We start from the raw sequence: 143,295 nt of genomic DNA on the forward strand, positions 1-143,295 counted from the left end.
AGATCGAAGTATAATTCGTTAAATCGGTTAAAAAGGATACCGATAAAGTTGAAAAGGGTGCCAACAAAGCCGGTCATTAATGACTAGTTCAGGTATGCTGTATGACTGGCATAAGGCTCGACTCGTTAGATCAATAACCTCGCCTCAAATAAATCCGAGTATAATTCATTAGATCCTAACTTTCGAAAATTTAGTGTCGTTTGTTATTACTAAAGTTGCAATTTTGGGACAATTACTTTAATTGGATTCATTTAATATAGGGTTAATACCACGAAAAATCCCAAACTAATACACTTGTGACAATTTTACCACGAACTATTTTTTTATCACAAAAAATCCTAAACTGGTACATCTGTGACAAATTTATCCCGAACCATTTTTTTGACCACTAAAAACTCTAAACTGGTATACTTGTGACAATTTTACTCTCGAACTTATTTTTTCACTACTAAAAACGCCAAACTGGGACATTTGTGACAAATTTACCCTCCGTTAGTGTCCGTTAAATTGGATTAATATCACGAAAAATCACAAATTGGTAAACTTGTGGCAAACAAAAGGGTAAAACCCAAAACCGGTACACCTGTCAATTACCATGTGTCATTAAACTTAACAATTTGAAAGTAAAATTTAATGGAAGCTAAAGAAAGGTAAATTTTTCACAGGTGTATCAGTTTGTGGTTTTTGGTGGTCAAAAAAATAGTTCGGGGTAAAATTATCATAGGTGTACCGGTGTGGGATTTTTTGTGGTCAAAAAAATAGTTCGGGATAAAATTATCATAAATGTACCAGTTTGGGATTTTTCGTAGTATTAACCTTTTAATATACCCTCTTTTTGGTAATAAAAATCCATTGAGAGTCTTACTTTTCAATTTTAATATCATTGACTATATGCATAATCACAATCAGAGAATCGTCACCACTTTTTGGAATGGGGAAATTTCTTCATTTGATGGCTTTGCTTCCCAAGAGTCTTGAAGTATTTCTGAGGAAAATTTATATAAAATAGTGCCAAAGGAACATTGAAAAATCTAAAAAAATAAATAATAAAAAATTGAGGATTAATTGACACTATAAAACGCAAATACATTTATTGTCTGGTCCGCAACATGAGGAATTACGATTATTATTATTATTATTGTTGATATAGTATCCAGTCCGAGAAAATACATGGATTGAGGGTGAGACCCACCAACACAACAGGTACTTCAGGAGCAAGTCAGGAACCTAGGACCGGGAAAACAAACAACATTAATAAATAAATAAATAAAATAAAAAGGGATTAAAGTGTATTAAACTTGTCGCAGAAGAGAAGATAATAACATTACAAACCGTGCATCATCTTCTTCTCCTTCCTTCCTTCCTTCCTTCCTATGTGCTTTTGATTGTTTGCTCGCCTTTAAGCATCGTTTGGCTTTGGTGTAAAGGCACCTCCTTTCGAAAATGTTTTGATAAATTACTTTTTTCGTTCACGACCCGACCGCCTTTCTGTTTACGGTGCGCGGTCGGCCTGCACGTGAGGCTATCGAATAAACATTTTCTATAAGATTCGACGTGATACGACCTTAAAAAGAAAAAGAAAATGATTGAGTGTATTAAACCTGTCATGGAAGAAAAGATGACATTACGAATACTGCATCGTCTTCGCCTTCTTCTTTCCTTTCTATGACTCCAGTTCTTTGCTCGTCTTTAGCGTTATATGACTTTGGCGTAAAGGCACCTCCTTTTGAAAATGTTTCGATAAATTACCTTTCTACTTATAATGCATGGTCGGCTCGCACTTGAGGCAATCAAATAAACTTTTACGTAAGATCTGACATGCTAGCTTATAAAGTCGATTGAGATACATTGAAACACGTTTTCAAAATTAAAAAGATAATATAATATACTTTTCAAACAATTTCAAATAAGTCGAGCACAACTTTCATAATTGGCACAGTCGATGGGGGCATTTGAGAATTTTCAACTTAGCATTGCGCACAAACTATTATAGACGAACTAGAGATGATTGATTTCAATGTGGATCGATTACCTTGGAACTTGAAGTCGGACCAAAAATAGTCGATTTTCAATTTGTGGGATCGAGAGCCATCCTTGTTCACTTTGTAACCAATTATTTGATAGGGGCTTTTCTCATGATTGTACTCGTATTTTCAAAAGAATGTACAAAGTGTGTCACATCTCTCTCTGTCTTTTGGTCTCAAGACTCGAGATATGATGCATACATGCAACTGTCGATTTTGATGCTCTGTGCACGGACATCGATAGAGAACTCAAATTCCAAGTGCACGCTCTCTCTTTCCACGCTTGCTAAAATCCCTTTGCCTAGGGGTGAGCGGTTCCCGGTCCGGTCCGGTTCCAAGGTAGAACCAGGAACCGGACCGAGAGAACCGGTTCCCAATTTTGGGAACCGCGGACCGGACCGGACCGTCGGTCCGGTCCGGTCCAATGGAACCGGTTACTTAGGGTGCGAATGGTAACCATTCTGCTCCAGAAATCAAATTCTTGCCAAAAATTGATTTCTGGAATTCTTGCCAGAAATTGATTTATGGAGGAGAAATCTGTTTGGTAAAACATGACTAATTCTGCTCTAGAAATTGATTTCTGGAACAGAAATCTGTTTTGATTTGTTGATTTTTTTTGCACCTAAAAAAATTAAAATTTTACTCAAAGTGGGTGGCCACATGTATTATAAGCCATTATGTAAAGTTTTGAAATTTTTGATTTTTTTAATTTTTTTTGGGCACCTAAAAAAATTTAAATTTCACTCAAAGTGGGTGGCGCGGTATTCTAAGCCATTTTGTGAAGTTTTGAATTTTTTTATTTTTTTATTTTTTTGGGCACCTCAAAAAATTTAAATTTTACTCAAAGTGGGTGGCTACAGATATTCTAAGCCATTATGTGAAGTTTTGAAATTTTTTTTTTGGGCACCTCAAAAAATTTAAATTTCACTCAAAGTGGGTGACCACAGGTATTTTAAGCCATTTTGTGAAGTTTTGAAAATTTTTATTTTTTTTATTATTTTTCTTTTTTTTGGGCACATCAAAAAATTTAAATTTCACTCAAAGTAGGTGGCCACAGGTATTTTAAGTCATTTTGTGAAGTTTTGAAATTTTTGATTTTTTTTTGGCACCTCAAAAAATTTAAATTTCACTCAAAGTGGGTGGCCACATGTGTTTTAAGCTATTCTGTGAAGTTTTGAAATTTTTGAAATAAAAAAAAATTCACCAAATTTCATATTTTCCCGAAATCTGACTTTTTTTTATTTTCTGGAAATTTTTATGAATTTTTCTAGAATTTTTCAATTTTTATGCATTTTCTGAAAAAAAAAAATTTGTGAGAAAATAGGGAAAATGCATTCCGGAATCAAGAAGCTACAAAAAGTAGCTTCTCTTTTTCTTGCCAAAAACTCATTCCGGAATCAAAAATACATTCTAGAATCAAGAATGCATTCTGGAATCAAGTATTTTTAACAAACGTATTTTTATTCCAGAATGTAAAAATCGCTCCAGAATGCATTCCGGAAATTTTTTAACAAACGCCATTCTGTTCCGGAATGCATTCCGGAACAGAATTTTTATTTCGGAATGCATTCCATGCGCACCCTTAGAGTTTAGGGTTTTTTTTTGTCAAACACTTAAGGTTTGGTTCACATTTTACTAATTTTTGTCAATAAATTTATGTCAATGAAGTTCAGTTAGGGTTTAATTCACATTTTACTATTTTTTATCAATGAATTTATGATAATGAAGTTCACTTAGAGTTTAGTTCACATTTTATTAATTTTTTTAAAGAAAAAAATAACAAAAATATATATTAAATAGTCGGTCCGGTCCGGTCCGGTTCCCCCTTGGAACCGGGAACCGGACCGCCCGGAAACCGGTTCCGCTTTTAGGAACCGGGAATCGGACCGATAGTCCCGAGAACCGGACCAAACTCGTCGGTTCGGTCCGGTCCCGATTTGGGCGGTCCAAGTTGCTCACCCCTACCTTTGCCCACTGTAATCCAAACTCCTCATTTCTTTATTTTAATTTAGGTTAATACTAACAAAAACCCCAAATTATTACACCCATATCATATTTATCTCAAATTAATTTTTGTGTTATGAAAACTCCTCATCTGGCACACCCATATCACATTTGCCCCAAATTAATTTTTGAGTCGCAAAAAAATCCTAAACTAGGATACCGATGCCACATTTATCCTAAATTGGTGCACATGTACCACATTTATCTCAAAAAATCTTGGATTTACCACAATATGGGATAAATATAGCATGAGTATAAATGTGCCACGGATGTGTCGGTTTGGAATTTTTGTGACAAAAAAATTAGTTCGGAGTAAATGTGACACGGGGTGTACTAGTTTAGGAGTTTTTGTGTCCACGCAAAAATTAGTTTTGGGAAAATATAGCACGAGTATACCAGTTTGAGATTTTTTATAATATTAACCCTTTTAATTTTCTTTCTTTTTTACCCCATTAATCACGATCCCAGTTCTTATTACATATAAACCCTCCACAAGATTTTTCCTGTCTTCTTCTTGCGACAACCATTTGGGTTTTTTGTTGAAGGGGAGACAAGAAGATACATGCTGCGAAAATAAGTGATCGAACAATAAAATAGACAGAGAATGAGAATACTTAAATCCAGAAGCCGAAAAGTTTCTCTCTATCTTATCTCTCTCTATGTCTTCTTCAAGCTTCAGCCATAGGGGAGGGTTTAAGCTAGTCTCACCCTCCCCTCCCGTTAATTTTATTTGAGTCTTTTTGTTCTTTTCTTGGTTTTTCTTCTCTATCGATCTAAATTCGGGAACTCTCTTCTCCCGGTCTAATTCTAGACATGAGAGTCAAACTCTCATGATTTAGTTCTAGATTAGGAGCTTTTCTCTCCCAATTTCGATTTGAGAGTTGGGGATTCGATATCCAGTCACTACAAAAAAATACCGGATTAGCGACGAAATTTGCGACGGAAAATTTGGAAAAATCCGTCGCAAATCGAATTTGCGACGAATTTTGCGACGGAAAAAATTCCGTCGCTACTAGGTCGTCGCAAAATTTTGCGACGGAAAATTTAAAAGTTAATCGCAAAATTGCGACGAACATAAATTCGTCGCAAAATTCGTCGCAAATTAGCCACGAATACAATCCGTCGCAAATATTTTGTCGCAAATTTGCGACGAACTCTATCTGTCGCAAAATTCGTCGCAAATTTCGTCGCAAATTCGTCGCAAAATTCGTCGCAAATTTCGTCGCAAAATTCGTCGCAAATTCGTCGCAAATTTCGTCGCAAAATTCGTCCATTTATGAAATATGCTGGCCAACTTCGAACTCTTAACTGTGGACCCCATGACAGATGATATAGCAATCCTTGCCCTCCAATTTCATCATAATTACTGTGAATCTAAGGTTACACATGCAAAGTCAATAATATATATTATACTAAATGATGTATATAATTTTAATAACTTGGTTTTGGTCCATAGGCAACTTACATATGTCTTGAACCATGCTGCAAATTGTTCATCGCACAAACGGTCAAACTCATTTGGTTGTAGTCCAAACATTTCAGATTGGAAAATCCTAATATTAAAAACCATATAAATATTAGCAAATATTTGACACACAAAACATATATTTGCAAATTTACATTTACTTGAAGTATGGCTCGACTTCTGGGCAGTTCAGTAAAATATAAGTACGGGCTGCATGAAATTCTTCGCCTGATAAGTAACGAAATTGACATGCGCCACTTGGTCGACCCAGATAATTGAAAATAAAGAACGCTGTGCAATTGGGATCAATGGGGCCCTCATCATTTCTGCCTGCTCTCCGCCTCTTGCACTGAACGTGCGGCTCAAAATAGTATGATGTAAATGTTGTCACTTCTTCCACAATATATGCATTACAAATTGAAGCTTCAACACGTGCCTTATTCTTCACTTTTTTCTTCAAATGATATAAGAATCTAGTTGAAATAGAAAGAAACTTATCGGAACATATTATATGATAAACTAATTTGAACTGTATTTAAAAAAAAAACATTACCTCTCAAATGGATACATCCATCGAAATTGGACAGGACCTGCAACTTTGGCTTCATAAGGCAAGTGAACTAAGAGATGCTCCATCGAATCAAAAAACACTGGAGGAAATATCCTTTCTAAGTTGCAAAGAATAATTGGAATATCTCTCTCTAGTTTTTCCATGTGCGATGCTTTTAACACTGTCGAGCAAATATTATGGAGGAAATTGCTTAACTCTGTAATGGCGCCCCATACAAAGTTCGGTAGAACTTCCTTCAAAGCTATTGGAATTAGTCTTTCCATCAGGATGTGACAATCATGACTCTTCAAACCTGTGAACTTGCATTCATTCAAATCAACACATCTCCCGAGGTTCGAAGCATATCCATCGGGAAACCGCTGATTTCAACCATTGACAAACAACTCGCCTCTGCCGCTTATCCAATGTATAAACTGCTTTCGGTTTTGGTCCCCTGCTGCTTACATCCACAACTAGTATTGGCCGATCGCAAATATCTCTCATATCTTTTCTTGCGTTCAAGTTGTCTTTTGTTTTTCCGGCGACATTCATCATAGTATTTATGACATTGTCGAAAACATTCTTTTCTATGTGCATGACGTCAAGATTATGATGAATAAGATGAGCCTTCCAATATGGTAGATCCCAAAATATACTGCGTTTTGTCCACTTATGTGTACTTCCGTACGTAAAAGTCGTGCCGTGCGGGTTCTCAACAACAGTTGGAAAGTCCTGCACAGCTCCCAAATTTGATCGCCGGTTAACCTCATTGGTGGACGCGTTCTTTCAGTCCTATTCTTGGTGAACTCTTTCTTATTCTTTCTGAAAGGATGACTTGGCGGTAAAAATTGTCTGTGACAGTCAAAATAGCTGGGCTTCTTTCCATGTTTTAATCTAAATGACTTTGACCTCTCCAAACATATCGGACATCCTAAGATCCCTTGTACTCCATCCGGATAACATTCCGTAAGTGGAAAGTCATTTATCGTCCAAAGAAGGGCAGCCTTCATTACAAATATTTGATCGGTAGAAACGTCATACGTAGGGACACCTTCAACCCATAGCCGTTGTAACTCCTCAATCAATGGTTGCATATAAACATTTATCAACTTTTTCGGATTTTGCGGCCCTGTCACGATCAATGTCAAAAACATATAAGGTGTCTTCATGCACATACCAGGTGGAAGATTGTAGGCGTTAAGATAACTGGCCAACATGAATAACTTTTTCCTGTTTTCCCAAATGGAGCAAATCCATCGGCACAGAGACCTAATCTGATGTTCCGAGGCTCCATCGCAAACTCAGGGTATGTTCTATCAAAATGTTGCCATGCCTCCGCATCTGAAGGATGACACATTAGACCCTTTTCTGTTTTATGATTTGCATGCCAAGTCATGTGTTCAGCAGTGGCTTTAGACGCATAAAACCTTTGCAATCTAGGGATTAAGGGCAGATAAAACATTTGCTTGCATGGTCTACGCTTCTGATTACGACCCGGCCTCCTGTTAATCTTGTACCTAGGTTGGCTACAGAATTTGCAAGAGTCTGCATTTTCATCATCTCTCCAATATATCATACAACCCCTACTACATACATCAATCCTTACAACCGGAAGACCTAAGTTATCCACTAGCTTTTTCATATCATAAAAATCACTTGGCATGATGTTATCACGAGGCAATGATTCCCGCATTACTTCAACAAAAGAGTTGAAGCAATCCGCAGACACATTATGCTCTGCCTTAATATTTAATAGTCGGGCTGTCACCGATAACTTAGTGTGGTCCTCACAACCTGGCTATAAAGGTTCATCTGCTGCTTTCAACACATCCCGGAACTGATTAGATTGAAAAGTTTCATTATAGACATTCTCATCAAAACCCGTTACTCCTATATCTTCCAATTGTGAAGCATGACTAGTACCCACTTGTTCACGTATAGGAGTAAAACTAGTACTTGCATGATTTGATTCTGTGACAAAATTATAACTAGCTGCATCAATCACCATCCTCTCGTATGGGTTCAATTGCTCATAATAGCCACATTCTTCCCTAACAGAAAATTGGTCACTTCTTCCATATCCTTCATCAGATATAAATGGTTCACCATGGGAAGTCCAATTATAATAGTTCGGACTAAACCCAAATCTAGTAAGGTGTTCTCTAACTTGATCACACACAAGAAATTTACCATTACCGCACTTTTTACACGGACACCTTAACTTATTTCCATCCATGAACTCATATTTACTACTAGCAAAGTCTAAAAATAGTTTCAACCCAGTACGAAACTCATCTGTCAATCCTTGACGTCCAGGTAAGTTCTTATTATACATCCAAGCCCTTTCTCTTTGCATTGTGTCTGTATTAAAATAAAAAATTATGGTAAAATATTTAAAATATCATATCCATTGTTCTTAATTAAAACCATAAAATTTTTGAAATTATAATTTTTGTTATTCACACAACAATTAATATGAAATTGCAAAAATAGAAAAAATTACCATGTAAAGAAGACTTACCCAAATATTTGATTGAAATATTGATAGGAGAAAGTGGTCAATTTGATGAGAATTGCAACGTCCACTTGGATTGCGAGACCTTCAATTAGACACATACCCAAAAAGAATAATCACTGAAGAATCATTTTTTAATAATTTTTAATGTGCGATGGAAATGGAATTCATCCGTCGCAAATTTGCGACGGAATCAAGGATCCGTCGCAAATTTGCGACGGATTGCCTTTATTCCGTTGCAAATTTGCGACGGATTTCCTTCATTCCGTCGCAAATTTGCGACGGATCCTTGATTTTGTCGCAATTTTGCGACGGAATTTTCACTTATTCGTCGCAAATTTGCGACGGAAATGGCCGTTCTGCCTCATCCAAAGGCCGGCGAGGTGTCCACGGTCGTTCAACCGGTGATGCAGATACGAAAAAAAACAAACATAAACATATATAAAATAAAAAAAATTACAATTCAACGATGAATAGTCACGAAGCTAGCTAATGATACTTACCGGTACAAAAGCTTCACCGAGATTAATATACGCGTGCGCTAATTTTGCTGATTTCAGACATATGAAAGAGGGAGAAAAGCGAAAGAGAGCGAGAGAGAGCGAGAGAGAGAGATAGGGCTGGAATATCACGGGCTAATAAACTACAAATTTGCGACGGACGTGCGTTTTCGTCGCAAATTTGCGACGGATTTGGCGACGGTTTTTTTTTCCGTCGGAAATTTGCGACGAAAATTTTGCGACGGATTTATTTTCCGTTGCAAATTTGCGACGAACTTATTTCCGTCGCAAATTTGCGACGGATTTTGCGACGGTTTTTTTTTCCATCGCAAATTTGCGACAAACTTTTTTCCGTCGCTAATTTGCGACGGAATTAGCGACGGTTTTTTATTTCCATCGCAAATTTGCAACGGTTTTTTATTTCCGTCGCAAATTTGCGACGGAATTTGCGACGTATAAAAATTCCGTTGCAAATTAGCGACGGTTTATTTCCGTCGCAAATTTGCGACGGAAAATATAATCCGTCGCAAATTACATGTTTTTTTGTAGTGCGTACTCTGTTTGTATACAGGTGCTCTGCCTCCAATTTTATTGATGATCATATGAGTTTTGGCGTCTCGCAGAACTATGAAGATTTGCTCTTCCAAAGTTTAGATCCGTATTTTTTCAACCCGTTTTAGTTATCTTCGTCCGGTGATGGTGTAGAAAAAGCCAAACCTAGGCATGTACTACCAACATGCAACGTCGTAGTTATTGGAGAAGAACTTTTCGGCGTGTGCTCATCACTGATGGTGATACAAGATCTAGTGATTGGCCGCCGATTATTTTGCTTGATAGATCCGTTTTTATGGAATGAATATGTGCTTAACTCTGCTGGTACTCCGTTAATCATCCTTATTTTCTGGATTTGGCTTTGTTTTGTTGTATTTCGATTTTCTTTGTCATTGAAGTCACTGTATTTCTCATGTATCATTTTGAGCAATTAATACAATTTTTTTCGAAAAAAAAAAACAATACAATATACCGAGGAAGAAAATAAATCAGACACAAGATTTACGTGGTTCGATCGGAGTGACTTACATTTACGGGGAGAGTAACAAAAAATTTCACTATAAATCAAACGATATCATGGAGATTACAACTACACTTGAATAACTCAAACACTCTTACTGTTTCCTAACCTCTAATTACACTCGATAAGTCATACAGTGTTTAGCCCCATTATATCTCACGAATAATCTCTCAATTTCATCAGGAAATTTACAAATCTTACTCAAAAGATTTAATTGAACTTAACACTTGAATTCTTAGCGTAATTTTATGAACAAAACCCACGGAGAAAACTCACTACCAAGCACTCGTGTAGTAGCGCTTCAACCTCTCTACAAGGAATCCCGGAACTATCTCTCTCTCTCTCTCTCTCTCTCTCTACACACACCACCGCTCATGGAAGAAGCCCAATATTGGAATATGTGGTAAGTCCACGCCAAGTGGAATTAAGAAATAAAGTCCAAATTGGGACTTTTCTTTTTTTCATTACTTTTCCCTTAGCCAATTCCCACTTCTCAAGGGAATATTCCGTGTCCACAAGTTACCCAAATTGAAAATCTGCACTTGATCGCTGTGCATCTAAAAAATCAACTTTGTGCTTTACTATAATTCATCTCCCTTTACGGGCTCAAACTCAAAACATAATTTAACCATAAACATGAGGAAGAAGCTCCAGGGAGCAAAGCAACAGAACAAGAATGCATCAAGGTTGGCGAAGATTGCGAGGTCTCTTTGAGAACTTGAAGCGATGGTCAAAGAGCAAAGAGCAAAGCAGAATCTCCTGCTAATTGTGAGAGCGATGAGCTCAAGTTCCCCCAGCAATGCTGATGAACACTTCTGCTTTTACCTTTTAATAGAAATCAATCCAAAAAACTAGCAGAAAGTTTAAATTTAGTTCAAGAAACTTATGTAATGTGGAGACATTGAAGAAACAATACCTACAATTGACTCGGTCAAAACCTTTCAATTAGAGTTTTTCTTTCGACCAAAAAAAAATTAGGGTTTTGCCTTTACCCCCAGTGCAGCTTTACTAAAAGAGGAAGAAAAAACAAAACATACAGACCCGATTTAGTCGGTCCGGTTCCTAGTGCTGAACTGGGAACTAGATCGATTATTGCCGGTTCCAAATTTATGAAACTAGGAACCGAACCGTTTCTCACAGGAACCACCTAGAATTGATCGGTTCAATCCTGTCCAGGGCATTTTCTAGGTAGAATCGGGATTGATGCTCACTCCTAGGACGAGTGTTAGTTTTAACGACAAAAAGAAGAAGAAGAAGAAGATGCAACACAACAATGAGAATGCACTAATAAGACCGTCAATTAGAGGTGAGCTGTTTCAGGTTCCTTACAGGTTTCACCTAGAACCTGAAACCTAACCTCGGATACATGTTCCTTATTTTTTGGAACCTGGAACCTACCCCGTCGGAACTTGGAACCTAGAACTTACCCTGTCACAAGTTCCACGGTCGATTTCAAGATTCAACAGGTTCTTTTTTTTGTTTTTTTCATTTTTAGTCAAACAAAACGAAAATGAACGTAATAATACCGAACAAGCTTATAATTCATCAAAGAGAATACAAAATACTAGTTTTCCTGGCATTATGGTTCAGATAAATATAATTAAAATGAGAAGTCATTGCGTGAATCGATACGCAACAGAATTCACGAGGGATTAGCATGTCGATCAAGACAATATCCATATCTAGGACCACAAACAAAATGGGAAGTAGGAAAAAGGAAAGAAAGATAAGCTTTTGGTCCTTAAACATTCATGACAATTTGTTCCAAATTTTGACCACCTAAAATCAAAAGAAACAACAATAATAGTTGATAACTTGATAATAGTTTTAAATTAAAAATTGAAGTGTCGCGTATCGATTATTTGCAATTACAACTACAACTGCAACTACAACTTTTTCTTTTCTTCTTCCACCATCCATTATCACCATGGTTTTAACTATGCAACTATCAAGCTTAAGATATTTTTTGAAAGAGAATGATGAAAACAATCGACCTTACTAAAGAACAAAAACTTGGCATAGATACATGACAATGAATACCCAAACATAACAAGTTAAGCAAAGTAATGAGCATGCGAATGATGGGTACTCCAAAACCACTTAAATTGAAGGTCTAAACAAACCTTAGAAAATGTTCTACATGACAAGTTAAGCAAAGCAATGAGCATGCGAACAAAGATGATAATTTGAGAGCTAAGAAGTGAGAAGTGAGGAGTAGTAAGAAAATTATGATTTTAGATTTAGGGTTTTCGATTCCCGGTTCTATTCCCAGTTCTCGGTTCTGGTTCCCGGTTTCAGTTTCGCTTTCCGATTCCGGGAACTAGAACCTCTTTCCCTAGAATCGAGAACCGAAGAACCGAACCGTTCTACCCTAGACCCGTGCTCATCCCTACCGTCAATGCCCAATTAGAGGCCCAAATAGACAACTTGACATTATGCTATATGCGAACATATCAAGTGTTTATGTCCAAATCCATATGATGATATAGCTTGTTAGATAACTAGGAATACGAGATTTGAACTCATTATGAAGCGATCCAATCCCACGACATGTCAGTCGCGAATCAAGCCCAACAAAACCATCAATCACCACTGAAGACATGCAAATGATTGGCCGATGGCCACATTATCATCATCTGCAATGGCCGCCTTCGCCACGACCACCGCCACTCCTCCTTCGTCCACCACCGTGGCCTTCACGAGGCTGCAAAACCATGCGCAGAGACTCTCTCACCTTCTCGCTCTCAAATTGGGAAAATTTCAATTAAGGACCCCAAGTGGGGTCAAATTCTCAAAAAAGGGTCCAAAGTGAATATAGTGTCAAATAAAGGCCTGAAGTGCCCAATCAGTCTCAAATAAGGACCCGAAATGCCCAAAAAATCTCAAATAAGGACCTGGGTCATCGGCGGGCCAAAATACCTGCCGGCCGGCAAGAATGTTACTATTCCGGCACCGGAACAGTAACTTTTTAATTTTTTTTTATTATTTTCTTTCTGTTTTTCCTTTTCTGTTTGTTTTCTTTTCCTTTTCCTTTACTTTTTTTTTCTTCTCTTCCTTCGTGGCCTCAAGCGAGGCCGCCCTCGCCGGCCTCGGTCGAGGGCCGCCCTCGCCTGGGCTGGGCGAGGTCGGCCTCGCCGACAGCTGGCGAGGCTCGACCTCGCCCTCACCGGGCGGCCGGGCTCGACCTCGCCGTTCTTCGGGCGAGGTCGAGCCTCGCCCGGTTGCCGGCGAGGTCGAGCCTCGCTAGATCTGGCGAGGGCTCAGCCCCGCGGGCGAGGCTCGACCTCGCCGGCATCGGGCGAGGCCGGCGAGGTCGAGCCCTCGCCAGATCGGCGAGGCTCAACCTTGCCGGCAACCGGGCGAGGCCGACTCGCCCGGCCCCAAGCGAGGCCGCCGCTCGCTTGTTTGCGAGGTCGGCCCGCCCGGCCGGCGGGCCGAGCCTCACTGGATCCGGCGAGGCCGACCTCGCAGACAACTGGCGAGGGCGGCCTCGCTTGGGCTGGGCGAGGTTAGCCTCGCTAGTTGCCCGGCAAGGTTGAGCCTCGCCAGATCTGGCGAGGGCTCGACCTCGCCGGCCTCGCCCGATGCCGGCGAGGTCGAGCCTCGCCAGCCGGCGGGGCCGAGCCCTCGCCAGATCTAGCGAGGCTCGACCTCGCCGGCAACTGGCGAGGCTCGACCTCGCCCAGCAACGGTGAGGTCGAGCACGGCCGGTTACGGAGTGAGGGCGAGGTCGAGCCTCGCCCGGCGGCCGGCGAGGCCGTCCTCGCCCGGCCCGGGCGAGGGCGGCCCTCAACCGAGGCCGGCGAGGGCGGCCTCGCCTGAGGCCACGGAGGAAGAGAAGAAAAAAAAAAGAAAAGGAAAAGGAAAAGAAAACAAACAGAAAAGGAAAAACATAAAGAAAATAATAATAAAAAAATTAAAAAGTTACTGTTCCAGTGCCGGAACAGTAACATTCTTGCCGGCCGGCAGATATTTTGGCCGGCCGGCGACCCAAGTCCTTATTTGAGACTTTTTGGGCACTTTGGGTCCTTATTTGAGACTAATTGAGCACTTCAGGCCCTTATTTGATACTATGTTCACTTTGGACCCTTTTTTGAGAATTTGACCCCACTTGGGGTTCTTAATTGAAATTTTCCCTCAAAACTATGTTCCGCAAAACATAAATAATAATAATAATAATAATAATAACAACAATAATAATAATATATATATCGAGTATCCAGTCAGAGAAAATACATGAATTGCGAAATTATTATTATTATTATTATTTATCTAGTCTTCCGTCAGAGAAAATACATGAATTGGGTGTGTAGTGCTTTTTTAAGGAGCAAGTTAGGAACATATTCTGGTAAGCAAACAACATGAAAAAGAAAAAGAAGAAGGTACTACCAAAAAAAAAAAAGAACAAGAAAAAAAAGAGATTACGTGTATTAAACTTGTCGCTGAAGAAAAGATCACAAAACAAATTATGCCTCACCTTGGTGTTACTTCGCTTTGGCATAGAGGCACCCCTTTTCGAAAATCTTCCGATAAATTACTTTTCTATTTTACTATCGGATCGTCTTTCTATTAACGAGACGTGGTTGACTTGCACGTGAAGCAATCAAACAAACCTTTTGGTAAAATTCGACGTGTCAGCCTAGAAAGCCGATTGAAATATATGTGAAATACGCTTTCAGAATAAATAAGATAATGCAATAAACTTTTCAAGCATTATTAAGTAAGCCGATCACAACTTTCATGATTGGCACGGTCGCTTGGGGTGTCGGGAAATTTCCAACTTAGCAGTGCGTGCGAACTAGTCCAGCCGAGCATCCTCCTACAAAGACTGGCAATACCCGATTCGCAACCCGACATGACCCGACCCGATCCGACCCGACATCAGCCGTGATCCAAAAGCCCGGACACACCATCACCACCACTAAAGACGTGCAAATGATTGGCCAATGATTTCACGCTTCGATGGCCGCGTTATCGTCGTCTGCCATGACAACCGCCGCCGCCGCCGCCGCCGCCGCTCCTCCTCCGCCTCCTCCGCCGCCCGCCACCGTGGCCTTCACGACGCCGCAGAACTACGCGGGGAGGCTCTCTCGCCTCCTCGCCGTCGAAGGCCACGCCCCGCTCTGGTGCCCCACCCTCTCCGTGGGTCCGACCCCGCAGACCATCTCCTCCCTCCGGTCCCACCTCCTGCCGCCGGCGCTCGAGCCCTTCTCCGCCGTCGCCTTCACCTCCCGCGCCGGCATCGCCGCCTTCTCCGCCGCCACCGCCGGCATCCGGGCCCCGCTCTTGGCCCCCCACGGCGGCCGCGGCGGCGCCTTCATCGTCGCGGCCCTCGGCAAGGACGCCGACCTCCTGTCCAGGATCTGCCCCGACCCGAGACGGATCGAGACCCTGGTCCCCCGAGTCGCGAGCCCCCGGGGGCTCGTGGGCGCGCTCGGGCGAGGCGACCGGAGGACGATCCTCTGCCCGGTCCCCCTGGTGGTCGGGATCGAGGAGCCGCCGGTGGTGCCGGAGTTCATCGCCGACCTGGAGGCGAACGGCTGGGCGGCGGTCAGGGTCGGGGCGTACGAGACGCGGTGGCTGGGGGAGGATTGCGCGGGGGCGATCGCGAGCAGGGCGGAGGGCGAGGGGCTGGACGCGATCCTTTTCACCAGCAGCGGAGAAGTGGAGGGCCTCCTGAAGAGCCTGAAGGCGGGTTTTGGGTGGGAGTGGGAGGACGTGCGGAGGAGGTGGCCGGACCTGCTGGTGGTGGCGCACGGCCCGGTGACGGCGGCGGGAGCGGAGAGGCTCGGGGTCGGGGTGGACGTGGTGGGCCACAAGTTTGAGAGCTTCGGGGGTGTTGTGGAGGCGCTTACCCTGAAACTCCAAGAGCGCAAGAAACAACCTTGAATTGAGCTGAGGCTGAGCTACTTGGTGATCTGTATGGATTCAAATTTGGCCCAAGAAGAAATCATGAACTTGTTTCAGCAAAATCATTCCTTTGCTCTCTCGTTTACCTTCCTCTCATGAGATGAAATCGCCAAAATGGTAAGGAATGTGCAATGGACTGACAATTCAGACCAGAAACTGCATGATGATGAACATCTGAGTCCCATATTCAACCAACAATGCGGCCCAAAACAGAGAAGAAGAGTGTTTCTCATTCTGTATTTTGAAACTGAATCCTGTCCTTGCCCTCCAGGCCAAACATTTCCAGAAAGAGGGTTGTTTGATTTCCCATCTCCCTCATAGATGGAAACTTTGGTGGAAACAACACGATCCCGGTTTTGTTTACTGGTCTCTGTTTAAGTTGTTCGTGCATATCTTCTTCGCATTCAGCAGAGTCAGATCTCAGGGAGCTTGATGATTTTGCTGAATGTAATATGACCAACTCTTTCTGCTCAGTTACACAGATTTGTTCGGGTTTCATGTCACCTGATTGCAAATAACCAAGTTGGGAAGATATTTCATTTGCTTAATGCAGAGGAGAGAAAGAAGTATGACACTCATGCTATATTCTCTAGGAATACACAAGAATATAGTTTGGGGGGCTTTTAGAACAGCAAGCACTTTTATGCTGAAGATAAGAAGCAATCAAATATTCTATATTAGCTATTTGACAAAACACTCGACTTTTATGGTGACTTGGTATTACTCCTACGCAGGTGTCATTTTCTTGGTGGCTTCAACCCTGACAGGAGCTTCAGTGCATCGCTGATGGATGGTCGGTCCGATGCCCTGCTTTGTATGCAGAGCAGAGCAACTTCAAGCATCGATTTTATCTCCTCTTGCAATGAGCGATCGGTACCGACATCATTCTCTGCAAGGATTTCCCTCACAAGAACGGCCCTTGGCTTGCTCCGTATGCTTCCCACCGCGTTTGCTGACCTCCCGTTCGTCAAAACTTCCAGAATGATCTCCCCAAAGTTGTAAACATCCATTTGGAGCTGCTCCCGTGTGGCATTGTTATCTGTCATCAAACGAGAACAGAGAAAAGAATCAATTTGATGCAGGGTCGAGATAATGAAAAGAAAAAAAGCCAAGAGAATTCTGCAGATGGTATCCACCCGCTGTTAGTTTGATTCAAATGTCCATTATGTATCTGAGTGTGCTCTGATTAATATTCCATTTCTGATCACAAAAGAATCGTTACTCTAGATGAACTAAAAGCTTTTGATTCCACAAGTCGTCATCATATGACGCACCTATCTGTACAGAAACTTAGGTCCTTGGTGCATAATGGCATTCTCTAAGATATGGTCAATTCGAAATTTCTGTAGATGGCTTATTTCGTTCGGTTAACACCCGGAAATCAACTTTGTCAAACGTGAGTATTCTATAACATTAACATCCAATGCATGTACTATGTGAGGATAATGTTTAGCTCAATTTACCTGCTTCCTGGTAAGAAACTGTTCCTCCCACTGAACCTTTGTTCATCCGGACCAGATAAGCGAGTCCGAACTCAGTCAAACGCGGTTCCATATTCTCATCAAACACCACATTACTCGACTTCAAGTCTCCATGAGGCATAGCAGGAAAACAATCATGGTGGAGGAAACAAAGGCCCCTTGCAACACCCATCACAATTTTGTACTTTGCACTCCAGTCCCTCTTAATTCTCGTCTTTTCAGCCAAATTCCCGTTTGGCAGGTAATCATACAACAGATAGGCCATCTGTTTATTGTAACAGAAACCTAGCAACCTGATCAAATTCACATGCCTTGCATTGCCCATTCTCGTGATATATTCCATCATGGCCTTCATTCTTTTTGCATCCCATTCGATCTTTTTCACTAACACGGTGATTCCTGTGGGCAAAACGGCTTTGCATACCAAGGCAGGTAGGGAAGTTGTTGACTCCATGGACTCTGCAGAGCTGAAGCTTTTCAGAATATCGTTAGCTGTAAATCCAGGGAGCCCACCAAAGGAAACCATTTTCCACCGGCCTTTATTTCCTTTCCGGAAATAAAATAACCCGAAAGCTAATGCCGCAATGAAAACGATTATTCCCACACATAGTAGCAGAACCAGCATAAGCTTGCCTGTGCCTTTGCTTCCCAGTATGACCACTGAACTAGGACATTGCCTCAAAGGTTCTCCACATAGTCTCGCGTTTCCAGCAAAGGCACTTCCATCCATTGACTTGAACACCTTCTCCGAGGGGATTGAACCGGTGAAATCGTTGTAAGACACATTCAAGTATTGCAAACTCGAAAGATCACCAAGTTTTGCCGGTATAGGACCAGTGAAATTATTGTGCGACAGGTCGAGAGCCCTTAAAGCAGGGAGACTTGCGAGCTCTTTGGGTAGAAGGCCTGTCAGGTGATTGTTGCTCAGGTCGACCATTTCGAGAGCCTGGCATCTAGAAACACTTTTGGGGAGTGATTGGAATAACTTGTTACCATTCAGCTCAATGACTGAAACTGATTCACATGAATCAAATGAAGGAATGTTCCCAGAAATATTACAAGAGGATGCTGAGAAATTCTGAAGAAATGGCAAAGACCATATCCCTTCTGGGATGAATCCTCCTAGCCTCGAGTTGTAGGAAACGTTGAAGTACTGGAGGTTTGAAGCTCGATATGTATCTGCAGGCACTCCACCAATAAAATTGTTCCTCGATAAATCTATGTACGTTATGTCAGGAAGAAGGCTGAATGTCAGAGAGATCTCCCCTGATAATGAATTATCTTCGACCCGAAGACGAACGAGGGAAGAACAGTTCGTGAGAGACGGAGGAAGACTGCCCTCAAATTTATTCGAAAACAAGATCAGTTTGAATAGAACACCTCCTGAGCAGATATCAGGTGGAACAGCACCTACCAAGCTGTTGGTGGAGACATCAATGTACTTAAGCTTCATGTTGTTCCCCAAACTGCTTGGAAGTGACCCGGTGAAGTAATTGGTCCATATGAGGAGGGTCTCAAGTGATGGAAGGGCAGCAATACCTTCAGGAACAGTACCATTCATTTCATTACGCATCAGGCTCAGCAACCTCAGATTCTTCAGCTCCGAAAAGCTCTCGGGGATCGGACCCGAGATTAGATTATCCGAAAGATCTAAGTCAGCAAGGGAGATCATTCTGCTGAACTCTCCTGGAATCAATCCGGTGAACATGTTCTTGAAGAGGAAAAGGGACTGAAGCTTGGTGAGATTGGAAAGCTCACTCGGGATCAGCCCAGATAGGTTCGCATCTGCGATATCTAGATATTCGATTGCGCTCATGTTGCCCAATTGCCACGGGATGCTTCCCTCGTAGGAATTGTACCCAATCTCCATATGACTCACTGTCTGAAGCTTCCCTAGTTCTGGTGGGATTTTCCCACTCAGGTAATTCCCAGCAAGGTGTATGAACTCGAGGCTCTTGAACGAGCCGAATTCAGATGGAATTGGTCCACTGAAGTAACTACCAGCTAAATTAAGGACCTTGAGATGTTCGAGCCCGGAGATCTCAGCAGGTACTGGGCCTGAGAAGCTGTTGCTAAATGCATCAAGCACTCCAAGGTCTCTGAGACCAGAGACTCCGCTAGGGAAGTGACCAGAGAAGTTGTTTCTGCTGATATCTAGAGTTCTCAGCCCAGAAAGATTGAAAATTCCCACGGGAAGCTGCCCGGAGAAAGAATTGTAACTGAGGTTAAGACTAGTCACCTCTTTGAAGACGCTGAATTGCTTCCCAGATAATTCACCACCAAGGCCTTTCTTGGATAGATCAAGACCCAAGATTGATGTGGAGTTTTCATTGCAAGAAACACCAGACCAAGAACATGCAGTCACTTTGTCTGGTGAGGTTTGACCTCCAGGGCTCAAGATCCAGTCACTCAAGCTGTTCTGGTCATCAACAAGCTCTTTTTTCAGACTCAAAAGAGCCTCTGAGTATACATCTGCATCAGCAGACAAAGCTGGCTCAAAGAACATGAGGGTGACAAGAAGGTGAAGGCAGAGAAAATGGGAAATCTCCATTGGTACTTGCAGTGAGCAAAATGGAGGGACAACACAAGAAAATCCCAGTGAAAGTTCAGTGGAGAATGGGAAATTTTTTTAATATGTCAGGTGAAATTCACAAACTTCACCTTTTTTTTTTTGTTTTGGTTTGGTTTTGGGTGAGTGGTGCATGGGGAATAGAGAAAAGTTGGTTCATAAAAGGAGGGAGTGACGTTGATGATTAGTTGAAATTGAGAATATTGAGTTTACTTTTAGGAACAGAAGTGGACCTCTTGGTTCTTAGTTTATTTGGATTATGTCTGCCATTAGGGCATAAAGGTTTTATACGTGGAATGGCACCTCTTCCTTTCTTTTTCTGCTTTTTACTGAAGAGAATCCCATCATTCTGCTTCGGTGTCTAATTCAAACTGGCATTTTGAACACTTTTATGGCTATCAACGTTGCATGAATTCGTCGATATCGATAACATAAAAAGTGATTGGACCTCGTGTGGTGCTCTCTTTTTTCTCTCTTTTGCTCGCCGACGCAGAATTTCCTTACTTTCAGAACGGATGAGTGAAATTTCTTTTTATCTTTAAAAAAATGCTTGCGCTCATTTCTACTGAGCAAGCGAGAAAGCTTGGACATTTCGGACTTCACGCAAAGGGTTCATTCCCTCAAATCTGTTGCTGCACAGAAGAGGAGTTGCAACGATATATTTTGGCAACCTTCGATCTGAGGACACAATATTACGAGTACTTGATTGAACACAATTCAACTGCTTCTGTTAAACTAGTTGATTCCTTTTTTTCCCTCCATTTCAGATATGGTGTAATCGACTCTTGCTCGACTATGCCTTCTCATTTAATGGGACGAAAGTGATGGGATGACCTGGCTAACACCAAGAAAATCATCGGAATAACAGACTAAGCTTCAAATAATATCTTAAAAGGGCATTGTCAATGTACGGGGATTAATTTCTTGACTGGTATTGTTATTTATAGTCAGGTTGGTCCTTCTAAGGCCTAAATGAACTAAGTTCTTGCCAGGAAAGTACTGCTCAAGCATCAAAATGAAGCACAACGGAGGTAGGTACATTTGAGTATGTAATGGAGGACTAGAGTTGTGACATTGGAAGGATGAACTGTATGCCAGTAATCTTGCATAACCCTCCCAAAGTGTAGTTGTACGTATAGACAACTGAGCGTAGATCTTTGTTAGGATTTATCAGATAAAGTTTGAGATGACAATTGCAGGTGCAGCGAGACACTAGACAGAGATGGAAAAGACAATGGTTGTGTTTAAAGGCATGACCTTTTTCTTCTGATTTATGACAAGTGAAGGCTTTTTCGTGTCTTTGAAGGACTCAAAAGTTGCCTCCTCACTTCACACCTGTGTACAAGGCGATTCTCGAAGCTCTCAAAACTGCTCAGGTACACGTAGAGAGAGCTAAATGTAAATAGAGACTACTAATTTCACCCATTAAGATTGGTAAGTACAGTTTAAGTTGGTCAAAAACTCATCCTATAGTCATCCAAAGGATGAATATTAAGGACTCAATCGTCTCTCAGCTTTTTTTGTACCATACAACCAGTCTCTTACCATAGGTTTGGTTTGGGCTTGGGTTAAATAAATGCTAGGCATATCAGTGTCAGAAGACAGAGTGCCCAAAAGTACTAAAATACAATACTTAAATGAGGACAGGGTCTGACCAAAAAAAAATAAAAAATGAGGACAGGGAAGTTATTGTCCTTTAGTTTTTAATTACTTGAAAAAGACCCAAATGAGGAAAATCAGAATTCTTGTTGGTAAAAGGAACATAGATACATTATCTTTAACATCTAATTTTTAGCCCAGTCTATTCCCGAAAGAAAAGACAAACTTCAGTTGAGAAAAACTTGGGGCTCGTCATGAAAACTTTCACGAGAGACTCCTTCTCTTGCATTCAACACTACAGTGGGTCAAAGCAGCTGCATTCACGTGACAATGTCATGGTCATCATTGTGCTACACAGTAGGATATAAATCTTCTAGAGTACACAATGATTGATCATTGAGCTGTTTGATTAGCACCCATTAGACAAAGAGCTGTTTAATGAAATGCAGAAGAGGGATCCGTTGAGGGACAAAAAAGGGAGAGAAATTGCTGAAAAGCAGCTCTTTTTTATTGGGAGGCAGGTTCAGAAAAGACCACACTCTCACCGAATATCTGCGTCTTTTTAGGGGAAAAGAGGCAATTCAATTGGATTGGATTCCCATAATTTAGTCAAAAGTTGTCTTAATCTGACCCTAACAAAAAGGCAAAACCCCCCTCTGAAAGAAATGAAACCTGACTACTGTGATTAAGCACTCTCCTTCTTTTTCATGGTAGGGATGCCAATGACAATGACCAAAGCTAATCCTGAATAATTGTTTTTTATAAAGGAGAAATGCAGAGGACAGGATATAAGATTAAAGGTTATGATCACAAAAAATCTCAAATTAATATATCTGTGTCATATTTATTCTAAATTAATTTTCGCATCACAAAAAATCCTAAACTAGTGTACTAGTGCTATATTTACTATAAACTAATTTTCGCATCTCAGAAAATCCCAAATTTGTACACCCATTACAAATTTGCCATCCGTTAACTTCCATTCAATATGTTAGTTAAATTATTGACGTGGAAACGCACGTGGCAAACAACTCGTATGATTGGAAGAAGACATGGATTTGAAGTGTAAATTGAACATAAATGGATCTCTTAAATGAAGTCCTTTCGGGAAAGCCAGATTTGAAGAAAATGGACTGAGATCGGGAAATCCACTAAAATCCGTTAATTTTGCCCAAAGAACTTCCTCACGTTTCGAAAATCTATTAAAATCCTTAATTTTGCCCTAATTTTGCTCAAAGACTTTGGTAGATTTGTCACGGGTGTACTCATTTTGGATTTTTTATGCCACGAAAATTAATTTGGGGAGTAAAGTTGACACTGTAATATCAATTTGAGATTTTTGATGAAATTAATCCTAAGATAAAGAAGGGGATGCAGAAACAAATGAGGCCCCGTCATATAATAAATCAAACCATTATTAAAAAGTGTGAGGCGTTTCTCCACTTTCCATATCCCAACTTGTCTTTGGGAAAAGTCATGTCTAAAGGTTACCGACTCTTTAAGTTTCAAACTTTGTACAATCTGCTTTCGTTTTCCCTTGAGATTAGACAATCTGAGTGAACATATCTCCCTTTGAAGAAGTGAATCAACTGGCTTCCCGCAAGCAATGCTCTTTTGCTACTTTAATTTTTGTTTTCCATGTCAAACCCATCTTCTATGTTATATATTTAGAGCACGGGTGCGTTTGGTTCGGCTTTGTAAATGGGCCTCGAGGAAATACAAATGTCTTTAACTTGAAGCCTTTTGGGGAAATACAAATTGCCTTTTGTAAAAAATCTTTTGTAAAGCTACTTTGAACTAAGTGGTATTTAATAATTTTTTTTTGCAAAGGGCTTTTGAGTTTTTTTTTTATTTAAAAAAAGCAAACCCTTCGCTAGAGCTAGTGAAATGCTATGGTCGCTAGTAGCCATCGCCCAAGGTCGGGCGACCCTAGGCAACGAGGGTTGAGGTCGCTTGACCTAGGCGGCCATCGCCTAGGGTTGCGCGACATCGGCGATGGCCGCCTGGGGTCGCATGATGAATCCTAGGGTCGCACGACCTTAGGCAGCCATCGCGGGGGTTGTGAGACTTCGCTTGCCTCTTGTCGGCCCTTTGCCATCCCGATCTGGCCTTGTCAGCTCTGGCTAGGCTACCCTCGCGCAAAGAAGAAGAACAGTAACAACGAGAGGCAAAACCGAAAAATTAAAGAATTAGTGATGATAGTTTTGAAAGAAAAAAAATTAGTCTAAATGCTAAAATTCCAAAGCTGGTCCCTTTCAGCCTTCCTAAGGCTTGCCATATGCCCTAGTAGCATTTCCTCAATGGGCTTTGGAGGCCGAAAGCCCATTGAAAAAGCTAAACCAAACGAAGCCCACGTGATTATATATATTTCTCTTAATTGGTCATCATTTATTGATTGTACTTAATATTATAATACTTTAGACTATTGTCAGCAAAGCTTATAAATAGGCTCATATACTCTTTATTTGATTAGATATCAAAATATAAAGAAAATTCCTTAAATCGGTATTCTGCATTATTCCTTAACTTTCTAGATTTTGATTTCAATGTTCATTTTTCCCCTTTAGACAGTAATTAAGACGAGTCTTGATCATTGTATATGTATTTTGCTATGAATTCTCCGAAAGCACTTATCTCTAAACACGTAAATAGTTTGACCAAACTGTTTAGTAGCCAACAAAATTCTTTCCCAATAAATTCCACTACTCTGTGCCCCAAACAAAGCACACGTTTACTCATTTTATTATAGTGAGTATAAGTTATAACGCTCGGCCAAAAAACATATATGTTATTATAATGCAATTTGAATTTATTGTTCCATTTAATTTAGTTATTTATATCGATTTTCTCTCGCTAAGCCCTACAATGATAAGAAATTACTTATTAGAATTGTGGGGATGGGATTTTAATTCGAAATTACCGGTTTTGGATGTCACGCATATCGTTAGATCTATTGAAATTCTATTTCTAATTCTATTAACAATAATTATTGCTTTCTAATTTTTTTCTACCATGGTTAGCTTTCAAATTTAAACAATATTAATTTTCTATGTTAAAAATATGATAGGCTCATGAATATATTCTTGAAAATATGTTGTTAGAATTCTGATTTTTTGTTAATTAAATGGTTTGTAAATTGTGATACTTTGACATGAAATAAGATCATAGATGCATTTTTTAAAATATATGGTATATATGTATATTGCACGTCCGAATATATGGATTTTTTTAATGATAGTAAATTTAAAATTCAGAGTAAATTCTTATATTTTCAAAATAGTGAGCTTAAGTAACCAAGTCTTACATCCAGTTACTGGTTTTAGTTAGAGTTACTTAGTAACTTACTCTTTTACCACGTAATCTTAGGTTACCAACTCTTATTTGAGTTATTTATAAATATCTAATGGTCATCTTAAAATTACAATGTTTTTATAAAATTGAGAAGCTTTTACTAGTAACACCGACCTTCATTCTTATGTTTCCAATTCTCACATCAAAGGAAATTTAGATATTTTTTCAGTTTCATGAAATAATGAAAAAATGAAAAAATTATGTGTACCTTGGTGCATGTAACATTTTGCATTCTTTTGTGAAAATTTCAAGTACTTCGGATAAAAAATAATAAAAAATTCAAATTCCGTTGGCCGCAAGATTTAATTAAGCAAAAGGTAAAAAGCGAAGGCCAATCAAGACAAACCTAAGTTCAATATAAGATATAGAAAATGAAAAATTCGGGTGGAAAATGACGACATATTAAAAGAAAATTTGGGCCCATTTGGCAAGTTGCCAAATAGTAAAAATTTCTGTTCTTTTGTTTCCAGAATCAATTTGGGAATATAATCCGTTTGTTAAAATTTTTGTGCCCGAGCACAAATTTGTAAAAAATTATTCCCAGAATCAGTTTTTGAACAGAATCAAGAAGCAAAAAAAAGTAGCTTTTTTTATTCTGAGAACAAGAATCAGAATTGGAAAAGAAATTATTTTTTTTTCTTCTTCTTCTTTCCCGTTCTTTCTGTTCTTCTTCTTCTTCATTCTCCAGCCATTGGCCACCGGCCACCGGCGACACAGGCGAGGGTCCCCTTTGTTGGATCCGGCAAGGGCTGGACCCTCGCGGCCTAGGCGAGGGTCGCCCTTGCGGCCTGGGTGAGGGTTGCCCTCGCCAGCCTTTTCCAGCCCTCGCCCGAGCCGGCGAGGGCCGTCCTCGAGGCTCGCGGCTTGGGCAAGGGTTGCCCTTGCCGGATTTGGCGAGGGCGGCGGCGAAAATCTAGTCCTCACCAGATTTAGCGAGGGCGATCCTCGCCTAGGCCACGAACCTCGAGGGCGGCCCTCGCCGGCTCGAGTGAGGGCTGGAAAAGGGCGGCGAGGTTTGCCCTCGTCCAGGCCGCAAGGGCCACGACGCCCTCGCCAGCCCTAGCCTGTGGCTGGTCCCCGGCAGCCATGGCCAAGAAGGAGGAGAAGAAAAAAAGAAAAGAAAAAAGAAAGAAAGAAATATTATAATTTTTAAAAATATTATTAATAAAAAAGAAATTTTGTGCCGTTATCAAATGCATTTCTATTCTTTTTCTATTCTAGGAATGGAAACTTTGAACCGTTACAAAACGTCTTCAAATGCTCAGAATCAGTTCTCAGGCACAGAATAAAAAAGAATCATTTCTGAGCAGAATCAGTTCCCGGGCACAGAATCGTTGCCATGCGCACTCTTAGTAACTCACTCTTTTACCATGTAATCTTAGGTTACCAACTCTTATTTGAGTTATTTATAAATATCTAATGGTCATCTTAAAATTACAATGTTTTTATAAAATTGAGAAGCTTTTACTAGTAACACCGACTTGCATTCTTATGTTTCCAATTCTCACATCAAAGGAAATTTAGATATTGTTTAAGTTTCATGAAATAATGAAAAAATTATGTGTACCTCGGTGCATGTAACATTTTGCATTCTTTTGTGAAATTTCAAGTACTTCGGATAAAAAATAATAAAAATTCAAATTCCGTTGGCCGTAAGATTTAATTAAGCAAAAGGTAAAAAGTGAAAGCCAATCAAGACAAACCTGAGTTCAATATAAGATATAGAAAATGAAAAATTCGGGTGGAAAATGATGACATATTAAAAGAAAATATTTTGAGTGGAAAATGATTAAATTCGACCTAATTATTTATGAAAGGGAAAGGAGACAAAAAGAAAAAAAATTAATCGACCTTTTCCTCCCTATTTTATAAATATCTAATGGTCGAATTTAAGTTGTGAGGGTCTTAAAATTACAATCTTGAAAATATGTTTGGTTAATGAAAATAAGAACTTTGAATAGGAATGTTTTTTATAAAATTGAGAAGCTTTTACTAGTAACACCGACTTGCATTCTTATGTTTCCAATTCTCACATCAAACGAAATTTAGATATTGTTTAAGTTTCATGAAATAATGAAAAAATTATGTGTACCTCGGTGCATGTAACATTTTGCATTCTTTTGTGAAATTTCAAGTACTTCGGATAAAAAATAATAAAAAATTCAAATTCCGTTGGCCGTAAGATTTAATTAAGCAAAAGGTAAAAAAAAAATCAAAAGGTAAAAAGTGAAAACCAATCAAGACAAACCTGAGTTCAATATAAGATATAGAAAATGAAAAATTCGGGTGGAAAATGACGACATATTAAAAGAAAATATTTTGAGTGGAAAATGATTAAATTCGACCTAATTATTTATGAAAGGGAAAGGAGACAAAAAGAAAAAAAATTGTCAACCTTTTCCTCCCCTATTTCATCAGAAAATTTAAAAAATTGTATATTAAGTAATTTGTCTTAATATGAAAAATTCAAATTAAAGAAAAGAACTAGAAAACCCGAATTTAAGTTGTGAGGGGCCTTTTGGTTCACAAAAATTATTTTTGTATTCGTTTTCAATGAAAAGGAAACTGAAATTCTTTTTCATTTTTTCGATTTTTTGTGCTCTTGAAAATATGTTTGGTTAATGAAAATAAGAACTTTGAATAGGAATGAAAATTTAAACATGTTTGTTGTGTCTTTGCAATGCTGTGCCTTTTCTTAACTAATATCCATCTTTTTATTCAGCAATTAACTATTAAACCTCCTCTTACGTATGTTGCTAATATCAAATTATTAAAGCAATAACTGTAGATAATTTTTAATTGGCGAAAATAATTTTCATAATGAAAGAAATTCGTAACTTACTAATTTATCGCCATATTTGTAAATTTATCATAGTGCTACGCTTATAAAGTTTGATAAATTGGTCACTAACTAATTTATCTGGTATTGGCGAAATCATTTTAGTATTGGTATTTTACTATCCAGACCTAAAAAAAAATTTGAAAAAGTTTGTAATGTATTGATTTATCAAAACGTTGGTAAATTCTTTCTAGTGTTGGTATATTATTAACTGCACTTGCAAAATCTAAAAGAAGTCGGTAACTCACTAATTCAATAGGATGTTGGTACATTCCACATCGGATTGGTGTTTAGCTAGCCACACTCGTAAATTTTGGGTTAATACCACAAAAAATCCAAAACTGGTACACATGTGATAATTTTACTTCAAACTAATTTTTTGACCACGAAAAACCCCAAACTAGTACACTTGTGATAAATTTACCCAAAACTAATTTTTTGACCAACAAAAATCCCGAACTGGTACATTTGTGACAAATTTTCCCTCTGTTAGTTTCCATTAAATTGAATTAATACCACAAAAAATCATAAAATGGTATGCCTGTGACAAATGGAGGGTAAAACATAAAATTGGTACATTCGTCAATTGTCGCGTGTCATTTAACAAAGCAATTCGATAGTAAAATTTAACGGAAATAAACTGAAAGTAAATTTGTCACGGGTGTACCGGTTTGGGATTATTGGTGGTCAAAAAATTAGTTAGGGGTAAAATTGTCATAGATGTATCAGTTTGGGATTTTTTGCGGTATTAACTCTAAAATTTTAAACAAGTCGGAAAACCACAGACTTTTAGGATGTTGATAAGTTCCTCATAATGCTAGTAGTTTACTAATCACACTTGCAAAATTTGGAGAAGTCGGTAACTTAATAATCTATCGGGACGTTGATAAATTCCATATTAGGTAATTTTTACTGTGCACACCTGTAAAATCTAGAGAAGTTGGTCGGTTATTAACTTATTGGAATACTGGTAGATTTATTGTAGTGTTGTTAATTTAAAAATGGCACTCGTAAATTTCAAGGGAGTTGGTAATTTACTAATTCATTTCGAAATCGAGAAATTCCCGTGAATGATAGCGACTTACTAGCTGGATTACATGATAATCAAGGTACTAATCATACTTTTATAAGACGGTATTTGAAATTTAATTACAACTTCAGAAATCCACCACTCATGGAAAAACTTTTCCGATTTTCCCCCCTGAAGCATCGTGTCAACTTCCAGGCCAGCTTCCTCCATTCCTTGAACCAATTAAGAGACGAGAGTACAACAGCGGGCTATCAAGAAAAATCGTCTTACCAAGTTAGGCAATGCTGATGAAATTGGCAATACATCTTGACGAAGAATAGTGTGACCTGCTTTTATCTAGCGTCGAAAGGAAAAGCGAATCGTTCCGACATCGTAGCCAAAGTGCTCGACTCATCGAAGCATTATTTCCATCGAACCAATTGTTTCTCTGCCGCAGCGGTGCAATGAACATATACGAGATTCCGCTAAGTTGCGTCGCTGAACGTCTTTTTAGAGTTTAGACGCCTTGAGTCCTGGAGCGCTCTGATCTCCACAAGTTCATGCGAAATTCAACCCCATCGTTCGAATAGATCTTCGACAGATGTGGACAATTTGCTGAGGCCTTGCAGTTGACTCCCTCGTTTTGCCACATTTCCGACTTTCTCTAGGCCATGAACATCACGAAGCTTCGAACATCCTTTAATGTCCAAATATTTCAGGTTACCGAAGCACGAGAGGTCTGGTAATGTTTCAATGGATGCGCAGCTCTGGATAATCAAGAATTCCAATTTTTTCAACCTCTCAAGACCTTTAATTTCGACTAGATTGTGGCAGAGATAAGCTTCTAATCGCTTCAGATGTGTTAAGTGCGAAAGGTCCGGTCTTATAAGGTACTCACAGTAAATTATAAACAGCTGTTCCAAGTTTTTCAATCCGTCAAGGCCTCGAACTAGATCGTCATTCACTAGGGAAAAACTCATATCCAAGTATCTCAAGGACTCTGCATGTTCAAGGCCGTCAAATTTGGACAACTTCTCGCTTCCACATATACTTAGATGTACCAAGGATTTTAATGCTTCCAGACCCTTGATTTCTGTCAGCTCACAGCAGTTTTGGATATCTAATTGTGACAACAACTCCGATCTTGACAAACTTGGCAACTCTTTCAACTCATCACAGCCGTAGACATAAAGCTTCAATATTGCCGAGGGAAGCTCTGGTATGGATTCCAGCAATTTGCATTCGTAAACAGTGAGCTCTTTTAGATGGATTAGGTGAGAAAGTTGAGGCAATGTGCGATGCTGACAAGTCAGTTCCAGAACTGTTAAACAGCCAGGAAGTTTCGGCAGCGACTGAAGTTCGTAACAGCCAATTAATTGAAGGTGTTGCAGAGAAGGCAGTTCACTTATGCTTTCCGGCAGCGATTGAAGCATCTTACAGCCGCGTAAGTCAAGTTTTTCAAGACGAGAAAGCTTATCGAATGTGTGGGGGAAGCCAGAAACGCCTGTCCAACTTAATACAAGGATCTTCAATGAAGAAAACCCATCTATAGGTATTTCCCCTACCAGACTCCGGGAATGCGAGGCATGCAATTCTTCAAGGTTGCCCAACTTGGCAATAGTACTCGGTAAGTTACTCAATTTACTTGCAGTAATATCCAAAATTTTCAAGTTCTTCAAATCTCCAATGGATTCAGGTAATTCCCGAATGCCCATACATGGCAATTCCTTTGGAGTCATCCATTTTGATTTCCAAGATGCATTGGGGAAGCCATATCTCCCATATTTAACTGGGATAACCTTAAGAGATGTATCCTCCCCTCTGCCTAATGACAGGCGCTGCAATTTCACGAGGGATCCGATGCTCTCTGGAAATCTATCTAAACTGATGCACATACTCAAGTCAAGGGTCGACAAGTTTACGAGATGGCTGATTGAGTCGGGAAGTCCAACCAATGATTTGCAACCATAGGCGTGAAGTATCTCCAGCTTCTTCAAAGAACCTATACAAGGAGGAATTTCCTCTATAGCAGTCTTGCATATGTTTAGTTCCTTCAGTTCTTCCAATTTGCCCATATCTCTGGGTAGAACTCGGAGTTTCCCACATCTCGAAAAGTCCAAAGAAACGAGGCCCTTCAAAGAGCCTATACATGGAGGAATTTCCTCTATAGCAGTCTCGCGTATGTTTAGTTTCTTCAGTTCTTCCAATTTGCCCATTTCTCCGGGTAGCATTCGGAGTTTCCAACAATGTGAAAAGTCCAAAGAAACGAGGCCCCTGACTTCTCCGATAGAATGGTGAATTTGCTCCAAATTTTGACAATTTGCAAGGACTAATATTTCTAAATTTTGGAAGGCTGAGAGATCAGGAGTAACTTTTAAATGATAACAACCCGTAAGATTTAGAACTTTCAATTCTTTCGCCACCTGCAAAACAAAGTGACTTGATAAATTTTCGCTAAGAGTAAGCCATTAGAAACAAAAGACAACATGCTCTCCATCTGACCTTGAGATGACTCCAACCTTCCCAAAGCTCTGAAATGTCACTCCATGATAAATCAAGTATGACTAATTTCTCTAGATGAAAACTAATAGCCACGAATGCAGGACAATATTGCCACTGAAGCCATCGCAACTCAGGAAGCAAGCTTTTGGAATCTCCAATCAGTCCAGCACCACGCACTTGAAGGAACCTTAAGTTCGGTAGTGTTTCAAATTGTTCAGTTGTGAATTCACTGTCTGAGCGGTATTTGTCAAGACGAAGGGCCCGAACGTGAAGTTTTTCAATTCCCTGCACAAATGTTGCACCAAATCAGCTAACAGTGGACCGATATCACTTTGCCTTCGTTCTATTGTGGTGAAGTTGACGCTCAGGTCAGACCAGATTTTATCAGGTACGCAAGTTTTTTTTTTGGGTTAATGAATAATGTCATGTAATCTTCCCCTCTGAAGTTACTGCGAAATATTTTATATATTCGTCCTGATATCTTCCCTTCTTTGGTTTACGCTATTTCTCCCTTTTTCTTCTCTTATCCGATTAGAGAATCAGTGCAATGGGTCATTGCAAGGGAAAAAGCATGATGGCTCGAATAACGACTCAGAATGAATTGATACTAACACCAATTGCAAAACTAACCACTAACGAATAGGGGGTTTATTGTTTAAACCCAAAAGTTTTCTTTCCTTAACTCGATAGGAAATGTCTACCATGTATAGATGCTAAGAACATTTCATCCTAATCACATCAAGGAAATAACATAAGGAGAATAATCTCGGCTGTGAGGTTTAAAATTGATTCCAATTGAAAGAATTCATGTAAAAAGAGAGTAGAACAACAATAGAGGTAACAATAACCTTATTTCTCTGACGTACTTCCAAGGCTTCCTCATGGATCCACAACCTGCTTCGATTCATAGGCGCATTGTAATCTTCTTGGCGAACAATTTCCCTACCAAGGTCTCTCAACTGGTCATGCATTTTCAGCTCATGATTATCTCCAATTTTTATTAGCGACATAAAACTCAATTGTTCAATTTCCATCGCTGGATAAAAATTACAGGCATCCCACATGTAGGATGTAATTCTTACATGAGTTCCAATAAATAAACAAGCAATATCCAGAAATATTTGTTTTTCCTCATTGCTCAATGCGTCATAGCTTATCCTCAACGTTTCTTGCACTTTCCTATGTGGTGCTTTCTCTAACTTCTTTAATGCGTCTTGCCAGAATGCTCGGTTTTTCCCACACAGAAATGAACCTATAACTTCGAGAGCTAAGGGAAGTCCTCTAGTAGTGGATACGATATCATGAGAGAGAGACTCAAATTCACACGGAGGAGAGTCCCTCCGAAAAGCATGTCTACTAAACAAGATCAAAGATTGGTCCACTGCAATTTCCTTGAGTTCGTACTGGCAATTCACCTCAGCATCATCAAGAATAGACCTTATTCTTGTGGTAATGATTATCTTACTACCCCTCTCAAACCAATCATGTTTCCCAATTAAAGCTTTTAGTTGATCATGGTTATCCACATCATCTAGAAGAATTAGGACTTTCTTATGTTTAAATCTAGATTCCATGATCCTAATTCCTTCATCCTTGTTCGGCACTTCATCCTTTGTTTCCAATATGTCCCATATTAATTGCTTCTGCAAACATGAAATGCCCCTGCGCTGCGAGGATTCTCGACTGTTTGCAATGAAACTACGATGCTGAAATTGGTTGAAGAGCTTATTATAGACGACCTTGGCTAATGTTGTCTTACCAATATCCCCCATTCCATGGATACCAACCATTTGGGTAGCATTGGGGTTATCATCCAGTAATCTCAGAATATCCGCCACGGTATTATCAATTCCGACAAGTTGTTTGGTAACAACTAGCTGAAAGGCCTCTTTTAACTTGCTCAAAACTGTTCTGACGACCATTTTCACCAATTCTCCTTCGCGGCTGTTTATGAAGCATTCGAGCTAAAATGCATTAGAAGAACAATCATATCCTGTTGTATCTCATTATTACCACACTACAGCATATAAGAGTAAAAAAAGCAAGCTCAAGTTGTGAAACACACGATAGAATAGCCTCCTCTACAAGCAAGATCTGGTGGAAAGAAATTAAATAAGGTTTCTATAGAAAATGAAATACCCGTTAGCAGTTCTCTCCGATTCCCATCCCTTTAAGGAAGCCACTTCTTGGAGTGCTTGTTTCCATTCGGCAACATCTTCCTCGGAATACTTCCCACTTAAATGGGAGAAAGCCTCTCCAAAGCTCCCTTTCTGGTGTTGCACATCAGCCGGTTCAACCTGGTAAAATATGGGCAAGACAACGTGCCCGGCGCTCTTCATGCACTCTGTCATTTGTACGAGCTCTTGAAGGCACCATTTGCTCGAAGGGTAATTCCGAGAGAGAACCGGGATGGAGATCTTGCTATTCTTAATGGCCTGGAGAAGGTTGGTGCCGATCTTCTCACCTTCGCAAAGCTCATCGTCATCTTTGAACACGCTGATTCCAGCATCGACGAGGCTGTTGTAGAGGTGATCCACAAAGGCTTTGCGAGTGTCCGTACCTCTGAAGCTCAAGAACACGTCGTAGTTGTTACTTCGTTTTGGAGTGGTGGACGAGCTAGACAACGCACTGGTATCGTCTGCTTTTCGACGTTTGATCTCTTTGTTGTTCTGGACAAAATTGGCTGCAAGCCAAGAGGAGAGACGTTTCATTTTTTACTCCAACAACTCTTGAACTGAGTCTCTCTGTATGAAAGAGTGAAATGCCTAAATTTGGGCTGCCCAAGACGATGATCACGCGGAGCTGAGTTTTTGACAATTTTCTACTTCAAGATGCACATGGATAGAGGGAGGGGGGGCGGTGGTGGCGGGGTGCGGGGGGCGTGGCGGGGCGCGCGGGTGTGAGGGAAGACAAATTAATAAAGAATGACCGAGAGTTAGCGGGGGGCGCGGCGGGGCGCGGGGGTGTGAAGGAAGACAAATTAATAAAGAATGACCAAGAGTTGGTCGTTGCCGGAATAGGCTCGACTGGTGAAGTGGGCGTGCTTTTGCTTTTTGACAATTTCATTTGTCGTGTGTTTCGAGCCATGATACCCTTTCTTTTGGGACGGAGCATCCTGTTCCACCTCAGACTCCACCAACCCTTGGCCCACCTCATCAAATTGCTCTGATTGAGGAATCTCAAGTTGTTCTTGTTCGTCGCTTATCAATAAGCTCATTAGATAAGAAGGGAAGCACTGTTCTGCTGAAGAAATGGCTCTTTCCTCATTCTTTTGAGCATCGTTGTCATATTGAGGGATGGATTATCAGATCGGTATTCTCGTTATATAAGCTCACGAATCTTTCATTGAACGGAATCATATGATTGTCATTTATAAACTGTGCATGTTTATCATCTTATCTGATGCTTATTCTGCTTCAATGTAGGTTGCGACTTCAGCCAAGTCTAAGGACTCTCCTCCCTATATCATAACAGGACTCTGTTTGGGGGGATCCAAATCCTCCCCTTCTCACGTTACACGGCTTCTGAACACACTCGACCTAACGAAGAGTATACTCTCCCCCCTTGTATCACCTCCGTTCAACAAGCCGTGTTGCGACATTCGACATGGAATTCGTGCTTCTTGCACGTAGTTCTTAAGGATCGATTGTTTCCCAAGACAATTCCTTCGTCCTCCCACGACTACCAAAGCAGTGGTCAGTGACTTTTCTCATCCGTCCCCACCGTTCCTTTCCGAGTCTCCTAAGGCCACGAACCTCTCCCTTTTAGTGTCAATGGGAAACGCACAGGTGGCCTCTAGCTGTTCAAAAGATAAAAGGGAAAAAGCTTTAAAGCACTGACATCGAATTGAGACAAAAAGAAAAGGAGAGCGAAAGAGAGTTGGAAAGCAATAAGAGAGTCGAGAGTCCGCTCGTACGCGCTAGTTTGCTCTAAAGTGCTTCGCGTGGGGTTTAAGAAAATATATTGTAATAGCGAGTGTGAGCTTTATACTAATCACGAATAAGAAATAGTTGCTCTTCCCAATATTCTCTCATGTTATTTTGATATGAATGTGTCTCGAGCCGTCTATTGCGATTTTCTCGTGTTTACCACCACCACTGCGCTTCGTACCCAACAGCTAACATCGATGAATGATATATGATATCGGCTTTTGGAAGAGAGACCGATCTTTCCGCAAAGCCTTCCTTGGAGCTCGTCCAGTTAGAGCCCAAAAACGAGTCAGCTTATTGAAGATTGAAACAGGACCCATTCCTAGTCACAATCACTTTCATTCTCTAAAACCATTTCTAGAAAATCTCAGCTACTCCAACGAGAGTGGTTTCGATCCTGAAGCGGTTAGCTCAAAGTGGGGTGCTCTGCCAATCCCTGCCTTCCCCTGCATCTATGGAGTTTTGGACTTTCAGGAAAGAGCGCGCGAGACTCATCAAAGTGAAAAGAAAGATTGAACTACTATGACGTAGAATGGGAGGGGCATTTCATATGGGAAGCCCTGGATTTAAGCCGCTCCTTATCCAGGCTCTTTGACCGCAGACATCACTCCTTACCCTTGTCAGACAGGGCGGTTACATCATATTTAAAGAACATTACATCCCCAGGGTGTTAATGTGCATTGAAGTACATAGAAACTGGCAAAATCTTAGCATCCTGTGGGCTAAAAAACTCAAGTTGCTAGTAATTTTCAAACGCTAAACTAAACTCTTATTTGGGTCATCTAAATATGTCTATTAGATCATTTAAGAATTCTGTAGTGTAATAATTTTCAAAATTTACTTTTGAACTGACTAACTATAATGAGAAGTTTTTCACAATTCCTTTTTCTTATTATTTTTCCAAGTAATGTTAGGTTACCGGCTATTATTTAACCAGGCAAAAACTAAAAAATAAAAGTCGATGCACATACGTCTGAGGGGGCTTTCAAACCAACTTGAATATTTATGAAGTACTATAACTGCAGATGTAATTCATATGGTTGTAAAGTAATATCTATTTTTTTCTTATCACTGATATCATTTTGCCGATAATAATTATTGTTTTTATGTATGTCAATATAACAAAACATATATCACTTACTTTTGTATTCCAAGTTGAGTTTGGTTGTTGATATATATATTTTTATTAATATTTTGACAAAAGTTCCAAAACTATTCTTCCAATGCTAGTCATGTTATAGCTTTCTAAAAGCTTAATTTTTTAACGTTTAATCTAGCGATGATCTTTGCTAAATTCCTCTTATAATTTTTTTTTGTAGATATTAATAATTAACAACTACCTGTATTAATAATAAGTGCTTTTGTCGCATTATGTATGATCCACATAAGAAATGATCACTTTCCTTCTTCTTCATAATTCTCTTCTAAAATTAAATAAATACCATTTATTTAATAACACTCAAAGTCTAATAAAGAATCATCAAACCATGTCAAGTACATTTTAAAGAAAATATGTGATCTTAACACAAGCCCTCCGAAGAGGCGGTGGAAGATGCTATTTGAAGTTTATCTCAATTGAAGGATGTGAATGAAGATATCAATTTACTGTGACAAAGTCATGGCACATTAATTCGGCGATTATTCGAAGATGAAATCCCGTTTGATCTACTTGGCCCATTTAATTCCGATAAATGTGTTCATATGTCAAGAGTAAATTGAGTTACTTTGAGATGCGCCATGAGTTTAGGGCTGGCAAATTGGCGCTCTTAGCTTAATACATAAATTAAGGGAATCCATGTCCTGAACTGTATATATCAAAATAAGCGCGGAGCAAATTGAACAAATGAAGAACATGCAACACTTGTATTTTAAGCATTTTGTTAAGAAGGGCCCGGGACGTAGATAAATAAGTAAATAAGGAAATAGGATTGACTGTCCCTCGTGATATGTGCAATTAAAACTTTGGAAATTGCATATATCTTCATTAAGTATGCTTAACAAATGCTTTAAGGGCACTTGTTAACAAGATCCATATTATAAAGAAAAGTTAATACCACGAAAATTTCAAACTGATGCACCTGTAATAATTTTATCCCAAACTAATTTTTTGACCACAAAAAACTCCAAACTGGTATACTTATGACAAATTTACCTCAAACTAATATTTTGACCATTAAAAATCCCAAACTAGTATATTTGTGACAAATTTACCCTCAGTTTATTTCCGTTAAATTTTACTATCAAATTGCTTTGTTAAATGGCGCACGACAGTTGACTGATGTGCCAATTTTATATTTTACTCTCCGTTTGTCATAGGTGTAACAATTTGTGATTTTTTTTTTTGTATTAATTCAATTTAACGGAAACTAACGGAGGGTAAATTTATCACAAATATACTAGTTTGGGATTTTTAGTTGTTAAAATATTAATTTGAGGTAAATTTGTCACAAGTATACCAGTTTGGAGTTTTTTGTGATAAAAAAATTAGTTTGGGATAAAATTATCACAGGTGTACCAGTTTGGAGTTTTTTATGGTATTAACCCTATAAAGAATCAATGCCCACATAAATCACACTTACTTTGAATCTAACATGGTCATCTGAGAGATGTGAATCGCATGCTATGTACTGTGCATATGGAACTATACTGCTGTTAACATCAAGCGAATTCAGATACCAACCATCGTCTCATAATTAACGGCAAAAAATCCTCCAACCCGATTATTGGGACATCTATTTAAAGATACTCTCTACACAAAGAATGGAATTCATTGGCCGAGCCTATAGATTCATTAGGGCGGAGAAGTAAAGTCGTACTTTATGCGCAGCTTCCCGTCTACTGCAGCATACTGCTCAAGAAACCCCTACACATAGTTTAAGGTTTTGATAAATAGAACAGCTGATGATCAACGAATGGCAAGTCACACGTAGTGATTGATTCTTACCATATTCCGGATGTGTTCTTGACTTGATTTCTGCAAGTTATTTGCAAACCATAAGATATGATTGATAAGTGAAGACTAGACTTGGAAGACAAAGGGAAGGAGAAGAATTAAGACAATACTAACCTCGGTTTCCCACGTAAGGCATCGTTGACTTCATCAGTACTTGGTCTTCCATTGAATGTTGAAAGCAAGATATACTCCTCCTTCCCAGATGGCTGATCGACTCGTTTGTACAATTCGTGAGGGTAGGGGTAGGACATCCTGCAATGAAGAATTCACATGTCGTTCAACTTCATTGAAAACTGCAACAACTCCATCTTTGATTGACAGAGAGATGAAGCTCTTTGAAGCTGAGAGATATTGATAAAACTGAAATATATAGCAAAAGCATAAGCATTAGCCTCTCAACACATATCAATGATATAAGACATAAAGTTCGTCTGATTCTTGCCTCAGCGAAACAAAAATCCATGATTCTTACTTCCGACACACTACGCATTCAAGCTCACCTATCAGGCAAACCAATAGACCTTCAAAGTTAGCCAACAATCTCCTTGAAAGAACAGATAAACAGTTTCTGGAGAGTACCGATGTCTTGACATCTACACCATCGATGGATAAGAAAATGTTTCGCATACCATTGAGAAATTTTTTTTCAAGCATCCAGAAGAAAATGCATACTTCCAGACACGATTTTCATTCTGAGAAAGCTTAGTAATTCTTCTGCGTTGTCCTTTTACTTTGGCTAGGCAAGGGGATGGAGAAAGCAGAGAAGGCAAAAGCTCTGGTGGTAAGGACGGGCCACCCCCAATGCCAAACCTTGATTGATTTTAGTTTTATTGCATGTAAATTCAATCATTCCTTGTGCTCGAACAGTAATTCTGCACAGCCATGGCTCTAGAATATGAGGTATGTGTCAGAGATCATGCAAATTTACCTGAGAGCACCCATAATTGGGTATTGAGTTCCTGCATAATAGAGGAGCCGGAAGAAATAGCAATTCTCAAATGATGCAGCATACTCCAGTCTCTTGTCCCGTCCCATAGTCTTCAAACAAGTTTCAAGATAAAGAGAATCAGTTCAAATCTATATCCATTTTGTTTCCACATATTAACATTGTACTTACTTGCATGATACCACTGGAACCTGGTAAATCCTGGAAAAAAGAGCCATGCTCATTAGGAAGAGGCAAAACATTAGTTGCAGACTCTGCTAAAACACTGGATGCAGGTCTGCAGACAAAATGTTAAGTGATGGATTAAGAATGGTAAGAACATGCAAGCATTAGTTTGAAGAATTTCACAGTTTCTTAGGGTCATTTTATACAAGATTTTGGCTGATTTTGTTTGAAGAATAGCTTACCCCTGTGACTCTGTAAAACGAGGAAATATGACTGAGAGATGATTTCTATTAGTCTCAGTTTTTGTACTGACCAAATAATGACCAGCTCCTGGATATGCTTGCAGCCTCATTTGTAGGACATTATGGGACGGAAACATGGATATTTATTAACCATTCACCAGCTAACTACCTTGCTAAAGTGCAATTAGAGTCATAACCCAAGCAATGAAACTGTTCAACTTAACAGAATTTCAGGACAAACCTTAAGCCTAGGATTGATGAGGATGACCGGACGCATACCAGCAGATTCAGTCATGCCCCTGAGATCCTGCAATCTCAACATCAAGTGTTGCTTAACCATATAATTGCGACACAAGTAATAAAATGGACATAATTGCAAAAGGATTAGCGAAACACTTCCTATCAAGCTCCTTACATCGATGATACAGTTACCCACAGCATTTTGAGGAGCCACTAAGATAAAAATGTCGTCTTGCTCGTCAACCTCTTTGGCACCTATTGCAGATGTAAGGCTTAGTAAAGTTATGCATCGTGAAATTATTTCCCAATCAAATTGTTCCGAAAAGCAATATAAGCTAATGATAGAAATGCTGCTATGGATCAGAGGCGGAATAGCAATTTAACATCCAATGCATCATATGCAAAGGCCATCAAAGCATATGAGATTAATATGTGAGCCCTCTCACTATCATAAACATTAAAACTTTAAGCCCCTAAGAGTTAAAAAAGAAGGAAGAGAGAACACAACGTGTAAATTTGAAAGTATACACTAATCGCATGTTGTGCAAATTCTTGCATGGGGTTGGATGTCAGAGAGGAACTTGGAAGTCCCACACCATGTATATTTGGATCTCTGCAAGTATTATGACAACAACCACTTTGTCCACCAATGACCAAGGAGAGAAGTAGTCAATGGTATGATCGTTCTAATCTTTTAACAGGCATATGTCATTTAGAAAAACTCACTTTCCCCAGCCATATACCTATAGATCCAATCTTGACAAAGGTTCCTAATGCACCATGATCTCCCCAATCCATGAACTCCAATATCTTGCGAGTACCAGCTAGCTGCAGTGGCATTCCAGCAAGAGCACCTTCTCCCATGGACCCTTGAACACAAACCTGCATGAGATGATTTTCTAACAAATATGAATATAAACGGGTAACCGACACCTAATCTTAACATAGGAGAGGCAAAGGAACTAAGTCAGATATACCTTAACACGTTTTCCATCGTCAGCAAATGAAAGAGCAATAACCCTGACAAGTTCCATCAGAGTACCTATTCTATAAACATCCTGTCCAGATTGCATCACTAAAATATGGTTAAATTCCAATTATCTGTTTGACGAAGGACCAAATGTTCTCATACAATCCTCTTACCATTTCTGGGTTTAGCTCTGGGATATTGATTTCTACCTGAAATGTTGACAAGAAGAGCAGCATGAGCTTGGCTTTGGGAGTAACATGCATATGTAGATGAGGAACACCGTAACAAGATGAAACAGGGTAAATCTGTTTGAGAAGTTTCTCCTTAAATTTCCAGCTTTGGATTATTTTTTTATCAGTAAAAAGAGGATCAGCTTGATTTTAAGTATCAAAAGTCGTATGTGGAACTATAAGAACATATAAACATATATAAAATATGACGACTTAGGATATCTAAATCTCTTGTTAGTTTCTTTCTTCAAGTAATTCAGCACATGAAAACAGCACCAAAGATGAATATCCTACCTTTAGTCTTGTTTTTCCATCATATACGGCTCTCTGCGTAGCTTGAAGCACATCATCATAGAAATATGTTCTGATTTCTCTAGAGTGAGGAATGTTATTCAACCTAGTAGGCATTCCCCGCCATTTACCCTGTAGAATGCTAAAGCAAAATAAGGCAAGAATATAGCACAGATATTAATCAAAATTCTGCAGATCCACGATGCAGCTTTCAAACTAGGAACAAGGATAAATATATAGTATGATGAAATACCTCCTTTTTAGTTGCCTGATTTGATGGCAGTGAGATCCCAGATACAGGGTTCCCTGAAAGAAACGTCACAGGCTTACAAGACATTATTATGTAACTCGACATTTATGAATGGCAACGTCAACCCTTTTCTTTGATAGATACCTCACAAAAGGACTTGGGTCAATTTTCTCAGCAAAGATAATAATTGTCCTACAACACATTCCTTACCAGTCTTTCCACAGTACTTCCTTCAGCTAAGCAAAACTAATCCTTTACATTGTGCTATACTTCTCATCCTCTGAATCATTTATAGTTGCCTATACTTTCCCAAGCTTTGCTACTTAGTTGCTAATTCTACATCAACACATCCTTTCAGTCAATGAGTGGAAGTCTCTATCCTTCATTTCTTTCAAAAAATTGGTGGCTTCCCACTTCAAGGAAAAGAAAAAGAAACTCATGATTGAAGTATCAAAGTAGAGTGATCCCAATTGCAGTTCAAATGATATTACTCATACCTAGTTTTGTTGTTTTTGCTTTATCGTTTTGCACCATTGACAGCAGTGAGTCTACTTCACTGAAAACCACATCTTTGGGACGATTTCCATCAATCTGCACTCTCCAAAATGCAATCCATGACGGGTCATTACCATACAATTCTTAATGAGAAGTAAAAGAACGAGTCAGTTGACAGCAAGTGAGGACCTTATTCATTACGCTCAAGTAAGTCGATAGTATAGCCTGAGCATTTTTCTTGTATATTTCCAGGCGTGACTTCACCTAATACAAAAATCAAAGAGAAATTATACAATAGAAAACATTGGTAGGCGGCCAAAAGTAGCTAATCAGGTCTATGTACAACTCAGAAAGTGACAGTGTTCAGGAACCATAAGCTGGCACATGTGTCATAGACTCCTAGTCACCAACAGATGTTAATGCTTAGTACTTAAGAGAAAACTAAATGGTGCTGAGACTGCAGTTAAACTCTTATGTAGATGTAGGAGAAGAATGATAAGGTAGTTTCTTGTCATTATTAGAGAGCAACTAACAAGCCATAAATAATAATTGTCCTCAAATAAGCTGTCACCTTAAGCTCTATAAGAAAATCTCCCACTCCCTCAATCCTTCTCCTTTCCCTTGTCCAAGCACCGTCAGCCCTTAAATTAATCAAAATGGGCTACGCAGTAATTCTAGCAATTTCCTATAAAGTGCGACAACTAGGGGCATAAATGTTACTAGGCAATAAATGTGCTCAAGAGCCTCAAATTTCTCTTGTTTTAGCATACAATTACAATTACTAGACAGACATAACATTATGAGCTTGAACAATGTCAGAGTTGCATAATCTTCCAACTTTCCTTGACTGTTTTACGCCCGTGCAAGATACTGAGTATGAAAAGACAAGAATTTGCCAGAGTGATTGAATGCATCTCCTCTTCTTTCTATAAGTACTTAAGGTCCCCTTTTTTGACCATGCACGGTCGTATCTTATCCGCATTATAATGGATGCCAATTTTAGCTAATGCGAAGAAGATAAGATATCTCAAATTGCAAGACATAGGCAATAAGATAACACACAATATGCAAACCATGAACTAACAGCCAGAGAGGCAATGACAAAAAAGTGATTCTTACCTTTTCCTCTGTGTCATCAGGACGGGTAACAAGTCTAGCTTTAATCTCCTCTGTCTCTGGAGGAAAATTTGTAATATGGTAAATCTTCCCTGTCACTGGGTCTAGCCGTCTACCAACACATCTGTCGATTAGAATTTCATCAGGAACCTGAGTATTAAAAATATCGTTTACGTAAATGTTCAACTTAACTGTATTTGTGCTCATTATGGCAAAGAAACCAAACAGAGAATAGTTACAGATGAAGCAACTAGCCTTTGTGAGGACTAGCTCTTGCGAGGAAATTTGAGATTTCTCACAAACATGGAAGATTTGAAACTTGACAGTAATAAGGCATGCATATAACAAAATCCTGGTTATCTCCATCTGGTTGTAAAAAAGTTGGAGCACCCACACTACCAGTTCTTGATTGATGCCTGGTGTCGGAAAAACAATGAGGATGTAGTACTTAGCTTGTTCACAAATCGTGTTCACCACATGGCATCAAACATTCTAATGGGAACAACATTAATCCATTTGAAACACTGCAGCCAGCAATAAATTGTGACAAGTTCAGTATTTGTGAAAGGCCATTCCTCCCTAGGCACTAGACTGGGTTCTAGCCTGTACTAGATATCCAAGAACACAAACAGTTGTCAACTTCCATATTTATAAACTGTCTTCCCATTTCAAGGGAATGATGGAATTTTGGATTTGTTCCTCTCTCAAAAAATTCCCTCTGGGAGGTACAAAAAATTCATTATACTAACTAGCGGCCCAATTCTACCAATATGCAAGGAACAGATTCTATGCACAAATAGAGTAGAGTATAAAACAGGTGCAATTAAAAAGCAAAGATTGTGTATATGAAGGGGTCTACATACATCTAACACAATGTAAATGTCTGGTCTAATCTTCCTTTCTTCCAGGCTTTGTGCTTGAGCATAACTCCGAGGAAACCCATCAAGAAGCCACCCTTTTTCTTTAGCATCCGGAAGTGATAATCTTGCCGTGACCATCTGCAAAACAACAACTTGCCAATCTGCTTGAACTGTCTAAACCAGTAACACATAGATACCATGCAAGATGCTAAAGTTATCCATACAGCCGTCACAATCTCATCTGGTACAAGCTTTCCCGCATTCATGAACTCCTTGGCTTTGTTTCCGATGTCAGTCCCAGCAGATACTTCAGCTCTCAGAAGATCACCGGTGGATATGTGGACCAAGCCAAACTAAGAAGATTCAAGAGAAATTTTAAGAACTTCCTAGGACAATTATTGTAGAAGTAATCTATTCTAAGAGACCTTTTTCATCCACCAACTGCATTATGCAAGGGAGAAGAGTGCTCAGAGTAGCTTGCTAATAAAGAAGGAGAAAAGCATTGAACTAACATCATGAACTCTAGTAAACTTCAGCTAAATTCATAAGCACACAAATCAAAGTTACTATCGAGACAAAATCAGCCTTGTTGGTGAAGGATCAACGAAACCCAGTTGAGGCCGTGGCCTTGCAGTGCTAAAGTGCTACGAGTAACCATATGATACTCTTTTATAACAAAAAAAATCAACAATTTTGCATCTTTTTTTTGGGGTCAATTCTGCAATGAAAGATATTAAAAAAGGATACCTTCTTGACGATCGATTCACACTGGGTCCCCTTCCCAGATGCTGGTGCACCGGATATCATCACCTTCAATGGCTCACTAGCCGAGCAGTTCACCTCCAGTCCCTGCCACACAAGAACCAAATAAAACAGCAGCACAAACACACACCCACAAAAGCCAAAAAAATAAAGAGAAAAAGAGCAAAAAACGAACAATTGCCCATCAGCGAGCAACACGTTACAGACCATAGATTTCGGCTTCGCCCTCAAACGGGTTCTGGCGGGCGCCGAGAAGGAGAGGACGTGGCGAGACAAAAGCGGGGTCGGTCGAACAGAAGAAGATGAAGTTGGAGGAGGAGGAGATGGGGAGGAAGAAGGGTGGAGAGAAGGAGCAGAGAGACGGGGCGGAGAGGGAGATGGGGAGGCGCCGCTGCTGCAGTGGAGAGACGGCAGCGAAGCGTGCAACATCGTCGCGGACGAAGGAGAGGCAGAGGCAGAGAGAGAGAGAGAGAGAGAGAGAGAGGTGGGAGAAACAGAGGAAATGGAATGGCGAGATGAGGGGCGTGAGGAGGATTTTGGTGTCTCGAGATTTTTGGCGGGGGGAAGGGTGGCAAACGGACCATCCACGTGTCGCGGTGGAAAGGGCGGGCCCGGATATCCGGGCCGGGCTCGGGGCGGGCCCATGTGAGCCCGACTTCTGGAGGCCTTTCCAGGCCCAAGATTGCGGGCCTGCTCAAGTGCGCAAATCCACCGAGCGAAAAGCATGGGCGACTCCGATAGGCATGCGGCCCTGCTGGTAAATGAATTGAGGGAGGTTGAGGACGTTTGTATCACGGGTGCGGGATTCGACTTTCGCGCAGAGCAAAAGTCAGAGCAACAGTCAGAGAATAAGAAGAATTAGAAATAGGATAGACAAAAAAAAAAAAAAATTGGCGACAAAAAAATGAGAATGAAATTCAGGGAATATTTGATTTTTACTTTAAATGCTTGTTTGTTTAAACTTAAGGATATGCAAAAAGGTGTTTTCCGCTTTCCTATCAAAATCTAATATGTTATTGGAATTTGTAAGAATTTATGGAGAAATTATATGCATATCCAAGGTACTAATATTTTCTATGACGTGAAGGTTTTATGTATTTCAAACTAAAAAACAATCAAAATTCATGTAAGAGTGATCGGTTCTAGGGTAGGTCCGAAAATCGGACCGAAAAGGGTCTACCCAGTCTGTGGAACCGGGAATCAACCATATCCGCCTTGGAACAAGACCGGGCCTGTTTGAATTGGTCGATCAAGGTCCTCGGGAACTGGCAATGTTATTGTTTTAAAATGTTTTATTTTCTATCTTAAAAGTTCCTAAAAATATTGAAAGTTAATTTAGTGTAGGATGAAATTACTAATCATAGGCAAGTTACTAGTAAAAAAAGAGATTACAACCACAAATAATTTGTACATTTTTTCCTTGATGAACAAAAATATATATATATTATACTCTGAGCGAGTTCCGCCGGTTTGGTCCGGTTCCTCCCCAAAAACTGGGAACCAGACCAATTCCCACAAGAACCGCCCAGAACCGGCCTAATCTGTCGGGTCAGGTCAAGTACCCGAGGTGGACCAGGACCGATGCACACCCCTAGATACATGCGTCTAAAGATTAAAATTATGCAAAAATTAATAAAAATTAAAAACCAATATTTGGAAAAAGATTAAAATGTGCCGGAAGTAGACCAAGTATTGCCTTTTTTTTCTTTTTTGGTCTGACCCAAGTATTATCACATGTGCTACCAATGTTTGACTAGGGTTTCGAACGTGGAATTGGTCAGGGACTATTGAATCCCCAGATAGGCACGCCACAAATAATTTAATGAAAAGAATTAGGACTAATGTGCGGGCTCTGTGCTGATCACGTCAAAGGGTTATCCAACCTAATTAGATGATGAAAGCTTTGATTTGATTCCCGATGATCATGGTCGATATCATGATCCCACTATAATATGATCTCTTACAGTGATGCAATCATTAATTTAATCTGGTTTCACACTTGACTCTCGCGTCCTACCTCATTGCATGCAGGAGTTCCACCGGAAAATTTGATACATAGATTTGATTCTTATTGAGCATGGTTTCCACGTTTCAAACCTAATGACAGTATTGAAGGATTAGAAGTTGAAATCAGCTCAATCATGCAATTAGACAAATTTGTTACACCCCGAAGATATTTGTTCGTTATCGATTATCTTCAAATTCCTCACTTTAAACCATGAAACGATCGTCCAATTTTCTAGTAACTTCGGTTTTGCCTTGAGATTTCTCTCAAAAACTTATGCAGAATCGAACAAAAGACCGTCAATGAAAGATGCCAAAGTGATGAGATACGTACTCCCAATGCTTTGCCTTAGAAACTTCTTGCAAGAGGATAAATAATGAGAGACGCGCTGCAATAGCTTGATTAGCTATTGTCGTGTCCGGATTGCATTAAAAGATCGCGTGAGATCAGCTTCGACGTCTCTTCTCGAATCTACCATTTAGCACTTAAGGTCCAATAGTGACGTTTATGGTGATGATCATGATGTCTACTTCTTCTATGGCTGAGGGTTTCAAGAACAATTGTTCGACATTACCAAGTAACGCAGACAATCGCATGTTTGCACAACCCACCCGGCGACTCGCATCTTAACCAGTCCAGAAATAATACTGAATCAGCCGATTATCATATTGAATCGAAGCTCTGCGCTAATCTCTCAATCATATTAAGTAGACTATATGATACAAGCCAATATAATTCCTTCAACATGTCACTTTACCTAAGTGTTTTTTTGTTTGCATCTGGGGGAGATCCTGTCTAGCATGAACCTTGAAAGACTATGACCTATTTAAGAGTCATGAAAAAAGAAGAGCAAGTCTCCCAGATGGGCAAGAAGCGCAAATCTCCAAGAAAGCTAGACGATAAAGACAGCGGACATGACGGTGGTTGCCGAAGATTTCCCCGGTAACATGGTCAATCAGGAGCCCCGCCCTTTCAGCCCTCAGAGGTCGATCTTTAGGGTTCCTGCGCACATTCGTCAGGTTGACGAGAAGGCGTACAACCCTAGGGTCGTCTCGATCGGCCCATTCCATCGGAACCGGCCCGGTTTGAGAGCCATGGAAGCTCAGAAGGTAAGGTTCTACGAGCGCCTCATGACGCGAATGGCTTACAAAGATCGCGGTGTTGGCATCAAAATGGCGATGAGGAAATTGGAGCCCGGCGCTAGGAGGTGTTACATGGAGGAGTTTGACGATATTAACACCGACGAGTTTGTCGAGATGATGGTTCTTGATGGTTGTTTCATTGTGGAACTCATGAGGTTGTACCATGAGAGCAATCAGGTACACAGTTAACCCCCAGTGCTAATTCCAGGATCTACGATTAATAGCTGAGACAAGCGATCGCTTTAATTTCCTTTCACTACAATCAGTGATCTTGCGCATGCTTCATATAAATGTATTCTTTTGTATGTGTTTGTGTTTTGTTTGAGATTAGGACGAAGAGGGACAATTTGTGGAAGAGCCAATATTTGCAACAAGATGGATGCTACCCAACATCACCAGAGATCTTCTCATGCTCGAGAACCAATTGCCGATGTTCGTGTTGCAAGAGTTCTTCAACCTCACGACGTTCGACCAGAACGCGATGCTTCTAAACAAGCTTGCCCTCCTATTCTTGGAGCCTCTGAGGCCGCAGAAGGGACAATACACCAACATAAGCTTGAACGACAAGGGCGAGCATCACCATCTCCTCGCGCTATTCCACTCAAGCTTCATTCCCTCCGACGTTCGCCCCTTTCGAATTGAACGAGGCGCTCGATGGAACAGGCAAGAGAATTTACCAGGGAAGTTGTGGGTCCATGAGGCGAAGAGGCTACGGAGAGCCGGCATCCGGTTAACGTACAACCCCGGCAACCTCCTCAACATAGAGTTTGCGAATCGGGAGCTCAAGATCCCCACCCTCTTCATCGACGAGTGGACGGGGCCGCTCCTGAGGAACTTGCTGGCTTACGAGCAGTGCAACTCGTTCGCCCCGCCATATATCACGTGTTATGCGATCTTCCTCAACAGTATCATCGAAGACCTGGAGGACATGGAGATCTTGCAAGACGCAGGGATTATATACCAATCGGTGGGCGAAGACGAAGGGGTGGTGGACCTCATCAATAGCCTCTCCAAGGAGCTCGTGTTTGATATGCACGACATGAGCGAATGCTTCATAGCCCAGCAAATTGAGGACATCAACAGTTTCTGCAAATCTTGGCTGAGCAAGTGCATTTTTCAGCTCTCCCGTTTTGAAATGGGCAATATCTTGTCATTCATTTTGCCATTCAGATAGCTGTAATTGGAAGAGAGGGCCTCTTCACATTTGAAATCATTCCGCAACATACTCGATCATTCTTTTTTGTACAAATTCATCTGTCAATGTATTGCTCATGCAATTGCATCCATTGTGGTGATGCAATCAAGATCATTCTGATGATCAAATCGATTCCTTAGTTCAAGAAACCGAGACATCAAACCGATTGACTTTGTCCATCTGATAGTCATTGAATTAATTTACCACAAATAGATTGCTCTTCTTAACAGTTTTTGCATTTTGACTAAATACTCCCGATCTCATATTGCAAGTAATAACAAATAAGTGCTTTTTTTTTCCGGATGAGACAATGGCAAGTGCTGCATTATCGATTTATTATTATGGACGATTCTACCGTCGTTCCAAAAGAAAAAAAAATGAATGTTTTCTGCCATTGTGATAAATTCCTGAAAGAGTTGATAAGTATGAAAAGCTATTAATAAAACAAGTTACTTGTCCCCGGATCTTCCGATACTTTTTTTTTATCGTCCGATACTTTATTGGCCGACATTTTTATGAAATTCCTAACCCTTTTTGAGAGCATACACATTATCATATTTTATTTATCTTTGATTAATTTCATAAAAGTGTTGGTGAATTACTAGCAAATTGCTTGGAAAAAAATATTCACCTGTCTTTTTTCGCTATGCTTATCCTTTTTTCATCAAATAGTCTTTCAAAACAACGAAAAGATATGTTCAAGAACTATCCTTACTTCTGCGGATGGAAGACATAGCTGTAATATATAAGGACGAAAATATGCATTTTTTGTGTGAATAAGAGCTACTTGTATAGCTTTGGACGGTATAAAATTAATATCCCTATCAAAATTACCATTGACGTTGTGTGATTATCTTCATGCGTAGCTAGCTCTATGCTTTACATTGTCATAATCTTGATTTAATATGCAGACCTGTAATTCTTTCTTTGGTCCAGAAACTGAACAATATTTGGCTCCCCAGCTGATGTTTCATGAAACTAAATTAAACTTAGGTAAAGTTTTTATACAAGGATGTAATGTGAACAATAAGTGAATCTATTAAAAGAGCAAAAGCAACCATTCTAAGAATTATAGTACGGGACAGATTTATTGGTCTATGGCTGGTTGACTGCGTGGGTGGAGACGGGAACACGACAATAATAATGGAAACTTCAGTGGAGACTGTGCTGGCAAATGTTCTGGAGACAAGACACCCGAAGGACTGAAACATGCTTTGCTTTTTCTTCCGTTCGAAATATAAAACTGAAAAAAACAGAGGATAAAGATTCAAGATCGTGCTATATAACATGATCTTGCATCGAAATAATCAAAAGTTAATCAATAATCTAATCTGGTTTCACACTTGATGACCCTGGTCATGCTCGACACATCATGCCTTTGTGCTTGCTGACCAGCTCGATCTCATGGGGGACGCAACCCAATTAGAAAATCATTCTCTTTAGACACTCCATAGATGAAGATCCAACAATTTTCATCAAGATAACTGATGTGGTTACTTTCCCTCTTAATTTTAACAAGATTCTGTACCATACATAGAAGAATATATAGCTCAATAGACTTAACACACACACACACATCGTGGTTTGTTTTTTTGTAAAAAAGCAAATCCTCATTAACTTAAAGATGTTCAAGATTGGTACACGCACGAAGAAACACGGTCTCAGCCCTCTTTTTCTGATATGCCACGACGTGTCGTATATTGTAGAATCAGAAGCTACTGAAATTTCATAAGTTTCATCAAGTAACTCTTCACTAATCTAAGAGACCGGAAAACAATAGATTAGGAGCTTTTATGGACCAGTAATTTGAGAGGAAGTTGTGGGTTATAAGTTAGAACTTCCTTGTTTTTGGCACATTCGACATTTTGAAAGAATTCTTGGTCAAAGTTAGGTTGCTTATTAAGTCTCAGGGTTTGATGTAATTGGTCAATTCCGAGGGGGAGTATGAAATCATGTATATACTTTACTTTACTTGCAGGTATCACTATCAAGATGGATATCATTTTATTAGGTCAGCCAATGATCGTTTCCTTAGCCGGGAAGCATATTTCTCTTCCAAGAAGATGGAAAGAAGTTTTTGCATAGACACATAGGAGGTCGACATGTGTATATGACTATAGTTAACGAAATGATTTTATAGATTTTTTTGGCATTTCGATTAATTAGACACATGTTAATTTCTCCTAATAATACATACCAAAAATCTTTGATATGGTATCAGTAGACAAAAGAAATGATATGGAAATAATTCTCTCTCTTTACCATTAGCTTTTGCATATGTGTTGCGTCTTTTTCTTCTTTCTTCTTTAGCTTTGTTTCTTTGCTATTTCACTTTCAGCATATATATGTACGCACTCACAATTAGTTATGGTTAACAGTAATCTGTCAGATATATCTGCAAAATATTCTACAAGATGCTTTGCCTCCAGACAAATATAATTCATGGGACCATGTCAGACTCTTCCTAGATGCTGCTTAGTTTTGCATCTGAGGAAGGTACTATCACGCATGAATGCATAAAATATTGAAACTTGAAGGCCAAAATGTAAATTCTGGACCCTAACTTGAAGGCCAAAATGTAAATTTTGAACCCTAACGTGAACTATTTAAACTTCCGCTCTATCTAAACCTGTAATGTTCAATCCTTATTCCACCTGACTGCTTGTGTTCCTGTACATATGGGAAATACTCTTTCATTGTTAATCTACAAGGGAGAAATGACCCTTCATAGTATCTTGGAGATCATGAAAAACAAGAAGCGCAAATTGCAGGGAAAGCCGAGAGCGAGTGAAGAGATGACGGCCACCAGGGATTCCTACGGATTCAGCAAGCAGTGGTCGATCTTTCGGGTTCCGGAGCACATTCGTGAGGTAGACAAGAAGGCGTACAACCCTCGGGTCGTCGCGATCGGTCCGTTCCATCGGGACCGGCCAGAGTTGAGGGCGATGGAAACTCAGAAGCTGAGGCTGTACGAGCGACTTATGAAGCAGATTGTTGGCGAGGAACGTGATGTGGGTCTCCAGACTGCGATCAAGAAGTTGGAAGGCAGGGCAAGGAGATGTTATTCAGAGGAGTTCGACGATGTCAGCAGCGAGGAATTTGTCCAGATGATGCTTCTCGACGGGTGCTTCATAGTCGAGCTCATGCGGTTGTATCATAAGAGTAATGAGGTACTTATAAATTCCCATCCGGATACCATCTAACGCGAATTTTTCCTCGCTCGGATTCAAATCGATTGCTAATGCTTTCTTGTGTTTGTCCATTTGTCTGTTTGGAAATTAGTACGGTGAACATTTGGAAGAACCTATATTCGCAACGAGATGGATGCTTCCCAACATCACTAGAGATCTGCTAATGCTCGAGAACCAATTGCCCTTTTTTGTGTTGCAAGAAATATACAAGCTCACCACCTTCGGTGAGAAAGAGACCCCACTAAACAAGCTCGCGCTCCTATTCTTCGAGCCTCTACGACCCCAAAAGGGCGAATACACTGAGATAAAGTTGCAAGACCAAGGGACGCATCATCATCTCCTCGCTCTATTTCACTCTAGTTTCCTCCCGTGTGACTACCGTCCTTCTCTAAGGTTCCGAGGCGTGAGATGGAACAGACAGGAAAATTTACCGGGGAAGTTTTGGCTGGAAGAAGCAAGAACACTTCGGAGATCCGGCATTAAGTTCAAAAGCAATCCCGGTAACCTCCTCAACATAGAATTCGAGAACAGGGAGCTCCGAATCCCAACCCTATTCATCGACGACTCCACGGGACCTTTGTTCCGGAACTTGCTGGCTTACGAACAGTGCAATGCCTTCGCTGCGCCGTATTTCACCTGCTATGCAATCTTCCTCAACAGCATCATCAACGCGCCAGAAGACATCGAGATCCTTCAAGATGCGGGGATCATAATACAGTCCAAGGCCGTGGACGAAGAAGTGGTGAACCTTGTTAATAGCCTCACCAAGGAGCTTGTGTTCGATTTGCACGACATGAATGACTGCTACATAGTACAGCAAATCGAAGACATCAACGCCTTCTGCAGATCTTGGATGAGTAAATGCATCTATCACGTCTCCAACATCGATTTCATCAGTATCGGATTATCATTTATATTCCCTTCATTCAAATAATTGTATACCCACCATTTTCCTAGCCATCCTTGGAACACAAAATAATAGGCATGATCATAACCTTCCATGTATCCCTTCCTATGTGTTCTGAGATACTCATTCTATGTACTAATTCAATACTCATGCACTAATTGGTAAGGGGATATTGTTTAAGCACATCATGTTTGAGAGATTACTCAAATTTGGCTGCAAATGGAAAAGCTTGTGATCTGTGATCTGCATGAATCTCTCAAGTTTCTGCTCTTTTCCCATTGAGTCGTACCAGGCTTTATTTGCAAGGAAGTAAAGCAATATATAACTTCCAAGTCTCGTACTCAAAGTTAATTATCTCGAGACATTGTTTTTGCTGACTTGAGAGCGCTAATTACTTGTTGAGGCTTCTGACACCAGTTATAGCAGTACTGTAGCGGTATCTAGGGACTTGGAGTTGATTATAGTCTTTTTCTATTAATTTGCATTGAGCATAGTTACGATGTTAAAACCTAGCAACAGTAAAGAATGGATTATAAGTTAAAACCAGCTTAATCATGATGTTGACACGAAAAATTGACCAAGTTTCCAATTGTCGACTTGGTTGACAGAAGCCGGGAAAGAAGCGTTGGAGGCGAAGAATCACTAAGTGTTGAGTGCTATTAGTCGACAATCACTAAAGTAGAAATGAAATAACCGTCAAGTAGTGGAAGTGAGGAGTTAGGGGGCAATTGATAGGTGGCAATTATGAAGGAGTGGAGAAGACACGACTGCCGAAGTAATGGAGTCGTTTATTTCTGAAAAACCACTTATAGATAGGAATTGCTAAATTGTGGGAGTCACATAAGATATATTTAATTTCTTTGTAATCATTGTTAATAGTTGATAGTAGGTATAAATGCTTGAATTCCATTTGTAGATGGGATCTCCAATCGATCAATGAACATCAATTATTTAATTTTACTTCCGGTTTATCTTTAATTTCAATACCCTTTACATGGTTGGCAACAATTGTTCCCTATCACTACCTTTAATTTTCTCGTCGTTTATGTTACATGTAAAAAAATCAACAAATGACCATTTTAAGACCTTGGTTGTTTCACATCGATCCATATTTCGGAAGGTATTTCGTCGATGCTTTTCAGCAAAATATCTTTTTGCCACGCCTGATGGGACTCTTGTTTATTGATATGAGGAAACTTTCATTACGAGAACCAAAAGTCAACTAGAGGGAAATAATGTTGCTGACAACAACAATCCAGTATCACAAACTGAAAATGATGTCGTTGCCCAGTTTGAATCATCACCCACAGGAAGAGTTGTAAAAGAAGGATGACACGAACGAGGTGATCTTCCCAGGAACGTTACCGAAGAGCAATTAAGGGAAATGACACCGAATTCTACTATGATGTTGACCTTAAGGATGTTATTTGAAGAACCATAGAATGAATTGGCTAATTACAACGTGAGTCATATGTCATATGTAATCAAGACGATGGTTTTCAATGCTATGAACAATGCTCTGTTCAAGCCAGGGTCTTCCAACCAACTATTGCAAGGGAATTCCGTAGTACCAGGTTATCTTTCTAGTCCTTTAAATAACTATACGGGTCAATAAGAATTTTGCAAAGGTTCAAGTCTTCAAATCAAGGTCAAAACAATTGAAATGATGTCGGTCAAAATAATCAAATAAGTAACAACAATTTGGCTAACCAGACTGGTCAAATGCCAGAAGTTGAAAACATTAGGACAATAGTGGTTTTGAAACCACCAAATTACCAATTGAAATGCAAACATCCATGCTAGACCTAACTTACCAATTAACATCAATATAGATAATCCGACAAGACTAGTCTTGCTGCCTAGGGGGTATAATGTCCAACCAAATGTTCAATTATATTCCCATTGCTAAAGAGATCATGTGATGATAGGTATTAGATAGGGAAGTTATGAGACCCACATACAGAAAACCTTATCCTGGATGGGTCGATAACCAGCTTTTTTACAAAGGCTTTAAGATCCCTGACATAGCCATTTTTAATGGTGTAGAACATGTTGGTGGATTTGTGGTTCAATGTGGTGAAGCAAGTAAAAATGAGTTTTTAAGACTAAGACTATCTCTCTTATCTTTATCAAAATTACAATTACCCGGTACACCAATTTACCACCAAACTTGGTGCATAATTGGGTAGAGATGAAAAGATAATTCCATTCTCAGTTTTGTAAAACTATACCCAAGTTGTCGATCGCTGACTTGGCTAGCATCTATCAATATAATAATGAGTTAGTCGATCAGTTTATTGTTTGATTTAAGAAGACAAAAATATATGCCTAACTTTACTCTCAGAAAAAGAATTTATGAATTTTGCCTTTAATGGTTTGAAATTCAACATTAGACGTAGATTCGAAGGCTAGATCTATGTCCATTTGTTTCAAGTTGCGACAAAAGTCTCTCCTTACAAGCAGTTACTTAAAGAAAGAGATAAGAAGCCACATAGAAAGTTCAAACAAAATGTGGCCTTAATCGACAATTGGGAATCAGAAAATGACTCTAACTCCAATGAAAACATGGAAGTGGCTGTAGCAAAAAGATGCTCGACGAGCCTTACGTTTGTCTAGCATTGAGGCTTGCTAGGGTAAAAGAAACAATTATGATTTGGGCTAAAGGCGCCCAAGTTTACTCATTCGACATCATTAAGTTGGATGAAACCTTCAACTTGCTTCTGAAAGACTGCCTTATAAAACTGACCGAAGGCCAAATCATCCCAAATAAATAAGATTTAGTAAACAAAAGGTATTATAGTGGTACCATTCACGAAGCCATAACAAGGTGATCTATATTATTTTCAGGGAAACAAATTTTGGCAAGGAAAAATCAAGTTTGCCAATGAAAAAGAAAAAGGAAAAATGGAAGTAAAACCGCCTCAAAGGAATCTATGTCCACGATGCCAACAGGATATCGACAGAGAGGACTACGAATCGGCTAAAAGTAAAATGAAAGTGAACTTTCGGCTAGGCTAAGGCAGAAGAGTTACTTATGATCAGGTACTTATGGGTGCAGCTCATCGGTCAAGTGTGTTTAATCGAATCGACTTTCCAAAGAGATTACCAATGCGGAAGAAAACTCTCAAACAAAACAACGATACGAGGAGGGTGACCCTAGTGTACGGACACTTGGACAGCATAGTGAAAAATTTGACTATTTTGTGAAGTATATGCCTCCTCCTGGTTTCGGTGCTGATATAAAGGATATTGTGCCGACGGGATGGGGTGAGTCAGATGATAACTTCCAAGCAGATGAAGTTCCAGGGTTTTCAAGTCGATGAACATACAAAGTACCTTATAATTCTCCAGAAGGATGATGGATCGATGTAGGTGGTACACCAGGGGGCATGTTTACTTGGACTCAAAAGAGGGGGATGCGGCGGAAGAGGCAAATGCTCCAACAACAACTGGATCAATCTCAACCTCAACCTCAACCTCAACCTCAAGCATAGAGTTCCAGGCCACGAAGATTTGGGAAATCAAAGAACCTATCATCGAGGCTTTTGGCTTGAGCATAACTCCGTGGATACCCGTCAAGAACCCACCCTTTTTGTTTAGCATCTGGAAGCGATAATCTTGTTGTGACCATCTGCGAAAACAGTAACTTTCCAATCTGCTTGAACTTTCAAAACCACGAAAAGATATATTGTAATGCGAGATGGTAAAGTTGTCCATACAGCCGTCACCGTCTCATCTGGTACAAGCTTTTCCGCATTCATGAACTCTTGGGCTTTGTTTCCATTGTTAGTCCCTGCAGATACATCAGCCCTCAGATAATCACCAATGGATGTGTGGACCAAGCCAAACTAAGAAGATTTCAGAGAAACTTTAACAACACCCCACGACAATTATTGTAAAAGTAACCTAGTTTAAGAGATCTTTTCATCCACTAACTGCATTATGCAAAGGGGGAAAGGTGCTCAGAGTAGTTCGCTGGAAAAAGGAGAAAAGCATTGAACTAACATCGTGAACTCTAGTATTAGACTACACTACTAAAGAAATTGGAGTCTACAGGTTGTACGCTTCAGCTGAAGTCAGAGACACACAAATTAAAGGCAATATCGAGACGACATCCGCCTTGTTGCCGAAGGATCAGTGAAACCAAATTGAGGCCATGGCCTTGCAGTGCTGAGGTGTTACTAAGGGTGCGGATGACAACCATTTTGTTTCAGAAATCAATTTATGGCTAGAAATAGATTTCCACGGATGAGTTTCTAAGCAAAAATACGCGTTTGATAACAACATAAGATTTCTGTTCTCGAAACAAAAATCTGTTTGATAATGGTATAAAATTTCTCTCTTGGGCGACCGGCGGATGACAGGAGGAGGTGGCGTACGGAAGCGTGGCCAATGCGGAGGATAGCGGCAAGAGGCGGCCGGCGGGTGGCGGCGAGAGGAGGGCGGCAGGAGGAGGGTGGCAGCGAGAGGTGGTGGTCAGCAGCGGGAGGCGGGCAGGCGGCGGCCCACGGCAGTCGGCGATGGGGGATGATGGTAGACGGATGGCCGGAGGCGGGCGGCGGTGAGAGCAGGGCGGTGGCAGGAGGCGAGCGGTGGCCCAAGGCGGTCGGCGGCGGGGTACAACGGCCGACGGATGGCGGGAGGCGGCGAATGTCAAGTGGGCGGCGACGGGAGGTGGTCGGCAGCCCATGGCGGTTGACGGCGGGGGACGATGGCCAGCAGATGGTGGGAGGTGGCGGTGGGAGGCGGGCGGCGGCGGGAGGCAGGCGATGGCCCATGGCGGCTGGCGGACGGCAGGTGAGTGGCGGGTGGGCAACCGGCTAGTAACGAGGACGAGTGATGAGAAGAATTTTTATTTTTCATTTTTGTTCCAGAAATAGAAAAGTAGACTTCTTATTTCTGTTCAAAACCTATTTCTGAAATCAAAATTTATTCCAGAAATTGGAAAATGAAATTGCGTTGCCAAACGGATTTCTGTTCCAAACCTGTTTCCAGGAACAGAAAAATAGAAAAATAGAGAAACGGAATGGTTATCATTCACAGTCTAAGTGACCATATGATAACTCTTTTATCAACAAGTCAACAGTTTTGCATCTTTGTTTGGTCAATACTACAATCTAACATATAAAAAGATGCCTTCCTGACGATCAATTCACACCAAGTCCCCTTCCCTGATGCTGGTGCGCCAGAGTAGACCTGAGTGTCTGGTCGGGCTCGGGCTAGGGCTTGGGCCGGGCCATCTGTGCCCGACTTCTGGAGCTCTTGCCAGGCCCAAGCTTGCCGGCCTGAATAAGTGCTCAAATCCGCCTAGCTGAAAACAAGACTGAAATTTAGTGAAACTTTGATATTAACAAGGTGTTACTTTATATGAAAATGATCTATATGAAATGATTTTTCAAACTTTCATGCATTTGGTTTGCTCAAAGTGGACATTCAACTGTAAGAAATTTTATGGTCAAGAAAAAGAACCGTAGCTAAAATTGAGATCAATGATTTCTCCATTCGAAAAAGAAGAAATCGTTTTCTCGAGCTCTTCTCCACACGCAGCTCATGCAGAATGGAGAACCATTCTCAGGCGAAGTTTTATGAGCATTGAGATTAAGCTTATTAATTATTTATATATTCTATTTTTCTGCTGTCTTTTTTATGTTGCATTATTCTAATATTAAAAAATTAAAATTTATACTTTACATATCGGTAATATATATGAGATAACTTGACATTTTAATTAACATTGAAAAATATTTTCCGTCAAACTTTCAGTTACACTACCAAACAACTGAAAACTAGTCATTTTCTTTTAAAATCATTTTCACTAAAAAGATTTTCCTCCATTAAAAAGTTTATCGCAAAACAAACACGCCTATTTACTTGTGTGCTTAAACTTAAGCATATGCAAAAGGTATTTTTCGCTTTCAAGTCAAATTTTAAGATATTATTGAAATTTTTAAAAATTCATAAATAAAAATGGCGTGTCGAAGTGCCGGTATGTATGTGTCATGAAAGTTTTATATAGTCAAGACTAAGAAATGCCAAAGTACGTGCATCGCAAGATTCAAGTTAAGAATACAAAAATAAAAATCAATATGTCGACAAGAAAATTGTTTTCGGTTTACGAATTTCGAGGATGGGCCTGGAAAAAAAGACTAAAAATGTGCCGGACCTGGCCCAGGGATAAAAAAAGTTCTAAAAAATGACATGTGCAACCAACATTTGATTAGGATTTTCGGACGTGGACCTGGTCAGGGAATATTGAATCCCCAGGTGGGCACGCCACGAATAATTAATGAAAAGAATTAGGACTAATGTGCTGGCTTTTTGCTAATAGCGACAAAGGATTATCCCACCAAGATTATTAAAGGCTCGAATTTTTTGATTTTGTTTCCCGATGATTAGACTGGGGGATATGATCTTTTGCAGTGATGCGACCATTAATTTAATCTCGTTTCACACTGAGGAAAAGATGAGACACATAATCATCTGACAGTGGTGTCCTATCTCATTGTATGCAAGAGTTGTTCGAGAAAAATTAGGTATACAGACTTGAATTTGCATTGAGCATAGTTACAATGTCTAAGCCTGATTAAAGTAAAGAAAAAAGGGGTTATAAGTTGAAATCGGCTTGATTATGCAAATGATTAAGTCTTCAGTAGCACAGAGATATTCGGTAGTTATCAATTTACTTGGAATTCCCGTCACTTTTGACCATGAAACGATCATGTTACGCGTTATCATGTTGGGATTGCATGGAGAGATGGCGTGGAATCAGCTTCCCTGACCTCTTCTTGAATCTTTAGTTGTGAGAACTTAAGGTCCAATACTTTGTGACGCTTACGGCGATGATGATGAGGATGATGATCTCTACCTCTTCCATGGCTTTATTGATTCAAGAACAATTCTTCAATCTTACCAAGTAATGCAAACAATCTCATGTTTGAGCAACCACCCGGCGACTCGCGTCTTAACCGGTCCGAAACTTCGAGTGCCTCCCCCAGATTTCTTGTTTGTCAGGATAAAAAAAAAAACGTAATTGACTGGCATGTGCTGTAATCTCTCAATCGCATTCAGTAAACTACAGGAGACAAGCCAATAGGGTTCCTTGAACATGTCACTTTCTTTAACCAAAGTGCTTTTGGTTGGAATCTGGAGGAGATTCTGTCCAGCACGAACCTGAAAATTATAATTTTAAAACAACCAAAATGAAAAGAAGGACTCGACGGCAGAGTCCAATATTCTAAACCCTAATTCCTTTATGTTTCCTTTTTCTGACCAGATATTCCAAACGTAATTGAACTGTTCAACCTTGTCCTGTCTGGCCCTCAAAAGCCTTCACACGACCACGTGAGTGCTGCTTGTTTTCCTGTATAGAAAGGAGAGATCGTTCCCGGCGAATCTTGGACCTGAAAGAGTATAACCTATTTAAGAGTCTTGAAGACTGAAGAGCGAGTCTCCCTGATGGGCAAGAAGCGCAAATCTCCAAGAAAGCAAGAAGAGGCGGACAGGGACATGACGGTGGTCGCCGTAGATTATCCCGGCGACACGGCCGACGATGAGCCCCGCCGTTTCATTTCTCAGTGGTCGATCTTTAGGGTTCCAGCACATATCCGTCAGGTCGATGAGAAGGCGTACAACCCAAGGGTCGTCTCAATCGGCCCGTTCCATTGGAACCGGCCTGCCTTGAGAGCCATGGAAGCGCAGAAGGTGAGGTTCTACGAGCGACTCATGACACGGATGGCTTACGAAGATCGTGATGTGGGCATCAAGACGGCGATGATGAAATTGGAGCCCGATGCGAGGAGGTGTTACTCAGAGGAATTTGACGACATTAGCACCGACGAGTTTGTCGAGATGATGGTTCTTGATGGTTGCTTCATTGTGGAACTCATGAGGCTTTCCCATGAGAGCAATCAGGTACATGATTAACTACTCAAACTAATTCCAAGATCTAGGATTCATAGATGTGTCCTGTGATCGATTTGATTTGCCTTCACTGCAATTAGTGTTCTTGCACATGCTTCATATAAATGTATTCTTTTGTATGTGTTTTGGTTGAGATTAGGACGAAGAGGGACAATTTGTGGAAGAGCCGATATTTGCAACCAGATGGATGCTACCCAACATCACTAGAGATCTTCTCATGCTCGAGAACCAATTGCCAATGTTCGTGTTGCAAGAGATCTTCAACCTCACGACGTTCGACCAGAACGCAACGCCTCTAAACAAGCTTGCCCTGCTATTCATGGAGCCTCTGAGTCCGCAGAAGGGACAATACACCGACATAAAGTTGGACGACAAGGGCGAGCATCACCATCTCCTCGCCCTATTCCACTCGAGCTTCATTCCTTCCAACATTCGCCCTTTGCGAATCGAACGAGGCGCTCGATGGAACAGGCAAGAGAATTTCCCAGGGAAGTTGTGGGTCCACGAGGCGAAGAGGCTACGGAGAGCGGGCATCCGGTTCAAGGACAACCCTGGTAACCTCCTCAACATAGAGTTTGCGAATCGGGAGCTCAAGATACCCACCCTCTTCATCGACGAGTGGACGGGGGCGCTCCTGAGGAACTTGCTTGCTTACGAGCAGTGCAACGCATTCGCCCTGCCGTATATCACCTGTTATGCGATCTTCCTCAACAGTATCATTGAAGACCTGAAAGACAAGGAGATCTTGCAAGACGCAGGGATCATATACCAATCGGTGGACGAAGACGAAGAGGTGGTGGACCTCATCAATAGCCTCACGAAGGAGCTCGCGTTTGATATGAACGACATGAGCGACTGCTTCATAGCCGAGCAAATTGAGGACATCAACAATTTCTGCAAATCTTGGCAGAGCAAGTGCATTTTTCTGCTCTCCCGTTTTGAAAATATCTTGTCATTAATCATACCATTCAGATAGTTGTAATAATATTTTAAATTCTACGATTCACATTCTAACCTTATATTGTAACACACTCGATCATTCTTTTTATACTAATTCAATATCGATGTATTGCTCATGCAATTGCATCCATTGTTGTGAACCATTACGCCAATTCCGCTTAATTTTTGTTGATTTTTTGTCCTCCAAAGCGGTGGACTTTGTTTATCGAATAGTCGTTGAATTAATCTACCACAGATCGAATGCTTTCCTAAGTAGTTTCTGCAATTTGACTAAATGCTCCCGCTCTCTTCTTGCAAGTAATTGCGGAGACCAGGGAACAGAATGGCAACAACTGCTTTATTGATTTATTGTTGTGGACTATTTTACTGCTGTTCCAAAAAAAATCTAGACATTTTTTCTATAAGGTAAAATTTCTGAAATAGTTGGTAAATGTGAAAAAATTATTGGTAAAAAAAGTGACCGATTTTCCGGTAAATTATTGGTGACTTACCAACACTTTTGTGAAATTACTAACCCCTTTTATACAGTTTAAAAATGGGAAGATGGTTCAAAAAGTCATAAACCCATTGTATGGTCGCCGATTCTGTCTTAAACTTTCCAATTTGGCCAATTTAGTGCTAAATCTTTAGGCGAAATTCCAATGCAGTACATCCAATCAATTTAGGCCAAATATTGCTGATGTGGTGGTCTAGTCAGCACTAGTCGTCCTACGTGGCACAGCCAATGATCTAACATGTCCGACACCACTCAAACCGACGGTGTTTTTCATAAAAATTCTATAACTTTTTTCTCTTATTCTTTTCTTTCTTTTTCATTTTCCTCACTATTCATATTCCAACAAAAGGATTGACAGGTGTCACTAGGGCCTACAAGCCTCCACGGCCTCGCCGGCCAAGCGAGGGCCGCGACCCTAGCCCAGATCTAGTTTTGCGTTGTGTCGCTAGTGTGCCTGCAAGTCCTCGCCGTTTCGTTTTCCATTTTGAGATGAAGAGCTCTTCTTCATTCCCATTCAACCTTGTGTCTATTTCGTCATTCTCGTTTGTGAGATTTTGTAGGACCACCGCCAACTATTCTAAAAGTTTAAGCCATTAGATAATGCATGGTTTAATATTTAATTAATCTAATACTCCCCTTCACGCTTAGTCTGGTCGTTTTGCCTAGTACTAAACGTGTACATATTTAATTAGGGAGGCAAATGGGGCTTGGAAAGATTCGAACTCAAGACCTCTAACTCCGATACCATGTGAAATTTTATGGGACTATCACCAACTGTTCTAATAGCTTAAGCTTTTAGATGAAGACGTGGTTTAATATTTAATTAATCTAACATCGTTTCTCCCATAACAGTGACATAACACAGAACCAGAGAAGCACCAGTCAAAAAGCTAAAAAAAAATCAGAGACAAAAAGAAAAAAATGTCAAAACAAAATGAAAATGTAAGTGCTCGGTTGTCTCGCAAGTGGAGACCATGACACGAGCTCGAAGACAAGACTGATTTTCCTAGCCTAATTGTTTGAAGCCAAACAAAAGATTGGTAAGCTCGACGATTCACTTCGACGGACTCGATTTCCTCGCCTAGGCCAGCCAAGGTGTGGCTAGCGAGGGTTGCGACCCTCGCCTATGGCTTATGAAGGTGTGGCTGGAGAGGGTGGGGTCAGCGAGGAAGATGAATAGTGGTGTCGAAAAGTTTTAGAATAATTAAATATTAAATCAGCTTTCATATAATAGTTTAAGCTTTTAGAACAGCTAGCAGTGATCTCACAAATTCTCACATGGTATCAGAGGAGAAGGTCCTAAGTTCAAATCTTATAGACCTCTATTTGCCTCCCAAATTGCATATTTCCAAGCTTTAGGCTAAGGCCAAAGTCTAGCCTACGCGTGAGGGGGAGTGTTAGAATAATTAAATATTAAGTCATGCATTTATCTAATAACTTAAATTTTTAGAGTCGGCAGTACTTCCACAAAATCTCACAAAAAAATAAAAGAAAAAAGAAAGTGAAGAAAATGGAAAAAAGAGAAAATTTAAAATTTTAAAAAAAATTACAAAATGATGTTGACCTAGACATATTAGTTGCCAACCGTGCGCGTAAGACGGTCAATACTGCTTGGACCATCACGTCAACAATTTTTGCATAAATAGGTCGGATGGATTACATTGGATAATCGTCAAAAGGTTTAAGACTACATTGGCCAAATTGAAAATTAATGACTGAATTGGTGCCCATACAATAAGTTTGGTACTTTTGGGCAATTTTTACTTTTAAAAATTATTATTTTTTCTATCTTTACTAATTTTTATTTATCTTTCTTACCGACTACTTAAATTCACCGACTCTTATATGAGTTTTTCAATCTTTAATTGAGTGACTTGCCAACTTTTCTCCAATTAAATTCCAACTAGTTTGGATTACAACTCTTAATTTGAGATACTTATTGATATTTTTTTAATATATCAACTTTAATTATCATTTACTAAATTTTATTTATCGCTCTTATAAACTCCTCAAATTTATCAACTCTTATACAAATTTATCAGCTATTATTTTGTGACTTACTGGCTTTTCTCTCATTAGGTTGCTTAGCAGTTTTTGTTTGTCAAGTCTTATTTGAGTTATTTGGTATGCTTTTTGATTTTTTTTTTCTTATTTTTCCAAATTTTCTGTTGAGTTATTGACTTTTATTTGCCTTACTTGCCAACTAGTTAAATTTACCAACTCTTTTTATATTTTGCCGACATTAATTGAGTGAATATCGACTCTTCTCCAATTAAGTTACAAACTAATTTTACATTACTAACTCTTATTTTGGTTATTACCAGTGTTTATTTTATTTTTTCTTTTAAATCGCTAACTTTTCTTATCTTAAACAAAGAAACTTCGCTTGCTATTTATTAGCTTTTATTTAACGTTCTTAGCAACACCCTAATTTACCAACTGTTATGTGAATTACTAACCTTTATTTGATGACTTACCAATTAAGTTTAATTATGATTAAGTAATCCCATAAAAAAGTTGTCAAATTTAAAAAACAAACAAACAAACATAACTAACACAAATGAGAGTTGGTAACATAGAACTAGTTGATAACTCAATCAGAACCGATAAATCATTTAAATTAAAGTTAGTAATTCCATATAAGAGTTGGTAATTATAGGGCATAATTAAGAAAGGTAATGAAAGTTGTAAAGATAAGAAACATTTGGTAACTTAAAAAATAAAATTTTAAGTGGTAACCCAAATTCAATTGGTCATAAAGGTCCTTGCCCAGTGGCCGGCATAGCAGGCCCTCTACAAAGGTTGGTGAGAGCCCGCATGCCCTCATTGACCATCGCTGAGACCCCAGTGGCGAATCTCGGCGGTCGTTTTCGAGGTAGATGAACAGTGTGGAAAATGAAAACAAAAAGAAAAGAAAAGAAAAGAAAAAGAAAAATATGTAATTTCTAAAAAATGACGTCGTTTTGAGTAATGTCGAACATGTTAGATTGCCAGCTGAGCAACGTTGGATGGTCGACACTGACTGTGCCATCACGTTAGTAATTTATGATCTAATTGATCGGGTAGACTATATTAGAGTTTTACACAAAGATTTAGGATTGAATTGGCCAAAATGAAAAACTTAGGATTGAAAGGGCAACCGTGCAATAAGTAAGAAGACTTTTGTCAATTCAGTCCGAAACCTTTCAAGTTTGCCAATTGAGTCATCAACCTTTTCACTTCTTTCCAATTGAGTCCATATGGCCAATTTTGGCCGGAAAGTGCTGACGTGGACGCCAGCCGGTCTACGTGGTGCTAATGTGGACAATTTTAATAATATTTTAAAATTTTTCGATTTTTTATTTTTTATTTTCTATTCTTTTTCCTTTTCCTTTTTTTCTTTTTTCTTTTCCTCCCCTTCTTCCTTCTTCGGCCGATCGTAGGGCATCGGCAACTGGCCAGAGGGGGGAGGGCTGACGAGGTCGACCTCACTGGCCTCAGGCAAGCCTCGCCCCTACCGACCACTGGCAAGGGCCTCCCCAGCAACGGCGAGGCCGACTTCACCCAGCCATAGCAAGGCTTGCCCTCCCCAGAAATGGTTAGGCTCACCTTCGCCATGGTTGGGCGAGGTTGACCTCGCCGGCCTTCCTCTTTGGCCACTGGCTGACGTCTGGTGACCGATGGATGAAGGAGGGGAGAAAAAAAAAGAAAAAAAGAGAAAAAGGAAATAAAATAAAAAATTCAAAAAGTATTAAATATATTATTAAAAATTGTCTACGTCAACGCCATGTAGACCGCCCAACGTCCACGTTAGCGATTTCCGACCAAACTTAGCTGGAACAACTCAATTGGCAAGAAGCAAAAATATTTAGGATTCAATTGGCAAACTTGAAAATTTTATGACTGAATTGGCAAAAGTGTAATATGTTTAGGACTTTTTGGGCAATTTTCCCAAAGGCCCTTGCCCATTGGCCGGCGTAGTAGGCCCTCTACAAAGGCTAGTGAGAGCTTGCATGCCCTCATCGGCCATCGCTGAGACCTCAGTGAATCTCGGTGGCCCTTTTCAAGGTAGATGAACAGTGAAGAAAACGAAAAAGAAAAGAACAGAAAAGAAAAAGAAAAATATAGTAATGTCGGACACGTCAGATTGCCAACTGTGCAACGTCGAATGGTCGACACTGATTGTGTCACCACGTTAGTGATTTCCAATCTAAATTGATCGGATAGACTATATTGAAGTTTTGAACAAAGATTTAGGATTAACCAAAATGAAAAATTTAGGATTGAAAGGGCAATCGTACGATAAGTATTTTTTAACAATTTTTTCGTGGCCTATCGGTTGATCTAACTGGTGGTCTAAGACTTTGAATAATCGGGGTCTCATATTTTTTTTTTTAATGTATGATTAAGAAACTGAACCGTATTTGGCTCTCCATCCGATGTTTCATGAAGCTAAATTTAATTTAGGAGAACTTTTCATATCCGGCAAATGTTGTACACTATATTATGACCACAAATAGTGAAGTGCATATTCTAAGAATTATAGTACGAGAAAGAGTTATCGGTGTAATCGCACGTTGACTGCGGGGATGAGACGTGACCACGACAATACCAATGAGAAATTCAGTGGAAATGGTGCTGGCAATGTGCTGGAGACAAGACAATACCAATGACTGAAACATGTTTGCTTTTTCCCGTAAAATATAATATTATAAGTCGAAGCCAATCACGATTCAAATTCGTGTTTTACAATGAACGATCTTGCATCGTAATAATCAAAGCTTAATCAAATAATCTAATCTGGTTTCACACTGGATGTGTCTTGTCATGGTCGGCACATCATCTGTCTGTGTTTGTTGACCAACTTCATCCCATGGGCGACGCAACCCAATTATAAAATGATATGGTTTTTTGCATAGCCCAACCTTTTTTCAATGGAAATCCTCGTAAGCTTAGAAGCGAAGGAAAACGGTCCCGACCCTCTTTCTCTCGTGTGATGCGACGTGTCGCGAATTGTAGAATTAGAAGCTACTAAAATTTCATAAATTTCGCCAAATAACTCTTCGCTAATCTCGGAGACCATCAAGCAATAGATTATGGACCTTTATGGAGCATAATTTAATCTAAGAGGAAGTTGTGGATTAGAAGTTAGAACTTTTTATTTTTAAGTACCAAAAAAGTCATAAACATGTTGCATTTATGTCAATTCAGTCCTAAACCTTTTTTCCATTTTGCCAATTGAGTACATACGAACAATTTAAACCGGAAATCGTTGACGTGGATGTCGGTGGTCTTATATGGCACGACCGGCGTTGACGTTGACACTTTTATAATTTTTAAATTTTTTTTCCTTTCTTTTTTTTTCTTTAATTTTCTTTTCCTTCTCTTTCTGCTAGTGGCCGGTTGCTGGCGACCAACCACAAGCCATAATCGACAAGGGTCCCCCTCGCTAGATCTGGCGTGGGCCACCCTCACCAAATTTGGCAATGCCAACCCTCCCCAGGTGATGTTCGACGAGGCCACCCAGGCTTGGGTGAGGGTCAGCCTCGCCAAATCTGGCAAGGGAGGGCCCTCGCCGGCTATGGCCTGTAGCCGGTGGTCGACGACCGACCACTGGCAAAAAGAAAATGGAAAGAAAAAAAAAAAAAAGAAAAATTATCATAAAAATTGTTCATGTCAACGTCAATCGTGTCGCATAGAAAAGCCGGAGTACAAGTCAGCAATTGCCAAAATGTAAAAATTAAGATTAAATTGACATAATTAAAAATTTTAAGATTGATTTGCCACAAGGGCAACAGGTGTAAGACCTTTTTTGGTACTTTTCCATCTTTTAAGCACAGCTGATATTTTGAAAGAAGTCTTGGTCAAAGTTCAAAGGTTTTTGCTCATTACCTGTCAGGGTTTTATTTGATGTATTTGGCCAATTCCGAGGGGGATTATGAAGTCATATCCATACCTTACTTTACTTTACTTGCAGGTATCACTGCCAAAATGAGTTGGGTCAGGCAATGATCATTTCCTTAGCCAGAAAGCATATTTCTCTTGCAAGAAGATGGAAGGAGGCTTTTGCAAACGACATTTAGGAGGTCGACATGCGTATATGACTAAAGTTAACGAAATGATTATTGATTTTTTCGGCATTTTGATTGGTTAGACTAATGTTTATTTTGATAGGATTATTTTTGTTTTCGGGATTTGGATTAGTTAGACACATGTTAAATTTTCTTAGCAGTGCATGCCATATTTGTTTTTACACTATCAATGGACCCAAAAAAATGACAGTCGAAATATTTGTCTCTTTACCTTTGGCTTTTGCATCGGTTTTCGATCTTCTTTAGCTTTGTTTCTTTGCACTTTCACTTCAACAAATAGATACACTTATAATTAGTCATGGATTAATATTGCGTGTATTTGTTTCGCGGAAAATTAATGATTTGAAAAATATTTTCCTAAAAATAGTCTTTTATATAGCTTGAAATAATTAGATAATGAAAAATATTTCATTATCGACAACAATTTATGCCTAAATGTTTTCATGGACGATGAAGTTTTTTTATCGTTTATTCCTTTTTGTAAGCGATATAAACGATCATCTTTAAAGAAAATGTTTCAAATTATTCATTTCTCGTGAAACAAATGGAGCTTTAAAATAAGAGATTAATATCACGAAAAATCTCAAACGGGTACACCTGTGACAAATTTATCCCAAACTAATTTTTTGACAACAAAAAACCCCAAATTGGTAATTCCATGATAAATTTTCCCTCCGTTAGTTTCCGTTAAATTTTACCTTCAAATTTCTGAGTTAAATGACACGTGATAGTTGACGGGTGTACCGGTTTGGGGTTTTACCCTTCGTTTGTCACAGATGTAACAATTTGTGATTTTTCGTGGTATTAATCCAATTTAACGGAGGGTAAATTTGTCACAAGTATACCGGTTTAGGATTTTTTTTGGTTAAAAAATTAGTTAGGGGTAAATTTGCCACGTGTGTATCAGTTTGGGATTTTTAGTGGTCAAAAAATTATTTTGGGGTCGTAAATTTGTCACATGTGTACCAGTTTAAGATTTTTCATGATTATCCCTAAAATAAGTGCAAACATATTCTACAAAATAATATGTCACCAGGCAAATATGATTCCTCTTTCCATGTCAGACTTATTCAGGATGCTGCTTAGTTACGCATCTGCATCTGAGGAGGTTCCTATCACGCACGACTGCACTAGGTAATGAAACTTGAAGGCCAAAAAATATATATATTTCAGACCCCAACCTTCGAAATGTTTAAACTCTTGTTCTATCTGTACCCCGTAATGTTTAATCTTTATACCTCGTGACTGTATTGTGTTCCAGCGCATACTGGAAATATTCTTTCATTTTTAATCTACCAGAGCGAGATGACATCTTGCAGTGTCTTGTAGTTCATGAAGAACAAGTAAGCGCTAATATCTGGGAAAGCCGAGAGCAAGTGAAGACATGACGGCCACCGGAGATCTCCATGGAAATCATGCAACTGACCATAAGCATCGCTTCAGCGAGCAGTGGACGATCTTTCGGGTTCCGGAGCACATTCGGAAGGTCGACCAGAAGGCGTACAACCCTCGGGTCATCTCGATCGGTCCTTTCCACCGGAACCGGCCGGAGTTGAGGTCGATGGAAGCTCAGAAGCTGAGGCTGTACGAGCGACTCATGAAGCAAATCGGTGATGGGGACCGCGACGTGGGTCTGGAGACCGCGATCAAGCATTTGGAAGGCAGGGCCAGGAGATGTTACTCGGAGGAGTTCGACCATATCAGCAGCGACGAATTCATCCAGATGATGGTTCTCGACGGTTGCTTCATCGTCGAGCTCATGCGGTTGTACCATAAGGGCAATCAGGTACCTATTAATTCCCATCCCAAATACCATCTAACACAAATTTTTCCTTGTTTTGATTCATTGATTGCTAATGCTTTCTTGTGTCTGTCCATTTTGTCTGTTCGGAAATTAGCAGAGTCAACATGTGGAAGAACCAATATTCGCAACGAGATGGATGCTTCCCAACATCACTAGAGATCTGCTAATGCTTGAGAACCAATTGCCCTTTTTTGTGTTGCAAGAAATCTACAAGCTCACCACCTTCGGCGAGGAAGAAATCCCACTAAACAAGCTCGCGCTCCTATTCTTCGAGCCTCTACGACCCCAAAAGAGCGAATACACCGAGATAAAGTTGCAAGACCAAGGGAAGCATCATCATCTCCTCACTCTATTTCACTCTAGTTTTGTCCCGAGCGATTACCGTCCTTCTCGAAGGTCCCGAGGCGTGAGATGGAACAGACACGAAAATCTTCCAGGCAAGTTTTGGCTGCAAGAAGTAAGAATGCTTCGGAGATCTGGCATCAAGTTCAAGAGCAATCCCGGTAATCTCCTCAACATAGAATTTGAGAACAGGGAGCTCCGAATCCCGACCCTATTCATCGACGACTGCACGGGGCCTTTGTTTCGGAACTTGCTGGCTTACGAACAGTGCAATGCCTTAGCCGCACCGTATTTCACCTGCTACGCGATCTTCCTCAACAGCATCATCGATGTGCCGGAAGACATCGAGATCCTTCAAGACGCGGGGATCATAGTACAGTCCGAGGCCTTGGACGAAGAAGTGGTGAACTTTGTTAACAGTATCACCAAGGAGCTCGTGTTCGATTTGCACGACAGGAATGACTGCTACATAGCACAGCAAATTGAAGACGTCAACGCCTTCTGCGGATCTTGGAAGAGTAAATGCATCTATCAGCTCTCGCGCATCGACTTCGTCAGTTTAGGGTTGTCATTCCTATTCCCTTGGTTCAAGTAATTACGTGTTCGCTATTTTCTTAGTCGTTCACGGAACACAAATCACCTTCATATCTGTTCTGAGAGACTCATTCTTTCTACTAACCTAATACCCATACACTAATTGGTAAGGGGATATTGCTTAAGCACATCATGTTTGAGAAATTACTCAAATTAGGCTGCAAATGGAATAGCTTGTGATCTTTGATCTGCATGAAACTCTCAAGTTTCTGCTCTTTTCTCATTGAGTCGCACCAGGCTCTATCTGCAAGGAAGTCAAGCAATATATACGACTTCTTCTCATACCCAAAATGAATTGTTCAACACATTGTTTATGCAGACTAGAGAGCGCTAATCACCTGACTTTCTGTTTGGTGGATGGTGCATTTCCAGAGTAAAAAATTGTAACCCGGACACTTTAAAATTCTAGGGGAGCCCAGTCTAGACAAACTGATAAGTTCTTTTTCTAATTAAGTAATCAAGTAATTAATTATAATTAACTTGTTGAGGCTTCTAACACCAGTTAGAGCCTCCCTGTGGTGGTAGCTAGGGGACTTGGAATTGATCTTTTCCTATTATAAGAGCAAATGAGATGGCCAGAGGATCATGACTGTGACGGTGAGTGCCTAAACACCATAAGTATTCTTCAAGAATTGTTGTATAGAAATCGTACGTCGACCTAAAGATTACATAACTCTTATGAAAGAGTTCTAACAGAAAAATTTGACATGTAGATTTAATTTACTGCGAGCATTGTTACGATGTTTAAACCTAATAACAGTAAAAAAATGGATTTTATGTTGACATCAGCTTAATCGTGTAGATAATCATATCTTTGATGATCGATAGGTATCGATTTTCTTCAAATTCCTGTCACTTTTAACCATCAAATGATCGTGTTAGGCGTTGTCATGTCCGAATTTCATGAAATCAGCTTCAACGACCTCTTCTTGAACATTCCATTTAGCACTTGAGGTCTAATACTGTGTGAAGTTTACTTTGATGATGACGGAGATGATCTCTATACTATTCAAGAACAGATTTTCAATATTACCAAATTATGCAAACAATCGCACGTTTGCACACCCACCGGGCGAGTCGCATCTTAACTGGTCCAAAAAATTCTTGCTACCTCCTCCAGCATTTTTGTTTTTCAAGACCAAATAAAAAAAATGAACGGCATTAATATCAAATTGGCCCGCTATCATATTGTACAGAAGCTTCGCACAAATCTCTCGATTTTATTCAGTAAACTATACGCCATATGCCAATATGATTCCTTGAACATGTCACTTTAACCAAAGTGTTCCGTTCGTATCTGGGGGAGATTCTGTCTAGCATGAACCAAAAAATGGAAGTTTTAAATCGACCACTTATATTAATTTTTTTTGTCAGATAAAAACGACCATTGAAAAGGAGACTTGATGGCAAATTCCAATATAATAAACCCTATTCTTTTTACCTTCTTTTTTGACCAAATATACCAAACCTAAGTGAACTGTTCAAACTTATTCTATCTGGCCCTAAAAAATCTTCCTACCACCAGGGGACGCGTTTTCCTGTCTGGAAAATAGAGATCTTCACTGTAAATCTTGAAGAACAAGGAGAAGGCCTCCGAGATGGGCAAGAAGCGCAAATCTCCAAGAATGCTAGAAGAGGAAGACAAAGACAAAGCGGGGGTCGCCGTAGATTTCCCCAGTAACACAGTCGACCATGATCCCTGCAGTTTCAGCTCTCAGTGGTCGATCTTTAGGGTTCCGGCGCATATTCGTCAGGTCGATGAGAAGGCGTACAACCCTAGGGTCATCTCGATCGGCCCGTTCCATCGGAACCGGCCCACCTTGATAGCCATGGAAGCTCAAAAGGTGAGGTTCTACAAGCGCCTCATCACGCAGATGGGTTACAAAGATCCCGATGAGCGCATCAAGACAGCGCTGAGGAAATTGGAGGCCCGTGCGAGGAGGTGTTACTCGGAGGAGTTCGACAATATCAGCGCTGGCGAGTTTGTCGAGATGATGGTTCTTGATGGTTGCTTCATTGTGGAACTCATGAGGCTTCACCACGAGAGCAATCAGGTACATGATTAACTACTCATAATAATTCCAAGATCTAGGATTTATAGATGAGTCCTGTGATCGATTTGATTTGCTTTGACTGCAATTAGTGATCTTGCACATGCTTCATATAAATGTATTCTTTTGTATGTGTTTTGGTTGAGATTAGGACGAAGAGGGACAATTTGTGGAAGAACCAATATTTGCAACAAGATGGATGCTACCCAACATCACTAGAGATCTTCTCATGCTCGAGAACCAATTGCCGATGTTCGTGTTGCAAGAGATCTACAACCTCACGACGTTCGACAAAAATGCAACGCCTCTAAACAAGCTTGCCCTCCTATTCTTGGAGCCTCTGAGGCTGCAGAAGGGACAATACACTGATATAAAGTTGAACGACAAGGGCGAGCATCACCATCTCCTCGCGCTATTCCACTCAAGCTTCATTCCCTCCGACTATCACCCTTCGCGAAGTCAACGGGGCGCTCGATGGAACAGGCAAGAGAATTTCCCAGGGAAGTTGTGGGTGCACGAGGCAAAGAGGCTATGGAGATCCGGCGTCCGGTTCAAGTACAACCCCAGCAACCTCCTCAACATTGAGTTCGCGAATCGGGAGCTCAAGATCCCCACCCTATTCATCGACGAGTGCACGGGGCCGCTCCTGAGGAACTTGCTGGCTTACGAGCAGTGCAACTCTTTTGCCGCGCCATATTTCACCTGTTATGCGATCTTCCTCAGCAGCATCATTGAGACCCTGGAGGACATCGAGATCTTGCAAGATGCCGGGATTATAATTCAATCGGTGGACGAAGACGAAGAGGTGGTGGACCTCATCAATAGCCTCACCAAGGCACTTGTGTTTGATATGCACGACATGAGCGATTGCTTCATAGCCCAGCAAATTGAGGACATCAACAATTTCTGCAAATCTTGGCTGAGCAAGTGCATTTTTCAGCTCTCACGTTTTGATAATATCTTGTCTTCCATTTTACCATTCAAATAGTTGTGAAAAAAAGCCATCTGTCTTCTTCTTTTATTACCAACAATTTTTATTTATTCACCAGTGTTAACAAGCATTCGGTATTTTTAGGCACCAAATAATAGAACTTTGCGGGTATTTAGATTCATTCTATTAAATCAAGTCAATCTCGGGTAAAAAATAAATCTAATATTTTGTCGACTCCACTATATCTGCTGTTTTTTCCCCTGTTGGATAGCTCAAATACATGAGCTTAGCTGTAGAGCACCAAACTATGCAGAACGATGGTTGGTCGATTAGCCAGAACACACAACTTAATCAGTCTCCTTAATTTTGTTTCTTATTATTACGGGCGAAGCACCATTTCTTCCACCGGCACTTCCTGTGTGTTTCGAAGGTGTTTCATCAAGAAAAGGACTACCTAGCATAGTCATTTAGATTTATGATGATGTCCAAGAAAAGAAACAGTCGCCTGCTCAACTGGTGGTCCGAGACTTTGAATCATTAGGGTCTTTCTCATGATTATCAAGGAAGAAGTTGTATGATTGGCTCGATGCGTAGCTAGCTGTGTGTTTTACGTTGTCATGATCTTGATCTAAATGTGCAGACAAGTCTGTCATCGGTCAAGAAACCGAACAATATGGAAGAATCCACCCGAATTGGATTTTTTTAGATATCGAGAGAAAATTGGATTAAGTGAAACCGAACAATATGTGGCTCCATCCGATATGTCATGAAACTAAATTTAATTTAGGTAAAGTTTTTATGTAAGCAAATAACGTGAATAGTAGTGAATCTACTAATAAACTAGGCGAAGCAAAAGCAAACATTGTCCCACTAAACTCTGAGGATAAAATATTCTAAGAATCATGCTGGCAATGTCCGAGAAAGAATCATTGGTCTCATAGCACCTTTGGCTGCGTGGAGGGAGATGTGAACACGACAACAATAGCTAAAAAATTCAGTGGAAATTGTGCTGGCAATGTGCTACAGACAAGAAGCTACAAGACTGAAACATGTTTGCTTTCTTCCGCAAAACAAAATAATATAAAAAAGCCGGTCAAGCTTCAGGGGTCGTGATTTAATATGATCTTGCATCGTAATAATCGATACTTAATCAATAATCTAAATCAATAATCTAATCTGGTTTCACACTTGATGAGCCTGATCGTGCTCGGCACATCATATCTTTCTGTCTTTGCTCACCAACTTGATCTCATTGGGGACCCCAACACAACCAGATAAATGATTCTTTAAGACACCACAGATGAATATCCAAATACTCCCAGCAAGATAAACGATGTTGAAATTTTTTTTCTTTTAACAGTAGTTCTTATTCATGGTTTGACCTTTTCTCATTGTCAATCCTCATTAACTTAAGGATGTTCAAGATTCATGTATCTTGGTCGAAGTTTGAATGGTTGCTCGTTAAGTCTCAGGGTTTTCTCTGGTGAACTTGGTCAATTCCTGGGGGGGAGGTGGGGGTGTGGGGTTATGGAATCATATACATACTTCACTTGCAGGCATCACTATCAAAATGAATTGCATATTATTTGGTCAACCGATGATCATTTCCTTAGCCAGACAGCAAATTTCTCTGGCAACAAGATGGAAGGAGGGTCTAGCACGCAACATTAAGGGCCTCGGCATGCGCAATGTGACTAAAGTTAACGAAATGACCATTAATTTTTTTTCGGGATTTTGATTAGTTAGGCACATGTTAATTTCTCCTAACAATGCATACAACAATTGTTTTTGCACTATCAATGGACAAAAAAGTGTGATGTCGTAATGACCCTCTCTTTAACTTTAGCTTTTGCATCTGTGTTGCATCTTCTTTTTCTCTCTTCTGTAGCTCTGTTTCATTGCAGTTTCACTTCAACATTCGTATGCACGCACTCATAATTAGTAAGGGATTAACATTGATCCATTTAGATGTAAGTGCAAAATTATTCTACAAAATAATGTGCCACCAGCCAAATAGATACCTGGTACAATGTCAGACTCTTCCAAGGTGCTGCTTAGTTTTGCATCTGAGGAAGGTATTGTCACGCATAATTGCATAAAGTATTGAATCTTGAAGGCCAAAATATATATTATATAAAAACTTGAACTATTCAAACTTTCGTTCTATCTAAACCCCGTAATGTTTAAAATTTTTTTTCCACGTGACTGCTTGTGTTCCAGTGCATATTTGAAGTATTCTTCGATTGTCAACCTACCGGAGAGAGACGACCTTTAAAGTGTCTAGGAGATCATGAAGAACATGAAGCGCAAAGCTCAGGGAAAACCGAGAGCCTGCTGCAGCGAAGACATGACCGCCACCAGTGATCTCCGTGAAAATCGTGCAACTGATCACGAGCGCCGTTTCAGCAAGCAGTGGTCAATCTTTCGGGTTCCAGAGCACATTCGCAAGGTCGACGAGAAGGCGTACAACCCTCGAGTCGTCTCGATCGGCCCTTTCCACCGGAACCGGCCGGAGTTGAGGGCGATGGAACCTCAGAAGCTGAGGCTGTACAAGCGACTCATGAAACGGATCGGTGATGAGAAGCAGGAGGTGGGTCTCCAGACTGCGATCAAGAAGTTGGAAGGCAGGGCGAGGAGTTGTTACTCAGAGGAGTTCAACGATATCAGCAGCGAGGAATTCGTCCAGATGATGGTTCTTGACGGTTGCTTCATCGTCAAGCTCATGCGGTTGTATCACAAGAGCAACAAGGTACCTATTAATTTCCATCCCTGGTAACCCTCTAACATAAATTTTTGCTCGCTCGGATTCATCGATTGCTCATGCTTTCTTGTGTCTGCCCATATGTATGCTTGGAATTAGCACGGTGAATATGTGGAAGAACCGATATTTGCAACGAGATGGATGCTTCCCAACATCACTAGAGATCTGCTAATGCTTGAGAACCAGTTGCCCTTTTTTGTGTTGAAAGAAATCTACGAGCTAACCGCCTTCAGTGAGGAAGATCACCCGCTAAACAAGCTCGCGCTCCTATTCTTTGAGCCGCTAGGACCCCAAAAGGGCGAATACACCGAGATAAAGTTGCAAGACCAAGGGACGCATCATCATCTCCTCTCTCTATTTCACTCTAGTTTCGTCCCAAGTGATTACCATCCTCGAAGGTCCCGAAGGGTGAGATGGAACAGACACGAAAATTTTCCGGGGAAGTTTTGGCTGCAAGAAGTAAGAATACTTCGGAGATCTGGCATTAAGTTCAAGAGCAATCCCGGCAACCTCCTCAACATAGAATTCGAGAACAGGGAGCTCCGAATCCCAACCCTATTCATCGACGACTCCACAGGACCTTTGTTACGGAACTTGGTGGCTTACGAACAGTGCAACGCCTTCGCCGCGCCGTACTTCACCTGCTACGCAATCTTCCTCAACAGCATCATCGACGTGCCAGAAGACATCGAGATCCTTCAAGACGCGGGGATCATAGTACAGTCCGAGGCCGTGGACGAGGAAGTGGTGAACCTTGTTAATAGCATCACCAAGGAGCTCGTGTTCGATCTGCACGACATGAATGACTGCTACATAGCAAAGCAAATTGAAGACATCAACGACTTCTGTAAATCTTGGAAGAGTAAATGCATCTATCAGCTCTCGCGCGTCGATTTCGTCAGTTTAGGGTTGTCATTCCTCCCTTCGTTCAAGTAATTGCAGGCGCGCTAATTTCTTAGTCCTCCTTCACGCAACACAAATCACCTTCATATTTGTTCTATAGACTAATTCTTTGTACTAATTTAGTAGTCATGTACTAATTGGTTAGGAGATATTGTTTAATCACATCATGTTTGAGAGATTGCCCAAATTTTGCTACAAACGGAAAAGCTTGTGATCTGTGATCTGCATAAATTTCTCAATTCTCTGCACATTTAATATTGAGTCGCACCAGGCTTTTTTTACAAGAAAGTAAAGCAATATGTAACTATTGAGTCTCATACTCAAAATCAATTATTTCGACACATTGTTTATGTCGAAAAGAGAGCGCTAATCACCTAACTTTCTGTATGGTGCAGGGTACTTTTCAATAGAAAAAAAAGTATGGCCCGGACACTTTAATAAACTAGGGGAGGACAATCTAGACATACTGCTAATCACCTTTATAATTACTTGTTGAGGCTTCTAACACCAGTTGGAGCCGCACTGTGGTGGTAGCTAGGGGAATTGGCATTAATCATGGAGCCTCTTCCTACTTAAAAATACACGAGGGAATGAGGTTGGCCTTAAAAAGTCATGACCATGATGGTTGAGTGCCGCCTAAACACCTTAAGGTAATGCTTCAATGCTTGTTAATAAAGAAATCGGACGTCGACCTAAAGATTACCTAACTCTTATTTGTCATGCTGGCCAAACAACCAAATGAAAACGAAAGAGAAGTGATGGGGAGCCTAGTAATGACGGTGAAGCTAAACTGGGAGGATCGGTGGAGTTTTTACTGGTGAGAATGCCGGCATGAGTAACGAAAGGGGGTTCGAATCCTGCTGGCCGAATGACAAAGGTGGTTAGTCGATGGATAATAGGTTAATCTTACTGTACTCACCGTAATTACCGAGGGAGTGACGGAATCGGCTAAGATAATCTTAATCGGTCTAAGTATAAAGAGGGTTTGGTTGGCAAATCCACCACACGGTAACCTCGAAGCATGATGGATAGGGCAACCGAAGTATCTTAATGCCTTGCTTCCAAGAAAAACTTGTAAGGATATATTTAGGGTACCCGTACGGCGAACGAACATACGTAGTAAATGAGCAGATCCTCAGGCCGGCGAGCAAACTAGTTTAGGAAATCGGCAAATTAGCCCGGTAAGTTCGCAAAAAGTGGTGCCTAGGGCAACCTAGGTAGCAATGAAGAGGCACGAACGATTGTTTCTTAAAAACACAGTATGCTAAGGCACAAATTAAAGGAGGGGACGACGCCTGCCTTAGTGCTCTAAGGTTAAGATGAGGGATTTACTAAAAAGACAAAATTTTGAGTTACATTCTGAATTAAAGCCCGAGTGAATGGCGGCCGTAACTAGAACGTTCCAAAGGTAGTGAAATTCCCTGTCGGGTAAGTTTTTTGACCCATATGAAAGGCGTAACGGTTCCACTATAGACTCGTGTAATCTCAGTACCGATTACCCGGAACCCGTGGAGCTTACTGCAATGGATTTTGTTTTTCGGGTGAGAGACTAACACAATGTTTAGTGGGTAGTTTTACTGGGGTGGTCGCCTCCTAAGGTTTTAATAAGGTATCCTAAATTGGTAGTAACAGTAAAGGTAAAAGCATGCTTAACCGTGAGACAAACAAGTCGAGCAGATACGAAAGTAGGATTTAGTGATCCGACGAAAGCAGTTATCTAGTAGTAGGGACTTTGCTAGACAGATCAAAGTGACCCTGGGGATAAAAAAAAAAACACTAGTACTTTATAAGAGACCACATCGATGTCAACTCTTCGCATCCTAAAGGTGAACAAGCTTTCAAGGTTGGGGCAGTGACTTGGGTTTCTTGGACTCCTAGTGAACTATTGTGATTTTGCAGAATAATCCATTGGGCTCTCTTGCCAAGAAATTTTAGTTCTAGTGATTTAGTAATAGCGAAACTGTCGTTTTGTGTGTGTGTGTGTGTCTTGATATATAGTCGAAGAGAAATATCATGCTAGTAAGTGATTCTTGTGTGGTTTGTCAGAAAAAATTCTCAAGTGCTCTGTTCCAAAGCCTGTCTTTTGGAACCTAAATTCTCAAGTTCTTTTGGTCCTGACCTAATTACAAGAAGCAGTCTCTGGTCAAGACTCTGGTTACACCACATTATAATCAGCTAAAAGCCCATCGAGATTAATCAAAATCCAGACGGCAAGACCCTTAAGCATAAGAGAAGAAAAGGAGTGTGCCAGAAATCTTAGAATCACAAAACCAAAAGCAAAGAGTCTTAGAATCACAAATCATTACCAAAAGAATACACGGCATTCCACTCATTGTATCAAAGAAGATTCTGTATCGAGAGGCATTCATCTACCAAGAACCGACCTTCATTACCCAAACAATTCAGCAATTGAACCAAATGCACCAACACTGTCCTGTAAACTGATCTCCGCGCAGAAAAAAAAAAGTATTATAAAGACCAAAAGAATTATTCAGATTACATTGACTATATTCCTAGCAAAAGTAAAACTCAAAGAAAGCAAGTAATACACGATAGAACAGTTTGAAGGGTCTTCCTTCTCTCTAACCACAAACCCGCCTGCTGCTGCTGCCCCATCCGAAACCGTTTTATCAGTTTAGTCGAGCTTCACTGAAGAGAATAGGTAATGCACAAACCAGAATGAGGAGAGGAACCCGACCGTGCCAGTCGCGAGCATGATTGCGGTGACCATGAATAGGGAATAGCCCAGGTAAAGAGAGGCAGAGACGGGTCCGCTCAAGCTCTTAAGGTCGAACACAAGGTAGTTTACGGAGTACAAAAAGATGTATATCGCAACGGAACCAGAGGCAAAGAAGGATTTCCACCACCATTTCCAGTCCTCCACACAAAGATGCATATATGTCAAAACTAGAGATACTTCGGCACAAACCACGACCAGAAGGATCAAAACGATGAAGAGGAAACCGAAAACATAGTAGACACGGCCCATCCACAAACTAGACATGATGAAGAATAGCTCAATGAAAAGGGTGCCAAATGGGAGAGTGCCAGCACCAAGGACTAACAACCAAGATGGGTATTTCTGAGGCGGGATTTCCCTAGGAATCTGGTTAGTCCTCACAGGAAATTCAATCGGGGGAGCTTTCGCTCCAAGGTATCCACCAAAAAGAGTAAGTGGAACTGATATGCAGAACCAGAGCAACAGCAGGATAACGAAAAGAGAGAACGGGATAGCTCCGGTACTGTGACTACCCCATAAGAGAAAATTCAGAATGGTCAGGATCAAAAAGGCTATACCGGGGAAGAAGCATGCAGCTTTCCATGCGACCGACACCCATCCCTTGTGATCACCAGAGCTGATGGTCCTCCAAAGTCGGACAGCAACATAACCAGCAAGTACACCGAGAATCATGTAGAAGAACAGCATACCTGTGATAAGTGTCCCACGTGAAGCAGGAGACATGAACCCGAGCGCAGCAAACAATATGGTCACCACTGCCATTCCAAGAATCTGGACACCGTCTCCGACCATTATGCATAAAAGTGCGGGGTTTGACGGAGTGCGGAACACATCCCCAACCACGAGCTTCCACCCAGATAATTCCTCATTCATCTGAGCCTGTGCCTCCTTGTCGAGCTCCTCGTATCGAGTCAAGTCACGACGGACAGTCCTCAAAAAGATCACGAGGACGATACCGGCAAGGAAGGTGATCACCATAAGAGAATTGAGGATGGAGAACCAGTGGACTTTGGATCCTTCCATCTTCAAATAAGCATCCCAGCGAGATGGCCACTTGATATCGCTCTCCTCGAAGGCGATCTCATAAGTGAACACAATGGGCTGCCCTTCCTTAACGGACATTGACACAGTGGTTGGATCACATTTAATCGGAGAAGGATACTTCTCGAACATCTTCAAGTTCTTCACTGAATCAGCATTATGCATGATACTACAAGGCACAACCTCAAAACCCACAACCATATAGCCTGGCACATCTGACCCACCATTTCCAATGGTTGGAATCATCTCGGCTGCATCCCCTGTCCCCATAACACGTGCGACGTTGGTCTCCTCATACTTATGAACCAGAACAGTGAACTTCAAATGGTTAAACACATAATACATTTCCTGAACCTTGATTCCCACTGGGTACCCAGTCCACCGGAGAAAAAACTCATCCTTCTTCGTGTACCTTATTGCAGGCAAATTATCGAGGATCAGATTGACCTGATACATTTCATCGATCCTCTCCTTCAAGAGCTTGAAATTATCCGCCGTGAGCGGATCGGTGCGGCACAAGAAGATGTCGGACTCGTTGTTGTACATCTTAAACTGATACGGCGAGTTCTCGATGCGATCCCCCATGAGGAGCTCGCCGAGGTTCTCGGCGCTATCCTTCACGCCCCCCAGAGGCTGACAAAAGGGCAAGCTATAGTAGCTGAAGGGGATCTCAGTGTCGATTGAAGTGAGTGAATTCACCTTCACCGACAAAGGATCACCAACAGCATACTTATGCGGATAACTCCCAGGAAGGTAAAATCCACATCCACAGTTCAAGACAAGCGAAATGGCCAAGACCCAGATCTTGAACCGATCGAAGAAGTCCATCCTCACGACAATGTCTCCCGATTCGCGTCAGATCTGGACGAACCCAGTTGCAAAAAGCGCGTTAACAAGGCAATGCAAGAGCAAAACCCCCCACATGGCTTCCCCCATTTCACTCAAGAATGGCATCAAACATGCAGAAAAGCGACTAAAAACACAGAAAAAAGAAGAAGAAAACAAACCCCCGACACGCACTAGTAGCTACTCGAACTAAGAAAAGATCAAGAAACAACACATGACACGAGTGCTGACGAACGAACACGAACCCAACGAGGGGCATGGGCAGATCTGACTGACCTTCAGGGGAGAAACGCGCATGGAGAGAGAGGGAGAGCGGAGATTCGCGGGCAACCACAATGCCAGAGGCGAGATCTTGCGCCTTCTTTTATGTCTTCAGGGGGAAGAAGGAAATCGTGAAGATGCGAGCGGCGATAAATATATGAAGATGCGTCCAAAGACGGTTGGTCTCTTCGCGTGAGTATGCTGAACGGGGAATACGTATCCGACTACGGGCACAATTACCACGTTGCCCCCGCCGATCCATTTAATTTCTTGTTCAATGCCGCTGCTCAATCAACCATTATTTAGGATTAACACCACGAAAAACCTTAAACTAGTAAATCTGTGATAAATTTACCCTCCGTTAGTTTTCATTAAATTTTACCGTCAAATTGCTGAGTTGGATAACACGTAATAGTTTACGGATGTACCAGTTTGGGGTTTTACCCCTCCGTTTGTTACAGATTTATCAGTTTGTAATTTTTCGTGGTATTAATCTAATTTTATGGATGGTGAATTTGTCTCAAGTGTACCAGTTTAATGTTTTTGGTGATCAAAATATTAGTTTAGGGTAAAATTGTCATAGATATACTGATTTTGGGTTTTTCGTGATAAAAAATTAGTTCGGGGTAAATTTGTTGCAGGTCTACCGGTTTAGGATTTTTCGTTATATTAACCCTATTATTTATGGTGAATTATGTGTAAAAAATATTGACCGATACGATCAAGTTTGTGTATTTTATAATATAGATTATCATGGAATTTATTAACTCTGCGAAGATTATGGTAAGGGGAAAGAATTAAAATCCTTCAATATGAGAAATTTTAGTCACAAGTCCTTATGTTAGGTTTGATTTTTTTACTAAGATGAACAGCATGTTGAGATGGCTTTGATATCCATTTGAAGCACCACATTTGTGAAGTTTTAGGGTACATTCTAGGTGAAGATCAAATGCTTTGACATGGAGGGACAGATTTTTGACAACATCTATTTTAAAATCGCTGGATAAATTTATGGTGATTGGAAAAAAAGTTTTTAAAAAATACACTCAAGAATATCCTAGAGGGAGTGCGATTGAATACACTGCTTAGAAATTTATCTCACTTGCTAAGACTAGGAGGAAATTATTGTTGCGAAAGCAAGCGATCGAACAATAAAATAGACGGAATAAGAAAATAAATCAGATACTAGATTTACGTAGTTTGGTCACTATAAATCAAACGATACAACGGAGATTATAATCACAATCAAACACTCTCGGTGTTTCCTAGCCCCCTAATTACACAAAAATGACAGTGTTTAGCCTACAATTCCTTACGAAATAATCTCTTAATTTCACAAAGGATTTACACACAAAACTTATCACAAGATTTAATCAGCTTCAATACTAAAAGTTCTCAGCCTTTTGAATGCAATTCACGAACAAAGCTTCGCTACACGAACAGCACAAAGACCCATTGCCAAGCACCCAGCACCAATGGCCGTCACTCGCTGAAAACGGTGCTTCAACATAGAGAAATCTTTTTGTTATAGCTAGCAGGTATCACCTAGAGGGGGGGTGAATAGGTGATTCGAGTGATTTTTATGAATTTAAAGCGGAAACTATTTATAATCAGTAAAGTCTGAACAATGTTCAAATTCTGAATGTGATAGTGTGCAGTGTAAACAATATAAAAGGAGATTAGGGATAAAGAGAACTGCACACAAGAAGTTATAGTGGTCCGGCTTAGATCAAGCCTACGTCTACTCTTCTACGCTTACAGCCTACTGCCTGGATTCCACTATGTGATCAAAAGAATTACAAGATCTGAGTGATATTACTCGGTGATTGATAGAACTCTCTATCTCATACAATCACTTTTACAGAGTATCCCTCAAAATCTCATTATTTAGCTCAGGAAGGACAAGTAGTAGAATCGGAATAAGCTCAGACTTTGGACTTGTTGATTCTTGATTTCGTTCTATTACTTTCTACTTCTCATTGGTCTCCTTTTATACTCCTCCACTTCCAAACTAGCCGTTGGACAGTTTTCAAAGGATCATTTTCCAATTTTCACCTTGGACAGATTTGTATAAAATGGATTGAGTAGCCGTTGATTAACAAAATCCGAATCCCACTGAATCTGATTGCCCATACAACCAAAGTCTTGGTTTCCATAAGTAGAGTTTTATCCGTTGTGATATATACTTGTCATAATGTTTGATTGTCAATCAATTAGGCTTAGATTGAATCAATCAAAACTTTCCTTTTGTGAAATCCACGCCAGATCACTAACTGTTATGTTTCGTTCTGAATAAAATCTGAATCTGAAGAATTTCCGGTTCTTGCTTTACATTCAGAACCTGAGTCAGCGTAGTTCTTTAGTAAAGTCTAAGTTCTTCAAAATAAGAGTCTGAAGGTCTCTGACATCTTAAGAAAAAGACTGAGTGTCTATATTAGTAGAGTCTGAACTTCTCGTTCTGAACCTTGTAAAGTCTGAAGATTTCCTTATGAACCTCGTAAAGCCTGAGCGTCCATAAAGTTAAATTCTCTTGAAGTATTAAAGTTGCTACTTCCAGAGTATATATATCTGGATCAAAATACTTCAGAGTACATATCAGATTTACAAGATTAACATGGATAGTTTTATCAACTTCAAAATCTGTTTAGGAAATTTACTCAACACTTTTAACCGTGGCGTTAATTGATATATACGCAAACAAGCCACACTTGAGAAAGAAACAAAATTCCGGTGAGATTCCGTCGAACAAGTCCAAGATTTGGACTTTCTTATTTGTCTTTGCTTTGGCCGACTTCAACATCAGGGTAATGTAATTTGTGTGCCTTCTCTTGTTTTGTGTTGGAAAGCTTGTCCAGCGAAACTTTATATTTAGACGCCCGCAAATAATAATTCATCTCGCGCTGGGCTTCGTTCGTAGACTCAAATTCGAGACATATTTTCACAATTATAAAAGGCATCAAAGCATGGATCCTCACGAGAGGACACAAAACATACACTACGTGTTGATCCCATGGAGTAGTGCTTCAAAGAGAAAATTATTCAAAAAATTATTGAAAAGTTATAAAATTATCTACATCAGCACCGACGGTACCATTAGGAGGGCCGGCGTCCACGTCAGCAATTTCCGGACTTAATTGGCCGAAAGGACTACATTGGCTTATCACCAAAAGATTTAAAACTAAATTAGCCAAATTGAAATATTTAAGACAAAATTGATATCTATATAATATGTTTATGACTTTTTCTTGGTAATTTTCCCGTTTATTTGGTCATTATATGTTTCATGTAGAGATAAATATTTAGATCCCGAATATTTAATTTGGATTTAAGTGCACTCTACAAACTCGAGAAATTACTGCCTCGGTCAATCAGTTTGACGCTTTGTTTGTTTTATAGAAAATATTATATTTTTGGAAAATGACATTATTTTTCGATATTTAGCTGAAATCCAAAAGAAATTGGAAAAAATTTTCCGTCTTTTGGAAAGGAAAATTTGATTTGAATTTTCTAAATACACATATACTATTTGGACGTTAATAACTCATGAGCATCGCGCACTGGCATGAGTACTGGGATCTTGGGCCCGCCTTGATGAATTTGGGCACTGGCATTAGGGACCCAAGCATTGGTACCGGGGTCTCGGGCTCGATGCACTTAGGCCTGGGTGGTAGGGGACCCAGTCCTGGACACTAGGGAGCCAGGAACGAGTGTTAGGGTTTTCGTGCGCAAACGCAGAGTTTCTGGTCTAGATAATAATATCTAGTCATATTTTGAAAATTGATTTTCGATTTTTTAAACAGGAAATCATTTTCCTTGAATTTAAGCATAGATTTTCTATTGATTAGGAAGATATTTTCAGTTGACTTATTTTCCTAAGTGATTTAAATGCCGGAATATGATGACAATATTTCCCTGAAAAATGTTTTCGAGAAACAAATGAAGCTTTAACTCATTCACAGCCGAAGAGAATAGTGAGATCACGTTTATTTTTGGAATTGCAACGTTGTTTGAATATGCATCGATGCAGTCACTATAATTCCCAAATCAAGAGAAAGTGAAGCACAAACAGCCTAGCCAGTTTCAACCCAATTAGAAGGGCCAAAAAAGGAAAAGGCGGACGGTTTCGCCCGAGGCACATGGAGCACGAAGCAAGAGAGCGGTCCAGCTTACGAAAGAGACGAACGTGGGTACCACTTTCGATGCATCGAGATTTCCATGGCATAGTTTGCTAAAAGTCAAATTGCTTGTAGCATAGATCTAACTCTAGCCTGAAGAAATCTCAAAAGTGGTGCCAATTAGTTGAGATCTAAAGCTACTCGGGATCACGTACAAAATCCATAAAGAGCTAGGCCTATGCGCGTACTTCTTACTTACGCTATAATAAAAACATTTTTCATCGTGAGGGGAATAGAATTCCGGGAAAGTTTGAACGGCCCTTTGTCGTCATTAGTTCCCGTCCAATTCAAGAACCGGTAAAATTCCAACAAATGGTCGATGGGTTTGAGAAGACATCATAGAAAATGAAAGTGGCTTTAGTCATAAGAGAAGACATCATAGCCCTAATCCCGACTGCTGAATGATTTGACTTGGACAGCAGGTTGAAAGCTACACCGCACACGCCCTCGATGGAGACAGAGGAAAGCTTACCCGAGTATTAATGACTGAGCGATTTAGTTGATAATTATGGAAGAGCATTCAACGCCGTTTGATTGCGTTTTGCACTTTGTATGCGAAATCAAAAAAAAATTCCACGTGCGTCTTCTTTAGTCTCCCAATGACCCATGAAGCAAGTCAAAAGCGACTAATATTAATTTGATTTAACTTAGAAAAAGCAGTTATTGTTGTCCCATTTTGACTAAATTCCAAGGTTCAAATTCAATGGGAAGTCAGATTTCAAATCTAAAAAAAAAATTGGTAAAAGAAGTTAAAAGAAGAGTCTATCCCGTCTATATTGTAAGGTGATTTTACAAAGGCCCGCGCTATTTCCACCCCTCTTTAATATCGTCTTCCGTAAAATCAATACAATGAAAGATGAGTAAATTGTGTATAGTGCGTTCATCAACCACAATATTCAATTTTTAAGTAAATTCTCATAAATTTGTATTGAAAATTGAAGCCGAAAAATTCACAATTTTGAGGATTATCTGGGAAAATAAAGTTAATAATTGGCGGAATAAGTTTAGAAGAAGACAAGCATGAATGAAACTTTTAAATGTAACGGGTGCGGAAGAAACGGCTAGGGTGAAAAAAAAATTGTTTTAAAGGGATGCGGATGAAGGAAAAAAAAAGGTAAGTAATAAGCTTAGATCGAGAGTGGGACCCGTAAGGAATAATACAATCAATTCAACATGATAAGGTAAGGGAGTGTCAAGAGCCAATAAAGGGGTGGGAATAGCGCCAGCCTTTACAAATTAATAAAAAGAAAAGATTTAGAGTAATGAAAAGAAAAAACAAACACTAGAGAACTATAGATTATCGGTAAGAGCTTTATTTACAAAAAAAACCTAGTAAAAATGAAATTGGCATTTACATTCTTGCTTTGAATATTGTGATTCACAGAAAGACAATTTTTTTAATGGCATTGAAGCATGACATTGAACCCAAGGTTATGCTCCAAATCAATTGAGCTACGGCTTAAACTTGAGCTTAGAGTTGTACAATCTACATGGGCCTCAAATTCTAAGTTCTTGGACCTTTCTTTCATTCTTGCAAGCTTTCTCGCTTGGGCCTCAACCATAGCACTTCATCGTCACGGATTATGGTTAGTTAGTGCATAACATGTTTGGCGAAGAAGTGGAACCATTAGATTAGAAAGGAAAGCGAGACAACCCATGAGATTGAAAGATGAACACATAGAATTTAAGTGTCCGTTTGTTTCGCGAAAAATACACGATTTGAAAAATATTTTCCTAAAAATGATTTGGTCATATCGCTTGGAATAATTAACCAATAAAAAATATTTTCATTATTGATAATAATTTATGCCCAAACATTTTCTTAGACAATAAAAATGTTTTTCATGCATTCATTTCTGTAGGCGAAATAAATGATAATTTTTAAGAAAATCTTTTCCAAATCTTTCATTTTCCGCGAAACAAATGGACCCTAAATGAGCATTTCAATTCCTATATTAGGTCGTGTCGACAGGATGGGTCGGAATAATTTTGGGTGAATGTGGAGACCAGTTTGGCCATTTGTCCAATCGGCAGCCACTGAAGAGGATGTTCGTGAAGTGGCTTCACAACCTCTTCGAGACTAGACCGTTCTCGTCTCCTGATTTAGATTTCGTTCTAGATATGAGGATTTTACTCTCCCAAACTAGATCTAGATATAGATATGGGAGTTCACTACAATTATTTGATCTGTGTTCTTTCAATATATTGATGTTGATGTCTCTGCACGATGATGGTGATGAGGCTGTTGAACCTAGACGCACACATGGAGTAGGAGATCTCGTCATATGCTCATTAATGAATCCGGCGATCGATCGCCGAATGCTTACGATAGTAACTGTTCTTGAGAGATGAAAGTGTACTTTTAGTTGCAACCTGCCAACCTGTGCTTTGTAATTTGCATTATAGCATTTATTTTGTTTTGTAGTTATTTGGGATTTGCTAAGCTTGAAAGGCTTTTATGTACCTTTCGATTATTATTCTGCGGAATGAATGAAATCTTTCTTTCGATAAAAAAATTCTAACTCCATAACTAATAATGAAATAGATGGTTGAGAGACAAAATTACTCCAATGACTATCAACATTATATCCTTTCTATTGGGAATCATGATTCCAAACTAATTAATCAATCAATCATAATTCACTAATTCGTCAAATAGGATTCCTCCTCAATTATTTATCAGCACGTGCGGCCTGGGAAGGCTGCATTATTCCTTGGCCGGTCATGTGCTGTAGGCAGTGGTGCACGTGACGAGAGACCCACATGACACGTGATGAACCATTTGACATGTTGGGCATGCCAAAACTTCCAAGAAAGTAGGGTCTTTTCTTGGCTAATTGTGATTGCAAATAACCCCCCCTAATCTTTTTCCGACCAACTCAAAGTCATACAGATTTTGCTTTCACCGGTCTCGACCTTTATGAAATTATAACTAATTAATGTGTTAGAAAGTTACCGGTCGAAGGAGATCAAAGGTATATAAAGAGTATACAAATGCCACTGTCGAGTGATGTGACAAGTCGGATTTGGAGTGACACGTGGAATTCAATTGACACGTACACGCGAAAGGGGTAGAACTTAGCTTTGATATCATGATAAAAAAGTCAAATCCAACAACTTAAACTTCTAGGTGCAGAAAGACAACATATATATTGCTAATCGGTATATGATATTTCAAGTTGCTGGACTCGAAAAGTTATCCTCGCTCGCAAGTCCTAAAACCCAGGTTTTAGGTGCGTTCATCCTTCTATCCAGGTTTTGCCGGCCAATTAGCTAGTGAGGCATGACGGCTGGGTTGTGCGGGCGCGACCAGAGGTCAAAGATTGAGGGAGGTCTAACGATGGTGGTTGCGCGGGCTCTACCGGCGGCTGTGCAAATTCTCTCTGTGTTCTCGTGGAAGAAGAAGGTGCGGATGCAGTGCAGCCCTAACAAAAACTTTTTATTGTTCTGGTTGGGCTAAGGTATATCCAAAACAAGTCGAGGCCCAATATGTCCAAAACAATGCCCAACTATTTTCACCATTACTCGAAACAAGCTGACGCTCGACCCGACCTAATACGAAAATTTCTGGGTCGAGTTGATTCGGTTCGTGTTTAGCTGGGTTCTTTTGACAGCCATAATTTCAGCATAACATGTGAAGAATTTTCGTAAAATGAGGTTGTGAAATGGAGAAAGAACTAGATATATAGTAGCCAATTTTATAGGCTTCTTCATCATGTTTGTCCTTCCATGAATTTTTGGTCAAGGAGAGCAGAGTCACACCACTAGGTCGATGGACCGTAAAAGCTAAAATGGTGGGCATTAATTGAAATTAAATAGACGCCTATGGACTTCGGTAGGATTTTTTGTTTATGGTGTGGTTGAGGCCTGCCTAGCAAAGACCAAGGCTTGCTAATTTATCAAAGGTTGGGAGACACCCATGACGAGCACGGACCATGTTGTATCTATTATTCTCTTCATCATGCCAACCCTCAAAAGCCGAAAATTTTGGTGTCATTAAATGGAGAAACTCTAAAGGCTTTGTTTGTTTCGAGAAAGATAAATAATTTGAAAAATATTTTATTAAAGTTGATCGCCTGTATAGTTTGAAATAATTTGCCAATAAAAAATATTTTCATTATCGACATCAATTTATGTCTAAATATTTTTGTGGACGATGAAACTATTTTTCATTTGTTCGTTTTTATAAGCAATTATTTTTAAGAAAATATTTTCTATATCATTCATTTTTCGTGAGACAAACGTAGCCAAGTGGGACAAAAATATTCGGTGATCCATAAAATCGCATGACCTTTTTTACTAAAAGAATTCGTTAACTTTTATTGGTATGATTTTTTGTGAAAATGAAACAAGAAAATTGATGGTACCCGAGTTCGGCAGATGATAATGTGGTGCTTTGAAATCACCTAAAGATTTGAAAGAAAAGATGGGTGCCGTCACGAATTGATATGTACTTTCGGGTCCTCCGAAGCTGTGAATAATTTCCAAAACTTGATATAAATAATTACACTTAGGCTCCGTTCGTTTAGCGGAAAATATTCTCCTTTTGAAAAATATTTTCTCGAAAGTCATTTTCCTGGAAAATGTTTTAGAACATAATTTTAGGTGTTCGGCGACCAATATAAAAAGTTTTGGAAAATATTTTTCGTCGGCGACCGGTCGCCGCCGCCGCCGCCGCCGCCGAAAAATATTTTTAGAAACTTTTTCATATTGGTCGCAAACACCGGAAAATTATGTTAGAAAAACATTTTTGGAAAATGACTTCCGGAAAATATTTTTCAAAAGGAGAATATTTTCCGCCAAACGAACGGAGCCTTAAAGTAGAAATGGTTGTTTTTATTCCCTAGGGGTGAAAAGACTCTTGGAAGCTAAACTAGGTAAGGGAAGGTGTAGGGAAATTCATTTTTCAGGAAATAATTATGGATATGATATTGCCTTTTGTTTTTTTTTTTCACTTCTATTTACTTCTAAAACATTTATTATAGTGTTCAAACAAACCATGTGTTTTATCGTTATTAAGAGTGTTGTTTACTTGATAGAAAGAACCAAATTTGAAAAGGTAATGGATGGACAAAAGTCCAAAATAAATTATGTTTTCAACGTGTTATATTGTTATAAGGAGGGTGGATCTCGATAGGTTAAATCAAATCTGAAATTTTACCTATTTGAATGACATGAATCTTCGACCAAAAAAAAAAATTGACATGAATCGATTATGATTTACCACTTTAATTCGAAACAAACTCCTCGTCGTCTCGTGTTCCAAAATTTCCAAAATTGATCAGCATCTCAATTACTTATCAATAAAGTAGATATCCTTGACAAAAAAGAAGCAGTAGATATTGATTTACACCATATACTTTGTAAAAAATTCAACCCACTCTATCCACGTATTTACATATATTCTTATACCCTTTGTTTCGCGAAACGTGGATGATTCGAAAATCATTTTATTTAAAATAATTAGCCAACGAAAAACGTTTTTTTATCTATAGCATTTCATGTTTAAATATTTTCATGAAAAATAAATGAAAAAATTTCGTTCGTTCATTCCATCCGATAAAAAATACAAGCGATCATTTCGAGACGAATATTTCTTAAATTTTTTCATTTTTTGTGAAACAAAATCAAGTTTTGGTTACAAATTTTTTTTCGAGGAGGCACCAAACACTTTCTTTTCGTGACGCGCAGGGCCACCCCGCAGAACGCACATCCCACACGGCTCGCACCATCCTTTTCCGCCGTTTGTACAGCTCTTGCCGACACCTAATTTGTCCTCCTCCATCATCGTACCCCCAACCTTCACCTCCCATTATATATGCCCCGACCCTACTCCGATCTCCATTGATTCCTCCCCAACAGCAGCAGCAGCATCCCAAGAAGATCAAGATCCGACCGCCGCTCGCGGTGGCGCTGGTGGTGGCAGGCCTTCTTGCCAAAAGGATCCCTCCCGTCCGCGAGACGCCATGGCCGCCGGCGCTGCAGAATGCCTCCTCCGCTGCGTCTACGAGGGCTGCATCCCCGGGTGCGACTCCGGGGTCGAGCGGCGGCCGTACCACCGGAACTGCGGGTGCGCGCTCCACAAGAAGTCCCGGAGCAACTGCCCCCGCCCGGCGGGGAAGGGCAAGGGCGTGAGCGTGTCGTACCCGATCAGGAGGGCGTGGAGCGAGGGGTCCCTGGTGCTGATGGCCTCCGCGGGCTCGTCGCCGTCGTCGTCGCCGGTCGTGGGGAGGTCCCAGGTGGTGGGTTCTTGCGACGGGGACAGAGAGATGGATGATGGGTTTTGTCTGAAGATGTGAAAGTTTTGATCTTTTCTATGGTTTTTTCTTCGTTTTCTTTTGGGTAGCTGAGATGGGGGGTTGTTGATGATCTCGATGTTGCTTTATTCATTTTGATCTCTCTGAGACCAGCTTAGGAAATGTAGGAGAAAACTCCCTCGTTGAATTAGGAATCTGACTGATCTGTAGACATGGTGGTGGTGTCCTCTCTGGTGGTGTATGGGCGAAAGCGTGGTGATTGCAATGTTCATCTGTTGATATGTTGAGAGTCAATTTCATCTGACAATGAATGTACAAATCGATCTTAATGGAGCCATACTTTTTCTTCCAATTCTTGTTCCTGTTCTTCCAACTTCATTTTCATGGAAAGGAGTTGGGGTGTTTAGGAGGCCAATCTGATCACAAGAAAAGCCTCGACAGATATTTGTGATGGTGCATGGCTGAGATTTTTCTTGGCATTGTATTCAAATTCAGTTTCCTTTTGCTTGCACGGATTCAGATCATTTCTCACATCTTGCAATCACAATCTGCACGATTGGCCAGCGGCACATCGTGTTGATTCATCTTCTTCTGTTTGATTGATGATTACCCATCACACCAAAATTCCTTTTTCTTTGGGTGGGGTCAATCTTGAAATAGAAATCAAGGAGGGGAAAGAAACTATCTCCATGTTTGGAGGGTCAATTAATCTGAGTACGTGCAGGCCAACAGACTTCAGATGGAGACAGGACACATGGCGTGGCATGCATAAACCGAAGAAGAGTCAAGAGGGGCAGCAGCAGGCCATGTGGGTGGTTCTCCTGGCCGATGCAGTTCAACAGTATTCAATTCAAATGCCCTCAAGTTTGAACCTGGACTTCCATATTTTTTAAAACAAAAAGACATCCGAGTGGTTTCCAAAACAATTCTCTTTTATTTACTTTGGAGAAAGGATGGACCGTCCACTTTTTGTTGAGCTATTTTATTGAAGAACTCTGAGTTGTCGTCTCTTCTCCCAACTGTATGAAGCACAAGCTGGCATAAGCCCAAAGGATGAATGAGAGGAAGTCCAAGCTGTCTACATGAGAGCACTACCAAACGAAGAAGAGTCAGGTGACCACCCAAAAAGACAAAATTAAAGTAGCTCTCTTGGAGCCGTTGGGTGCATACAGATAGTTTGACCATCACTCTAAATTGTATTGTAGTTTCTGTTACTGATAACGTTCAGAAATTACTGCCTTTTAATAGTTCTAAAATGGCATAACTCGCATTTCTGATGGGAGAAAATTTGCTTTTGCAATAGACAGACACTAAGGTATTTTGTAATAAAATTCACATTTACTTTTCTATAAGAATTACTGACCACAATTTAAGAGTTACTTTTCGTATCGAAAAGTTATTAAACTTGTGGAAGAGTACTTATGATACAATTTGGTTTTTTTTTTTATAAAGAAAGTTAAGAATCAATGTGAAAAATTTACTTCTTGTGATATGTTGCAGTTTATTTTTCTCTGTGAAATGTTGCTGACCATTCTTAATAGTTTAATTGTCAACTGACAACCATGAGCAGGAAATGGAGCTAATCCTAGTAAATAAAAAGTTCAATGAGAGTCTAATTTACCGGAAGTAAAGACAAGGCAAATCTTGATGTTTTGGATCCCAAAAACATGACTGCTGGAGCTGATTAGATGGAGGAAAAGAACTACTAGAAACATAGGACATCAGAGGCGAGAGACTATCCTTCATTTGGTCCCTCTAAGTTAATAAAAGAATCGGAGGATAGATAACAGTCGTTTCTTCTAAATTCAACCAGCATGTTCAACTGATCTCTCTTGGCAGCATCAGGAAAATCAGTCAAATCTGTTTCTTATGCCCTGACTCCATGGAAGTCCTGCCAGGGAGATAGGCATAGATGACAATACTATGCTTCCATTTGTTTTGCGAAATAACATTTCCCAGGAAAACATTTTCTTCATTTTCCAGCATTTGGAACGCTTAGGAAATATGAGTCAATGGAAAATGTTTTCCTAGTAAACGGAAAAAAAGTTTTCCTAGTAAAGTTTAAATTAAGAAAAAATGATTTCCTCTTCAGAAAATGGTAAATTACTTTCCAAAATATGACTAGGTATGAGGGCTCAGACCAGAAATTTTGTGCTTAAGCACAGAAACGGCAATGCTCCTTCCCGGTCTCTGGGCAACGAGCTCGGATCCATCAAGATTGGGCCTGGAAGCCCGGCGGCCCGGCCCAGGTCCATCTAGGCCACGTACTAGACCTTGGGCACCGCACCTGGGTCCATCAAGGCCGAGCCCCGGCGCCTGTGCCCAAGTACCTGACTTCAGAGCTCGGGTTCATCGAGGCTGGGCCCAGGACTCCCGGGTCCCCCGCTCCTGCGCCCCTAGTCCGTCGATGTCAGGCTGGCCCGGGAGCTGAGGACCGAGGCCTGGCCTAGATGGACTCGGGCATGGGCGCCAAGGTCCTGGCCCCAACCTCGATGCACCTATGTCCGGTCACCTGAGCGCACTACCAAACGAAGAAGACTCAGGTGACCACCCAAGAAGACAAAATTTAAGTTGCTCCCTTGGAGCCGTTGGGTGCATTCGGATAGTGGAGCACACTGTATGCTTTGTGCGTAACCAATCCGTACTCCACTTTCTTTTTGTTAGTTGTATTTTTCTTGTTTTCCTATTCTTCGAACAATAGTTCATTGGTTTCTCCTCTCTTTCCAGCTCAAGACATTCTTTTTTCAGAGTCTTCGAGTTCACATGGTCATTGGCCAGTTAACTAACAAATCATTGACTATACACAATTTTGTTGGATGCTTTTCTGTCAATCTCGTCCTTAAAACACGGAATTATCGGGGTAAGTCAGCCGAACTTCTAGAGTTGCAACAGCACTCGAATATGTCCGAGCAAACACTGGAAAATTGGTGCTGCTATATCTCTAGATCTCATTAGAGATGACCACAGCTGGAATTATTTTTCTTTTTCGAAACATGGGGCGCCGGATCTTTTGGCTCACGTAATCCATGTATGTATGCAAACCTCTCAGTCATGCATCGATTAAGGATCTACCTCATCCAAAGTGCTTGACCACAGAACCAGCTCCCCAGGTTTAGATCAGAGATAATCACTTTCCTATCATACGAAGGATGACTCAATTCCACGTATCCCAAATAGAGTAACTCCTGTCCATTCCTAATTTGATGAATAATTTTTTAGGGGATTTTTCCAAAGTGCACTGCTGTTTATCTAGAAGATCTACAATCGACTAATCAAGTCACACACCGTCATCCCTAGATGACTGTACTACATGATAATGCATAAAATCAGTAATATGCAAGTTGTTGCTGATTATGGAAAAACACTTTGATGTAGGGCTAGTGTAGAATACAAATGCAATCCGAAGAGACAAGTGCAGAAAAACAAGATTCAATGCAATAGTTGCTGATGCATGGGTTACTGATCAATGAAGCAGACTTGAGACTTGGTCTTTGGAACTGATTGTTGCAAGTCATACAGACATAATAGAAAACAAGTAAACTGCAGCTGGTCACATGACCCGGCCAAATGAAGGGAACAAAAAACTACAGCTGGTCAAATCACATGGCGAAGAAGATAGAACATCACTATGTTCGTGATGGGAAAAGACAGAGGAGTATTTTGTGGTCGCCAAGAACAAAGCGACGGTGAATGGTAACTCAAAATAGAATTCAGTTCTTAACGTTGAACAGGGGAAAAAGGTCAGGTTGTGGTTCAGAAGCAAAAAGACAGTTGTAACTTCCATATCACCTCAAAACAATCGGGCCTGGATTGTTGTAATCAAATAGATTGCCCAATGAACATACTTGGCGTGTTCTGCTAGGTAATTCCGGGGGTTTCAGCAAGTTGCATCCAGAGAAATCCACTATGCTTAAGAATCTCAAGCCTCCAAGCCCCTGGAGCTCCATTAGTTTCCCACAATGTCGTACTCTTAGGTCTTCCAAGAGTTCTAAACCTGACAAATCTGGTAAGTTCTCAAGCATCTCGCACCATGAAATGTTAATAGATTTTAACTATCTCGCTCCGTCAAGCCCTGGAACCTCCACAAGTTCCGGACATTTCTTCAGTGTCAAGTGTTCTAAATCTTCAAATTCCGAAAGATCCGGAAGGTTTACAATTGACTTGCACTCTTCAATGTATAATGTTTTGCATGAAGAGAATTCCTCAAGTGCTTGGATATCACGGATCTTCTCACAGCCATTGATGCACAGATATTTCAAGGTTCCGGAGCATGGTAGGTCTGGTAATCTTTCCAAAGAACTACAGTCAGAGAGATTCAATTCTTCCAAGTGTTCAGCATTATAAAGGCCTGTTATTTCAACTAGCTTTGGGCAACTTCCAGCAGTTATTTTCTTCAGACCCTTTAAGTTAGAAAAGTCCGGTAAACTCTCAATGGAATTACACACAGAGATGTCTAGTTCTTCCAAGTATTCCCATCTATCAAGTCCTTGAATTCCAACCAGATTCCCACAAGCTGCAGCATCAAAATTCTTTAGAAATTTCAAGTTTGAAAGATCCGGTAATGTTTCTAATGCTGTACAACCCCGTATGATGATTGATCTTAATGAGACTAAACGTCCAAGGCCCTCAAGCTTATATAGCTTTTCACAAGATAATGCTGTCAAAGCAGTTAGGCACACAAGTTCTTCAAGCCCTTTGATTTCTGTTAATTCACAGCAACCGTGGAGATGCAATTCTGTTAAGCGTTTCAAATTTGACAAATCTGGAAATCTCTCCAAATTTGGACCTTGGTCAACTTCAAGCTTCAATAGACTTGAGGGAAGATCTGGGAGCCATTCAATTTTCTCATGAAGTTCGATATGGAATTCAGCAAGTTGGGAGAAGGTCTTCATCGTAGTTAAGGCACCCAAATCCTCGACTTTCATCGACAACTGTGTTAGATTGATTAGGTTGGCAATATCTGGGATTGTCGGACAGACGAGATGTAGACTAGTTAAGCTCGAGGGAAGCTCTGGCAGAGATTGTAGCTCTTTGCATTGCCCTAAATCAAGCTCTTGGAGACATGATAACTGGTGAAGGCTTTTGGGCAAACCGGAAATGCATGTCTTTTCTAACCGAAGGACTCGCAGTGAAGATAAATCCCCTACCTCACTAGGGATTTCTCCTTGCAGAGATTTACACTCTGAGGCATCTAACTCTTCAAGCTTCTTCAACCTTCCAATGGTTCTAGGTAAACTTTCTAAGAAAATATGAGTCATGAGCAGAACTTTCAAATTGTGTAGATCTCCGATGGAGTGGGGCAGTTCCTTGACACCCGATTTTGATAAACACAGTCGGGTTAAAGATGTCAACTTTCCAATGGAGTCGGGAAGTGTTTTCAATGAGTGGCATTGCTCTAGCGACAAGCTATGCAAGTTCCGGAGGGATCCTATAGAGCTGTCAATTCGTACCAGTGATCTACAATAACGAGCAGAAACAATCTCAAGCTTCCTCATGCGACCTATGGCCATGGGAATCTCTTTTATGGAACTACCATCAATAAGAAGCTCCCTCAAGTTTGTTAGTCCCCCCATTTCTTTAGGTAGCTCCTTGAGTTTCTCACATCCCCTCAAACTTAAGGATACGAGGTTCCTGATATTCCTGATAGAAGGATGAATTTTGACCAGATTAAGACAATATTCAAGATTCAAAATCTCAAGATTCTGGAGAGCTGAGAAGTCAGGAGTTTCAATCAACTTATTGCAGTGCAGAAGCCGTAGAACTTTGAGCTGGTTCGCGATCCACAACAAACACAATATAGCAACGTTAGCTCTTGAATTTATCATATACCTTGGAAAAGAAAAAAGAAGACAGAGATTTACCTTCTGTAATCCATTCACACGGTGCCATGCGTCCCAGTGTTCTGTGAGACCGCTGACTCTTACATTAAGAATAACCAAGTTCTCTGGATGAAAGTTTGTAGGGAAAAAAGACGTTGCACAGGCCATCCAATCAAGCCATCTTAATTTAGGAAGAAGGTCCTTGAAATCTCCCGTGACTTCTGCCTGCTGGATACGAAGGTACCTTAAGTTCGGCAGTTTTCTAAACTGCTCATTTGTTAAGCAGTATGGTTCAGAAAGCGAAGGAAAATACTTAAGATGGAGAGCCTCGATCTGATCCGTTCCCTGCAAGTGCCCAGAAACTGAGGAATAAGGGTGTTGCACAAGACCCAAATCTAGGCTAATGAAAAGTGTGACACATTATTCCATTTTTTCCATGTGTAAAATTTGGTATAATTGTACATCCATCCAATTTATAGCAGAACTCTAAGGATCATAAAAGCATTGATGCCAGTCATGCTCCATTACCATGTAGTGGGGTTCTTTGAATTAATCCAGTTCAAGGGCTTTCTAGTTTGACTGGCTTTTCTGGTTTTGATCAGTTTTCTTATAGGGGGTCAAACAGGACACAGCACATAACCTATACCCAGTTGAACCCATCGTGTGTGATTGTATCATGTAGCATCCTAACATATTATCCCACCGAATCAGAGAATGTCTAAACATGACTATACAAGTTAGGCCGGATGTCTACGCTTACTTATGGGGTATATTATGACACAGACACGATTTTATATGATTAGCTTGACCCCATATCAGCGGTATTGTGCCTAAACTGACGTGTCACAAATTTGCTAACTAGGAATATGAGCCTCCACACTTTTAGGGCACTTTTATAGCCTAAAAGAGGTAAGTAAAAAGTAGAGAGTAGAAAACATTGTACCTCATTCCTCTCTAGCACTTTCAAAGCTTCCTCATGAATCCATAATCTACTGCGTTCACTTGGTTTAACAGAGTTTTCCTTAAAAACAATTCTTCTACCAAGATCTCGCGATTGATCATGCATCCATAGCCTATTTCCCCTATTGCCATGGACAATTTTAACCAAGGACATGAGACTCAACACTTCTAGTCCCAAGTTTGGAGAGAAGCCACAGTCATCCCACATATAAATCGGAAGTCTTGGATCTGTTCCATTGAAAAAACATGCAATGTCGAGATATATTTGCTTCACATCATCGGTCAGTGCATCATAACTTATCTTCAGCTTCTCTTCAACCTTCTCAGAAGGCACTTCTCTCAACTTCTTTAATGTGTCTTTCCACGCTGCTTCACTTTTGTCGCACAAGAGTGACCCAATAACCTCAAGAGCCAATGGGAACTGCCCAGTAGTTGAGACAATATCACGACAAAGACCCTCGAAGGTTGGAGGGGGGAAGTCACGTTGAAATGCATGTCTACAAAATAGAACCGTAGAATTTTCGTCATCCAATCCCATAAGTTCATATGCCCAGTATGACGTCCCAAACTGATTAAGAATAGCCTTATCTCTGGTTGTAATAATGATCCTACTTCCAGAACCAAACAACTCATGCTTTCCCACGAGTGCCTCTAACTGATCTTTGTCACTCACATCATCAAGAAGAATGAGAACTCTTTTGCCTCCAAATCTGGAACTGATGATATTGATTCCGTGGTCTCTGTTAGAAACTTCGTGGGGGCTTCCTTTAAGAACTTCAGAGATCAGTTCCTTCTGCAAGTGCACAATTCCCTCACGTGATTCTGTTTCTCGGATATCTGCTAAGAATCCATGGCACTCAAATTGGCTCCACAGTTCATTGTAGATGACCTTGGCCAGAGTTGTTTTACCCGCACCACCCATTCCATGAATTCCAAGTATTCGAGTATCTCCAAATTTAGTATCTACTATAGTCATAATTTGTTTTACATGAATGTCCACTCCGACCAGGTGTGTAGGGTTCACTAACTTAAAAGCATTCTTTAACTCGCTCAAAACCTTTACAACAACGATTTTTATGAGTTCTGCCTCATTCCTGTCAAAATAGTGTTATAATTGAGATCACGAACAAAAATCTAAAGTAAATCTTGTTAGAACGAACTCAAATAACTAAGCGACGAGATGAATTGGCAAATTGATAATGGTCGATCATATAAACAACTAATGTACTTTGCCATAAAATAATCAGCTTATGTGGAAAAGGGATCTGGAAGTACCCATTAGCAATATTTTCGGATACCAATCCTTTCAAGGATCCAACTTCTTTTAGTGCTTGTCTCCATTCCTGGACAATGCTTTCCTCGAAACGTTTCTTGTATGAATTGAAGACATCTCCAAAGGTTCCTTTGAGCCATTTCACATCTGAGGGTTCAACTTTATAGAATATGGGCAAGATCACTTGTTTCATCTCTTTCTTGCACTTGAGCATCTGAACGAGCTCACGAAGGCACCATTTACTGGAAGCATAACATTCCGAAAGAACTGGGATCGAGATCTTACTATTGTTGATGGCCCGGAGAAGCTCGGGGCCGATCTCCTCTCCTAGAGGGAGTTCGTCATCATCTCTGAACACGCGAACTCGCGCTTCATGAAGTCGCTGGTATAAGTGGCTCGTGAAGCCCTTGCGAGAGTCTGGACCTCTGAAGCTTAAGAACACATCATAATCACATCCTGGAGCATCCGATGAAACTGGGGGCTTGGAAACCGGCTTCTCCACGAAGGTAATTGCCGTTCTGTTCATCTTCAGAAATTCTAAGAGGATGAAAACTGAAAGCAAGATCAATCGGGTGCGAAACCACTGCAAAAGAATGACAGATCTGACGATGCAGATTTCCTTTCTTTCTATAATGTACTAACGTTTTAAATTCAGTGGAGAGCAGGAGTGTGCAAAAGAATCGGGACCGCTCGGATCGGCCCGAGTAGTCATGGCCACGGGCCGGTTTTGGCCCGGAACCGGCCCGATCAAATCCGGGCCCGGCCGTTGACCGGGCCCGTGGTTCGGAACTGGAACCGGCCCGTGGCCTACGGGTCCGGTTCCAAATTATTTATAAAAAAAATTTCATTATTTAATTTTTTTTTATAAAACAAATTGAACTCTAATTACCATGCATTGTAAGTACATTGATATCCAATTGCAATGCTTAGCTTGGGTGTATTGAACTCTAATTACAATGTTTAGCTTGAGTTTTAGTCTCTTCATTCCCATTTGATGTGGGACTCTCGGTTTGCCTTAAACGCCTTCAATATGAGACTCTTGGCTTGTCTTCATGCAAATGCCAAGAGTCCCACATCGAATGGGAAATGAAGAGACCATCAAAGGGGTTGTTTATAAAATCCAAGCTAAGCCATGAGTATGCGAAGTTGTATGCATTTTGTGGCTACGATCCTTTGCTAGTTAAGAGCAAAGGGTTCCATTGGATCGCTTTAGAACCGGACCAGGACCAATGGTCCTGGCTCTGTCTCTATGGTTTGCCGGTCCGGTTCCTAATTCTAAAATTAAAAGACCGGTCTTATCGGTTCCGACCGGGAATCGATCACCCCTACAATTTTCATTTTATTATAATTTATATTGAATAATTCATTATTTCATATTTTTATAATTATTTATTTTTTTATTTCATAATTTATTTTTTTAATTTTTAAATTACGAACCGGAACCGGCCGGTTCCGAACCGGAACCGAAACCGCTAGGGGCGGTTCCGGTTCACACATGGCCACGAACCGGAACCGATCGGTTCCGAACCGTGGCCATGACTAGCCCCGGGACTGCCCGGAACCGGTGGTTCCCGGTTCCAATTTTTTGGAACCGGTGGGTACCGGTCCGATTCCCGGTGTGGAACTGCCCACCAGGACCGGATTGATAATATAATAATAATATATTTAATTTTTTTAAATTTTAATTAAAAAAATCTGACAAAAAAAATTTAAAAAAAGAAAAGAAAATGGGAGAGTTGTTGTTTTGTTTGCTTGCTGACTATTGTGAACTTGTGGCAAACTTCCACGTGTGATTTATAATATAGGCTACGAATGTATTTGATGTGAAGCTTGTGAAGTTGTGAACTTTGTGAGGAATCTTGTTGTGATGTGTAATTGAACTTTGTGGCAAATCTTGTTGTCATTGTTTCTGAAGGTTTTACGCTCATTCAATTTGTTAGCTTAAATGAGAGTCTCTTGACTCTTGAGGCTTGAGCAGGTTGTGTAGAAGCTTGGAAAGTTGTAGAGGGCAGTTCTGCATCAGACTATTTTAGATTAAAGTGCATGACTTCTGCATTAGACTAGTGAAATCAAATGCCAAAGTAGGGGTGTTCTATGTACACTGAAGATACATCACACATGTGCATTAAGGTAAGTTAAAGTAGCATGTGGTGAACACAACTCACCAATGGGCAAGAATTAGACTAGTTCATTTTTTGATTTGTCCAGGAAAACTTAGTGGGACTGGTTCCATGGACCCACCCAGGAACCGGACCAGACTGGCGGTCTGGTTCTCGGGTGGGTCCATGGAACCGACATGCGATTCTCGATTTCAATTTTTTGGAACCGGTCCTTAGCGGGCGGTCCACAGTTTCGGGGTAGGAATTGCCCACCTGGACCATGCTCATCCCTAGTGGAGAGAAACAAGTCAAGGTCCACACTCGAGGTGTCCCATCAGAGACGTACAAGACATCTGTTTCAGTAGTAGCTAGTTAACGTGGACAGGTCATACATGAAGATACACGTGAAAAACACATATGGAGTCCATCACCTCCACATATATCAAATAGTTTATTAAGTACATGTGTGACTTAGATTAAAAAAAAAATACCACATTTGAAAATTGATATGATATAAAACAGTCAATAATCATATTTGATCTATAACTCATTAGTTAAAAGTGGGTCTAACTGCTTGCGGGTTCGGACTTGGCCTTTCCTTTGATGTAGCATATATCTGAATTGAAGGGGAGTGAACTAATGCTGGGGTCACATGTAAGGGAAAGAATTCTGAGATTAGAAAAGTCTCACATCGAAGAATTTATGTGTTGTAAAATAGTTAATAATCACACTTAGCCCATTACTTATTCGTTTAATCTCTTAAGTAAGGATGGGCTTGGACATTTCTGATTAGTTTAACAGACAATACCAGGTGTGATGGGAATCTATCAGTTCTTTAACTTTGACCAAATATGCAATGTCATTATTAGACTTTTAATTCGTTCAACGTGATCCTTGAACTATTTTTAAATGTTTAATCTAGTCCCTAAACTTTCAATTTATTCAATATAGTCCTTGAATTTGCATAATAAAGTCAAATTAGTCATTATGTACTATCACAAGTATTAATAAGGGATAAGTACATTAGAAGTCCTAAAAATTGTCACAAAAAATGCAATTGAGTCCTAAAACTTTCAAAAGTATAATTAAGTCCTAAAACTTGTCATGAAAGTACAATCAAGTCCTAAAACTTTCAAAAAGTGCAATTAAATCCTAAAACTTTCAAAAAGTGCAATAAAAAGAAGAACTTAATTGGACTAACTCGACAAGTTTTAGGACTTAATTGCACTTTTTGAAAGTTTTAGGACTCAATTGCACTTTGTGACAAGTTTTAGGACTTAATTGCACTTTGTGACAAGTTTTAGGATTCAATTGCACTTTGATGACAAGTTTTAGTACTTTTAATGTACTTATCCCTATTCATAATTACACTGTTGCCCAGATTTTAGAATATCTGTTTCATTTCAATCCATTTCTTAAATCAATAAAAATATGCTATCTTTTTAATGCCTTTTTACTTTTTATGTGTTTATAATTATTACTATATTCTCACTTAAGTATATTTTAACTTAGGATCTCTATAATAATAAAAATATAACCCTATTTAAAGTTATATCAAATTCATATTCGTTTTATTTTAAAACAAAGTGCATAGATTTCTCGTATTTATATTAGTCTAAATCTTGTTCTTAATTTTTCATATATATAAAATTTTCAAGTTTTTGTGTTTCGTGTTTCCTTAATTAAATTTAGTTATCTGTAAATTAGGAAATTAAAATATTAGGAATATCAACCCGATACAACTTTAAATGAGGTTCTATTTTCATTATTAAAGAGATCATAAGCTAAAATATACTTAAAGAAATTCTCTCTCATCTTTTCTATAGCCATTTAATGTCTATCTTTTCGTTTTGGTACTCGTCGTTCATGATACTGTATCACAAAGAGAGTTATTAGATACCTTGCAGAAATATGCAAATATCAACTAAAAATCTTAAAGAAATTTGCAGTATTTTTTTTTTCAAGAATACATATCTAGAATTCCCTTGATTTATTATTTTTTTTTGGTACTCATCATTTACATCTATTGATGTTTAAAATTAAATACTGTTTCCAACTTTGTACAATTTAGTTTGTTTGTATCATGATCATCCATTCAATGAAAATGTTTATTTTACCTAGGTCCAACATATCTCACATCGGACATGAATATTACCAAGGAAAACCATCTAATGCTGGTAAAATAAATTAGAAAATACTCTTCTGGCGATTTGGTCTAAATTTCACAAGCACTATACTGTTCATGGAACACCTGTTTTTATTGTGTCCGTGGACGAAGGAAATTTGGTTGAACCCTATGTTGAATGTTCATATATCAAGTCATGGTCTTACTTGAATTGAAGATTGGTTTGGGAATTTGCAAGGAAAGTCAAGCAACTCACCTAATCTAGAGCTGGTTGCTGCAACACTATGAAAGGCGCGCAACCAAGCCATCTTCAAGAACAGAAAACCCGACACAATCAGCCTCATTGACTTTGTTCTGGCTGGGTTGAAGAGCTTTAACAGATGGAACCCCAAATCGAGTAGATCTGGGAACAAAGCCGACGATTTCTCATGGACTTGGAATCCACCGCTGGATGGAACTTATAAGATAAACATAGATGGAGTGTACGAACCTGGAGCTTCGGAAGGTTTGGTCGCTTGCGTTTGCCGTGATTCCGTCAGGAGGTTGCTGGACGGAGCAGCTCGTACGGTGGCAACGTCATTTGCACTGATGGCTGAGTCCCTCGCTTTTTTAGAAGCCCTAACTCGCTTCTTTCCCAAAAGACACAAAGTCCTTGTACTTGAGTTTGATAGTTTGGACTTAGTCAATGCCTTAGAGAGTCCAGATCAACTTAGTTGAGAAGCTCACGTGCTTATCTTGAAATGCAAAGATCTGTTACTATCCTTCTCTAGTATCCGGGTTATTCATCGTCCTAAGGAGGCCAACTTTATAGCGGACTGGGTTGCCAAAACCCACAAGAGAAACTGCCTACCTTTGAATTGGGTCTTGTCCCCTCCCCAAGTACTTTGGGAGCTCTTATATACTGATGCCCATCTATCGGCCCTACTATCCTTTCTTAGTGAATGATATTTTTCATTTTCTGACCAAAAAAAAATAAATACTGTTCATGGAACAAGAAACAATTCCTAAAAGGCATAACGAAAGGACGTGGAACAATTGCCAGAAACAGTCACCAGTTTCAACCAAAACAGATTGCAAAGATTTGCTTCGCTAACGAACTAGCCTAGAAAGAGACATATTATTGGAGAATACATACTAAGCGTTATTACATCGTTGAAGTTCTCTTCTTAGTGCCCTAAGCCAGCCAAGCCCACCTGAGCCAACATTTTCTCTCTCTCTCTCTAGCATAGGACAAATTTAGTTAGCTAACGGCCCAAAAAGCTCTTTGGAACAGTGTCAACATTCTCTTGAAATCAACCAAGACCAATATCACTCTCTAGGGAATTCCTATGACCCACTAGCATACACCCATTCCATATTCTATATTAATGCTTCACAGGGCTTGGGAAAGATTCACAAATTTCCAGCTACATTCTGAAACGAACCAACATACACAAAACCAAACAAGAAGATCTAGAAGAACTGCCGAGAGAGAAGCGAATGGCCACCATAGCAGCTGAAACGATGCTTCAGTGCATCTTTGATGGAAGCTTGTTAGTAAATGATGTGGAGATTGAGCGGAGGCCATACCACCGCAATTACGGTTGTGCGCTGCACAAGGTGAAAGGAAGTCACTCGACTGCTTGCACCCATCATAACAACATATCATTCCCCCGGAAGGAGTGATCAACCAACTGCTCTTTGTACGCAGCAGCTTCCAAGTTCTCTTCTCAGTCTTGCGTTGTCAGTGGTTCTCTGTCCACAGCAAGGACAACAAATGAGGTTAAATGAGCATTGTCAAGTAGATGATAGGTATATATATTGGAGGGATTGGACAGGAAAGAAGAAAAAAGGTTAGAAACAGGGAAGCTATTCTCTTTGCTTTTTATTAGTTCTTGTCTTTACGTGCTCCTCAAGGTAAAGAATCACCAGAGGATAAACAGCTCAAGCTTCTTTGCTAGATTCCTCCTGTAAATTCTGCGGAGTTCTATTCCAAACGAATTCTTCTCTTTATATAATTACATGGGATAGAGAGTTAAATCTATTTGCTTGACACATAAGTTAGCCAATTTGTAAACTTTCTTGCCAGTTTGTGTGGCAACAATGGCAGTGGGACATTGTACTAATTGTAACGCCCTGAGTTTGCCACTATACACATATTTTCCGCTTTGGAAGCCACTGGGCCCTCACGGTTTTGTTTCTCTGGGCTTCGCTCAGAAAACACATATGTATAAATAGAGTACCCCGAGCCTTATAAGCCAGTCCAGGACTCCCCCCTAAGCGATGTGGGACAAGAGAGGCTCCCTCCTTCCCCGCGCACGTCTGAGGACCGAGGCGCGGACGCACCGCCATCCCTCCTCCCCGTGCACTGTCGCCTAGGCCGTCACACTAATTAGCTAGTTTGATCTCATAAAAAGAAACAATTCTGGGTAAGGTGACCTTAAAAATATGGTAACACTAGAATTTGTCAGTGAATTTCAACAGGATATAGACAAATAAAGAAAACACTAGAGAGGTCCAGTGAAATAACTTCCCCGTCTGTCTCACTAATATTTCCAGATTATCCTGTTTAACTAATAAACATTTCCTGTCAAGCCTCTCCACATCGTTTTATTTCCTTATAAATTGCATTATTATGTGTTTCTCCGAACGAGAGACGGGTGACCATTTAATTTCTAAGTAAAGCATCAAATTAAAGGAAGAACAAGTCATTGAGAAAAAACCACATTACAGAAGGATTTTAAAAGTTTGCAGGAAATCTGTCTGATAAAGGACACGAGAAGTTACAGAAGAAAATCAATATTTGAGATGTGGTTGGACAAGAGAATACTCTAGCAGCGTTTTTGCTGATATTTACAGGGCATTGTTCTTAGAACAAGAGAATAGTATCCGAAGGACGGAAAATTCAACAAATACAAAAAAAGAGTCAGCATAGAGTCCTAGATGTTAAACAAAAGACCATCAGCTTCACTATAACTAACATTTGTAAGCATTCAGTTTGCCAACAAATTGGTCAAAGAAAGGGACATGCCTTTGGACAAATCTTGCTTGTTGCAAATAATTCTTGGATTTTGGCCTTTACTGGCCAATTCCATACAAGCGAAGCGGAGAAAACATTCAAGCTCAAAAGTGTTTCTGTTTCTTGGGGACCAGTCTGACCCTCCAAAGTTAGCCCTACCAAAAGGCACAGGACGATCAGGAATTAAGATATCATTGCAATTTCAGCTAATTGACTGGCCAAGAACACAAGCAAGAATAGTTTCTAACTCCTTAGAAATTCCACCAGCATCATTTTCTTTCTCTCGAGAACTCCTAATCCCAACGACCAAGCATCAAAGTTCTGCTTCTATCAAATTCATCCAAAACCATGCAAAATATTAGAGAATTTAAAGACATATGTTGAAATTTCCCACATTGCTTGACAATTGAGCTTATATACTATTTATATACACGTGGTCTTCCTCTTCCAATTAGCTTAAACCTTTGGGTTGGACATTTAATATGATACCAGAGATAAGTTCTGTCCCTTTATGCCATTCATTTATGAGTAACCAATCGCATCACACAACCAGACATGAAACTAAAAAAGAAGGAAGAAAGAAAAAGACTCAAATTTAGGACAAGTTTTTACTCTTGTTTAAATGCATTAGCTGGATACATAATGAAAAGGACACCGTCCCTGAATTTCAGACATACAGAAGCCAATTCAGATCGATAGAAAACATCAAAGGCTAGATCCTTTTGTTCATACCAAACATTGTCCTTCAAGCATAAACAAACATTTGTTATGATCCAACGCTTAACGAATTAGAATACCCACTTCGAAAAAATCTATGCTGGCTATGACCTTAACTTCAGATAGAAATTCCAAAATCCAAAGCCAAGCCAAGACAAGAGATCTCTCTCTCTATAAGGAATCACAGCATCCTTAGGGAATTGTGAACTAGTTAACTAACTTGACAAGACCGCCACATTTAGGCAATTTTAAAATCACAAAGCTCTCTCTTGAGAACATCCATCCTCTCTAAGTTATGCTATTTCCTGCTCTATATATAAGCTCCCTGGTACAAGACTTTCAAAACTTCAAAGATACAACTTTAGCCAAACACGAACGCGCTATAAGCTAAGACAAAAGGGAGATCGAGAAGATACTGACCACCTTAGTTCCTGAGATGATGCTTCGGTGTGTGCTGGAAGGAAGCTTATCACTGACTGACATGGAGATAGACATGGCAATGTTTCATACCCCAGAAAAGAATCGTGTAGGGATTGTTACCTATCAATGGTAGTTTCCAATTTCTCTTCTCAATCTTCCCCGTTAGTTAGAAGCTTGTCAGTCAGTATAAAAAACCCCTGTGAAGCAGCTTCAGCAGAACAATGATGTTTACATTTTGGAGCGGGATTTGTGGTGAACATAGGAGAGGAAAGGTTAGGAATCAGGAAGAATTTCTTTTTCTTTCCATTCTGTTTTTTTGTCCTATCATAGCCTTGATGGCTCCTCAAGGACAAATAGCCATTTAGAGAATAAGGGCGCGTTTGGCAATTGGCCAAACAGTAACTATTTCTATTATTTTGTTCCCAAAATCAATTTTGGAACAAAAATTTGTTTGGTAAATTTTTTGTTCCCGAGCACAAATTTACAAAAATTTGTTCCCAGAATCAGTTTTGGAAAAGAATCAAGAATAAAAAAAAAGTTGATTCTTGATTTTGGGAACAAGGATTAGAAATAGAATTTTTTTTTTCTTCTTTTTGGTTTTCTTCTTCTTCTTCTTGGCCTGTGGCCGGTCACTGGCCGCCGGCCACCGGCGACCAACCATAGGCCAGGGCCGACGTGGGCGTTGCGGCCCTCGCCGGATCTGGCGTGGTCGACCCTCGCCGTCGCCCTTGCCTAGGTGGCGAGGGTCCAGCCCTCGCTGGAGTCGGTGAGGGTGGCCCTCGCCTATGGCCGGCGAGGGCTACCACGCCCTCGCCGGCCCTAGCCTGTGGCCGGTCGCCGACACCGGCGACCTAGCCATGGCCAAGGAAGGGGAAGGGGAAGAAAAACAAGAAGAAGAAGAAAGAAATATTAAAAAATTCAAAATATTATTAAAATATTATTAATAAAAAGAAATTTTGTGCAGTTACCAAACACATTTCTGTTCTTTTTCTATTCCAAGAATAGAAATTTTGGGCAGTTACCAAACGCCGTCAAATGCTTAGAAATTGTTTCTGGGCACGGAATAAAAAAGAAACATTTCTGAGCAGAATCAGTTTCCGAAAACAGAATGGTTGCCAAACGCACCGTAAGTAATGTCAAATTACCCATTGCAAAACATAGTGCGTACTGTAGAAAATATATGGAAGCATCTTCTTTGCCCCTCCTTTTTCTTCAAATTATGACCAACATGGACAAAATAGATATGCTGAGTTCAATGGTCTTTTATACTCAAAATCTGTGGAATTATTGAACTCTTTGGAGGCTCTAACTCATCTCTATATCTTCCAAAAGAAATGCATTGTTGCTGGGTTTTTTTTTATGAACCAGCTAAGATGCTCTAATTCGTGCAAAACATATATGCCGACATGAATTCCGGTGAATGAGTATAGGTAGTGAGTTGGGGTGAATGAGTATAAGTACTGATTAAACAAGTTTTTCATAAAATACCTTATTAGAGTAAAAATTTAACCCAATAAAAAATGACAGATGTAAACCCAATATGTTAGATTATGTCTCGAATTTGAGCCCACGAATATAGCCCGACTCGAAATATATTATTATTTATGTGGATGTTTGAAATATTGAGCAAAGAAAGATGGGCACATAATTTTTCTTTGCAAGGTACAAACAAAAGGGAAAGTCCATGTCCACTAATATTCCTATTCAGATTTGGGAAATTTGAGTTTGACTCTGACCAAGATCTCCTTGCATATTTCATATAAGTATCTTTCTTCGTCAGACGAAAGGGAGTAGCGTGGGTCTTCGTGCCATTCATGTGCAGTGAAGTTTTACTTCGTGAAATTACATCCAAAGAGGACTAGTGTTTGTGGCTGTGAAATCTTGTGGTAAAATTTGCACATTCTTATGTGAGATTCAAAGATTAATTTGTAAGAAATTGTGATCTAAAAAACTGTGTGAGTTATTAAGTATAATTGGGGGCTGTAAAACACTGAGAGTGTTTGAGTGACTCGAGTGTGATTGTAATATCCGCTGTATTACTTGATTTATATTGACATTCTTTGTTGCTCTCCTCGTGCATGTAGGCCACCCCAACCGAATTACTTAAATTTAGTGTTTGATTTATTTTCTTGTTCTGCCTATTTTATTGTTCGATTGCTTGCTTCTACTAACAATAATTGTTGAGATGCACATGTGAACTGTGTTACAAAAGTCGCACATCGGATAAGTGGAGTGGTGTGGTGTGGAGCACTTAATATATCCATAACTTATTGGCTTAACCTTTTGAGTGAAGGTGAGTCTAATTAGATATGTTTACGGGTTTGGACTTGGGCTCCCTCTCAGTGATCTTTCCGAGTGAAGGTATTGGGCTTCTGCTGCGCGCTCTTAACAAATAATATTAGAGCCGATGGTAGATTGATGAGCCCCCAATATGTTCCGATGTTTAGTGAATATCTCAAGAAAGAAATCTGGTGACCAACGTGATTTTTGGGTAGTGGGTGTGGTGTAGTAACGCGGCTCTCATGGCAGACTTCATAGTTCAGCCTGGAGTAAGATACCATGGATAAAGTTAAGCGTTGATAGAGATTCAAATTGAGATATCTTTATGCAGAATGATACCTGGCTTAAGAGGGATTAGACCTAACACTGAGCTCACATGTGTGAAAGAGAGATTGTTGAGATGCATGTTTGAATTGTGTTAGAAAAGTCCAACATCGGATAAGTTGAGTGATACGGTGTGGAGCAGTTAATATATTATAATTGGCCTATAAATCATTTGCTTAACCTTTTGATTGAAGGTAGGTCCATCTGGATATGCTGACGGACTCGGACTCGGACTCGGGCTCCCTTTTAGCAATTTGGGTATCGAGCTTTTATTGTGCACTCCTAACACAATATGCATTCAGAACTCGGCCATTATAATACAAACATAACAACGTTTTCATGGATTCACTTGGCTAACGAAATAATCAATGGAGACGCTGATCTTCGGTGAAGTCTAAGCCAATATGAGAATCTACGTATTGAAAATGAACTACAAAAGCCACGTGCCAGCCAAGCCAAGCTGACATTTGAAACCATATTAACAGAGCTCTCTCTCTCTCTCTCCATAGTTAGAAATCAAGAAAAGCCTCGAATAATCCGTTATTAGTTAACTAATCAAACAAGAACACTCGAAGCGAAATCAACAACATTTCTTGAATTCTACCAAAAAACCGAGGTCTCTTTTCTAGAGAACTCCTACAATTTTGTTATCATCCATCTCTTCCTACTCCCATTTAAATGTTCACTGAGGCACTCAACTGATTTGCAACCAAAAACTTTAAGACACAAAATAGTCTTGAGCTCAAATTGCCAACACAAAAGGGGAAGCACAGAGGAACTTCAGTGGGAAGAAAGAGAAGAGAATGGCCGCCATAGCAGCTGAGACGTTGCTTCGGTGTGTCATGAATGGAAGCTTGTCGATGAATGATGTGGAGATCGAGCGGAGGCCGTACCATCGCAATTGCGGGTGTGCACTTCACAAGTTGAAAGGCAACCGCCCGACTGCTTGCTCTCGTCATAAAAACATGTCATTCCCCAAGAGAGAGTTATCCGGTAATTGCTCTTTGTACACGGAAGCTTCCAAGTTCTCTTCTCATTCTTCCCTGTTGAACGGTTCTTCCATCAGTAGCAAGGACAGCACATGACGGTGAATTAGCTTTGTCGACTAGACAGTAGGCATGCAGTGGAGGCATTAGTCGGCCGGAGGAGAACAGGAAGGTCAGAAACAGAGGATCTGTACATTCCTGTTTTGACGCTTAAAGTGCTCCTCGAGGCAACTAGACCTCAGAGGATTGATAGCACCGGCTTCTTCTCTATCTTCCTCCTGTAAATTCAGACTTTTATATGTATGCACACTCTTCTCCTTGTTTTCCTTCACATGGGACAACGGATGCCAAATTTATCAATTGAAACAATCAACGTAGTAGCCCTTCCCGCTTAGTTGAGTCTCCTTCTTAAAACTAGCATTTTATTTCTCAACGACGGTGAGCGAGGGTGCTTGACACAAGCCTACCGGAATGATCAACCGGAAACACAATACGTTAAACACTTTGTTCATCAGCTATTCTCTTTTAGCCGCTTGATTGATTATTCACTTTGCGATTCCTAAAACAAATCCTTAGGGTCCCTAATCATGACCCAATTTTTTAAACTTAGCAACTGAAAGTCTAAGCTGAATGTTGAGTTCCTAGGAAGCAAGAGCCAGAGCTTCGCTTGTATTGGTATTCTATAGGGAAAGTGGGGTTAACAAAGGGAAGCTGTGCCCAATGACTAGTATTCTTTTTGCTCTCTCACTCTCCGTCCTCAAACCAAGAATTTCTTAGCATTTAGCAGTAAGTCTACTATTTTGTGTGTACTGTGTTTCTGGCATTTAGTGCGAAGCCACAAAAATTTGCATGTTTGCATGTATATAAGAACAAGGCGCACCAATCTTATATCAAAGACATTTTCAATGGTTATGAAATAGGCCACGAATTCACAATTTGGCAAAACTAACAAGCAGTCTCATCCTCAAGGGCTTGGGGGTGAGAGTTTCATTTTATATTTCACCAAATAATCATATGAATTATCATTGATTCCTCATTAATCAACTACCCATATTTTGTTAGTAAGTAACAAATACTTATATTCGATTATTAATATTTATTTGATTGTTTACAAATTACCACCAATTTCGACAAAATTGCTAAGTTAAAATATCAACTGATATGGGTTGAAATTGGATACAGGAAAGTGTCACGTGTCCGATTTCTCCCATACCCATATGGGTTGAAAAGTGGGGCTTAGTGGCATTGGGGTTCAGTGCAAGACATACGGAAGGGTTGATACAATTGGCTTGTGAGAGTAGCGTTAGGGTGTTTATATTAGGAATCTAGAGATGTGATGATTATCATCTTTAAGGATTGGGTGCAAACTGGTCGAGAGCATAAGGAGCTGATATGGCTTTCCTGATAATGGCCATGTCGGTCAAAACCATTTGTTGTGCTGAAGTAAAATGCATGTTTTGCTCGAGGGAGGGGATGTCTGAGCTAAATTGGGCATAGGACAGTCATTTATAAGGATGCAATTCGCCACATTGTTTTTGGAAAGATTTATCGACATAAGGCTGGTTCGGTGTTTAGGCTCATCAGGCGCCGCATAGGCTTGTGCTCAGCTAGAAAGCTTTACGGCCCGTGACAATCACGTGCCATGTAATGGGAATTTAAATTGCCAAGCGAAAGTTCCAAACTCGGAACTTTACACCTTTTGTTTATTAAAGAATGAGAAAATAGTTAGGTATCTTCAACTTAACATGCTTGTTGAAGACATGAAAATCCTTTGTTCTAATCCAAACTCGCCAATATGATGCCCTGAATTCAGATGAAAGAGCAAAGTAGCTGATGTAGACTAAATTTTAATGACTAGCATAGAACAAGAAACAGTTAAACCAAAGCAAAGGAAGCATATACATATAGACAAAACAGAGCCAGTTGTGCATATAAGGACATTTCTAGGGATTCACTTGCCTAAAGGATTCCTTAGAAAATTCCTTTGGAGAAATCTACGCCAATCTTTCAACATATATGCCATAAACTTCACAAGCCATAGTCGCAAGCATGATGACTCTTTTAACCCATTTTATACATCATTGTGTTCCAGGATTCTAACAACTGTAAAAAGTTTATTCTAGTGATGAAAATAAATAAAATGAAAAAGTTAAATTCAACTTTGGTCCAACATCTCTCATGTAGAACATGAATAGGACATGAATATTACCAAGGAAAAAAAATCATCGAATGTCGGTTATTTAAATTAGAAAATACTCTACTGGGTATTTGGACTCTGTTTTCCAAGCACAGTATTGTTCATAGAACAAGAAACAATTCTTAGAAGGTATAATCAAAGAAAGAAGAAAAGTTTTCGGAAAAGACGAATGAAAATCCTACTATACATAAAGACAATCACCAGTTTCATACAAAACAAAAGTGTAAAGATTCGCTCTAACGAACTAGCCTGGAAAGAGATGTATTATTTGGAGAAATATATGCTAGGTGCTATTACGTCCTAGGAGTTCACTTTTTAGTGCCCTAAACCAGCCAATCTGACCCGAGCCTACTGTCCTCTCTCTCATGCAGCTAGGAATAACGGCATTCCTCGGGAAGAACAATTTTAGTTAACTAACGGCCCAAAAAGCTCTTTGGAACAGCTTCAGCATTCTCTTGAAATCAACCAAGACCAACATCAGTCTCTAGGTAACTCCTATGACCAACTAGCATACACCAATTCCATATTCTATATAAATGCTTTGCAGGACTTGCGAAAGATTCACACATCACCACCTTTAGTCTCAGACAAACCAACACATAAACAAAACCAAACAAGAGGATCTAGAAGAACCGCTGGGAGAGAAGTGAATGGCCACCATAGCAGCTGAAATGATGCTTCGGTGCGTCTTTGATGGAACCTTGTTAGTAAGTGATATGGAGATTGAGCGTAGGCCATACCACCGCAATTGCAGTTGTGCATTGCACAAGTTGAAAGGAAGTCGTTCGACTGCTTGCCCCCATCATGACAACATATCATTCCCCCGGAAGGAGTTATCAACCAACTGCTCTTTAACCACAGCAGCTTCCAAGTTCTCTTCTCAGTCTTGCTTTGTCAGCTGTTCTCCTGTCAGCAGCCAGGACAACAGTTGACAGTAAATTAGCATGATCAAGTAGATGATAGGTATATATTGGAGGGTTTCGATAGGAAAGAAGAATAGAGGTTAGAAACAGGGAAGCTGCTCTTTTTGTTCTTTCTTTTTTCTTGTCTTTCCGTGCTCCTCAACGTACAAAATCTCCAGAGGATAAATAGCACAGGCTTCATTGCTTGATTCCTTCTGTAAATTCTGTCGAGTTCCATTGCAACTCATTCTTCTCCTTATACAATTTCATGGGATAAAGAGTAAAATTTGTCATGTTGACATATATACTTGCCAGTTAGTGAACTTCCTTACTCTGTTCTCTCTTGAATATTCACGAGTCATGACTACGAACTCCCACAATGTGAGATTTAATCAGTTTCGCAACAATGGCCAGGAAGGGTACTTACAACTAGTTGGGATATATAACAGAAGTCTAATACCACCTTATAGACATTCACAAGAGGGAGCCAAATGGATGAGATGACTATAAGTTTACAATAACAGAAGAATAGCTTATTTAATCGTTCAAACCTCAGATGAATTACATGATGGAGAAGAGGGTGCAGTCTACAATTCTCGTCAAGAATTTAATTAGCGAGAACTGTTCCAAGACGTCGATAGTATGCAAAAACAGATATTAGCCAGACATGGACAATATGGGCAATTCAGTGAATTTTCACGTTAGTAGAAACTAGGGTCCAATCAAACTTCAGGAACAGTGAACTAAATCCTTCTGATGTTTGGGCTGAAGGAGCTCATGTTTCAGATTGGCGATGCTCAAAGAACTTGCCGCAATGTTCTCCTTGAAAAGAGATCAGCGACCAATGACCATCTTAGTTCTTGAAAAATTAATTAAAAGCTCAAATACGAAACTAAGTGAAATGACAAAAGTTATATTTAACCTAAGTTTGTCACCTCTACAGGCGATTCCGACTATATCTTGCATGCAACAACTAGAACAAGAAACAACATTTGCAATGCGCAAACCGAGTACGTGGACCAGAATTTCTAGAAAAGACAAACTTAACACAGAATATATTATATATATTTAAATCTTAAGTATTCACTACGCCAACGAATTAGAAAGAGACATCTCATTGAACAAATCAATGCTGGCTGCTAATAGCTGCTTGAATTTGACTTCTTGTGCTCTAAGCCAGCCAAGCCGAGGTGAGCCACTCTCTCTCTGTTCCTGAAAATTAGGAATCCCAGATTCCTCGGGAAGCACAATTTTAGTTAGTTAACTAACAACCCAAAAACCTCCTAGGAACACTGTGAATTTTGTCTTGAAATCAACCAACACCAAGGTTGCCCTCTAGAGATCTCCTAACACCCACTACACGATACACCAGTCCTAAATTCTATATAAATTCTTCCAAAAGATTACAAATGTGTCACAACATCATCACAGAAACATCCTCAAACACCCCAACAGAACCAAACAAGACATCTAGAGAATCACTGAAAGAGAAGAGAATGGCCACCATAGCAGCTGAATTGATGTTTCGCAATGTCTTTAATGGATGCTTGTCAATACATGATGTGGAGATCAAGAGGAGGCTGTACCATCGCAATTGCGGATGTGTGCTGCACAAGTTGAAAGGAGATCATTCCACAACTTGCTCCCGTCATAACAACATAACATTCCGCAGGAAGGAGTTATCGGCTAATTGCTCTTTGTCCACGACAGCTGCCAAGTTCTCTTCTCAATCTTGCGTTTGCAGTGGTCCTGTCAGTAGCAAGGATAGCACATGACAGTGGATTATCAAGTAGAAGATAGGTAGAGATTGGACGCATTGTATAGGAAGAATGATAAAAGGTTAGAAACAGGGAAGCCATTCAATTTGTTCTTTCTTATTTCTAGTCCTTACTTACTCCTCAAGGAACAAAATCTCCAGAGGATAAATTGCACAAGCTTCTTTGCTAGCTTCTTCCGTTAAATTCAGCCGACTTCTAATGTAAACGCACCATTCTCCTTTTTCTTTGATGGAAAAGAGAGCTAAAGTTAGCCATTTGGGATAAATATTAGCCGGTCGCAATTTTATTTACTGTCTTTCTTTGAAGACTCATAAATTGTGACTAGGAAATCTGTGTCAGAGAAAGTTAAACTGTATCTATTTGACATATATACTGAACTATCAACAGACTTCCTATGCGCTGTCTCGTCTTGAATACAGGCGATATAAGAATCTCACATTATGGAATTAATTAGGTTTCTCAATGATGGCTAGAAAGGGTTGCGGTGGTTAAACCAAACACGATCCTAGCCAAACTGAGAAGGTGACCTTGAAATATATCGTAACATATTACGGCTTTTTTTTTTTTTCCAAATTTTCCTCTATAACTTAAAAAGATTTCCGTGAAAGCCTCTTCTCCACATCTTTTTATTTCCTGTCGGATGAAGGACATAAAATGTTGCTGAGGAAATTCATTTAGTGAGACGTGGTTAGACAAGAGAATACTCTGTTGGCGTTCTTGCTGATATATACAAGGTATTGTTCTTAGAACAAAAGAAATAGCATCCAAAGGTGGTTTACAAAGGAAGTTGTACCAGATACAGACAAACTGTCACCAAAGAGTCCTACATGTTCATACAAAAGACCATCAGTTTTACCATAACGAACATTTGTAAGCATTCACTTTCCTAACAAGAAATTGGTCAAGAAAAAGACATCCCTTGGGTCAAATCTCGCTTATAGCAAATAATTCTTGGATTTCACTCCCAAAGTGTTTCTGTTTATTTGAGAATTAAAAGAAACAAATTGGGCATTAATTGTCAAATAATCATCACACAGCACAACCAGACAAGAAACTAAGAAAGAAAAAGACACTGTCTCTGAATTTCATGACCTGTAGAAGCCAATTCAGAACAATAGAAGTTCATCAGAATTTATTTTGTTAAGTAGTTCGCGGGCATGCACTGTCACACCCCAAACTCAACAAGAATAAGGGCATGACACGGCCATCCTTTCACCAAAGGATGCAGCCTAAACATAACCAAAACTCACCTAATATCATAATATATGCATCCACATATATATACATGATATAGAGTTTATTTGGTTACAATATCAGAGTTAACTACAATCCATAAAAAAGCTAAGTACATAACCAAAAACAAGCTAATACATTAAGCTCCACATCTATGCATAACTCGTACCAAAAAGTCCCCACTATCAAAATGTCCACCCCGATATCGAAACTCTCAAGCCCTACTTGCGGCTCGGTGAAGAACCTGAAAAACAAGTAAGATGAAAGGAATGAGCTACCACGACTCAGTGAGTAGATCGAGCACCCACTATGCACACAGTTATAAGACCAAACGAAAGCTCAATTAACCCAACATATAACAAACTCCAGGTTCAAAATACGTTATATGCTATTTTAAACATCACATTTTCACAATAGGAAAGCTCATTCCAATTAATAATATCAAAGAAGAAACCAATGGTCAAATCCATTGGCCAATCTCGTCAAAAAGCACACGCCAATGGTCCATTCCATTGGCCAATCTCATCAAAAAGTACATGCCAATAGTCCATTCTATTGGCCAATCTCATGCTCAGAAATCTAACTATGATCACGGATAACACCCTGTGAAAAACGACCAAGATTCTTCCCTTGGCAAGGTCTCCACCCACTATAAGCCGGTAGCTCGGCCCACAATGATATCCTAGACTAGTATGCGCATACTCATAACCCCTCATTGGGTTCAAAAAGACACCGAGCATCAAAATCCACATCCTCCCAAACCAGCAAATCCAATCCACAATCAAAATCACCAATATTCAGAAATCATTTCGTAAACGGGTATATAACCCTTCAAAAATCACATTCAAACTCAAGAACTCCTTATAAGTCGTTCACAAAAGATTTCACAAACCCCTTTACATTCCACAAGTTCAAACCGAAATCAAAAGGAAATCTTCTATTCCAAATACACAAAATGGCAGTAAATGCTCGATCCAGTTTTATGTAAACAAAATGTCATTTCTTATATGATAACATATCTATAACATCTTATTTTCTAAACACGAGCTTACAAATTTAAAGAAGAAATAGTACCATTCACCTTGAAAAGCCGAAAAACTAACCTACGGCGATTTCTCGAGCCGACGCACTCGAATATGTAACAATAAATTGAAAAACGGTATCAAAACCGAGTAAAATGTTACTTCAACTACGACTCGGCTAAACTAGCCTTAGACGCTAATATAACCACTAAAAGACGCCCTCAAATTGCTCGTCCAAAGCGATTATCCAAAATCGTCCACAATGCGGAGCTTGAGTGCAAAACTTGATTGCGCCATAACTTTCTCCACTAAACTCCAATCTAAGCAAGTTTATAGTCAAAAGAAAGCTCATTCGGAGCACTACAGGACCCCAACTTGGCAGCCCCAAAATCGAGCCGAAAACCGATGAAAATCAGCCTAAAAGCCGATGGTCGTGCACTGTTTACTGCACGCATTCAACTTCAAAAATTCATATCCAGCAAATAGTAAGTCCAAATAAGATTCTGTGAAATCTCACGCCTCCGCAACACCATAAACTACCAATTCTATATAAATACGCAGCTCTACGACTCAAAAATCTGGGTTCGCTGCTCGAATAACACATAACTCCGAATTACAAGCCCTAATCCGAAAAATATTCCGATTAATTGAACGAGGGGCGCGAATACTTACGGAGCGTTGCGTTACAAAGTCGAATCGGCTTAGCGAGACTCCCGCGGTGCAAAACCCTCTTCTCTTTTCTCTTTTTCTTCTTCCTCTTTCCTTTCCTCTCCTTTCTCCTCTTTTACTCTCTTTTCTTCTGTTTCTGTTCGTGCTCTTGGGTTTTAAGACGAGCCGAGCATCACTGTTGCTTCTTTTGACTTTTCAACCATTTTTCTCTTTTTTTTTAACCCATATTTTACATGCAACTGCCACTTGAAATTGTCATGATGTCAAACTATAGTGCGATTACTATTATGGAACAGTACGGAGCACATAAAAAGTGTATAGAAGTGAAGCCACCGCTGCTCAAAGTTATCAAACACTTAGGATCCCATGCTTTGATGCACTTTATTGCCGATCATTCCTTGTTTTCATTTTAGTAAAAAGAATTAGACCTTTGAATATGCTCTTGTAATGGACGACAACGCGTACACTTCGAGTTGTTGAAGCAAATATTAGGTATGGAAGAGGTTTAGCATCCATCGCCTAGAGTTCCATATTTCCTAGAACAAGAGACTGTTGTTTTCTAAATAACCTAATTCCCAAATTTTCCATCCCGGTCAAATGAAAACATCAAAGGCTAGATCCTCTTATTTATACCAAACATTGTCCTTCAAGTATCAAACAAACATCTTTTAAGATCCAATACTTAACGATTAGAATACCCACTTCGGAAAAATCTATGCTGGCTTTGACATTATTAGAAATTTCAAAGCCCAAAGCCAAGCCGAGCGAAGAAATCTCTCTACCTCTCTCTCTGACCTTAACTACGAAACACGGTGTCCCTAGGAAATGGCGTAACTACCTTGACCAGAACACCACATAAGAAGAATCTCGGCAATGCTAAAATCACAAAGCTCTCTCTCGTAAACATCCATCCTCTCTAACGTACTACAGATGCTCCCAGAGCATGCAATGCTTTCAATACTTCAAAGATACCACAACTTTTGTCAAACAGGAACACGCACTAAGCTAAGAAGAAAGGGAAACCGAGAAGATAATGGCCACCTTCGTTGCTGAGATGATGCTTCGTTGTGTGCTTGAAGGAAGGTTATCACTGAATGACATGGAGATCGAGCACCGGCCATACCACGGCAATTGCGGCTGTGCACTGCACAAGTTGAAAAGCACTTGCCCAAGTGCTTGCGGAACAATTTTCAGAAAAGACGAGAATTCAATCTAAAATCCTACATATACATACAAACATTCATCGGTTTCACATAAAACAAAAATGTAAAGATACGCTCTAACGAACTAGCCTGGAAAGAGACATTGAAGAAATACATACTAGGTTCTATTATGTCCTTGAAGTTCACTTCTTAGTTCTCTAAGCCAGCCAAGCCGCCCCGAACCAACTGTTCTCTCTCTCTCTCGGGAAGAACGATTTTAGTTAACTAACGGCCCAAAAAGCTCTTTGGAAGAGCTTCGACATTCTCTTGAAATCAACCAAGACCAATATCACTCTCTAGGGAACTCCTATGACCCACTAGCATACACCAATTCCATATTCTATATAAATGCTTCACAAGGATTGCAAAAAGATTCACAAATTACCATCTATATTCTCAGACAAACCACCACACAAAACCAAAGAAGAAGATCCAGAAGAACCGCTGAGCGAGAAGCGAATGGCCACCATAGCAGCTGAAACGATGCTTAGGTGTGTCTATGATGGAAGCTTGTTAGTAAATGATGTGGAGATTGAGCGTAGGCCATACCACCGCTGACGGAAACAGATTCCTAAACATAATACATAATTTGCGGAAAAACGTGCCCATTCTACGCTTGAATCACCGATCGTTTGAAGTATATTACATGAACGAACATACCTCTTTTGCCACAGATTAAATGCACCACTTGCAGGCTTCAGAGTTCTTGGCGGATTCCTCTGCGAAGCGGAACTTTTGTTTGCACTTTGGGAGACTTTTTAGAACTACGTTCTACAGAGAAGATTTTTCAGATACACAATCACGTATCTTCTGAATATCTCCCAGTTCAATTTAAACTGCCCTTAGCAGTTACTACTTTATCCGTAACCGCCTTATCCGCAAGTAATCCCTCAATGGATGATGGGCCGGCATGATAGATCATGGACCGGTCTTTCCCAACATGGGCGGCCCACATAAGATCCATCATCTCCCACTCGCACATGGTGGGCTAATCATAACTCTCTCTTCTCTGCAATATTCATACTAGCAAATAATCCGTGCGACCAGCATACTTCGAGAGCTCGTTGCGATGCATCTGTTAGGAATACATAGCAGCTCAAAATTGGGTACAACGTTTTCCGAGTAGATATAGTATGCAGTCCCCTAGATCAATCAGTCACATTTATATCCCTTTTGATCTCTTTTAGTATCTCGTATATTGTATTCACAACTATGATTTACTTAAAATCATAATTGGTCGACCTGTGAATACAAACATAGAATGTGACATCATAATAAATTGATCTTCCTCTTTCCTTCAATCTCTATTTCATCCAGCTCGCTTTTCTAGAAATGCCCCATTAGATCGAATCATTCATGACCATTGGCAACATCCTAAGATAGCGAACATCGAACAGAAACTTTGAGAATAAGTTAGAGTCGTGAGGGCACTAAATGAGGAACTCATATTCTCAAGAGTCTCACACGGCATAAAGTTGAGATCAAAAACTTTTGCCACTCTTATCGGTCGTCTTATGCATACGTAGTATGAAATACGTATTACGGTATTAACTCCTTTCCCGTGGAGCGTATGTCTTTATATTCAATACCGTACATGATGATAGTTCGGACATACCTAATGTCTAAACTTGAGTTCACGTATCTACTCCTCTAAAGAATCCATTAGAACTCACATCCGGCATCAAAGACGGATAAAGTAAAATATGTGGGTTATTTTACTTTCGGACATAGTAAATGTTATGTCCTCATCTTGGCACTTAGCTAAGGCAACATTTTTATTTTAAGCTTGAGCTCTCGATTATCGCCTAGATAATAAGCCTAAAAATTGTCTCATCTCTATTTATCGCACAGTAAATAGAGGCGATTACCCGTGTAAGTGGGCTAATCTCATCTGTCAGACATACTTTCTCGATATAATACACTAAGCATTAAGATGCATAAATATTAAATAAATTCATAGGCATTAATAATGATATAACAATTTCATTTAATGTGAACATTCAGGGAAATTACAATATTCAGTACATCAGCATCTACGCAATCCTAGAGATTTTACATGACCATTGAAAACATCTCTAGGAATTGGCTTCGTCATAGGATCTGCTATCATTCTATGCGTAGATATGTACTGCAAGTTCACATCCTTTCGTGCTACCATATCCTTGACAAAGTTATACTTGGTATCTATATGTTTGGTCTTGCCATGATATTTCGGATCCTTGGTGTATGCTATTGCTGCTTGACTATCACTATTGACTAACAATGAGTTTTCAGCACTCTTAGCAACACCTAAATGATCCAAAAATCTCTTAAGCCAAACACCTTCTTGTATCTTGCTCCTGACAACGCCACGAACTCAGCTTCCATCGTGGACAATGCTATACATGTTTGTTTCTTACTGCTCCAAGATATGGCGCCATTATTCAGTAAGTAAACAAAACCAGAGGTAGATTTCCTTTCATCTAAATCTCCTCCCCAATCAGCATCTGAGTAGCCTTCAAGTCGCAGATCCTTGCCTTGATAACTCAGTGAATAATTAGCAGTACCCTTTAGATACCTCATGATTCTTTTTACGGCTTTCCAATGTGCTTGACCTGGATTGGATTGGTACCTACTTACCATCCCAACTGCAAAACATATGTCAGGTCTTGTACACATCATAGCGTACATTAAACTTCCAATAGCACTAGCATAAGGAACACGTTTCATTTGTTCCTTCTCTTGTGGAGTCTTAGGACACAACCTATGGCTCAATCCTTCACCTTTTGCAATAGGAGTATCCATGGGTTTACAGTCTTGCATACAAAATCGTTCAAGAACTTTATTTATATAAGTCTCTTGCGAAAGAGACAATAATCTCTTGGAACGATCTCTTGAAATCTTAACTCCAAGAATATATGCAGCCTCACCCATATCTTTCATCTCAAAATTGGACGATAACCAACTCTTAATAGTAGTAACCAACTCCATATTGCTTCCGGCAATTAGTATATCATCAACATATAATGATAAAATCACAAATTGATCTTTGGATCTTTTGATATACACACAATGATCTTCATCAATCATTGTAAAATCAAACGCCACTATGGCATTATGAAAACGTATATACCATTGTCTCGAAGACTGCTTAAGGCCATATATCGATCTTAGAAGTCGACATACTTTTTGTTCTTGGCCTTTCACAATGAAGCCTACTGGCTGCTCCATGTAAATTTCTTCTTCTAATTCTCCATTTAGAAAAGCGATCTTTACATCCATTTGATGTAATTCAAGATCCATGCTTGTCACTATTGCCAGAATAAGGCGAATTGAGGTAAATCTCACTACAGGAGAGAAAGTTTCTTCATAATCAATTCCTTCCTGTTGATTATACCCTTTCGCCACTAGGCGAGCCTTATATCTTTCTATTGAGCCATCGGATTTGCGTTTTATTTTGAGAACCCATTTATTCCCAATAGCTTTGCGTCCTTCTGGAAGATCAACCAGTTCCCAAACATGGTTTGACTTCATTGACTCCATTTCTTCTTTCATTGCAATCATCCATTTTTCTTTGTTAGGGCAAATTAGAGCCTCATTTACATTCCTTGGCTCGTCTTCATTTTGTGGAGCGATCATGAAAGTTTCCCCTTCAATGTCAAAACGTCGTCGGGGAATACTTTTGCGACTTGTTCGCCGTATGGGAGATTGTACACGTGGTATATCATTCTCCATTATGCTCCCACTTAGATTAGATACTGACGGAATCGTCTCATCAAAAGGTTGCAATTGAGATTGAGTCGAATTCAATTCCTCACTTCTCACATTGCTTCCACTTGGACGAACTTTATCGATTTCACTATCAGGATCCAAGGTTTCAAATAGTGAGTAGTTCTCACCTATTTCGCCCTTCTTAGGAAACTCATTCTCTAAGAATGTGACATCTCGTGATTCAAATTCAGTTATACTCCCACTTTCTTGCTCACCTATAAATACATATCCTTTTGAGGTTTCCGAATACCTTATGAAGATACTCTTCTTACCTCTAGGACCTAATTTCCCATACTTATGAGAAGATTCATGTGTATAAGCGGCACAACCCCAAGGTTTCAGAAAACTCAAAACGGGTTTTCTACTTGTCCATAACTCATACGGAGTGGAAATAACTGATTTAGAAGGCACACGGTTAAGTATGTAGGCAGCAGTTAATAAAGCGTCACCCCAAAAGGTGATTGGTAAGTTAGCCTGCGCCATCATGGACCTAACCATTTCTAGTAGGGTTCTGTTTCTCCTTTCCGCAACACCATTTTGTTGAGGAGTATAGGGAATAGACAACTGTCTTTCTATTCCCTTTTCATCACACAAATTTCTGAACTCATCAGATAGATATTCTCGACCTCGATCGGATCTCAATGCTTTTATTTTCTTATCTAATTGATTTTCCACCAAGTTCATAAATATCTTGAAGCAACTAAAAGCCTCAGATTTATGAGAAATCAAATAGACATATCCGTATCGAGTATAATCATCAATAAATGTGATAAAATAAACAGCCCCATGTCTAGCCCTCACATTCATTGGACCACAAATGTCAGAATGGATTAACTGCAAAGGAAATTCAGCTCTTGTTCCTTTTCCAAATGGTTTCCTTGTTGTTTTCCCAGCTAGGCAGTGTTCACAAGTGGGCAAATTGACTTTTTCAATATTGCCCATTAAGCCTTCTTTGGCTAATCTATTCATTCGCTGTTGGCCTATATGGCCAAGCCTAGCATGCCAAACGTTCACATCATTATCACACGAAGTAGAAGACGTGAAGTGGGAAAAACAAACATTGACATTTACGTAATCAACATCCAATACAATAAAACCATCTAGAAAATAACCACAACCATAATAGCTCGTACCTAAATACAAGTCTACACCACTGTTATGGAAGTTCAAATTAAAACCAAGTCGAATCAACACTAAAACAGACACTAAGTTCCGACGAATCTCCGGAGCATATAATACATCATGTAGGAACAATGTGCGTCCACCACGCATCATCAACTGGCAGGTGCCAATTCCTTTAACTTCTGCTTTGGAGTTGTTCCCTACATAAATCCATTTAGTTCCCGTTGGAACTCGTCGGAATTCTATGAAGGCTTCTCTATCCTTCGCTACATGGTCTGTTGCTCCCGAATCTACGGTCCACAAAGGATTAGACTCAGTTAAAAATACAGAACTTGACACATAGACAAAGTTCTCAAGAATGCAAGGGGAGTTTACCTTCTTTGGCTCGCCGCAATCGCGAGCGAAGTGGCCCTTCTTGCTACAGTTGTAGCATTTCACCCTCGACATCTTCTTAACAAAAGAACGTTTTCCTTTGTCATGTTGATTAAATTTTGGTTTCTTACCCGAAGAACTTGCTCCCTTGCCTTTCCACTTCATAAACCTTTCGACGCGCTTGCGCTTGGAGCTCGAAGCCCCATGTGAGCTAGAACCAAGATAATAGATGTCGGTTTTCGGTTTCGCCGCCAAGAGGCGATCCTCTTCTAACTCAAGATGGCGCATGGCATCTTCAAAGGTCTTGATATTCTCATTATGGGTCGGTGCACCTTCATGTGCTCCCGGCTTTGAGGCAAGGAACGGATCACCGCTTGCACTTGTTGTTCATCGGTCGAATGTGTCCAAGATCTTTCGCTCGCCGATCATGTTCGACATCTTTCTCAGTGTTGTTTCATGGACTGACCATGAGGCTTCTTATACGAGTCAAACCTTATAGTGAGCTGTCTCAGCTTGGTCACCGATGTATGACCAAATCTCGCTGCTAATGCTTCCCACATCTCCTTGGCATTCTCAAAACGCCTGAACTCTCGCATGATATCATTCTCCATGCTACTCAGCAATGTGATGCGAGCAAGGGAGTTCTTCCTTTTCCATACAGCAAATGCATCCTTATCTCTCTTATGTTGTGCGTGTTTCCGTCTTCAGCTCTACCATAACCAGGTTAAGAGCTTCAAGAGCTTCTTGCTCTTCCAAAGACATATTGGATTTTCATATGCCAAATTTCATAATTATCACCGTTAAGCTTCTCTCCTTTGTTCAGTTCAGTAACTATATTCTTTGATGCTGAAGTCATGGTATCTGAACATTTCAGATATATACGTACGAATTATTAATGCCACTCATTTATGCATCAATTTTACAAAAACTGATTATATTAATGGATAATTTCACATAGGCTTTAGATTCGAAAGTTCACTATGTTCCCATTCGAAAGTTCACTATGTTCCCAATCATCATCAAAAATCCTAATGTGAAATTACCGTTAATGTAATCATTAAAGTAAAATTACGTTCTTTAAAGTTACTAAAACTTTTAGAACTCCCACTCTACCAGATAATATTAATAAGACAGATATTATAATAAAATAGTACCATAAACTATTCACAATAATAAATATCCATCAACATTCAATCACTAAGTACTATTTACATTAGGAAAGAAACTAGCATAGAAAAGAAACATGAACATCAACGTGAACAGAAATATCCACCTAGGATATCTTAAACCGAACTAAAATAACATAGAAGTCAACGATTCCTAACTATCGTAAGAATTAGGAAAAGACTTAAGAAAAACTTCATTGTCAAAACCCTTTGAAAGATCGATGGTCGTATCGGTTAGCCATGAAAAGACCGTCGGAAATCCCTTGGGTTTTCCCCATGGCGCATTTATTTTGCGCCAGGATGAGTTCATCCCAAGAGTTGACGTCTTCTTCGCCCCAATCCTTATGAATTCCTTTAGAAAATCCACAGTAAACTGTTTGTATTCTGGAATCCATGGATCACCCCCGTCATCCCATCCACCATCCTCAAAAAATATTATCTCCGGACCCTTCCACAAATCATCAATCAGCATTTTCCACTCATACGGAAGAGTGGTTCTTAGGGCATCAATCTTTTCTGAATCCAACATATGGTATCCATTCGAGATGATATCCCGTATTATCTTGTTGACCTTCATAATGTGCATATCCATGTGACATCCATCCCACCGATAGGCAGCTAAATCAGCTTTTAATTTCGCAAGAGTATTCATTTGTTCATCCATCCTCACGACTATCGGTGTGTGTCAATGGTACGCCTTTGTTCCTGCAACAAATGCAGAACAATAAAGGATTAACATATAATCCATTGAACATCACATTAGACATTCAAATATGCACATATTGCCACCGAAAAAACGCTCCAATTCAAGCTTCCACGCAAATTTTTTTTTTGGTGGTCAACGCCGGTCAACGATGGTCAACACAGTCAACGCCGGTCAACACAGGTCAACGGTCAAACGGATGACCGGGTCAAGTCAACGGGTCACATGGGTCGGGTCACGGGTCGGATCGGGCTTCCGGGCCGGGTCCAAATCAACCGGGTTGGGCAACCGCGTGGCTGATGTCAGCATGACGTCAGCCACGCCGCACACGCCCTCATGGCGCGTGCGGTGCACGCGCGCGGGGAGGAACCGCCACGCACGTGCCATGCACGTGCCGGCGAGACCGCCACTTGCGGCGGCGCGTGTGGGCGCGTGCAGCTCCTCCCGGCGGCGTGCCACCCATCAAAATGCTCGTTTCGATGAGTACTACGAACCTACGCCTTCAAAAAATAATTTTGACTCACGGAAATCGAGAAACGACCTCGAACAGTACGGCCGGGTGTCGGTTTTTCGTACCCGAGCGTTCGTCGGCGCCGTTTCACGAATTCCGGCCAATATTCCGTGTTATGCACACTAGCAACGATCAGGAAACAAGAACACATGCTCTGATACCAATGACGGAAACAGATTCCTAAACATAATACATAATTTGCGGAAAAACGTGCCCATTCTACGCTTGAATCACCGATCGTTTGAAGTATATTACATGAACGAACATACCTCTTTTGCCACGATTAAATGCACCACTTGCGTGCTTGAGTTCTTGGCGGATTCCTCTGCAAGCGGAACTTTTGTTTGCACTTTGGGAGACTTTTTAGAACTACGTTCTACAGAGAAGATTTTTCAGATACACAATCACGTATCTTCGAATATCTCCCTAGTTCAATTTAAACTGCCCTTAGCAGTTACTACTTTATCCGTAACCGCCTTATCCGCAAGTAATCCCTCAATGGATGATGGGCCGGCATGATAGATCATGGACCGGTCTTTCCCAACATGGGCGGCCCACATAAGATCCATCAACCGCAATTGTGGTTGTGCGTTGCACAAGTTGAAAGGAAGTCGTTCGACTGCTTGCCCCCATCATAACAACATATCATTCCCCAGGAAGGAGTTATCAACCAACTGCTCTTTAACCACAGCAGCTTCCGAGTTCTCTTCTCAGTCTTGCTTTGTCAGCGGTTCTTCTGTCAGCAGCAAGGAAAGCAGTTGACAGTAAATTAGCATGATCAAGTAGATGATAGGTATGTATTGGAGGGTTTCGATAGGAAAGAAGAATAGAACAGGGAAGCTGCTCTTTTTGTTCTTTCTTTTTTCTTGTCTTTCCTTGCTCCTCAACGTGCAAAATCTCCAGAGGATAAACAGCACAGGCTTCATTGCTTGATTCCTTCGGTAAATTCTGTCGAGTTCCATTGCAACTCATTCTTCTCCTTATACGATTTCATGGGATAAAGAGTAAAATTTGTCATGTTGACATATATACTTGCCAGTTAGTGAACTTCCTTACTCTATTCTCTCTTGAATACTCATGAGTCGTGACTACGAATTCCACAATGTGAGATTTAATCAGTTTCTCAACAATGGCCAGGAAGGGTACTTACAACTAGTTGGGATATATAACAGAAGTCTAATACCACCTTATAGCCACTCACAAGAGGAAGCCAAATGGATGAGATGACTATAAGTTTACAATAACAAAGGAATAGCTTACTTAATCGTTCTAACCTTAAATGAATTACATGATGGAGAAGAGGGTTCATTCTACAATTCTCGTCAAGAATTTAATCAGCGAGAACTGTTCCAAGACGTCGACAGTACACAAAAACAGATATTAGCCCGACATGGACAAAATAGACGATTCAGTGAATTCTCGGGTTAGTAGAAACTAGGGTCCAATCACACTTCAGGAGCACTGAACCAAAATCCTTTTGCTGTTCGGGTTGAACGAGCTCATGTTTGAGATTGGCGATGCTCAAAGAACCTGCCGCAATGTTCTCCTTGAAAAGAGATTAGCGACCGATGACCATCTTAGTTCTTGAAAGATTAATTAAAAGCTTGAATACGAAACTAAGTGAAATGACAAAAGTTTTATTTAACCTAAGTTCGTCACCTCTACAGGCGATTCCGACTATATCTTGCATGCAACAACTAGAACAAGAAACAACTTTTGCAATTCGCAAACGGAGTACGTGGACCAGAATTTCCAGAAAAGACAAACTTAACGCAGAATATTATATATATATATTTAAATCTTAAGTATTCACTACGCCAACGAGTTAGAAAGAGACATCTCATTGAACAAATCAATGCTGGGTGCCAATAGCTTCTTGAATTTGACTTCTAGTACTCTAAGCCCGCCAAGCCGAGCTGAGCCACTCTCTCTGTTAAAATATGTCTCGAGTTTGAGCTTGATAGACGAGTTCAATAGATGAAATCCGATTCGAGATTAATTATTATTTATGGAGATCTCGTTATTCCGAAGTTTGGATTTCCTATGTAAGTTCGGAATCGTGCATGCAGTATTTGGCAATTTTTGTTTACTAGTCGTAGACGATTTTATTTCAATTTGGAGTCCAAAGGATGTTGGACTTTGACTATAAAAGAAAGCAAATCGTGGACTTGTGTCAGAGAAAGGAAATAAAATCCTACTTGAAGTCTGCCAAAGAAAGACAAAATAGGAAAGTCCAAACTTGGACTTGTTGACGGAATTTTGTGGAATATTTCTTCCACGTTGAAGTTGGCCACTTTAATTTTTCCTTGGGCTGTATAAGGGCTGGTCTTTTGCCGCAGGATTGGCACGCAGTTGTTGATGAATACGTGAAGTTATTCTTGAAGCGCTGCTGGTGTGCGAGTGCTTGGCGGTGGGCAATCTTCGTGGTTTTGTTCGTGGAATTACACCGAGAGTTTAAGTGTTCGTAGCGATTAAATTTTGTGTTAAGATTTGTGTACAATTCCTTCTCGAGATTGAGAAATTATTTCGTGAGGAATTATGGGGTTAAACACTGCGTAAGTTATCGAGTGTAATTGGAGCTTGAGAAATATTGAGAGTGTTTGAGTGACTCGAGTGTGGTTGTAATCTCTATTGTATTACTTGATCTATAGTGGAATTTCGTGCTGCTCTCCCCGTGGACGTAGGCCACTACGACCGAACTACGTAAATCTGGTGTTCGATTTATTTTCTTGTTCTGTCAAATTTATTGTACGATCGCTTGACTTCCGCAACACTCTCTGTCTCCCTGACAATTAGGAATCCCAGATCCCTCGGGAAGCACAATTTTAGTTAGTTAACTAACAACCCAAAAACTCCTAGGAACACTGTGAATTTTGTCTTGAAATCAACCAACACCAAGGTTGCCCTCTATAGATCTCCTAACACCCACTACGATACACCAGTCCTAAATTCTATATAAATTCTTCCAAAAGATTACAAATGATTCACTGCATCATAAAAGAAATATTCTCAAACACAACAACAGAACCAAATAAGACACGGAAGAATTAGTGAAGGAGAAGAGAATGGCCACCACAGCAGCTGAATTGATGCTTCGTGGTGTCTTTCATGGATGCTTGTCGATACATGATGTGGAGATCGAAAGGAGGCCGTACCATCGCAATTGCCCGATGGGCGCTGCACAAGTTAAAAGTAGATAATTCCATGATTTGCTCCCATCATAACAAGATAACATTTCCTAGGAAGGAGTTATCGGCCAATTGCTCTTTGTCCACGACAGCCGCCAACTTCTCTTCTCAATCTTGCGTTTGCTGTGGTCCTGTCAATAGCAAGGATAGCACATGACAGTGGACTAGCATTATCAAGTAGAAGATAGGTAGAGATTGGACGCATTGTATAGGAAGAATGATAAAAGGTTAGAAACAGGGAAGCCATTCATTTTGTGCTTTCTTATTTCTAGTCCTTCCTTGTGACATCCCGAAAATTGGTTAATTTGGGATTTATGAAATACTGGATTTTGTAAATGTACTCGTAGTTAGTTCTCGCCCGGAACTGATCATTCCTGGGATACTAACCATTAGGGAAAGGCTAACGGGAGATTTAAATTCGTGCGACTAAGAGAAAATTCGATCGTGAATCGATTTTCGACCATAAAATCGCCGAGGTGACATTTTGATGCCACTGTTGGCCGATCCGAGGATAACTAGGGGTCAGTTCGCCATTGTTATAGTAGTGGATCGCGGGTGATTCCTCTGGACCACGAAATGAATTGACGAGCGATCCTGAACTTATACCAAACGATCGTGTCCCTCGGATCTAGTGATTGATCCTCGCGATTTAAATGACAACCGAAATCGTCACGAACCGAACGAACTTGCACGTGACTCGATTTATTATCAGTCACGGGTCGAACATGCGAATTTCCCCAACAAGCCGCCCGTTAGTTTGAGAAACGCTCGAGTTGCGTTTAATAAAATTTAATTATTTAATTGAGCCCAAATTGGACATCGGAAAATTAGGAAGTCACAACGGGACGTTAGGACGACGTTGCGGTTGGAACGTGTAATTTTGGATTGTCCCGATTCCTTCAGAAAAATTCGATTTCGGCAAGAAAATGGAAAAGTGACCATTTTACCCTTGGAAGGTTATAAAGGGCAAGTTTTAAGACGGAGGGGCATTTTGGTCATTTTGCCCTAACTTTTTGGTTGGACAATTTTGCCCTTGGAATCTTATGAAATTCCCGAATTGCCCTTGGATATTTTTGGAAAAGATTCGATCTCGGCCGTTGATTCCAAGATAATATCAAATCTCGGCCGTTGATTAAAAAGATTAGAGAGGGGCAAGATGGTAAATTGCCAATTTGGGTCAAAATTGCATTATTTGAGTCCAAGACCTCTCTCTCTCCTCATTTCCTCTCTCTCTCATCTCACGGCACCTCTCTCTCCCTCACCCACCGAACCAGCCCCCTCCCCTCGCCGAGCCGCCGCACGCCGGTCACCGCCCGCCCGGATCGCCACCACTCTCCACCGCCGCTTGCCGTCGCCACCGCCGAGCCGCGCCGCGGCGCCGATTGCCGCCCCGTTCCACTCTAGCCGAGTTAGTCTAGAGTCTGGTAAGTCGCAATCTAACCCTTGCCTAGGACATCGGGTATTATCGGACTCGTTTGGATGCGGTTTAGGGTGATTTAGGGGTTGATTAGGGTGTTGATCGTGGTTGTTGGTGGCTGATCATGGCTGTTAGTGGCTGTTGCGTGTTGGATTAGACGTCTGGGAATGAGTTTTGGCGGTTGAAATTCGGTAGAAATCAATTCGGGTTTGAATCCGTGAGGTTTGGTGTGATTTTCGGATTCGCGGTTACTGTACCCGTTCGGTTTGCTATTTTTGTGGAGAATTTTGTGGGCCGAATTTGAGGAAGTTTTCTTCATGAAAGTTGCTTCCAACATCTTGAAGTATAAAATATTTTAAATTTGGAATTTTTGGAGGCCATTTGGGTCACACGAAAACCCATTTTCAGACCATATTAAAACTGCCCGGAACACTGTTCATCCCGACCTTCTTGTCTTGCTGAATTTTTATAAAATTTTCCAGATCTATTTTCAATAAAATTCCTTCACAAAAGTCATTGGAGACTTTCATTTCTATGACATATAAAAATTTCAAAGCTTTTCAAGGTGATTTGGGTGTTGAAAGAAATGTATTTTGAGGACAAAACAGTCTGTTAGAGCGAACTGATTTTGGTCTGATTTCGAGGGACAAAAAGGCATGGTTGCAGATTGAACCGGATTTCGTGTTCTTCATAATAAATGTTTATCAAGATGTTTTTTATGATATATCCAAAATTTAGAATTTTTGGAGTTCTTTTACTATTTATTTTGATGGGAATTCTGTCACTGTGCAAACTGCCCAAATTTACCCTGATTCTTTGGATATTCATTTTTATGAGCGGAATGGTCGGGGTGTCGAGGTTGAATAGTTGCTGCCTCGTGACTGGAATTTATGCTTGAAGGGTGTTATATGAGTTGATTTGAGGATGAAATGAGGATGTTTCGAGACTGGAGTGAGACTGAATAGAGTGTCGGACGTTGTGGGATGGAATTGGCGAGCTTAGGGCTTGATTTAAGGACAAATGGTGTCGGTTTGGTGCGTGGTAGTATGGCTGGATTGTGGTGTTTAATATGCTTGGAAATGTCGAATTTATGCCTATGAACGTGGCTATGTTTGTGGGCCCATGAGTGGCCCTGTGTGTTTATTAAACCGTGATTTGATGGATTGAAATGTGCTTTGTTGTGTGCACGCTTGGGCCAGATTGAGTTAATTGTTAAATTGGCCATATAGAATGCTTGGTGAGCATGAATTGTGTGAGAATTGATGCGTGCACGGGCCACGTGTGATGGGCCAATTGTGTGTGGCAAGTGATTGTTGAGCATGTGCATGAACAAGAGAGTGGATTTGGTGTGGCATGTGCGATCGTGAGAATTGTGCCGTCCTGAGGCGTGTACTTCAACGCGGGACGATGCCCGGTATTACCGGAAGACTGCCAACCTGAGGCGTGTACTTCAACGCGGGTTGTGCCGTAGGTGGTGGGTGTTGAGCCTGAGGCGTGTACTGTAACGCGGGCAAGAGACATGGCCTGAGACGTGTACTGTAACGCGGGTCGAGGAGTGCTGGGAACATGGCCAACCTGAGGCGTGCACTTCAATGCGGGTTGTGCACTAGGAGAATGGATGTTGAGCCTGAGGCATGTACTGTAACGCGGGCCCTGAAGTGTTGTGATAAGTTGGTCGTAGTGGACCTGAGGCGTGTACTGTAACGCGGGCCACTGGCGAGAGTGTGGAAAAGATGTGATGAAATGGGAACAAATGCATGAAATGTCATTAGAACATGCATGTGAGTGGAATAGTGCTATTGTAAGTCTAACGTGCAGGTTGCGTGTATTGAGAATCAGGTGAGTACGATTGTGTGGACGTTGTTTGTGTGTTGCTTGATTCGGTGTCTGGACTTGTCTGGAATACGTGGTAGCCTATGTAAGGTTTAGGTTGTGAACTTATCGAGAAGTGTCTCATGGTTGTCTCAACCAAACCATTTCAGAGCACCCGCCCGAGCCATGAACCTTCCGCCGCCGTCGCAGCGTTTTGGGGCTGTTATGCACTCTGATCATGATGTTGTAGGATAACCCGATCGAGATTGAGGCCGAATCGGAGTCGTCGGATAAGCATGTGCCTGATGAGGATTCGGATGAGGATTCCGAAGAGAGTGAGTCAGAGTGGATGCCATCTAGAGGGCGTAGAGATTAGTTTGGAGCTGAGGAAAACTTTGGAAGTGTCCCATTTTTGGTGTAGTGCTTATCCAGGCTACTAATCTTTTTGTGATATCGGTGGTTTGCAGTTTAGTAGCTCAATGTGCATATTTTGCTTTGTGGTTTGTAAATTGACGGTTGTGGCATGAGTTTATGTTGTAATTGGACATTGTACTTAATTCGAGGTATAGTATAAGATTTGGTGGTTTGGCAATTTATTTTCCCTAGTACCCCCGGTAAATCATTGTCTGGGTGTTTGTTGTTTCCGCCGCGATTAAACTCTGATGGGTTCGTTTGGGTCGGCGACGTTTCCTGAGACGTCGCACTAATTCGACCGAAGAGGGATGTCGTGAGCTCGATGGGGTTCGGGGCGTGACATTCCTTACTCCTCAAGGAACAAAATCTCCAGAGGATAAAAAGCACAAGCTTCTTTGCTAGCTTCTTCCCATAAACTCGGCCCAGTTTTAATGTAAACGCACTATTCTCCTTAATTTCTTTGATGGAAAAGAGAGTTAAAGTTAGCCATATGGGATATATATTAGCTGGTCGCAATTTTCTTTGCTGTCTTTCGTTGAAGACTCGAAAATTGTGACCAGGAAATCTCATAGTGTTGGAGAAAGTTAAAATGTATCTATTTGACATATATACTGAACTATCAGTACACTTCCTGTGCGCTGTGTCGTCTTGAATACTGGCAATATAAGAACCTCAAAATATTGAATTAATTCAGTTTCTCAACGATGTCCAGAAAGAGTTGCGGTGGTTAAACCAGACACAGTCCTAGCCAAACTTAGAAGGTGACCTTGAAATATATTGTTAGATTTTACGGCTTTTTTTTCCAAATTTCCCTCTGTAACTAATAAAGATTTCCCTGAAGGCCTCTTCTCCACATCTTTTTGTTTCCATATAAATTGCATTATCATATACCATTCACTTTGTTGCAGCATGTTATTGTATTTCCTAAAGGGGAGCATGAAAATCCTGGGTTCTAATCCAAACTCGCCAATATGATGCCATAAATTCAGATGAAAGAGCAAAGTAGCTGATGTAAACTAAATTTTAATGACTAGCATAGAACAAGAAACAGTTAAACCAAAGCAAAGGAAGCATATACATATAGACAAAACAGAGCCAGTTGTGCATATAAGGACATTTCTAGGGATTCACTTGCCTAAAGGATTCCTTAGAAAATTCCTTTGGAGAAATCTACGCCAATCTTTCAACATATATGCCATAAACTTCACAAGCCATAGTCGCAAGCATGATGACTCTTTTAACCCATTTTATACATCATTGTGTTCCAGGATTCTAACAACTGTAAAAAGTTTATTCTAGTGATGAAAATAAATAAAATGAAAAAGTTAAATTCAACTTTGGTCCAACATCTGTCATGTAGAACATGAATAGGACATGAATATTACCAAGGAAAAAAAATCATCGAATGTCGGTTATTTAAATTAGAAAATACTCTACTGGGTATTTGGACTCTGTTTTCCAAGCACAGTATTGTTCATAGAACAAGAAACAATTCTTATAAGGTATAATCAAAGAAAGAAGAAAAGTTTTCGGAAAAGACGAATGAAAATCCTACTATACATAAAGACAATCACCAGTTTCATACAAAACAAAAGTGTAAAGATTCGCTCTAACGAACTAGCCTGGAAAGAGATGTATTATTTGGAGAAATATATGCTAGGTGCTATTACGTCCTAGGAGTTCACTTTTTAGTGCCCTAAACCAGCCAATCTGACCCGAGCCTACTGTCCTCTCTCTCATGCAGCTAGGAATAACGGCATTCCTCGGGAAGAACAATTTTAGTTAACTAACGGCCCAAAAAGCTCTTTGGAACAGCTTCAGCATTCTCTTGAAATCAACCAAGACCAACATCAGTCTCTAGGTAACTCCTATGACCAACTAGCATACACCAATTCCATATTCTATATAAATGCTTTGCAGGACTTGCGAAAGATTCACACATCACCACCTTTAGTCTCAGACAAACCAACACATAAACAAAACCAAACAAGAGGATCTAGAAGAACCGCTGGGAGAGAAGTGAATGGCCACCATAGCAGCTGAAACGATGCTTCGGTGTGTCTTTGATGGAACCTTGTTAGTAAGTGATATGGAGATTGAGCGTAGGCCATACCACCGCAATTGCAGTTGTGCATTGCACAAGTTGAAAGGAAGTCGTTCGACTGCTTGCCCCCATCATAACAACATATCATTCCCCCGGAAGGAGTTATCAACCAACTGCTCTTTAACCACAGCAGCTTCCAAGTTCTCTTCTCAGTCTTGCTTTGTCAGCTGTTCTCCTGTCAGCAGCCAGGACAGCAGTTGACAGTAAATTAGCATGATCAAGTAGATGATAGGTATATATTGGAGGGTTTCGATAGGAAAGAAGAATAGAGGTTAGAAACAGGGAAGCTGCTCTTTTTGTTCTTTCTTTTTTCTTGTCTTTCCGTGCTCCTCAACGTACAAAATCTCCAGAGGATAAATAGCACAGGCTTCATTGCTTGATTCCTTCTGTAAATTCTGTCGAGTTCCATTGCAACTCATTCTTCTCCTTACACAATTTCATGGGATAAAGAGTAAAATTTGTCATGTTGACATATATACTTGCCAGTTAGTGAACTTCCTTACTCTGTTCTCTCTTGAATATTCATGAGTCGTGACTACGAACTCCCACAATGTGAGATTTAATCAGTTTCGCAACAATGGCCAGGAAGGGTACTTACAACTAGTTGGGATATATAACAGAAGTCTAATACCACCTTATAGCCATTCACAAGAGGGAGCCAAATGGATGAGATGACTATAAGTTTACAATAACAAAAGAATAGCTTATTTAATCGTTCAAACCTCAGATGAATTACATGATGGAGAAGAGGGTGCAGTCTACAATTCTCGTCAAGAATTTAATTAGCGAGAACTGTTCCAAGACGTCGACAGTATGCAAAAACAGATATTAGCCAGACATGGACAATATGGGCAATTCAGTGAATTTTCACGTTAGTAGAAACTAGGGTCCAATCACACTTCAGGAACAGTGAACTAAATCCTTCTGATGTTTGGGCTGAAGGAGCTCGTGTTTCAGATTGGCGATGCTCAAAGAACTTGCCGCAATGTTCTCCTTGAAAAGAGATCAGCGACCAATGACCATCTTAGTTCTTGAAAAATTAATTAAAAGCTCAAATACGAAACTAAGTGAAATGACAAAAGTTATATTTAACCTAAGTTTGTCACCTCTACAGGCGATTCCGACTATATCTTGCATGCAACAACTAGAACAAGAAACAACATTTGCAATGCGCAAACGGAGTACGTGGACCAGAATTTCTAGAAAACACAAACTTAACACAGAATATATTATATATATTTAAATCTTAAGTATTCACTACGCCAGCGAATTAGAAAGAGACATCTCATTGAACAAATCAATGCTGGCTGCCAATAGCTTCTTGAATTTGACTACTTGTACTCTAAGCCAGCCAAGCCGAGGTGAGCCACTCTCTCTCTGTTCCTGAAAATTAGGAACTCCAGATCCCTCGGGAAGCACAATTTTAGTTAGTTAACTAACAACCCAAAAACCTCCTAGGAACACTGAATTTTGTCTTGAAATCAACCAACACCAAGGTTGCCCTCTAGAGATCGCCTAACACCCACTACACGATACACCAGTCCTAAATTCTATATAAATTCTTCCAAAAGATTACAAATGCGTCACAACATCATCACAGAAACATCCTCAAACACCCCAACAGAACCAAACAAGACATCTAGAGAATCACTGAAAGAGAAGAGAATGGCCACCATAGCAGCTGAATTGATGTTTCGCAATGTCTTTAATGGATGCTTGTCAATACATGATGTGGAGATCAAGAGGAGGCTGTACCATCGCAATTGCGGATGTGTGCTGCACAAGTTGAAAGGAGATCATTCCACAACTTGCTCCCGTCATAACAACATAACATTCCCCAGGAAGGAGTTATCGGCTAATTGCTCTTTGTCCACGACAGCTGCCAAGTTCTCTTCTCAATCTTGCGTTTGCAGTGGTCCTGTCAGTAGCAAGGATAGCACATGACAGTGGATTATCAAGTAGAAGATAGGTAGAGATTGGACGCATTGTATAGGAAGAATGATAAAAGGTTAGAAACAGGGAAGCCATTCAATTTGTTCTTTCTTATTTCTAGTCCTTACTTACTCCTAAAGGAACAAAATCTCCAGAGGATAAATTGCACAAGCTTCTTTGCTAGCTTCTTCCGTTAAATTCAGCCGACTTCTAATGTAAACGCACCATTCTCCTTTTTCTTTGATGGAAAAGAGAGCTAAAGTTACCACCCGCCTGGGTGGCGCTGCTGGAAAGGGCACTCTTCCTTTCGCAAAAGGTTGGGTGTTCGAATCCCGGGCGCCGCATGGTGACTTAACCGGTGTACGTGTGTGGTGGCTAGCACGTGTCGCCCCCAGGGTTTACCTCCCGACTGTCGGCCGTGCGGGGGTTCCCTGGGTTACAAAAAAAAAAAAAAAAAAAAAAGAGCTAAAGTTAGCCATTTGGGATAAATATTAGCCGGTCGCAATTTTATTTACTGTCTTTCTTTGAAGACTCATAAATTGTGACTAGGAAATCTCTGTGTCAGAGAAAGTTAAACTGTATCTATTTGACATATATACTGAACTATCAACAGACTTCCTATGCGCTGTCTCGTCTTGAATACAGGCGATATAAGAATCTCACATTATGGAATTAATTAGGTTTCTCAATGATGGCTAGAAAGGGTTGCGGTGGTTAAACCAAACACGATCCTAGCCAAACTGAGAAGGTGACCTTAAAATATATCGTAACATATTACGGCTTTTTTTTTTTTTCCAAATTTTCCTCTATAACTTAAAAAGATTTCCGTGAAAGCCTCTTCTCCACATCTTTTTATTTCCTGTCGGATGAAGGACATAAAATGTTGCTGAGGAAATTCATTTAGTGAGACGTGGTTAGACAAGAGAATACTCTGTTGGCGTTCTTGCTGATATATACAAGGTATTGTTCTTAGAACAAAAGAAATAGCATCCAAAGGTGGTTTACAAAGGAAGTTGTACCAGATACAGACAAACTGTCACCAAAGAGTCCTACATGTTCATACAAAAGACCATCAGTTTTACCATAACGAACATTTGTAAGCATTCACTTTCCTAACAAGAAATTGGTCAAGAAAAAGACATCCCTTGGGTCAAATCTCGCTTATAGCAAATAATTCTTGGATTTCACTCCCAAAGTGTTTCTGTTTATTTGAGAATTAAAAGAAACAAATTGGGCATTAATTGTCAAATAATCATCACACAGCACAACCAGACAAGAAACTAAGAAAGAAAAAGACACTGTCTCTGAATTTCATGACCTGTAGAAGCCAATTCAGAACAATAGAAGTTCATCAGAATTTATTTTGTTAAGTAGTTCGCGGGCATGCACTGTCACACCCCCAACTCAACAAGAATAAGGGCATGACACGGCTATCCTTTCACCAAAGGACGCAGCCTAAACATAACTAAAACTCACCTAATATCATAATATATGCATCCGCATATATATACATGATATAGAGTTTATTTGGTTACAATATCAGAGTTAACTACAATCCATCAAAAAGCTAAGTACATAACCAAAAACAAGTTAATACATTAAGCTCTACATCTATGCATAACTCGTACCAAAAAGTCCCCACTATCAAAATGTCCACCCCGATATCGAAACTCTCAAGCCCTACTTGCGGCTTGGTAAAGAACCTGAAAAACAAGTAAGATGAAAGGAATGAGCTACCACGACTCAGTGAGTAATACATTTCTTCTAAGTACATCGAGCACCCACTATGCACACAGTTATAAGACCAAACGAAAGCTCAATTAACCCAACATATAACAAACTCCAGGTTCAAAATACGTTATATGCTATTTTAAACATCACATTTTCACAATAGGAAAGCTCATTCCAATTAATAATATCAAAGAAGAAACCAATGGTCAAATCCATTGGCCAATCTCGTCAAAAAGCACACGCCAATGGTCCATTCCATTGGCCAATCTCATCAAAAAGTACACGCCAATAGTCCATTCTATTGGCCAATCTCATGCTCAGAAATCTAACTATGATCACGGATAACGCCCCGTGAAAAACGACCAGGATTCCCCCTTTGGCAAGGTCTCCACCCACTATAAGCCGGTGGCTCGGCCCACAATGATATCCTAGACTAGTATGCGCATACTCATAACCCCTCATTGGGTTCAAAAAGACACCGAGCATCAAAATCCACATCCTCCCAAACCAGCAAATCCAATCCACAATCAAAATCACCAATATTCAGAAATCATTTCGTAAACGGGTATATAACCCTTCAAAAATCACATTCAAACTCAAGAACTCCTTATAAGTCTTTCACAAAAGATTTCACAAA

The 143,295-nt window shown here is 40.1% G+C and overlaps 12 protein-coding genes and 1 pseudogene across 14 annotated transcripts; 8 read left to right on the forward strand and 5 right to left on the reverse strand.

Moving 5' to 3' along the window:
* The first annotated feature begins 14,997 nt into the window (after positions 1-14,997).
* Positions 14,998-17,472, forward strand: LOC115677266 (uncharacterized). Of its 2 annotated transcripts, none has more exons than XM_056320866.1 (2): positions 14,998-16,606; positions 16,775-17,472. In XM_056320866.1, exon 1 carries the CDS (start codon positions 15,093-15,095, stop codon positions 16,017-16,019), a length of 927 nt encoding a protein of 308 aa, XP_056176841.1. In that variant the 5' UTR covers positions 14,998-15,092; the 3' UTR covers positions 16,020-16,606; positions 16,775-17,472. The 2 variants fall into 2 exon arrangements, with proteins under 2 accessions (XP_056176841.1, XP_056176842.1); XM_056320867.1 differs by having other exon boundaries at positions 14,998-16,487.
* LOC115677436 (leucine-rich repeat receptor-like protein kinase TDR) lies at positions 16,564-20,206 on the reverse strand. The gene is made up of 2 exons (XM_030600602.2): positions 17,504-20,206; positions 16,564-17,079 (listed from the first exon to the last, which is right to left on the reverse strand). The coding sequence occupies exons 1-2, from the start codon at positions 20,070-20,072 to the stop codon at positions 16,778-16,780; spliced, it is 2,871 nt and encodes a 956-aa protein (XP_030456462.1). The 5' UTR covers positions 20,073-20,206; the 3' UTR covers positions 16,564-16,777.
* An 8,742-nt stretch (positions 20,207-28,948) lies between these two features.
* On the reverse strand, positions 28,949-34,406 carry LOC115662818 (disease resistance protein RPV1-like). Of its 2 annotated transcripts, XM_056320758.1 has the most exons (5): positions 33,813-34,406; positions 33,530-33,734; positions 32,239-33,334; positions 31,391-31,675; positions 28,949-31,311 (listed from the first exon to the last, which is right to left on the reverse strand). In XM_056320758.1, exons 1-5 carry the CDS (start codon positions 34,099-34,101, stop codon positions 29,458-29,460), a joined length of 3,729 nt encoding a protein of 1,242 aa, XP_056176733.1. In that variant the 5' UTR covers positions 34,102-34,406; the 3' UTR covers positions 28,949-29,457. The 2 variants fall into 2 exon arrangements, with proteins under 2 accessions (XP_056176733.1, XP_056176732.1); XM_056320757.1 differs by having other exon boundaries at positions 33,530-34,404.
* Positions 34,407-37,944: 3,538 nt separating this feature from the next.
* Positions 37,945-45,358, reverse strand: LOC115677439 (adenylate kinase 5, chloroplastic). The gene is given in 21 exon segments (XM_056321089.1): positions 37,945-38,182; positions 38,264-38,293; positions 38,387-38,480; positions 38,483-38,524; positions 39,201-39,270; positions 39,272-39,310; positions 39,390-39,419; positions 39,867-39,932; positions 40,041-40,120; positions 40,609-40,747; positions 40,843-40,923; positions 41,009-41,044; positions 41,360-41,488; positions 41,610-41,662; positions 42,104-42,197; positions 42,291-42,365; positions 43,221-43,367; positions 44,081-44,215; positions 44,302-44,430; positions 44,825-44,926; positions 45,047-45,358. Coding segments are annotated over 21 exon segments (1,821 nt in total). The 5' UTR covers positions 45,269-45,358; the 3' UTR covers positions 37,945-38,154.
* A 2,348-nt stretch (positions 45,359-47,706) lies between these two features.
* LOC115677440 (UPF0481 protein At3g47200-like) lies at positions 47,707-49,160 on the forward strand (annotated as a pseudogene).
* A 2,688-nt stretch (positions 49,161-51,848) lies between these two features.
* Positions 51,849-53,311, forward strand: LOC115677448 (UPF0481 protein At3g47200-like). Its single transcript, XM_030600616.2, has 2 exons — positions 51,849-52,351; positions 52,464-53,311. The coding sequence occupies exons 1-2, from the start codon at positions 51,860-51,862 to the stop codon at positions 53,304-53,306; spliced, it is 1,335 nt and encodes a 444-aa protein (XP_030456476.2). The 5' UTR covers positions 51,849-51,859; the 3' UTR covers positions 53,307-53,311.
* Positions 53,312-60,628: 7,317 nt separating this feature from the next.
* Positions 60,629-62,280, forward strand: LOC115677441 (UPF0481 protein At3g47200-like). The gene is made up of 2 exons (XM_030600609.2): positions 60,629-61,190; positions 61,339-62,280. The coding sequence occupies exons 1-2, from the start codon at positions 60,735-60,737 to the stop codon at positions 62,173-62,175; spliced, it is 1,293 nt and encodes a 430-aa protein (XP_030456469.2). The 5' UTR covers positions 60,629-60,734; the 3' UTR covers positions 62,176-62,280.
* Positions 62,281-69,948: 7,668 nt separating this feature from the next.
* Positions 69,949-71,526, forward strand: LOC115677445 (UPF0481 protein At3g47200-like). Its single transcript, XM_030600612.2, has 2 exons — positions 69,949-70,512; positions 70,625-71,526. Exons 1-2 carry the CDS (start codon positions 70,111-70,113, stop codon positions 71,465-71,467), a joined length of 1,245 nt encoding a protein of 414 aa, XP_030456472.2. The 5' UTR covers positions 69,949-70,110; the 3' UTR covers positions 71,468-71,526.
* A 1,439-nt stretch (positions 71,527-72,965) lies between these two features.
* On the forward strand, positions 72,966-74,623 carry LOC115677443 (UPF0481 protein At3g47200-like). Its single transcript, XM_030600610.2, has 2 exons — positions 72,966-73,520; positions 73,669-74,623. Exons 1-2 carry the CDS (start codon positions 73,065-73,067, stop codon positions 74,503-74,505), a joined length of 1,293 nt encoding a protein of 430 aa, XP_030456470.2. The 5' UTR covers positions 72,966-73,064; the 3' UTR covers positions 74,506-74,623.
* Positions 74,624-76,504: 1,881 nt separating this feature from the next.
* On the forward strand, positions 76,505-78,310 carry LOC115677444 (UPF0481 protein At3g47200-like). Its single transcript, XM_030600611.2, has 2 exons — positions 76,505-77,197; positions 77,309-78,310. The coding sequence occupies exons 1-2, from the start codon at positions 76,739-76,741 to the stop codon at positions 78,143-78,145; spliced, it is 1,296 nt and encodes a 431-aa protein (XP_030456471.2). The 5' UTR covers positions 76,505-76,738; the 3' UTR covers positions 78,146-78,310.
* Positions 78,311-80,414: 2,104 nt separating this feature from the next.
* On the reverse strand, positions 80,415-83,175 carry LOC115677438 (transmembrane 9 superfamily member 11). Its single transcript, XM_030600607.2, has 2 exons — positions 83,016-83,175; positions 80,415-82,754 (listed from the first exon to the last, which is right to left on the reverse strand). Exon 2 carries the CDS (start codon positions 82,719-82,721, stop codon positions 80,748-80,750), a length of 1,974 nt encoding a protein of 657 aa, XP_030456467.1. The 5' UTR covers positions 82,722-82,754; positions 83,016-83,175; the 3' UTR covers positions 80,415-80,747.
* Positions 83,176-93,001: 9,826 nt separating this feature from the next.
* Positions 93,002-93,784, forward strand: LOC115677447 (uncharacterized). Its single transcript, XM_030600615.2, has one exon. The coding sequence runs from the start codon at positions 93,142-93,144 to the stop codon at positions 93,472-93,474; it is 333 nt and encodes a 110-aa protein (XP_030456475.1). The 5' UTR covers positions 93,002-93,141; the 3' UTR covers positions 93,475-93,784.
* Positions 93,785-96,847: 3,063 nt separating this feature from the next.
* On the reverse strand, positions 96,848-102,086 carry LOC115677435 (disease resistance protein RPV1-like). The gene is made up of 4 exons (XM_030600601.2): positions 101,487-102,086; positions 100,195-101,305; positions 99,294-99,596; positions 96,848-99,200 (listed from the first exon to the last, which is right to left on the reverse strand). The coding sequence occupies exons 1-4, from the start codon at positions 102,008-102,010 to the stop codon at positions 97,485-97,487; spliced, it is 3,654 nt and encodes a 1,217-aa protein (XP_030456461.2). The 5' UTR covers positions 102,011-102,086; the 3' UTR covers positions 96,848-97,484.
* Positions 102,087-143,295: the final 41,209 nt, after the last annotated feature.

The sequence above is a fragment of the Syzygium oleosum genome, unplaced genomic scaffold (assembly GCF_021117445.2).
Source record: "Syzygium oleosum isolate NSW1041296 unplaced genomic scaffold, Sole_v2.1 Sole_v2.21, whole genome shotgun sequence".
NCBI lineage: Eukaryota > Viridiplantae > Streptophyta > Magnoliopsida > Myrtales > Myrtaceae > Syzygium > Syzygium oleosum.

Excerpts from the sequence above, each read along its gene's own strand:
- LOC115677448 (XM_030600616.2), top strand. The coding sequence starts at position 51,860 with ATGGGAAATACTCTTTCATTGTTAATCTACAAGGGAGAAATGACCCTT. Across the intron at positions 52,352-52,463 it reads TGTATCATAAGAGTAATGAG|TACGGTGAACATTTGGAAGA; the intron begins GTACTTATAAAT and ends TTTGGAAATTAG.
- LOC115677444 (XM_030600611.2), top strand. The coding sequence starts at position 76,739 with ATGAAGAACATGAAGCGCAAAGCTCAGGGAAAACCGAGAGCCTGCTGC. Across the intron at positions 77,198-77,308 it reads TGTATCACAAGAGCAACAAG|CACGGTGAATATGTGGAAGA; the intron begins GTACCTATTAAT and ends GCTTGGAATTAG.
- LOC115677447 (XM_030600615.2), top strand. The coding sequence starts at position 93,142 with ATGGCCGCCGGCGCTGCAGAATGCCTCCTCCGCTGCGTCTACGAGGGC.
- LOC115677445 (XM_030600612.2), top strand. The coding sequence starts at position 70,111 with ATGACGGCCACCGGAGATCTCCATGGAAATCATGCAACTGACCATAAG. Across the intron at positions 70,513-70,624 it reads TGTACCATAAGGGCAATCAG|CAGAGTCAACATGTGGAAGA; the intron begins GTACCTATTAAT and ends TTCGGAAATTAG.
- LOC115677438 (XM_030600607.2), bottom strand. The coding sequence starts at position 82,721 with ATGGACTTCTTCGATCGGTTCAAGATCTGGGTCTTGGCCATTTCGCTT.
- LOC115677443 (XM_030600610.2), top strand. The coding sequence starts at position 73,065 with ATGGGCAAGAAGCGCAAATCTCCAAGAATGCTAGAAGAGGAAGACAAA. Across the intron at positions 73,521-73,668 it reads TTCACCACGAGAGCAATCAG|GACGAAGAGGGACAATTTGT; the intron begins GTACATGATTAA and ends GGTTGAGATTAG.
- LOC115662818 (XM_056320757.1), bottom strand. The coding sequence starts at position 34,101 with ATGAAACGTCTCTCCTCTTGGCTTGCAGCCAATTTTGTCCAGAACAAC. Across the intron at positions 31,676-32,238 it reads AAGTACGTCAGAGAAATAAG|GGAATTGAAAAACTTCACGT; the intron begins GTTATTGTTACC and ends ACATTTGTGCAG. Across the intron at positions 31,312-31,390 it reads AAGGTTGGAGTCATCTCAAG|GTGGCGAAAGAATTGAAAGT; the intron begins GTCAGATGGAGA and ends TTTGTTTTGCAG.
- LOC115677441 (XM_030600609.2), top strand. The coding sequence starts at position 60,735 with ATGGGCAAGAAGCGCAAATCTCCAAGAAAGCAAGAAGAGGCGGACAGG. Across the intron at positions 61,191-61,338 it reads TTTCCCATGAGAGCAATCAG|GACGAAGAGGGACAATTTGT; the intron begins GTACATGATTAA and ends GGTTGAGATTAG.
- LOC115677436 (XM_030600602.2), bottom strand. The coding sequence starts at position 20,072 with ATGGAGATTTCCCATTTTCTCTGCCTTCACCTTCTTGTCACCCTCATG. Across the intron at positions 17,080-17,503 it reads AGTTTCTTACCAGGAAGCAG|ATAACAATGCCACACGGGAG; the intron begins GTAAATTGAGCT and ends GTTTGATGACAG.
- LOC115677435 (XM_030600601.2), bottom strand. The coding sequence starts at position 102,010 with ATGAACAGAACGGCAATTACCTTCGTGGAGAAGCCGGTTTCCAAGCCC. Across the intron at positions 101,306-101,486 it reads TCCGAAAATATTGCTAATGG|GAATGAGGCAGAACTCATAA; the intron begins GTACTTCCAGAT and ends CTATTTTGACAG. Across the intron at positions 99,201-99,293 it reads GTGTGAATGGATTACAGAAG|CTCAAAGTTCTACGGCTTCT; the intron begins GTAAATCTCTGT and ends ATCGCGAACCAG.
- LOC115677266 (XM_056320866.1), top strand. The coding sequence starts at position 15,093 with ATGGCCGCGTTATCGTCGTCTGCCATGACAACCGCCGCCGCCGCCGCC.